Source organism: Dipodomys merriami, unplaced genomic scaffold (genome assembly GCF_024711535.1).
Source record: "Dipodomys merriami isolate MVZ:Mamm:240054 unplaced genomic scaffold, mDipMer1.0.p SCAF_1, whole genome shotgun sequence".
In the NCBI taxonomy this organism is placed as follows: domain Eukaryota; kingdom Metazoa; phylum Chordata; class Mammalia; order Rodentia; family Heteromyidae; genus Dipodomys; species Dipodomys merriami.
In genome coordinates, this window is record NW_027202270.1 from 76,950,507 (window position 1) to 77,094,685 (window position 144,179).

General features: G+C 38.2%; 2 protein-coding genes across 3 annotated transcripts in view; one reads left to right on the plus strand and one right to left on the minus strand.

Moving 5' to 3' along the window:
- Positions 1 to 12,202: 12,202 nt before the first annotated feature.
- Rab3gap1 (RAB3 GTPase activating protein catalytic subunit 1) lies at positions 12,203 to 90,703 on the minus strand. Of its 2 annotated transcripts, XM_070024030.1 has the most exons (25): positions 90,665 to 90,703; positions 90,511 to 90,566; positions 83,819 to 83,894; positions 69,067 to 69,199; positions 65,962 to 66,040; positions 53,794 to 53,913; positions 51,969 to 52,134; positions 45,282 to 45,381; positions 39,933 to 40,014; positions 36,889 to 36,957; positions 34,995 to 35,068; positions 31,562 to 31,654; positions 30,955 to 31,124; positions 29,555 to 29,641; positions 28,872 to 29,044; positions 27,740 to 27,794; positions 26,958 to 27,320; positions 22,388 to 22,525; positions 21,418 to 21,645; positions 19,209 to 19,305; positions 19,011 to 19,114; positions 18,790 to 18,905; positions 17,204 to 17,306; positions 14,794 to 14,814; positions 12,203 to 13,805 (listed from the first exon to the last, which is right to left on the minus strand). In XM_070024030.1, the coding sequence occupies exons 1-25, from the start codon at positions 90,680 to 90,682 to the stop codon at positions 13,569 to 13,571; spliced, it is 2,958 nt and encodes a 985-aa protein (XP_069880131.1). In that variant the 5' UTR covers positions 90,683 to 90,703; the 3' UTR covers positions 12,203 to 13,568. The 2 variants fall into 2 exon arrangements, with proteins under 2 accessions (XP_069880131.1, XP_069880140.1); XM_070024039.1 differs by lacking the exon at positions 14,794 to 14,814.
- Positions 90,704 to 100,929: 10,226 nt separating this feature from the next.
- The window catches only part of Map3k19 (mitogen-activated protein kinase kinase kinase 19), a 60,703-nt gene continuing 17,453 nt past the window's right edge, over positions 100,930 to 144,179 (plus strand). Inside the window, exons 1-10 of the mRNA XM_070024018.1 lie at positions 100,930 to 101,188; positions 108,034 to 108,229; positions 112,273 to 112,461; positions 115,042 to 115,196; positions 118,061 to 118,176; positions 121,537 to 121,652; positions 128,961 to 129,060; positions 135,494 to 135,566; positions 136,963 to 137,219; positions 143,448 to 143,491. Of these exons, the coding sequence (XP_069880119.1) occupies positions 108,056 to 108,229; positions 112,273 to 112,461; positions 115,042 to 115,196; positions 118,061 to 118,176; positions 121,537 to 121,652; positions 128,961 to 129,060; positions 135,494 to 135,566; positions 136,963 to 137,219; positions 143,448 to 143,491 (1,224 nt within the window). The 5' untranslated portion in view covers positions 100,930 to 101,188; positions 108,034 to 108,055. The remainder of the gene's footprint in view (positions 101,189 to 108,033; positions 108,230 to 112,272; positions 112,462 to 115,041; positions 115,197 to 118,060; positions 118,177 to 121,536; positions 121,653 to 128,960; positions 129,061 to 135,493; positions 135,567 to 136,962; positions 137,220 to 143,447; positions 143,492 to 144,179) is intronic.

Genomic DNA, 144,179 nt, shown 5'->3' on the forward strand with positions numbered 1-144,179 from the left:
GAATAGAACTGCAGTGAACATGGATGTACAAATGACTTTATTGTATCCCAACTTTATCTTTGAGATAAATGCCTAAGAGTGGTAATGGTTTAGTTTTTTGAGGACGCTCCATAGTGCCTTCCATACTAATTTACATTCTCAGTAACAGTATGTTATGGTCTCTTTCCCCTATATCCTGATAGCATTTGTTGTTCATATTCTTGATGGTGGCCATTCTGACTAGAGTGGAATGGAATCTCAATGTGTTATTGTGGTTGTTTTAATGCCAGTTTTGAACAGGGATAGCACTCCACCACTTAAGCCACAGCTCCACTTTTATTTTGGTGGTTAATTAGAGATAAGAGTCTCATAGACATTTCCACCCTGTCTGACCTCAAACTATGACTTTCACTCAGATCTCAGCCTCCTGAGTAGCGAGGATTGCAAGAGTGAGCCACCAGTGCCAGGCTCTGTTTTTTATTTCATAAACAGAATAGGTTTATTTAGAAGCAGAAGAGTTAGTGAGAGCAGATACTCCAAAGAGACAGGAGGTCCAAGTTGAGTATTCCTGCCTGACTTCGGTTTTTTTTTTTTCCTTTATTGCATTTCTTTCTTCATTGGCATTTGTATTTCTTCTGAAAAGTCTACTTAGCTCCTTTGTCCATTTATTGAGTTATTCTTTTGGGATTTAGATTTTTAAATCTCCTTGGATATCCTGGTTATTAGACCCTTTTCAGATATATAGCTTGCAAAGATCCTCTCCCATTTTGTAGGCTGTCTTTTTAGATTAATGGCTACATCCTTTGCTGTGAGGAAATTTTTTAGCTTCATGCAATCTCATTTGTCAATCCTCTCTCCTATTTCCTGAGCCCAAAGAGTTCTAATTAAGAAGTTCCTGCCTATGCCATAAGTTATAGTGTTTTCTCTACTCTTTCTTGTAGTAGTTTTAAGTTTTTCGGTCTTATGTTAAAATCTTTGATCCACTTGGAATTGATTATTGGTACAGGGTGAGAGATAAGGATCAAATTTGTCTTCTGCAAATGAATATCCAGTTGTCTCAACACCATTTGTTGAAGAAGCTACCCTCTTTCCAATGTATATTTTGGGTTCCTTTGTCAATAATCATTTATAGATTGTGTGTGTGTGTGTGTGTGTACTTCTGGGTCTTCCAGTCTGTTCCATTTATCTTTAGGTCTGTTCTTGTGCTAATGCAAAGCTGATTTTGTTACTATGGCTTTATAGGACAATTTGAAGTCTGATATTGTGATACTTCTAGCATTTTTGTGTATGTGTGTGTTGTTTTGTTCTTGCTCAGGCTATTTGTTCTTGCTTTGGCTATTTTGGACGCTTGTGTTTTCAGATGAATTTTGTTTTTTTCTATATCTGTGAAGAATAACATTGAGACTTTCATGGATATTTATGATATTGCATTAAATCTTTAGATTGCCTTTGGCAGTATACACATCATGATATTGATTTTTGCCAGTCCAAGAACATGGGTGATCTTTGTCTTCCAGATTCTATAGTTTTTATTACTGACATGTTTGAGTCCTTGGTTAGATTGATTCCTAGGTATTTTTTTTAATTTTGCAGCTATTGTGAATGCAATTGTTTTACTGATTTTTCTCTCATCCTGTTCAATATTGGTGTACAGAGAAATGACTGAGTTTTTGTGTGTTGTTTCTGTGTCCTGCTACATTGCCAAAGGTCTTTATCAGCCCTAGAAGTGTGTGCATGAAATACTTGGGGGTCTTTTAGATATAAGACCATATCATGTGTGGTTAGATTACTTCTCTTTATTTTGATCCCTTATTTCTTCTCTTATTGCTGTGGCTAGAAATTCTGGTACTATTGTGAGTATTTGGACGCCTTTGCTTGTTCTTAATTTTAAAAATATGGTTTCACTCTTTCCTCATTCACTATCATGTTGGCTATAGTTTGTAATAAATACCCCTTTACTATGTTAAGGTACATTTCTTCTAGTCCTAACTTCTTCAGACCTTTTAGCATAAAAGGATATGGAAGTTTGTCAAAGTTTTTTTTCTGTATCCTTTGAGATAATCATATGATTCTTCTTGTTGCTGTTCATATGGTATAACAACATTTATTGATTTATGCATGTTAACCAGCCTTGCATATCTGGAATGAAACCCACTTGATCATGATATATTCATCTTTTTGATTAGTTGTTGAATTCTGTTAATATTTTAGATTTTAGACTTGTGGGAGGGATTGAGAAATTGTCTAGACACTATACTGGGTATATATATGCCACTACCTCATCTATAGCCTGTCTTTCCATTTTATGATGTGGTTTAGACAGACTTTAATACTGATACCATCAGCATTTCCTTTTGGTTTATATCCTTTTCATTTATGGTTCTTTGTGTCTTATTTAAGAAGTTGTTCTTACCCTGAAATTTTAGAGCTATTTTCCCTCTAGTATTCTAAATCTTTCTGTTCTTTCATATGAGAGGATTTAATTTGTTGTGCTTTTTTGTTTAAGTAGGGAGTGATACCCAGATGCCCCTCAGTAGATGAGTGGATCAAGAAAGTGTGATATCTCTATCTATCTATCTATCTGAATTCTATGCTTGCATCAGAAAGAATGACACCGCCCCATTCGTTAGGGGAAAGACTTGGAAAAAAATATTAAGTGAAGCCAGTCCCAAAGAAATTTAGGTCCCATAGTTTCCCTTATTTGCAATAATTAGTATACATATAGGATAATCTTATCAGATGAGATGAAAAGCTCAAAGCTATGTACAAATGACCATATAAGATGATGCTAAGTGAAATGACCCACAAGATATGGACATAAGAGGTCTGTCTTTGTTATTGTTTCAAATGTACTATGTGATTTTTTTTTTTTTTGTTTCCTTTGTATGTTATTCCCCCCATGGTATAGCCCCTGTGATTTTGGTACCCTGCATCTTGTATATACATTTGTCTGTTCTGGGGAGGGGAAGGGGAATAACAAAACTCTGAAAGAAGGACACAGGATGACCCATTGCAACAATGATACCCCACAGGACAGTATATTGGTAACAAACTTTACAACTTTGGGTGGGGGGCAGAGGGAGGGAGGAGGAGTGTGGAAGGTGGGGGAGGGAAGGGATAGCGGGACAACAACAAAGGGAGGGGTAACAATGATTGACAAGTAATGTACTCATTGCTTCCATCTTTGCAATAAAATTTAAAAAAAAAGATTTAGTTTCAGGATCTGGAGGTTGCCTAGTGGTTAGCGTATCTGTCTAGTAAGCACAAGGACTGTAGTTCAATTTCAGTAATACTAAAAAAAAAAAAAAAAAAAAAAAAAAAAAAAAAAAAAAAAGCTATCTTTGCTAGGCACCCGTGACTCACATGTAATTGTATCTAATTAAGAGGCTGAGATACAATGGATCATATTTCAAAGCCAGCCAGGGCAGAAAAGTCTGCTAGACTTGATCAAAAACAGTTCTCTTATTTTCCTTCTCTGAATATAAGGAAAAACTCTTATCCAAACAAAATGGACTATTCTACTTGGCTATTCTAATTAACTACTCTACTACATCAAAAGTCTTAACTTACTGTTCTCCTGGACTTCAAGTCAATACCAAAATTGTGATAAATAACAAGGTTTACTGTCTTACAGAACAATAATCCCCTACTTAAATGTTTTTAAGAGTAGCTTGGGTGTTCATGACCTCGCACTCTTCCATCTACATTTAAAAATTCGACTATTCTAGTTCTACCCAGAAGAAACACAAACCCTTTGAGATTGTTTACAATTACACAGATCATTGTGGAGAGAATAGATATCTTCATAATATTGAATCTCTCTATGCAAGAACTATGACATAACCTGCGTAACTTCCCATTTGTATTCATTTTCAATAAAGGCTACATATCTTGGGCCATGTTCATAGTTTTATAATACAGTATTCATTTCAAAAGATCTATATTTTATCTAGTATTTTACTTGCTAGGTTTTTAATGGAATCTAGGATTTTTGTGTGTGTGATACAGAGTTTGAACCCTCAGCCTAACGCTTGCCTAGCAAATGATCTGCTGCTCAGGCCACCCTCAAGCAGACTTGAGCAGGCCAATTTGCTTCAGTTTGTCTTCAGATAGTCTTTTTTCCCCATTTAAGATACATATTTTTATTGAGGTTTAAAAAAAAAACTTTTTGTAGCCAGACAGGATAAAGTAGACACGGTATTATACTCTGACTACATAATATTCTTGGATTCTTGGTGGATCACTAAAATATAACAAAGGACTGTTCTCTATGTTGATTTTAAGATTGTTCAATTAAACCATTATTTGATCTCCTTTGAACATGTTAGCCTCAACTATTTAGAGCTTCTTCCCAGAAACATTCATATATTATACAGGAAACATTCATAGTTTATATAGGACATACAAATTTGAGGTGAGCCAAAAAAAAAAAAAAAACCCTATAGACACAACACTATTCTAGCTATATTGTGGTGTCTGTGTCTCATCAGCTGCCCATCATTTACATATTTAATAGCATTATTTACATTATTTATAGAGCACTGATCTAAATGTAAAGGTGCTGGGGTTTAATATGCACTTTTTTTTGGTTGTGGGCCTACTCTGGGCCTGGGCGTTGTCCTTCAGCTCTTCAACTCAAGGCTAGTGCTCTACCACTTGAGCCACTGCACCACTTCCAGTGTTCTTAGTGGTTTATTGGAGATAAGAGTCTCACAGACTTTCCTGCCTGAGCTGGCTTTGAACTGCGATCCTCAGGTCTCAGCCTCCTGAGTAGCTAGGATTACAGGCATGAGCCACCGACATCCAGCTAATATGCACTTTCATAGCCCTGGGAAAATACAACCATTATATACACTGTGAACACCACAGGGCATGAAATCCATCTCCAATCACAGTCTCACTGGATCAAGCATACAAGGTCTCAGGTAAGGTGCCTGGATTCTATATCTTAAACATACTTTGCATCCAAGGGTCTTGATTTCCTTTTCACTTACTTCAAAGAAGTTACCAGTGCTGAAAACATCTCCGTAGTGCCTGCTTGGTGATTGCCTGCAGTGAGCTCCTCAGAACATCCTTGACAATTTTAAGTCTTCATTCTTTGAGGATGGATTTGATGAGAAAAAAAAACCGGGCATAACTTCTGCATAGCTGACTGAGCTAAGCTCTTGGGTTCCCAATAGTGAGGCTATACTGTAAAACTATGAGAACAGGTTTCTTACATGGCTGATAAGTTTAGCAGTCCTGATGGAGTAAGTACAGATTCCCCTTAACTGGGGATTGAGAGGCAACACTCACTTGAATGGTTTAAGTATTTAGCATTTGTTAAATTGGCTTTTCTGTTGCTTCTTACATAGACTTCAGTGTTCCTCTTCAGTTTCACTCCCTCTTGCTTTCTTAAGGATTGCCTGTTGGAAGCTGTGGGAGGCAGGGACCCAGTGATCGTGAAGCCTACACCTGGGAAAGCCTTTCTGAGACCGATGGCAGCACATCCAATAACCAATACCCGGGCCCATAGGGCAATGCTTGGTTGGCAATAGAGCAAAGAGACACATCCTCTTTTACATTTTTTTTCTTGCACTGCTTCTTAAATCCAGTGAGATTCAGCTGGCCTGATGTAGTATTCAATGATAAATTTGAAATAGCAGCAGGGACACTTAAGAGCCACTAAACTCCTGGTGGGAAGATTTTTACCATAGTGTGGTGGGTCAGATATGCCATGTACTGCTGTGGCTCCAGAAAGGCATGAGACACCTGCTTCTTCCGACTCAATGCCTCAAGCACTGGTACTGTACTTTTCACCGCAGAGGCTGGTGATTCACCCTTCAGGCCAGATTCCTGACACCACCGGCAGCATCTTCAAGCTGCTGGGCCTCTGAAGATTCTCATGCTGTGCTTTCAGTTCACCTGGGAACAGTCTAACTGGTGCTAAGCAGGTGGCAAAAAAATAAAAAATTAAAAAAAAAAAAGAAATCCCAACAACCCTGGAAGTGGCTCTTCCCGGGTGTTGAAAAGAGAAGGCTGGTTTTTCTCCACCTTGGATACAGTTTTTTGCTCGTTTGGGGATTTTTTGGCCATGGCCATTCTTGGACCACAATCCACCTACCTTTGCCTCTTGAGTAACTAGGATTACAAGCATGACCCACTTCTGCCCCCCCCCCCATTTTATCTCCCCTCAAACTTTAATTGCATTGTTTTTTGTTGTGCAATGAAAATATTAGTAGCTCTATGTGTGGTAAAGAACTCAAATTTCCTAAAGTTCCATGGCCATTTTGAATAACTTGACAATTGTTCCAACAAACTTTTTTGTGTCAGTCAGAACACAGAGGAGGGAGGAAAAATTAAAGTTTCTATTTAATGCAGATTAATTGAAAAAGCCTAGAAAAATGGCCAAATACTATTTTGAGTGAACATGGGCAGTTTATAGGTCTCCTTGTATTATGCAGCAACTTCCTCAGTTTGAAATAACTTTCAAAATAGAAACTTTAGGATCAATTGAAGTTGTGAATGAGCACCAGTGGCTCATGCCTATAATCCTACCTACTAAGGAGACTGAGATCTGAGGCTCAAAGTTCAATATCAGCCCAGGCAGAAAGTCCATGAAACTATCTCCAATTAGCCACCAAAAAAGCTGGAAGTCGAGCTGTGGTTCAAGTGGTAGATGCCATCCTTGGGCAAAAAAAGCTAATGGAAACCACTCAAGCCCTGAATTCAAGCCCTAGTACTGGCACACACAAAAAAAATGGCAGCTGGGATAGAAGCTAGACACGTGGTGCTGAGTTGCATCTCCAGTCACATGCTGGGGCTTAGGTTCTCTAGAACTGACCTGTATCACTACACTAATCTCCAGACTTTTATGAGGCGAGGCCTATTCACCATGAATCAGCTTGAGCTAGCGGGCCTTAGATTCCTGTAATTAATTTTAAAAACTGCATTTGATCTTTCATGATTTTATATAAAGTTCTGCCTTTAAATGCTACATGTATTCACTGAATATAACTAGCTCACCATCCAACCCAAATTGAAAGTATTCTTTAAAGTCATTACCTTCCTCTTTCTCACCTTTCAACTTCTTTTTACAGGGCCAATTTTCACAAAGAACCTAGAGTTCCTTTAAGAAAGGCAGATGCAGGGTCATGTCAGCTAAGTTCATTGGTTAGCCCTTCCTATTCCAGGCATGATCCAAACTCCTTGTTAGCCAAATGGCAAAGGCCACCTGTCATGGCTACTGTGTACTGTATCATAGGCTTGTAAGCAGACAAAGCTGTGCCTTTCCCCTGCATTAGCCCTGGCTCCTCTTCTCCAGGTTTGACTCCAATGCTAGGATTCAGCTTCTTACTTAGAATGCCTAATAAAAGCATTGTAGGCCTTTTCTCTCTGGAGTAAGAAGGAAGTAGAGTTTGAGACACAATAATGCCACCTGTGGTTCCAGCTGCCCACGGAGGCTGCAGTGGGAGATTACCTGGAATAGCCTGGATAACATAGTGAGACCCTGCTGCTTTAAAAAGCAAAAAAGAGGGGCTGGGAAGGTGGCTCAGTGATAGAGTGCTTGCCTTGCATGCATGAGGCCCTGGGTTCGATTCCTCAGCACTACATAAGTGAAAAGAAAAAAGCCGGAAGTGGCACTGTGGCTCAAGTGGTAGAGCACTAGCCTTGAGCTGAAGAGCTGAGGGACAGAGCCCAGGCCCAGAGTTCAGGCCCCACGACTGGACCCCCCCCCACACACACACAAAAGGAAAAAAGAAGAGGGGGGGGCATAATAAAACTCACCAAACACTGTTTGAAAAGGAAGAGGAGAAAACAGAGGTGTGGCTTAAGTAGTAGAGCACTAGACTTGAATAAGAAAAAAAAGCAAGAGTAGAAAGTCTAGTTCAAGCCCCAGTATGGGCACCAAAAGGGAAGGAGAGAAAATAAATATGGGAATAGAGGGGGGTCAACTTGCTCAAAGTCTACAGTGTACATGTATAATAACTCACCTTGTACTATTAATGTATGCTAATTTAAGAAATATATTAAAATTATTTTTTAAATATTTAAAAAATATTTTATTTTTGCCTGGGGTTTGACTCAGGGCCTGAGCACTGTCCCTGAGCTGCTTTTTTCTCAAGGCTAGAGCTCTACCACTTGAGCCACAGTGCCACTTCTCGCTTTTTCTGTTTACCTGGTGCTGAGGAATCAAACCTAGGGCTTCACACATGCTAGGCAAGCACTCTACCAATAAGCCACATTCCCAGCCCCTAAAATAATTTAAAAAGAGCTGATGGCTCACATCTATAATCCTAACTACTGAGGAGCCTTGAGATGTGAGGATCATGGTTCAAAGCCAGTCCATGCAGACAAAATTGAGAGATTTTTTTTTTTTTAGGTTTGAAACTGGGAATCGAACTCAGCTACTGAGGAGGCTGAGATACGAGGATTGTGGGTCAAACTCAGTCTAAGACAAAATTGATTTTTTTTTTTTTTTAGGTCTGGGTCTGGAACTTGGTACCTATTTGTTCATTGGCTAGCATTCTACCAACTGAGCCACACCTCTCACTTTTAAATTGAGAGATTCTTACTTCTAATTAGACAGAAATGGGAGTGCAGCTCAGATGGCAGAATGCTAGCCTTGAGCAAAAAAACAAGCAAGCAGTGCCTCAGGAGGCTGAGATTCAAAGCCAGCCCAGGCTGAGCTGTGGCTCAAATGGTAAAATGCTAGTTTTGAACACAAAAGCTCTGGGACAGTGTCAAGGCCCTGAGTTCAAGCCCCACTACTGGCACACATGTTCACACACACACACACACACACACACACACACACACACACACACACACACACACACACACACACACACACACACACACACACACACACACACAAGCTCTGGGACAGTGTCAAGGCCCTGAGTTCAAGCCCCACTACTGGCACACATGTACACACACACACACATGTACACACACACACACACACACACACACACACACACAGAGTTCACTACCAAAAGACAAAAGATTGGGAACAAAAAATTCCTAGGACCAGCTAATATCAAATTCTACATAAAGCAGAGCCCCATGCCCAGTCCTGGGCCCAACTTTTTTTTTTTGGGGGGGGGGTCCGGTTGTGGGGCCTGAACTCTGGGCCTGGGCGCTGTCCCTCAGCTCTTCAGCTCAAGGCTAGCGCTCTACCACTTGAGCCACAACGCCACTTCCGGCTTTTTTCTTTTTGCTTATGTGGTGCTGAGGAATGGAACCCAGAGCCTCAGGCTTGCAAGACAAGCGCTCTACCAGTGAGCCACCTTCCCAGCCCCTGGGCCCAACTTCTGAGCCATCAAGATAGGACTCAACTACAGGAGTAGAGCCTCCCTCACTGCCCTCCTTCCCCCAGCCTTGGGCTTTAGTCCCAAAATAGTTGAGAACACATGGGAAATTCACACTCTAAAAATACTTCCTTCCCTCATGTAGGCAAGATAAGGCTGGAATGACGGTGGGTTGCTAAGAATATGGTTCACTCCTTATGTAACTCCTGTGCTGGGCTAAAAATAGGGCTGAAAGGATTGGGAATAAATAGCACTGGAAAGTCATTGTTTACTCAAACTGCCATGGGGTTTGGAGAGCTTTAGTTTCCAGATGCAGTCACGCGTTTCTTAGGTCCCACTGACTGGAGCCAGTCACGTTTCTGACAAAGGTTTAGTGGAAGCAAAGACGTTCACTGGAGGACAGTTGGGAGCAGTGATCCACTCCCTGCCCAGGCAGGGCCCATGAAGCAGGCCAGAGTTTCCTGGGTGCTGGGGTGGGTGTTGGCAGTATCCTTTGGTATGGGAGACAGGCAGGAGCAGAACTGAGTCGGCTGAAGGCTGGGCCACAGCAGGTAAAGCTGAGTGGGTCATGAAGCCCAGGATTGTACCTCACAGCAACTGTCCTCGGGTCTCAAGTGGGCAGCCTGGGCCTCCTTTTCACTGCCCACTCCAGTGCTCTAGCAATACCTGCCAATGTCACATTGTCACTACCCTAGGTCGGTGGCCTCACTTGCTGGGATCATTAGAGGTTCCCAATGTTGCAATCTAGCCTGGCCCACACCCACACCAGTCTGTGAGCATCTGTGCAGAGCCTCACCAGGCCTAGGAGGGCTGATCACTGCAATGCTTCCTCTCCAGAGCAAATTCTGCTTTTGAGTGTAACTCTTCTCCATGAGTCTTCCCCAATACCCTAGGATTGGGTTTGAATTTAGGGCCTTGAGCTTGCTAGGCAAGCACTCTACCACTTGTACCATATCCCTAGTCCCTATCTTTCAAGCAAGTCTCTCATTTATGCTTTGCTTACTCTTTTGAGATCAGCTAGTCTGAAACTTCATCTTGCTCTCACATGCTCTTGAGTCACTGAGATTCCAGCTTTGAACACCACCAGTCCCTCCCTCTGCAGAGCCTTGTTAGAAGGGAAACGAGGTATGATGGTTCATCTCCTCAACTTGATTAAGTTAGTAAAGCACTCCTTTGGGTACGTCTAAGTCTTCTGGGTGTAATTCTCTCCCATTGTCTGTTTAAAAGGTCCTGCCCCTCACTTCACTTACAAAGGACTTTCTTGCCCTTTCCTTTCCCTTACAGTCGTGACTCTAAGGGCCAAGTCCTCTCATGCACTGTTTATTGCTGTCTCTTCAATTCCATGAATAGTGTCTGGCACATAGCAGGGTGATAATAACTAGTGGGCTAATGAATAGAATATAAATGCTTAGGGTTGAATTACAAACCAAGAAAAAGCTGGGTTATTTTGGTGGTGTAAATACATACAGGTGGAAGAGGCCTTGAACTGACATTCCACGTTCACTCCAAAATCATTTATGTACTTCAGTGGAGCATAGTACTCTGTTGAGGTTAAAAACAAAACATTGAAGGTGTTACACTCCTATAATCCCAGCACCTCAGAGAATGAAGCAGAAGATCAGCCTAGGTTCTATTGCAATATTGTCTTAAAAACACAAATCACTGAAGATATAATTGCTACCCTCCTTCCAAGGAACTTACAATTTGAGATGCAGGGTGGGAATGTACTTGACCTCCACGAGCCTGGCTAAAGGGTCACTTTCCTGCTTAGTTACTAACATGGCCCTCAAGATACAGCCCACATTTCTTGCTCCGGCTTCCCAGATCTTGCCTTAGTTTACCACATCATTTTTTTTTGGGGGGGGGAGGCGGGGGGTCCAGTCGTGGGGCCTGAACTCTGGGCCTGGGCGCTGTCCCTCAGCTCTTCAGCTCAAGGCTAGTGCTCTACCACTTGAGTCACAGCACCACTTCGGGCTTTTTTCTTTTTGCTTATGTGGTGCTGAGGAATCGAACCCAGAGCCTCATGCATGCAAGGCAAGCGCTCTACCACTGAGCCACCTTCCCAGCCCCTACCACATCATTTTCATTTCTTGCCCTTCCCCACTCTGGATAATCCAGTCAAATAGAAACACTGACTGTCCTACTTTCTCATTTCTGGATTTGTGCCTGTTCTAGCAGCCCCCACCCCACCTTGCCACCTTGTCAGTTAGCTTACTGTGTAGCACCACCCAGTCCTGGGACCTTCATGGAGTGGCCCTGGAATGCTCAGAAGGAAGATAAGCCTGATTGTGCAAGTATTCTCACATGCCTGCCTGAGCCACATTGAGCCACACTTGCTGATGTTCACTGAGCAGAGAAAGACATGGCTACTGCAAATGAAGTGGGTAGGTAACTGCATTTCCGATGGGGCAGCAGCATGCTCACAGTGAAGGGATGGGGAATACTCACTTTTCTAGAAGCTTGCTGAACTTCCCACCATTGCAGCTCCTACTTACCTTCTACTCTCAATCAGAAATCACATCATCTGGGATGATTTTTCCCAGAGCCGGAGAGAAAATCTTTCCTCCTAACACCTGCCCACTCACTGCACTGAACCCTCTGCTGTCCTAGTGAATGCATGAATGGATGTTTGGGCTAGATGTCCAGCTTGCACTCTTGAGTTTATTGACCATCACGATCCTATGTAACATCCAAAGGTCCAAGAAGAGGGGTATGCTGTAGGTTCTGTATCACTGCCTGATATCGAAGTTGAGCATTTCAAAATGTTAATGAAATGAACAAGCACATGACATAAAAATAACAGTAATTTCCTTTAAAGAAGACTCATTGCTTTGTAAGAATCAAGAGACAAATCTTTAGGAAGAGCTGACAACACCAAGTGAAAAGAAACTGAAATGTCCTCAGAGTGGAGAAAATAAGGGGAAATTAGCCACAGAAACAACACTGTCATTTTTATTAGATTTATGATGCTGTTCTAAAGTCCAGCCTCTCCAGTGTAGTTTTTAACATCCTCTGAAAGCAGATAAGTGCTGATAGAAACATCACCTACTTGGTCTGTGTAGTCTAGCAGTGCAGGGCAGCATCTTGGAGAAAAGGGTTGTAAGGGGAGGGTATCTGAAGGCTACTAACCTCCTACTCACATTATCAATGTATGTCTCACATACTATATATGTATATAATTTTTACAAAAATAATTTAACAATTTGCACAGTTCTATCAATTCACTAAAATTACACAGGCAGAATTTATGCTTCAATATATCTATTTGTAACTTTGGATTAATGTAGTAATTTTATGCCTAAAATTAATTTACAATTACTAAGCAAAGGCCATAGAGCAACACAGAATCAGTACATTGTGATCCTCACAAAAACAGGACATGTGGCACTGTTATCCTTACAGTTGTGCTAAACATCCCCATTGGGTCATTTTCTTCTTTTTGATTAAACGCAAAAGCAAAATAGTGCATTAAAGTAATCCTGCACTCTTTACATTTCGCATATATACTAAATGCCACGAGGGCACTGCTAGGCTGTGCTCATTGCTGCCTCCTCAAATGAGCTACCTAGCCCGCAGCCCTCGAAGGAAAGCATGCTTTGTGCCAGGGGAGGGGAACCCTGTGCAGGCTAAGACTCACATAGTACCACAAGAGCAGACAGGAAAACACATCTTACAGGATATGTATAAAGTAATTTGCAATGACATTTCATGTACAGTTTAATTAGAATACATTTAAGATACAGTTACACGGAAAAACAAACACAGATTCTAGGCGTTCTCCTGGAATATTCCAAGTCATCCTCAAAAATTAGTGTAATAAAGCTGACCACCAGGTGATTGAATAAACAAAATAAAATATAGTAATTTAAAAACAGATTCTTTGACTAGAAGTTACCACCAAAATACCTGGAAATCTGAGTTATTATTTTTTATACTTGATATTAATAAGTAAAACCATTATGTGTTTACACAGACTATGATGAAGGCAAGACCCCAGCCCCAAGGACAGGCAGAGGAGAATACAAAGAATGTTGTTCCACTACAGTGAGGATAGATGACCTGTTGAGTTCTGGTTCCCTCATATACAAAGGCCATCTCCCCACAGCACAGCCTCAGGCAGTCCCTCTGCAGCATGAGCCAGGAGCTGAGAGTCCTTCAGATGCTGGTGTGACCTTTGCTCATTTGGCTGGAAGGGGGCCTCTCCCCAACACTCAGATCTCCCCCTTCCTTCTCCCTTCCTTACCATCCCACAGGAAACAGTGCTGCCTCTACAGCCACCACAAGGAAGCCGAAGACTTAGAAGAAGGAGGTATCTGATGAGAAGGCACCTGCGAGTCTGAAATCCTCTTTGGTGAGGACACTGTACATCCGCTGTGGCAGCGCCCTGGAGTAGGGAGCTGGGCGGGGCACAGAGGCACGCAGGATGAGCTCTCGGCCTGCAGGAGGGGGGAAGTCCGACACGGAGTTCTGCCTCCTTTCCTCTAGGCTGCCGGTTCTCTTCAGTTCCTCCTCTGGTGGAGCCATGGCTGCAGACTTGAACAGAATCAAATGCTAAATTCAACAGCAAGTCTAAGGCTAACCTCAGGCAATTTTGAAGGACAGATGAATAAACATGATAAATACATTAAAATGTTCTACATTACTCTGTAATGCAGTCAGCTATGATTACTCAAAAAAAAAAAATGCAAGAAGCTTGAAACACTGCATGAGCCACTAGCTTGGAGAGAGAAGAGAGAATGACCACCAGGCAATCTACCACATCTGAACATCTAATGGAAACAGACCATGAAGCTGTACTGGTTTCCACGTTTCTTCAAGCACTGACTCAAATTCAAATTGGATATCCTAGTCCAGTAAGAAGCTATTTCTTTCCAGAGTCTGGAAAGATAATTTTTATCTCAACTCGTTCAGTCAATTCTTAAAATTCACTTGCCAAATTAAAACAAAGACACTGGACAGCTAATGTGATAAGATAGAGATACAGATAACAATGGCAACAAAAAAGTTCTCAAAAAGGCATCAAGTCCCTTCCCCCCTCCCACCCCCCATTATAATTACACAAAATAGGACAAGTTCTGGTTATCTAAGCTACTCGGGACACTGAGATCCAAAAGACCTTAGTTCAAAAGCCAGCCTGGGCAGAAAGTCTGAAAGACACCACTTCCAAAATAACCAGCAAAAGCCAGTGGTTTGTGACATAGCTCAAGTGCACAGCACCAGTGGAGCAAGCAAGCTTAGCAAGCGTGAGGCCCTAGTTCAAATTTCAGTATCCACTCTCCCCCCCACCCCATTTAGTTAGAGCCTTCATTCTTAATTCTGATTACTATACTTCTTTTTCAATACCACTGCTTTGGGGGGGGGGGGGAGTTCTAGCAATGGAAACATGAGCTCATGTTAAGTTAAACATCAGCAGGAAAATATGCCAGACCCAGACTGTTGAAGAGGTTAGTTTGAAAGATCTTATGAAGTTAGAAAATGGGAAAGAACAAGGAACCATGAGGGACAAAGGCTATTTTGTTACCTCATCAGAAGATTCAGTCAGCTTTGAGAAAGGGTGAGAAAAGAAACAGTGATGAAAGGGAAACAAGCAAGATGGTTTAAAAAGAGCTGGACAGATTCCAGGATTATTTGACAGCATGCACTACATTAAGAACATGATTCTACCAAAAGAAAACTTAAGATACACAAAGTCACATCATATACAACACACCTGGCCAGCCAACAGAGCAAATACATCTCACTACTCATGCATCATCTGATGGTTCAACAGGTGACATACAGGGTGTCATTTGATGAGGAAATGATTGAACAAAAACCTAGATCTTTTTCTGCAGAACTGATTTCTAAAAAAGTGCTCATGGCTTGAAAAACAGTATTCAGCAAGATCAGCACAAAATCTAGTCGTTCTTTTACTGAACTCCATTTAAATATAACAAAAGCATATTAATATCAAGTTAAAAATTTTCTTTAAAGTTAGAAATTGTTATAATGTAAGGTAATACATGCTATTAAAATTCTCTATGAAAAATGTTAAAACCTGTGAATAAAACTGATAAAAATGTCATAAATTATAAAAAGTTAGATAAGTGAACTTGAAGTTTACCGTGACCACATATTTAAGCCATACCATATAGGTTTGTTATATGGAGTACACAGTTTACAGACTACGTACAATCATTCATTCACTGCAAAATCTGAAAGTTTACACTTTAAATATTGAACAAGTTAAATCATTTCAAAAAGTATGAGGTCTGAAAGTTTAAAACCATTTAAAAATTATATGGTATGAAACTACAATTTCATTGCTGGTTAAAGAAGGTTAGCTATATGCTGAAAAGATATACAAAAAGATATACTATTGGATACTGAAAGGTATCTTCAGTGGAAAACAAAAATAAAGCCATCTTATTTTGGTGAAGTATATCTTTAATTACTAGGTACTAGTAATTAACAGTGATAATTGTTAGATACTACAACAGTGATTATTTTTATTTTTCTACCTGCACATGGTTGAAGTGAGGTGGCTGTTTCTGTAACTCAAACAAGTAATACTTAAAGGGATGGGGAGAAATGTGATGAAAGGGGTGACACAGATCAAGATGCATTGTATTCATATACTACTTTGTTGAATGGCAAATCCTTTGTACAACTAAACATAAAAGAAATAAATAACATCCAGCACTAGAAGCATTTTCTAAAGAATTTTCTAGAAAAATGATCAAAGGGAAAGATTTTGTGATCTAAGGCAAGTTTATCTATGTGTGAATGGTAAACAAAATGTGATCGCAGCCTCTGCACAAAAGCTAGAAGACATTACAGGACGTAAAAACAAACTCCATTCCTGCTTTCATGCTAGAGACAAAACCAAAAAAATGAAAGCAAGCATTTGTTTCCTGAAAGTCTAATTTATAAGGAAATAAAATAACTGAAATAAAATAAAATAACTTGAAATTCTGGAAAGTCAGGGAGATACTCCATAAATAAATTGGCTTTTAGTTTGTACTTCAAGTATATTTTAACATATTTTTGAGTATCTAAGTAGACGCATTCCAACTCAATAGGTACAAAATTGTTATGCTATGTGTAAACCAAGAAAAATTCTATTTGGTTCTAAAAATTACATTGTTAATACTAAACTGCTATAGAGTGCTTTCCTAGCATACGAGTAACCCCAGGTTCAATCCTCAGTATTACAAGAAGAAAAATACATGAATATAAACACCACAAATGAAACCCCTCTATAATTAATTTGTGCTAATAATTTTTCTTAATGGAACTACTGTTCTAATTTCTAATGTCACCCCAGTTCCAAGTAAAAGAACCTATATTTAGTGAATATAATACTTTTACCAGAATCTATATTAACCGTGCCCTGATGAGAATCATCTATAGGATACCAGCACCTCTTAACTATAATTTTGAAACTCTTACGTTCATTAGCAGAGATGATGATGATAATTTTCCAAACTGGGCTTTCTTTCTGTACCTAAGTCTGTCTCTAATGTCCTAAAAATCTCTACAAAGTTAAGTCTCTTAACCATTTTAAAGCTACTTGGATTCACAATCTGTAATGTAAATCCATTTTGAAGTATGCTGGGTTTACAGATAGCAAAACTGAACTCTACACTGATTTGAAAACATTTTTTTCACAGCACAACTCTGGCCATTGCTAACAAGCCCTTGCCAATTTTTGAATGGATTTGAGACCCTTCTAATCCTGAAACTTAGATTCTATGATGTACTTATTATTTTACTTAAATATGCTGCAAAGCCAATGGATTTCAAAGTCACAGAGTCAGTTACTTCACTGTACAAACCCAATGCCCAGACATCTCAGCAGCTGTGGGTATAATCAGCCATGTGTGGAACTCAAAACCACATTTTCCTGAGCAAATCTGATGTGATGCTGATAGTTAAGGAATCTCACATACCCTCTGAGCATTAACAAACAACTTGTGAATGATCCTGCCAGCATGTCCTCTTCCTGCCCCGGTGACTAACACTTCAGGCTGCTCCAATAGGCAGCTCACAAACCTAGGAGAGAAGAACAGTGTAAGTATGGTAAGCCAGCTGCTGCCCAGGCCACCTATGCACATGTCTACATGACATATCCTACCATTGACACTGGCTAAACTTACCAATGCTATTTGATTACAATCAACTTCACTTTAAAAAAAATTCTGTCAGTGTAAGAAATACACATTTTTTCATACTAGAAGTTTAGAAAAGAAAAGATCAAAAAGTGTTTTTGGAACAATAGAAACCAATTTTATCCAGAAGAGCTATGTCTATTATGATGTAAAAGATGTATATGTGTTTTAAATACATGCCTTGCTGGGAAAAGTCACAATTATAAGCTGTGCCACTGTGTGCCCGAAATACTGTACTTTCAAGCATGTCACAGATAGTAAATGGTGGGAGAAGGAGTCAAAGGCACAGAGCCAGCAAGCTGCTCTACTTGCTTACTAATTTACACTGCTATCTTAGAAGCAATTCCCTTGATTACAGAGTATTATTCTTATTTAAAAGGAAGGCTGGGACAAAAGATCCAGTATTAAAATAAGAATTTCTCAAGAGCTATAACCAATGCTTTGTCATATAATATTATTTATCATTAATAATGACTTTTCTTCTAGAAAAGCTGAGGAAAAAATTTTAAATTGTGACGAATTTATGCTGCTAAGCCAGTTTCGAAACACTTTCTCACATATTAAAGAAATGCTGTCCTTTTGAGTAATGGGGACAAACTAGAAATGGAGGTGTGTCTCAAGTAGTGAAACAGCAACCTTATGTGAATACATGTGCACACAGTTAAGTAAGATGGGCAAAAATGGCCATAGACTCTACTGGTACTGCTTCCCTCACTGGAAGAAGCCACTGGTCACTTCCAAATCATACTTGCCAAGCACATAGAATGTGTACTTTTGCTATCACATTTTTTTTTTTGTCAGTACTGGGGCTTGAACTCTGAGCCTAGGCGCAGTCCCTGAGCTCTTCAGCTCAAGGCAAGTGCGCTACTTCCAGCTAGTGGTTAATTGAAGGTAAGAGTCTCAAAGACTCTGTCACCAGCTGGCTTTGAACTGTGATCCTCAGATCTCAGCCTGAATGGATAGGATTATAGGCGTGAGACACTGGTGCCCAACTTAATCACCAATGTTTTAAATAAATATGATCAGATATGTAGTTTCTGTGCTGTGGAACAAGGAACAGTGAAAGCAGACAGCCCAGTGAGGGCCCTGCGAACACTGGAGGAAACAACTCCTCCCTAGGACACCTCAGGCATCCAGGAGCACAGCACCTAGTAAAACAGGCTACCAGAGTTTCTGAAAGTAAGAGCAATGGAAATACCTAGCAGAAAGTCATTAAATCCTAAGACAAGTCAGTATTTTTCTGTCCTCGGTCAAATAACATGATTAAATCACAAAGAGTCTAAATATTCTATTCCAATTTTTATTTTTTAAAGACACTGGTGGCTTTTCTATTACCAACAAAACTGGAGAAGCCAAGTAGCAATTACCTTTCAAGATCATCCTTTTCTTCTTCTTGTTCGCATTTCTCAGTTCCAAACTTGGCTTTCAGAGACCGGGCTCTAGCAATTATAGCTTCCACATTAGTAATTTGATGGATGATCTCCTAGCAGTAGAAAAGGGGAAGGTATACATAAAGAGACTATGAAGAAGAAAAAGAAACTTTAAAAACAGATCTTTGCCAAAGATTCTAACAGTACATCAAACTTACTTCCAATTTCTTGTCTTCTGGATTGGGAAAGTGCAAAACTTTACTGGAATGGGATATGATTTGCTTTATAATCTTCTTCACAGAAGAAATACTCTCCAAACTTTCTATTTTTAAAAGAATCAAAGCAATCATTAAGTAAATTAAGGCAAATATATTTTCATTTGGGAAATGAACTAACGAAATAAGACATTTATTTACCTTCTTCCTTTACCTTGAGAACAGCTGCATGAATCACACAAGGTAGAAGATGCCGAGCAAGGTCTGCAGGTTTCTGGACTGCCAGATAGTGCAGCACCTGAAGGAAGCACACATTACACGATGATCACTGCTGGTATAAAGAATAAAGAAGCCACTTTGCAATGTACAAAATTCCTCACCTCAGCTCACCGTGCTTTTCTCTTTCTATCTAGCTGTGCTCACCTGGAGAAGCAGCTGCCATTAACTAAGGTAAGAATGATATAAAAATGAACATTTTAGGGGCTGGGAAGGTGGCTCAGTGGTAGAGCACTTGCCTTGCATGCCTGAGGCCCTGGGTTCGATTCCTCAGCACCACATAAGCGAAAAGAAAAAAGCCAGAAGTGGCGCTGTGGCTCAAGTAGTAGAGCGGTAGCCTTGAGCTGAAGAGCTGAGGGACAGCGCCCAGGCCCAGAGTTCAGGCTCCAGGACCGGACCGAAAAAAAAAAAAGAATGAACATTTTAGCCAGGCACTAGTGGCTCACACCTGTAATCCTACTTAGGAGGCTGAGACTGAGCATCAAGGTTCAAAGCCAGCCCATGCAGGAAAGTTCATGAGACTCCTATCTCCAATTAACCACCAGAAAACAGTGACACTGTGGCTCAAGTGGTAGCGCACTTGACTTGCGCTGAAGAACTGAAGGACAGTACCCAGGCCCAGAGTTCAAGCCTCATGACTGCCAAAAAAAAAAAAGATATACTGTAAACCTAATACTCAAGAGATTTCAAAAATAAAGACACAAGTGATACAGCAATTCTCCTGAAATCCTTTTCTACAGGATCCTTACTTTTCCTTCTTCTTTTCTTTTCCTTTAAAGGGTATCGATCCCATTACATAATCTTTACATAGTCATGCACTGCTTGACTGATGATATTGGGATATTCTAAGAAATCTGACAATGTCATTGCATGCAAACATTAAAACCTAAATGGTATGTCAAACACTGGACATATCCTTTTCATGCAATAAGAAAACTTTGTAAGCAGGAGCTATGAGAAGGACAACAGTGTGATATAGTTCTTTTATAATAACCTTTTTCTATAAGCAGAAATATGCTCTAAAATAATGATTCAAAGTATACTATATACTAAACATATATACAACAGTTGTCTATTATCATAATCAAGTATTATATAGTATAGCTCTGTGTGTGAATGTTACACTTTTATACAAAAGGCAGAATAGGTTTTACACAAGTATCAACATAATGAATGCCTTGCACTACAATGTTCTAATGGTTGCACCATCACAAGGTAATAGGAACTTTTCAGCCCCTTTTAAGCTTATGGAACCTCTTGGGCACATATGGTCCACTGATGACTGAAACATCACTAAGCAGTCAGGACTATAGTAGATTATCTCCATGCTCACTTCTAGTTCAATAATATTTAATCCCCTCAGCAAGTGCTGTGAGCTACCAAGCCCCACTGGTACTTGGTGTTTGGCTCCCCTCACTCTAGTGACTATGCTTTAATACTATATCTCTTGGTCCCCTTTCTCAAGAATCCTCAAGCATACCTGCTACATATATGAGCTTACAGCAGTGGGAAATCCAACAGGTTTTTGCTTCTCTACTTACTACTGTTATTTTGAAAGTTATCTCTATCTCCTCATAATGCTGAGGTAATTACTGATTTCAAGGAGAATAAAGAGGGTATGAGGGTGGACAAAACAATCTGGTAACAGGAAGGCATTACTAGACTCCAAAACTGCAAATATCTTGACATCTGCAAAGCAGTCTCCTCCATGGATATGCTATAATTTACTGAGCCCTCATTTGTGGAAATTTTGGCTGTTCTTCTTTTCACCAAAGAACATTGGTGGACATCATTCATATACATAGATCTTTGTGTATTTCTCATTATTTCCTTAGTAAGATGTTTGGGTAGAACTGCTAGGCAAAAAGACATGTCCCTTTATTAATACTTCTGATACATACTCTGAGACAATGCAGTAGGGGTAAGCATTCTTGTGGACTTAAATGTCTTTTCCTTGACCTATTTCCAACCAGTTCTTAAATTTTTAAATGTAAAGTCTTCATGTATAAGAGTCTCACTGAATTTCAATGCTTTGCTTGTCAACTGTGTCCAAAATTCTCAAACCTATGATAATGAATTTCTAGTTTTCAAGAAGAATTAGCATTCTAGTATTAATATACCAAACCTCCATTACCTTTTCAGCTTCTCGGGTATCATCAAAAAGCCTCCTTTGCCTCCTAGCAGGAACTGGTTTAGCTGTTTCCCAGGCTTCTACCCACATGTTGCTTGGGATCTTCATCCGGGCACTCAATTCTCCTTTCAGAACCACATTGCCTTTTTCATCAGTCACCTCCTCTTCAATGTAATCCCGGGGTGAGTACCACCTCACAAAATCTTCCAGAAAGCAACCTGGGTTAGCTGCCTAAAGGAAAATAATACATTTGGTGAAAACAAATTAAAAGTCAACATTTGACATTTACTGCTAAGGCTGTTTACAGAATCAAACTTTGATTTTCAATAACAAAACTATTTTTAAACTAGGTGCTAGTGGCTAGAACCTGTAATACAGCTACTCAAGGAGGCTGAGAGCTAAGGATCCAGGTTCAAAAACAGCCCAGGGGGAAGGTGGCTCAGTGGTAGAGCGCTTGCCTTGCATGCATGAGGCCCTGGGTTCGATTCCTCAGCACCACATAAGCAAAAAGAAAAAAGCCAGAAGTGGCACTATGGCTCAAGTGGTAGAGCGTTAGCCTTGAGCTGAAGAGCTGAGGGACTGCGCCCAGGCCCAGAATTCAGGCTCCACAAACGGACCTCCCTCCCCCCACCCCCCCAAAAAAAAACAGCCGAGGAAGACAATTCAGATGACTTTATCTCTAATCAGTAAAAAGCTAACACTGGGACAGCATAAAAGAAAACATCTCAATACACACAGCAGAAATAGATCAATCTTGAATTTCCAACTATTAATAGTTGTTTTTTTAATACTTAAGAAACAGCTGTGACTCTGTTCTTTGAGGGATGGAGGTGAAATGTTGTAACTATTACTGCAATCCAATACTTAAAGAAAAGACATATAATTGCTTTCATATTGCTATATAGAGTAACTTTCACGGTTTCATCCCAGAATACCTCAAAGTAGACCTTAGAGCTCTGAAAGTGTGACCCACCTTAAAAGACTCCATATCTGAGAGCAGACAGGCACTCTGCATGCGTGCTCGGAGGTGAGCCCCTTCTGCTGATGTACCTAATTTAGCTAAGACCTCAGACTGCTCCTCTAGCAGATCTTCTGTCATAGGTGCTGGTTCCTGTGAAGCAAAAGAGAACAAAGAACAGTCCTTTTTAGACAAAGCAAAACTATAAAAATAGAACAAAGTCAGCAATCATTTCTGCTCTTAAAGCACAAAATAAGTATTTGAAAGAATTCAGAGAAATTTTTCAGAACCTACATTTACAAAGTAACAAATTAAGAACACACATGACTCTCAGGTCTCTTTCCCTTAATGGACAAATGTACCATGTTTCCCTTGACAAAGACTGAGAGCTAACAGATAGGAATTGGTTCTAGTACACATTTTCCTTCCCATTTAATGGTATAGAAGTGAAGTCTTAATTTTTATTAATACATATCATCATTGGTTGCAGAAAGATTTAACATAATTAATAGAAATGGTTCCATATAGAAAAAAATGGGAGGAAACTTCTCAACAGTGATTATGTCTCTGGTTATAGAATTAAGCGACTTATTTTTATGTTTTCTTTGCTCTACAATGAATGGGCAATACTTGTAATTATACAACAAGTAACAATATTCTCACATGGACTCACAGGCTGCAAATGGTTAGTGAGGTGGTATACTGGTGAAGGGTTTGGCTATCAATGACAATATGTCTGTTTTTGAATCCCAGCTCTATGATCTTGGGATTTAATCACTCAACATTTCAGATACTCATTATAAAGACTAAATCCTGGCACATGTTCAATAAAAACTAGCCATTACCAACAAAACATTTAGATTATATTAAAGCATCATATTATACTTTCTCTTTGGCTAAGTTAAAATGTTTAGTCAAGACAAGGCAGGGCAACATGTTGGATTAGAAGTGCTAAACCATTTTTGCTCTATGAGAACAATCCAGGTAACAGAGGAGAGACTATATTCTAGAGAGAAAGGAAGGGTATCAGGATTAAGGAAACAGGAGGCAATACAGCAGAAAAGCAGAGAAACAGAGGAAACTGAAAAAAGTAGCAAACAATTCCAAGCCAGATCCCTAGCTCTCTTGAGGAAGTGTTCTGAGGACACCATCATAAGGTAAGTCAGATGATTCTGGTAACTAATAACTCTAGTTGCAGGATAAGCCTACACTCCTACAAAATTTAAGTCCCCAGAGCGAGGATTTGGTGAGGCAGTGACTACTCTGGGGTAGAAGGGTGGCCTCAGTAAACAAAGTATTTCAATTGCTCCCCTCATCTCAAAGCTATAGCAAGTTGCTATTACTGGAAACCTATGAAGGCTTGAAAACAAACAGCACAGTTCAGGGAGTTGTTCACATCCTGCCACAGCATATGTGTAAAAGACAGCTATAAGAGGTGATGATCATGGCCAGGGAGAAGGTCTAATGTAGTCCTTCAGAGAAGTTCCAGAAGCTTGGAACTCTGGCAGTGAGGACACAGTAGTTAGAGGCCCTTTACTTCCTAGCAAGAAGTCTTATCACCTGAGGGTCAAAGCAGAAGCAAGTCTCTGGCTGTTATAATTTTTGGCCTCCAGGGTCTGTCATCCAGACTACATGTAGTGGTAGCTGCTAGCTGGGTCTGAACATTCTGCATCCAGATCCTCTGAATCACTTGAGAACCACCACCTCCTCACACCTATGTGGTGGTAAACTGCTCGATGAGGTCAGAAAACCTTGTGGCCCAACTCTGGGAACCTCATGCCAGCATGTGTTTGTTTCTAGGCAGGCCCAAGAGCCCAAAGACTAGAACCTCTCAATGTGTCTTCCACAGCCTCCTGCCTACACAGGTAGGTGAACTGCTAGGCAAAGCCTCAAAGTCCTGAAACCTGTCTCTGTGAACTACATTCCAGATGTTTGCTGTTAAGCAAATAGAGGACCTTGAATTCAAACCTCTGAAACAAAAGCTGTGTGTAGCTACCTCCTCCCCATAGTAGAGGAATGCTGGATGGGAGTCTGTAAGCACTGAGATCAATCAGCAGGCAGAAGCACCCAGGTCTCTCTATTCTCCCTTAGGCAGTGCAGAACTCAGTGCTGTTTTCTTTCCCTCTCTTGACAAATTTAGGGGATAGCCCTAGGCTTGGATGCTTGATGCAGCCAGTAACATAAACTGGAGGGCTTACAGAACAAGTAGAAACTTGCCGGGCCCAGAGGATTTTAAAGCTCCCTATGGCCAGCACTGCCTCCCAGTAAACCAAGGAAAGCATCAATAGTGAAAGCAGTCCAGAAGTGTACAACCAACTCTTCTACAGGAGCCTCCAATCAGACTTATGTAACAGTAAGATCTCTGTACATCACCTTTATAATAATAATAATAAATCTGAGCCAGGCGCCAGTGGCTCATGCCTGTAATCCTAGCTGCTCTGGAGGCTTGAGATCTGAGGACTACGGTTCAAAGCCAACCTGGGGAAGGAAAGTCCATGAGACTCATATCTTTAATTAACCAGTAGAAAACCAGATGTGGTGCTGTGGCTCAAGTGGTAAAGAGCTTGCCTTGAGCTGAAAAGCTCACGGACAGGGCCCAGGCCCTGCGTTTAAGCCCCAGGACCAACCAAAAGCAAAAAAGAGAGACTCCAGATAGTTTTCCTTGATCTGAGCAGATCTGGCAAAGTGAGTTTAAAAAAAAAAAAAAGACATCATATGTATCACTTACAAAGATAAACAGGCTTGGAGTGAAAAAAAAGTAGCTATATTCATATTTGACAAAGCGAACTTTAAATCACAATTGGTGAGAAGAAACGTTTTTGTTTTATGTGCAGGTTTATTTTTTTCCTTCACATTAAAAACAGAAATAATCCACGAGGAAGCTTTAACAAATGTAACAAACATTCACCACTTTTTCATAAAGCAAACAGTACTGAACATAAAAACTCAGACAGACCCTAGGTACAGTAATGTAGGTGACCTTAATGCCCCACTCTCAGGAAAGGCCAGCCAGATGAAACTTCAGAATTAAAACACTAGAGCAAATGGACTTATATGACATCTACGAACATTCTACCCAACAGGAGAATACGTATTATTCTCAGCAGCCCATGGAACTTTCTCCAAAACATATAATAATTTAGGACATTATGCAAGTTTTAACATAAAAAAGTGGAATAATTTCCTGTATTTTATCAAATCACAGTGGAATAAAACTAGAAATCACTGACAAGAAAAGCTAAGGGAAAATATCCATATAAATGGAAACTAAGCAATTCACTATTAAATGATCAGTGGATCACTGAATAAGGAGAGAAATTAAAAATGCCGAGAATCAAATAAAAATGAAAAACACAACAACCTTTGAGACATAGCAAAGGTAATTCCAAAGGAAAGTTTATTACTAGAAGTACCATCATTAGAAACCCAGAATGCTGAGAAGTAACCAAACAATATATCCCAAGCTCTTAGGAAAACATTAAGTCAAACCAAAATTAGCAGATGGAAGAAATACTATTAAGAACAGGACAGAAATTAACACATGGAGACTAAAACCATGATATAAAGAACCAATGAGGCTGGATGATGCGGGCAGCAGGATGACCAACAGCTGTCCTCATGTCCTCATGGCTACAACACAAGGAAAAGAAGGAACTCTGCTCAGGGTTCAGTGCTCTTTCATTTCCACTTGACCAAACATCCCATGATCCATTGCTCAGCATCCCCCAGGACCTATGTCCAAATCCTCATTTACTCAAACTTCAAAATACTTATTGAACTCTCTCTCTGTTCTTTTCTAGCTCTCCCTGCTCTCTCTGCTCTCGGCTCTCTCTCTCTTCTGTCTCTCTGCTCTCTCTCTCTGCTCTCTCTGCTCTTTTCTAGCTCTTTCCTCTCTCTTTCCTCTCTTTCCCAGCTCTCTCATTCCCAGGCCTTTCCCAGCCAACCTTGCCTGGTAGAAAAAAAAAAAACAGAACAAAGAAAATACTTATTGATTTCAGAATTATGGACCTAACAACCTCCAAAAAAATGTATGCAGATTTCAAATCTTAATCTTTTTTTTTTTAATTGTGAAAATACTGTACAGAAGGGTTACAATTACATGGGCAAGATAATGAGTACATTTCTTATCAAGCATTGTAGCCTTCTCCTTTTGTTTCCCCTTCTAATCCTTTCCTATCCACCCCCCAATCCCCCCACCGAAGTTGTAAAGTTCATTTTCGATATAACAACTTGTACATCTCATTGTTGCAATGGGTCCACCTGTATCCCTAGTTAAACAATTTGTTTTTTTCCTTCCCCTGAATAAATTATACCAACATTAAAACAGTGAAAGCAGGGGTTATACCGTGGGGGAGGGACATACAAAGCAACAAAGAAATCATCTTATAAATGTGTTAGAAACAATCGCATGAAAGAAAAAAACATTTGAATACATATCTTAGGGCTCATTTCTCTAATATCAACTTATCTAAATCAAATCTTAATCTTAAAACAAATCTTTTAAAAAGAATTTAGCTTCCAAACCAATTATCTACTAGGATTAAGTTATATAAACAACAACAACAACAAAATTGGCACATCTTACCTGAGTTACTGGAATGTAAAGAGGTTCTCCATTATGTAGCAATGTAAGTTTTCCATGCTGATAGAGACGTCCTTCTGGCTTTAAGTTTGCCATTTCCTTGGGTCCTCCTTTCTTGCCACTCTCTTGTCCATTTCCTTTAAATTCTTCAGTATCACTCAGGCATTCAAAAAATTCTTCTTCACTGTCACTCCAAGAATCCCAAGATTTTCCCACCTCTCCCTTTTCCTTATCTGTATCTTTGAGATGATCAGGTCCCAACTGTACTCCAGCTTTTCCAGTATCCCCTGGGTATGTATTATCTGAAGAACTTGTCACTTTCCCCTCATCACGTGCCTTCTTTCTTTCAATACAACAATTTAACATCTTAAGAAAACAGAAATCATATTAATAGTGGGAAAAAAATAGAAAAACCTAGCCACTGTTGGAATATTTTTCAGGATTTTGCTATGCCCATAAGCAATAACAACAAAAGGACTAAAAGCATGGCCAGGTACTGATGGCTCACACCTATCATCTATATGAAGCCAGGTCAGGCTTGAAAGTCAATGAGACTCATCTTTAACTAACTACCAGAAAACTGCAAGTGGCTCAAAGTGGTATAGTGTTATCCTTGAGTTCAAAAACTCAAGGAGAGTGCTCAGGCCCTGAATTCAAGCTCCATGACTGACAAAAAAAAAAAAAAAAAAAAAAAAAAGATTAAAAGCCATTATTAGCATTTGAATAAATTCTGATTATATCAAGACCACTTATATATTTATAAACTGCTATTATTAAACATTTACCTGTAATTTCTGATGCAATAAGCAACATCTTAAATCTGGTGATCCACTTGCTAACCTATAAAATTATAAGAAAACAAAACTAAGTTCCAGAGCAAAACAGAACCAAGAGAGAACCTAGCTAAATAGAGACTAATAAATGAAATAATAAACATGTTTTAGTCAATTGTCATTCATATCATTCTTCTCCCTTAGCATGGTAGATAAACACAAAGTTACCCAGTTCTGAACTACAGGCTAACTAAAATATTCTATTTCATTAAGAAAAATTCCAATATAAATAATGCCAAAGAAATTATAGGTAATATTTAATGCCTAAACTTATAATGTACTCTAAAGAGAGTTTTCTTCCAATAACAAAATATGTTCATTACAAAAGATTTAAAAAACACACAGAAGTATAAAGACTATGTAAAAATGTAATTTCATACTTGAAAAAAATTATTAACATTTGGCTGTATTCCTTTCCAATCTTTTTGCTATACATATAAAGCAGTATCATCGAATGAAGTCTATATATTCAATGCCATAACTATCTTTGATATTAAAGATACTTGAAACAAAATTTATTATAATCAATATATTTCCATTATAGAAAGAATAATTACTTTGTTGGTATTTAGGCTGTTTTGCACTTTCCCCTCTATTATACATTTGCTCTAGTGAACACCTCTAAATATAAATTTTGTTCAAATTTCTTGCCAATTTGTGTGTGGGGAGGGAGAGGTATGTGTGTGTGTGCATAGGTGCCAGTCCTAGGGCTTGAACCCAGGGCTTAGGCACTATCCATGAAGTTTTTTGGCTCAGGCTAGCACTCTACCTCTTAAGTTACAGTTCCACTTCCAGCTTTTTAGTAGTTAATTGGAGGTAAGAGTCTTACAGACTTTCCTATCCAGGCTAACTTTGAACATGATCCTCAGATCTCAGCCTCCTAAGTAGTTAGGATTATAATTGTGAGCCACCAGAGGCTGGCTAATTTCGTGCCAATTTTTTTTTTTTTTTTTTTTGGTTGGCCGTGGGGCCGTGCCAATTTTTTAAGAAAAATTTTCTAGAAGGGGAAGTCAATGAGTCAAAAGTCAAATGTTTGCTAACAAATAAAAATTCTATCTAAACAACTGGAAATTAAAATTATTACCCTGGAATCAGAAAGTTGTTTTCCCATCTGAAGCGCATTTCAAGAACAAACTCCTGCCAGAGATGTGCCACTCCTTTTAACCCTCCATGGTAGAAATTGATCATACAAAGACACAAAGCCAGTTTGTATGTTAAACTATCAGATGGTGCTGATTTAAACTGATTGTAGAGATTCTAAATTTAATAAATGAGAAGGCAAAACTTGTTAACATATTTATATGCATAATCCAAGTGCATAAAGATCTTATAAAATTAATCCTATGTAATAAACTAGATCAAATGATTAATACAATAATTGTTCATAGGGAGATCTATTTTTTCTAACGAGATTAAAAACAGTAAAGATACAGTTTAAATAAAAATTATAGCTGTCATTTTCTTCTATGCAGTCTTTAAGATGTACTTCAAATTTCACGTTTTCAAAATATTTTCCTTATAAAATGAATACACTGTCAAAACAAAACAAACTATAACTATATAAGCTGAAAATGTAAAAAGCTTGTTTTTCCCCTTCCTTTTTGGAAATTTACTGTTTAACAAACCTACCTAGAACAGTTTTGTCTATAGCTGTCATTTAAGTGCTTTCATTCCAAATGTGACAGTGAGAATGTAAATTTTACTTTATATGCTTCATTAAAGTTTTATAATCAGTCTAGTTCTGAAATACACATAAAACTTACTTACATAATCCTCACTCTCTGATGGAGGATTACTATTATCTGCAGTAGTTCCATCTAACGGTTTCTCAGAAGCAGCATCAGGGAATAAAAACTTGCAAGGAAAAAGAAACACACATATTTAAACCACACTTTTTTTGATTTTTTAACTGTATTTTTTTTTGTCTTTTCTTTTTTGGTACTGGGGATCGAACCCAGGATGTTGCACTTGCTAGGCAAGCGCTTTGCCACTGAGCTACATCCCAGCCCACTTTTTTTGATTTTTATAAATCATGTAGACACTATATGATGTTTGAATGTTTGTTGTTAAAACAATGGGAATGTTCTTATTTACTGGCCAGTTGGTTCTACAGTCTCTCAATTTAAAAAATATTTTTCTTAAAATACATAAGACTTCTGTGATTAGTCAATCTGAGAAATCATAAAATTTTAATAAACCACCTGGATTCGGTGAGCTATATCTCTTCACTGTGATATTTCTTCCTCATTGAATGTTTTTAAATTTTTTAAAAGGTTAACATTATTAGAGGCAAAACTGTAAAAGACAATTTGAAGACCTATTTATTCATAAGAATCCGTACTTTTATTTGTACTTACATAAATGTTTCCATAAATCAAAAAGGTCTGATATTAAAAAGACTTAGGTCTTTATTTTATTTATTTTTTGGGGGGGGTCCAGTCGTGGGGCCTGAACTCTGGGTCTGGGCGCTGTCCCTCAGCTCTTCAGCTCAAGGCTACCGCTCTACCACTTGAGCCACAGCACCACTTCCAGCTTTATTCTTTTTGCTTATGTGGTGCTGAGGAATCGAACCCAGGGCCTTCAGCATACAAGGCAAGCGCTCTACCACTGAGTCACCTTCCCAGCCCCTTGGGTCTTTATTTTAATGAGATAGCCCTAAAAAAATAATGCCCTAACCTGTAATAGCCAATGTATTTGTTTCATGTATTTCTGTATATTCCATGGTATGTGTTTGTGTTAGTAGGTGTGTTAAAAAAAATTAAACATAGCCAGGCACTAGTGTTTCATACTTGTAATCCTAACTACTCAAGGAGGTTGAGATATGAGAATTGCAATTCAAAGCCAGACCAAACAGGAAAATCCATGAGACTCTTATTTCCAATTAACCAGCAAAAAGCGAGAAGTAGATCTATGGCTCAAATGGTAGAATGCTAGCCTTGAGCAAACAAAGCTTAGACAGTGCCCAGGCCCTGAGTGCAACTCATAGTACTTCTCACATGTAACATGAGAGTGTAACTATTACTTACTTTCCTTCTTCATGCTGACTACTGAGAATTCTCTAAATATAGAGTTTATCACTATATTCTCAATCCAGTGCTTCCCATATAAAACAATATATTTTACATAAATACTATATACAGACATAAAAAAATAAGAGATTTAGTTACCAAGAGAATAGTATTGAGGACATCATTATTCAATGGTGACTCTTCTGCACCTCTGTGTTTTCGTATTTTCTTCTTTGCAGTGTGTACCATATTTGAAACTGATAATTTATGAATTGGAACTGGTGCTGGCTCTGTCAACTTTGACAAAGCATGAGTTATATCAGCAATATCTATAAAATGTAGAAATGAATACTAATTATATTACCAATATTAGTAGGTTAAAGTAATGAGTAAACTGATGACAGAATAGAATATGTAGTCCTTTTCACTAGTCTCACATGGTCCCAGAATTATAAAATTTTAAGCTATGCATTCAGCTTGTATGCATAAATGAGTAATAAAGGTATCACGCAAATTATTTCTCCTTTCAGAGCATCAAAAATCAGCTGTTAAAACTCTGCTTTTGAAAATTTCTTTTGCATAGAAAGAACTTAACAAATATACTGAGTGTCTTAAAACCTCTGAGCGTAGTGTGAAATGACACCACTTTATCAAAACTTGCTTCTCTAATTCAATTCAAAATGAAAAAATACATGAAGTTTTCAGAAAGTGTGCCAAAGAGAAAGGGTAAAACACTTGAAAGTAGTGTTAAAAAAGAAAAAGTCACCTCTACTTTCCTCCTCGAATGTGGATCGTCCAAGAATCTCGTCAGTTGATTCCTTTCGACGGCAAATTTTTAAAAATTCAGTGATAAAATCACCTACATAGAAAAAAAGTTATCATTTTTGACGTTATACTATAAATTAAATTATATGTAAATTAAAGTACATGTCTTTCCATGAAAGCTATTACTAAGATATGGTAGGAAAAAATACATTCCATTATTCCCCTGAAAAAGACAAAAATTAATTTTATTTCAAAAGTAGTCTTCTTTTCCTGTCTCTCCATATTCTTGGATATTAATATAATTTTCCCTAGGATTAGCTCTAGAAAGAGGAAAAATTATATCACATAATATTATGTATTTTTTTTACATGTTTCAATGAGACCAGTATGTTTATTGTTAAGTTACAGTCTTCTTTCCCTGACAACCTACAAGGATTCTGAATCCATTAAGAGACATAGATTAAAAAGAAACTCTAAAGATATGTTTCAAAAGGATTAAAAAATCATGTAGGATAAAATTCCAACTTCTGTTGCATTTTTTTGTGTGTATAAGGCACTGTATTTTTTAAAGGAGTATACTAAGGCGTCTCAATTCTACAAGTCAGGTTATGAGCACAATGTATCTTAATCAAGTCACCCCCTCTACTGTTCTCACCCATCTTTCCCCATCCCATCTCTGTTGCCTATTAATGACATGGTTTGTCATCCTAAGAAGAGGGAACAGGGTTTATTTCCTCTATAGAACTGCAAAAGCTATGGTGGCAATTATGGCTTAATACATTTAGTACTAAATTCTACAATTCAGATGTATACAGTATGTTACATTTAAACATACTGTATACATCTGAATTGTAGAATTTATCGACTAGCTCTAAACAAACAGGTTAAAAAACTTCATAATCCAGTCATGAAAACTAGACAAAGAAGAAGGGTAATGTCATGGAACGGTAATTGAAAATGAGAATGTTTTCAACTTTATAATGTTCTGCAATTATCACAAAAGTCAGTACATGAGGAATGATAAAATGTGAGGGAACAATTTAGTAAAGCCAAGTTACAGTAATAACTCAAAGATTAAAAAAAATATTTATGTGCAGTCATGCAGGATGGGCACAATGTTAAGTACACACAGACACATAGAGGTACACAATCTCATTTATTTCACTCATAAGCCTGGGGAGTTACATAGTATTGTTACCTATTTTACTGATATTGAAATTTAAAGAAATTAAGAAACTTAGTCAAACTGGTGGATTTATGGTATGAACCACAATTTGCTCAACACTGATCTCTTGTCATCAACCCTATACCATCTCCCTAAGGCTTAAATTCATCAAAGGCAGAACTCCTTCAGTATTAGGTCCTGTAAATGCCAACTGTTAACTAACATTTGATAAATAACCTATGATAAATGATAAAAAGCTAAAAATAAACATTAGAAAAATACAAAATTATTGTCACTAATATTTATTAACTTCATAATGATAATATATGAGTTGGAAGGAACAAAAATATCTTGACCAACTAGAAGCCATAGATAAAACATTTTCATATGCACTAAATATGAAGGGCGAGTAGGGAAAAATACACTTAGGTGAGAGGTTGAGAAAGCTTACTAGAGATATACCTATTAAAAAAAGTGGAAAACATCCCAGAAATGAAATGTTAATAGTACTTAATAGTACTTAAAATTATTTCATTTAACTCTTCAAATAACTCTATCAGATATATAAAGTATATTTATACATCTTTTCCCATAAAGAAAAACAGGTTTGCAAATGTGATACAACTGTAACATATTACTGATTTGTTGTTATCACAAGCCACAGTCCAGAGGAAGAACAAAAAGTAAAAAAGATTCCACTAACTAAAGTAATGCAGCCTGTGCCATAAGAGAAAGGAAAGGGAGTAACATGCAAATAAGAATAAAACAAAACCATGGGGGGGGGGAGGGGGAAAGGAGGAGGAGTTCAGGAGGTTGGGAGGGAAGGGACAGTAGGAGTAAAACAGAGAAGAACAAAGAAGTAGGGATAACAACAATGCTGGATAGGAAATGTACTCATTATCTTACTCATGTAACTGTAATAAAAAATATATATTTAAAAAAAGAATAAAATTGTGAAAGTAATAAATTTTGAAAGTCAATTGATCTAAACTGAATGGCAAAAAAGAAACTCACAAGTGGTATTAAAAAAGGATTCACTGTTACTGCTAATTACTCTTTAATCTATGTGGCAGTAATTTAAAGAGATTATAATGTAAAAAACAAAACAACAAAAAACTTGGATAGGTAAGTATAAAGAATGCATCCAATCCTCCCCCACAGTATAACTCCTGCTTTCACTATATTTGATGTCAGTATAACTTGTGGAGGAGATGGGGAAAAACAAGTCGTTTAAGGATACAGGTGGACCTGTTGCAACAATGAGAAGTACAAGTTGTCATGTCGAAAATGAGCTTTACAACGTTGGTGGGGGGGGGGGAGTATTGGGGATAGGGGGGGGGGAGGCTGGGAAGGGATGTGAAGGGTAAACAAAGGAGGAGGCTACAATGCTTGATAAGAAATGTACACATTATCCTGCCCATGTAATTGTAACCTCTCTGTACAGTATGTTCACAAAAAAAAAAAAAAAAAAAAGAATGCATCCAAGCCAGGCGCCAATGGCTCAGGCCTGTAATCCTAGCTACTCAGGAGGCTGAGGGCTGAGAATCCCAATTCAAAGCCAGTCCAGGCAGGAACGTCCATGAGACTTCTTATCTCCAATAAACCACCAGGAAACCGGAAGTGGTACTTTGGTTCAATTGGTAGGGACAACACCCAGGCCCAGAGTTCAAGCCCCATGACCAACTTTAAAAAAACAACAACAAAAAAAGAATGAGCATCCAAGCACAGTGGTTCACATCTATAATCCTAGCTGCTTAGGAGGCTGAGCTCTGAAGATTGCAGTTTGAAGCCAGAGAGGCAGGAGAGTCCATGAGATTCTTATCTCACATTAATTACCCCTAAAAGCTGGAATTGGAGCCGTGGCTCAAGTGGTAGAGTGGTAGTGTTGAGCAAAAAGAAAACAGAAACAAAACAAAAACAGGGACAACACTAGGCCCAGAGTTCAAGCCCTATGGCTGGCAAAAAAAAAAAAGGTGGGGAGGGGTAGGACTGGGAGTATGGCTTAGTGGTAGAGTGCTTGCCTACCATATAGGAAGCCCTGGGTTCAATTCCACAAGACCACATAAACAGAAACAGCTGGAAGTAGCGCTGTGGTAGAGTGCTGGCCTTGAGCCAAGGAAGCTCAGGGACAGTACCCCGCCCTGAGATCAAGCCCCAGGACTAGCCAAAAAAAAAAAAAAAAAAAAAAGGAATGTATTCAGTATACCAAATTTGGAAGACAGGCAGGCAGGTTAGTGGTATTTCAGAAAAGGAACATAATATGTCTTACCTAGCAAACACTGGGGATTATCAGCTTTTCGAACTCTAACAGACCAATGAGGAGCCTGAATTGGATCCAAATCACTAAAATACAATAAAGGCATTAATTATGACAAAGGTTCACAAACTTACCAAATGCAGCCTTATGAAAGCTAAGAATGGCAGCACACACCCATCATCCTAGCACTAAGGAGGCTTAGGCAGAAGGACTATGAACCTAAGGACAACCTGAACTATATTACTGAGATACTATCTCAAAAAAAAAAAAGGAAATAAAAACAATGCAGCCTACTGAAAAGAACTGTAGATAGAAAAGCAATCCATTTTGCTTCTCTTCAACTTAGTTATCCATATGGCCATTTGGGTATGTTTTCTTTAAAAATACAATCTATTAAAATCAAGACCAAAAAAACCCCATAAAATAACAAAATCAAAACAAAATATCAAAAACATAACAATGATTCTGAACAACCCTTTTTGTTGTTGGTAGTGGTGGTGGTGGTTATGGGGCTGGAACTTAGGGCTAGACACTGTCCTTGAGCTCTTTTTCCCAGGGCTAGCACTTTATCACTTTGAGCCATAGCTCCACTTCCAGTTTTCTGGGGTTAAGAGATAAGAATCTCCAAGACTTTCCTTCACAGGCTGGCTTTGAAGCACAATCCTCAGATCTTAGCCTTCTGAGTAGCTTGGATTACAGATATAAACCACCAGCACCTGGCCCATAAACATTTTTAAAAGAACATTAAAGAAACGATAAACAAGTGATTATGTAATAGTCTTGACCTGTTTGTAAAGCCAGTGTTAATCATAAAAAAAGAGCACAAAAATGTTCACAAGATCAAAAGTATCCTGTCTTTCAACTCAGTACATTAGAGTGAAACCAACTTAATGGCATATTATGCACAATAATAAGAATAATAAAGATCTATGCTGGTTAGCAGAAGAGATCTAAAATAACTCATTAAGAGAATATAGTAAATTGCTATCTAAATTTAAACCTTAAAAAATACAAACCAAGCTGGGCGCCGGAGGCTGAGATCTGAGGTTTGAGGTTCAAAGCCAGCCTAGGCAGGAAAGTCTGCTATATTCTTATCTCCAGTTAACCACCAGAAAACTGGAAGTATCACTGTGATTCAGAGTTGTAGAGTGCTAGCATTGAGCACAAGAGCTCAGGGACAGCATCCAGGCCAAGTTCAAACCCCATAGCCAACCCAAACCAAAAATCCCAACAACAAAAATCCCACAAAAACAAACAAACAAAAAAAAACTGCTGGGCACTGGTAGCTCATGCCTATAATCCTAGCTACTCAGGAGGCTGAAATGGAGGACTGAAGTTTGAAGCTAGCCTAGACAGGAAAAATCCATGATTCTCTTCTCTCCAATTAGCCACCAAAAAGCTAGAAGTGAAACTGTGGATCAGGTGGTAGAATGCTAGCCTTGAGCTCAGTGACAGTACCCAGGCCATGAGTTTAAGCCCCAGAACTGGCACAAAATAAGTTAATTAATTAAAACCTTAAAAAAAAAAAAACTGTAGGGTACCAGTGTATAATTCTAGCTACTCCGGAGCTGAGATCTGGGGATTGTAGTATGAAGCCACCCAGGCAGTAAAGTCTGTGAGAGTCTATCTCCAATTAACTACCTAAAAGCCAGAAGTGGAGCTATGGCTCAAGTAGCCTTAAGAAATAAAATAAAAGCTCAGGGATAGTGACTAGACTATGAATTCAAGCCCCAGGAATAGCATGTAAGCACATGTGCCCACATACACACAAAGCTATAATATTAAGAGACTGACATAAGCAAAAAATGAAAATTGCTAACCATTTGGTATTTACTCTACATATTTTTATTTATACATACATTTAGTCTACATATTAGTCTATATTCTACATTTTTAACATACTTACGAATAAACATCATTATCCACAATGATTCCTTCAGCCAGATGAGGCCATGTAGTTGCTAAATGGAGTTCACTAAAATAAACAAAACATGTATCCAAAAGCTTTAATATTGAACATATTCCTCTGATTCAGCAATTCTATTTATAGAAATGCATTCTACTAACCCAAGATGTGTTAAAAGTGGTGTTAAGGGACTGGGAAGGTAGCTCAGTGGTAGAGCGCTTGCCTTGCATGCATGAGGCCCTGGGTGCGATTCCTCAGCACCACATAAAGCAGAAAAAAAAAAAAAAAAGCAGGAAGTGGAGCTGTGGCTCAAGTGGTAGAGCCTTGGGTAAAAGAGCTCAGGGACAGAAGCCAGGCCCTGAGTTCAAGTCTCATGACCAAGAAAACACACCAAAATACCAAAACTATAAAAGACTTAAGAAATTTAAGAAGATATTACATGTTGGACTCCCACCACATCCACAGATTGAAAGAAATACTATTGTAAAAATCGCTAGTGAGTTGGAGACTTAATACAATCTCCATCAAAACCCAAATGTCATTTTTCACAATATTAGGAACAACAATCCTAAAATTCATCTGAAAGCACACTGAATAGCCAAAGTAATCTTGAGCAAAAAGATCAATGCGAGATTTATCACACTTTCTGACTTGATTATATTATGGAGCCATAGTAATGAAAACACCATGGTATTGGCACAAAACAAGACCAAGGAAAGAGAATAAAGAACCCAGAAAATAAACCCATGTGACTACAGCCATCTGATTTTCTACTACGATGCTACAAACATACTTTGGAGAAAAGACAGCTTCATCAACAAATAGTGTTGGGAAAATTGGATATTCAAAAGTAAAGAGTGAATAAGCAGGGCACCGGTGGCTCCTGCCTGTAATCCTAGCTACTCAGGAGGCTGAGATCTGAGGATGGCGGTTCAAAGCCAGCCTGGGCAGGAAAGTCTATGAGCCTCTTATCTCCAATAAACCACTAGAAAACCGGAAGTGGCAATGTGCACAAGGACAGCGCCCAATCCCAGAGTTCAAGCCCCATGACTAAGAACAAAAAAAAAGTAGAAGAGTGAAACTGATTTTTTTTGTCTTTTACCCTGTTAAAAACTCAATTCAAAATGGATCAAAGACCTTAATATAAGACCTGAAACTTTGAAACTATTATAGGAAAAGAAGCTAAGCACTTCAAGATATAGGCATAGGTAATGACTTTTTGAAACTGCCCAGGAAATAGGAGCAAGACTGACAAATGGAATTTCCTCTAGTTAAAAAGCTGTACATATACGGAAACAATTACTAGAGTAAACGATAGTCTATAATATGGTAGAAAATCTTTGCTGGCTATTTATCAGATAAGGGATTAATATTCAGGATACAAAACTTTAAAAAATTAATGGGTAAACCATGAACAGTTTTAAAAAGAAGTACAAATAGTTAAAAAGCACACATTGAAGACAGGTTCAACACCTTTAGCCACAAAGGGAATTTAAATCAAATGATTGAGATTCCATCTCACCTTATCAGAATAATAATCATCAAGAAAACAAACAATAACAAATGCTGAAGAGGATACAGGGAAAAAGGAGTCCTTATGCACAAATGGTATGAGTATAAACTAGTCTGGCATTATGGAAATCAGTATGAAGGTTTCTCAGAACTAAAACTGGAATTACCATAGGATCCTCTATATCACTCTTGGATGTATACACAAAGGAGTTTAAGACAACATACATCTGCACATTCAAGTTTACAGACGTACTAGTTACAATGCTAAACTATGGAATCAAACTTAGGTGTCCATTAAAAAATGGATGCAACTATTAAGGGAAATAAGCCAGATTCAGACAAATATTGTGTGTTTCCTCTCATATTTGGACTCTGATTAAAAAAAGGATGAATGATTAAAAAAAGATGAACATAAAATGACTACTGGGGGATGACCAGCAGGAACTGGGACAGGGAAAAAGGGGAAGACTCAATATGATAGAAGTAAATTGCATGCATGTATAAAATTAATCCATTTAAAAATTTTTCAAGCAAGTTGATATTGAGAAAGGATAACAGTTTTAAATGGTCTAGTATATTGTATGTATGTACAGAAATATCAAAGTAATACCCTTCACTTTTTACAATTAATACATGCTAACAAGAATAGCTTTTTAATGAAAAATTGCTGGGAATTAATAGCTCACACCTATAATCCTAGCAACTCAGGAAGCTGAGATCTGGGGATTGAGGTTTAGAAGCAATCTGCAAGGCTCTATCTGTGGTTAACCAGCAAAAAGCCAGACCTGGAGTTTTGTTAACAGTTGCTCTGAGTTGAAAAAGTTGCATGATAGCTAGAAGCCCAGAACAAAAGGAAAGGGAGGGAAGGAAGTGTGGGAGAGAAGAAGGAAGGTTGGTTGGTTGGCTGGAAAAGTTGATTGGTTGATTCTAGTACAGATGAAGAAATTGCAAACTTTCCTACAAAAGCCAAGAGAGTAAATATTTTAGGCATTCTGAGCCATATACAGTCTCTGCTATTTTCTTCTGCTTTTCTTTTTCTTTTTATATTCCTTAAAATTGTAAAACAAGAAATTCTAAGCTCACTGGACATTCAATGGTAAGACTACCAGGCAGACTGAGCTACAAGCCAGGTTGCCAACCTCAGACATATATTTTCTTTTTTTTTGGGTCCAGTCGTGGGGCCTGAACTCTGGGCCTGGGCGCTGTCCCTCAGCTCTTCAGCTCAAGGCTAGCACTCTACCACTTGAGCCACAGCGCCACTTCTGGCTTTTTTCTTTTTGCTTATGTGGTGCTGAGGAATGGAACCCAGGGCCTCATGCATGCAAGGCAAGCGCTCTACCACTGAGCCACCTTCCCAGCCCCCCTCAGACATATATTTTCATAAGAAAACTTTTAAAAAAGCAAGGTATAGTTCTCTATTTCCACTATTACATTCATTCTAATAACATAGTTATTGGAAGTATGATAATATTACAATCAATCTAAACTTATAAAGTAAAATAATCCTTTAAATGATAGCTTAAAGTTCTCACCTAATAGGATCTTCACAGGCACCAAATGGTAACTTGCCAAACTCTAGACCTCCAACTTCTCCTCCTACGAGGGCATCTATATCTGAACAAAAGAAATGTGTGTTTTTTGTTAATTATTTGGCAAAAGTAGAGAAATAAGGATCTAACATAGTTAAGTCCTTTGAAAAAGTATAGCTTTAAAAGTCTTTTAAACAGTATGTATAGTAAGGAAAGAAGTTAGAGCACAATCTAGCACATTTAGTCAAATATTAAAGATTTCCCCTTAGAGCAAAAATACAAGTAAAAAGACCCATTTGTTTCCTATTATTCAGTTTCTCTCCAGCCAGCCATTCTAAAATTTACCCTCCTAAAATATTTCAAGAAATGTTCAAGAGAATATTATTCCTATGAATTTTTGTATATTTCTAAGGCTAATATATAACCTAAAAAGAAATTTTTAAGTATTAAAATTTTAATCGTCAACCTACATTCATCAGTTTTGCTGTCAATTTCTGAATAACAAACTAGCATATTTGTCATCACTTATAAAATATTTTAGTTGATAGTATATAGATTTAAACTGGAAAAACATTTTTTTCCCATATGAACAGTCTATGATAATAGAGAATATTTTGTGCCAATCCTAGAGCTTGAACTTAGGGCCTGGGCACTGTCCCTGAATTTTTGTGTTCAGGCTAGTGCTCTACCACATTAGCCACTGTTCTTGGCATTTTGCTAGTTAACTGAAGATAAGAATCTCATAGACTTTCAGGCCTAGACCATCTTTGAACTGTAGCTTTTATTTTCTTTCCCCAGAGCTGAGGACTGAACTCAGGGCCTTGTGCTCACCAGGCAGGCACCCATCTGCTGAGCTAAATCCCCAACCCTATCTTTGAACTGTAATGTTCAGATCTCAGCCTCCTGAGTATGATTACCAGCATGAGTCACCAGCACTTGGCTGAGGCTAGAGAATTTTTAGAGTAAAGCAGTCTCCTTAGTTTAATTCCTAAGGAACATTTACAAATACTTCCTAGAAGGGCATTTAAAATAATTTCTCTCTGAAATAATACAGATGGTAGTTATTATCTAATAATTCTTAAAAGTCTATTGCAAAGTTATAATCATTGTTCTGATTTGCTTAAATCACCCTAGACAATTATTCATACCCTTAAAACTAAATTACTAAAGTTAGTCATTAAGTGTGGCTTAATTACTTAGCAAATATTTTCCAATTACGTTTCTTCTAACTAAAGAACACAGCAAGCCAATGCTAGTGGCTCACACTTGTAATTGTAGCTACTCAGGAAGCTAAGAGCTGAGGATCAGGATTCAAAGCCATCCCAGGCAGGAAAGTCTGTGAGACTCTTATCTCCAATAAACCACCAGAAAACCTGAAGTGGAACTATGCCTCAAAGTAGTAGAACACCAACTAGCCTTGAGCAAAAGAGCTCAAGACAGCACCCAGACCCTGAGCTCAAGCTCCACAATTGACACACACACACAAAAAAGTAATGTTTACAATAACAAAGATGACAATGACTGGTTTTATTATAAGAACTTCAAATTTCATTACTCATTTGTATAAATTACTAAGTTAAAAGTTATTATCAAGCTATAACTGTACAAAACTGTTAACTCAAAAGCTGAAACACAGCCAGCCAGCTGAAACACCAGGCCCAAGTTTAAGCCCCAGGACTGGGGGGAAAGATAACAACAACAACAAAAAAACAAAAAACCCAAGAAGTTGAGATACAAAACTATAGAACCAGGAACTAGAGTTTGATTACTTATATGAATGCAAATTTGATCCCTTTTTGTGACCAGGTGACTGACATCAGGTCAGTTATGTTCTTTAAGAAACAATATTTGGCTGGGGAATCATGCCTATAATCCCAGCTTCTCATGAAGCTGAGCTCTGAGGATCACAGTTCAAAGCCAGCTTTGGCAGAAAAGGCTGTAGGATCCTAACCCAAATGAGCTAACAAAAAGCCAGCTGGAGGCATGGCTGAAGAGGCAAGAGACCTGGTATTCTAGTCCCAGTAGTACTGGCACAAAAAAGGGAAAAAAAAGAAAAAGAAAAAGAAAATTTTATAGTCCCTAAGAAATATACCAAACCTATCTCATAGTAAATGAGAATTATACATAACAGTATATAAAATGCCAACATAGTTCACATTGTGAATCACTCTCATACCCTTGTAAGAGAAAATGCTAAGAATTCATATGGCCTTCAATCCACTGAAGGAGGTTAATATTTTTATTTGAGTTTAAAAACTTTGCTGGGTGGGCTGGGAAGGTGGCTCAGTGGTAAGAGCGCTTGCCTTGCATGCATGAGGCCCTGGGTTCAATTACTCAGCACCACATAAGCAGAAAAAAAAAAAAAAAGCTGGAAGTGGCGCTGTGGCTCAAGGGTAGAGTGCTAGCCTTGAGCTGAAGAACTGAGGGACAGCGCCTAGTCCAGAGTTCAGGCCCCACGACTGGACCCCTCCCCCCCCCCAAAAAAAAACAACTATGCTGGGTGCTGGTGGCTCATATCTGTAATACTAGCTACTCAGGAGGCTGACTTCTGAGGACTGAAATTAAAAGTCAGCCTGGTCAGGTAACTCGGTGAAACTCTTATCTCCAATAAACTACAGAGAAAAAGCTGAAGTGGCACTGTGGCTCAAGTGATAGAGCTCCTTTGCCTTGTGCAAAAAGAAGCTCTGGTACAGAGCCCAGGGGCATCGTTCAAACCTATGATAAGCCAAAAGAGAAAAGAAAAGAGAAAGAAAGAAAAAAGAAAAGAAAATTAGCAATAGAATATTTATAAAGACCATATTAGCAGTTAGAATTTTAATACTAAGGAGCTGGGAATGTGGCTTAGTAGTAGTGTTTGCCTAACATGCATGAAGCCCTGGGTTCGATTCCTCAGTACCACATAAACAGAAAAAGCCACAAGTGGTGCTGTGGCTCAAATGGTAGAGTGCTAGCCTTGACCAAAAGAAGCTCAGGGACAGTGTCCAGGCCCTGAGTTCAAGCCCCACAACTGACAAAAAAGAAAAATGAAAAAAAAAAAAAAAGAATTATAATGCTAAGATTCTTATTTTATTTTACTTTGGTAGCACTGGAATTTGAACTCAGAGCCTCTGCTTGCTAGGCAGAAGCTTTAACACTTCAGTCACAGCCCCATCTTGCCCTTGGGTTCTTAAGACTAATAGCACATCATATCATCTTAGGAAATTTTTCTGCGGGGAGGGGATACTAGTGACTGAATCTACCGTCTTCACTAACATATACCATAGTCTCTACCTCAGGAAATCTTTAATTCTGTTTAATAATGGCCTGGAACAAAAAGAAAAAATTGAAATTGGAATGTATTAGCTACAAATTGTCCAGTGTGTATTATTATCTAGTAAAATTACCACCTTAAACAGTTGAGACTTCTGGCTAATATAATTCATATAGATATATATTTTTTTATTGTAAAGATTCTGTACAGAGAGGTTACATGACATGAGCAAGGTAATAGTCCATTTCCTATGGGGCACTGTTACCCGCTCCTTTTTTCCCTACCATCCCTTTCTTCCCCACTTCCCCAACTCCCCTCGCCCCACCCCTACCAAGTTGTAAAGTTCGTTTTCAACATAGTGTCTTGTACATCTCATTGTTACTATGGTTCAACCTGTATCCTTATTTCAGTATTTTGTTATTTCCCTTCCCCTCTCCAAATTAGAAAAATGTATATACAAGATGCAAGGCACCGGAATCAAATATAGTGAAAACAGGGGTTATACCATAGGGAAGAACATACAAAAGAAACAAACAAAAAAATCACATAGTACTGGCTAATATAATTTTTAAGCTTAGTTTTCATTTCCCCTTGCTATAGTTTAGATGAAGTTCTTTAGAGCTAAAAATCACTCAATAATATAGAAAACAGAGTAGTGGTATATGTAACTGCTCAGAGCCAAATATGAACTATGTTAATTTTAATATTATCACTGGACTACCAATTGTTTTTAATCTTACAAATGGCTGGAACAAAAACAAACAGTAAAAAAATGTAACTTCTCTTTGGGAGGTATAGACTGAAAAGTGCCTTAAAGATAGAAACGTCAAAATATAAGTTTATTGTATGTATATATGTTTGCATGTATGTATGTATACATGTGGTATAGGAGTTTGAACTCCAGGACTCAAACTTAATAGGCAGGTACTCTACTGCTGATCCATACCTACAGTGTTTTGTGTGTTGGTTATTCTTGAGATAGGGTCTCTCTTTTTGCCTAGGCTTTTGATCTTTCTACATTTTAGACTTCCTGTAGTAGCTGGGATGACAAGAGCAGGCCACCATACCCAGCTTCTCATGAACTTTTTTGCCTAAGCTGGCCTGAAACCTTTATCTTCCTGATCTCAGCCTCCTGACTTAGATTACAGGCATGAACTGCTGTGCCTAGTATATTAGATGTGACTGACTATAATTACATGAACATACTTATAATAACAATATAATTGATACAGATGGACCCATTGCAATAATAAGATGTACAAGTCATTATGTCGAAAAAGAGAAACTTTACAGCTTTGGGGATGGGAGGGGAAATGGGAAGGGGAAACAAAGGAGGAGGCGACAATGCTTGATAAGAAATGTACTCATTATCTTGCCCATGTAATGGTAACCCCTCTATATGGTATTTTCACACTAAATAAATAAATAAACAAACAATACAATTGACTAATACTAAATATAATTATATGAAGGAAATATACAGAAATCAAAACTCATATAATTAAGTTATATGTTCATCAAGCTGAGCTTTTTTAAAACTTAATACCCTATCAAAATTTGTGTCATTTGCACAACCTAGCATATATTACAATAATGAATGATTCTTGAATGAATTAACTGATCAATGACTAAAACAAGCAACATTTTTATATAATGTATCTTAAATGTCCTATAGTTTCCTTTTTACACTGTGAGTATACATACTTTTTTTTCTGCTTTACTTAGCTTTTTTTCAAAATCTTTCTATAAGGTTTCCTGCATATCTATTCTCAGCTTGAGAGTGAATTATTAAAATAAATGCTTTTTAGAGTATAAGAGAATTCACCATCTCATAATTTATAACACATGATTTTTCACAGCAGAGAATGCTTTATAAATACTAGCTTTTAAAGACAAATAGCCAAATATAAAGTAATAATGTCTCTAGAAAACCTACAAAGCTTTTAAGAGAAAAAAATTATAAAGGCAATTAAAATCAGCAATACTGCATTTAAAATAATTACAAATATAACACTTGAAACACTATTAAGTAATTTTATTTACTGTATTTTCATTTCCACCTGTATTTAATTAAGTTAAATATAAGTTCTAAATGCTCTTACCTGGAGGTTGCTGAGGCCAGAAGTACTGTTGCCAATCCTGGAGCACATAGGTAAATCGAATAGCAATACTAACTGGAGGCAATGGAGTTAAAGGACATCCCTAGGAAATATATACAAAGACAATACCATGTAAATGCTGGTAAACTTCTAATAAATTCAATATCAAAATTTCAAACTTATGGAATAAAATATTACTCTCATGAAATCTAGATTTTTATTTTATGTTAAGACAAGAGTATGCTTATTCTAGCCATACAGAAGGAAAAACAAGTCACCTAAAGTCCTTAAAGCAAAAAATAGAGAATTTCAGAAATCAAGAAACTATCATTAGAAACAATACTGACAAAAGCTAGACTTGATTTTTAAAAATGGTAACGTACAGTCTCTAAAAATAACTATATAGTTGGTAGCCAATTTGTGTGAAAAGATTTCTAAAATTTCTGCATACTGCTTTCATATTTTTAAATAAAAAGCTTGTATAGCTAATTTTAAATAGTGATTAAAAATTTTAAAATACAGCTTTAAGCTGGGCATGGTTGTGTGCACCTATCATCTCAGTCACTCTTCTATGTTACTCAACTGTAGTTTGACATTTCTGTCTACCTATTCTGAATGGACTACTTTGATCTGTGGACTTAAGATTTTGGCCTTTACTACTTGTGCTTTATAAACAAGAGCTCCTAGTTTATCACATCATTTGTGAATCAGTTGAGATTTTAACAAAACTCACTCTTTTGATATAAAACTTCTCTCAAAATTGATTTGAGGTCTCAAGGAGATTATTTTTCATATTAGGGCAGAGATTCCTTTCAAAGCACGAAACAAACCAAATGTTAATTGATACTCAAAATAACATGCCCTGTATAGAGCTCCATCAGTTTTTAACATTGTCTAGACTTGCATCTAAATCTTTAAATCATGTACTAGATAAGTGTGAAATTTTGGGTGTAAATGCATATTTATACCTTAGTTTTTGCCTTAAAAAAAACTAGGGATTTATTTATTTTTTTTTTGTTGGTCGTGGGGCTTGAACTCTGGGCCTGGGCGCTGTCCCTCAGCTCTTCAGCTCAAGGCGAGCGCTCTACCACTTGAGCTACAGCGCCACTTCCGGTTTTCTGGTGATTTATTGGAGATAGGAGTCTCACGGTCTCTCCTGCCCGGGCTGGCTTTGAACCGCAATCCTCAGATCTCAGCCTCCTGAGTAGCTAGGATTACAGGCGTGAGCCACCAGCGCCCGGCTTAGGGATTTATTTTTTAAACTTGATTTGAGAAGTGAACTTAGACTTGGTTGGCTATTTTGAAGTTTTGTTTTATGCAAAGCTATACAATGTGGTACTTTTCTCCTCTATTAAAAATAATTACCTATGTACATGCCCAATGGTACTCACTCTTCACTGGTAATTTACTTTGTTTCATAAAGATTTAGCTCTTAGCCAGGCACCAGTGACTCATGCCAACCTAGCTACTCAGGAGACTCAGATCTGAGGACTGTGGTTCAAAGCTAGCTCAGGCTGAAAAGTCCCTGTGAGACTCTTATTTCCAATTAACCACCAGAAAACTGAAGTGTCCCTGTGGATCAAAATGGTAGAGTACTAGCCTTGAGCAAAAGAGCTCAGGGACAATGCCCAGGCCCTGAGTTCTAGCCCCAGGACCAATAAAAAATAAATACAGTAAGTCGGGCCAGTGGCTCATGCCTGCAATCCTAGGCTGAGATCTGAAGATCAAGGCTCAAAGCCAGCCCAGTCAGGAAAGTCCGTGAAACTCTTATGTCCAATAAACCACTAGAAAACTGAAGTGGCGGGCTGGGAAGGTAGCTCAGTGGTAGAGCGCTGGCCTTGAATGCATGAGGCCCTGGGTTCGATTCCTCAGCATCACATAAGCAAAAAGAAAAAAGCCGGAAGTGGCACTGTGGCTCAAGTGGTAGAGTGCTAGCCTTGAACTGAAGTGGCACTGTGGCTCAAGCGGTAGAGCACTCTCCTTGAGCTGAAGAGCTGAGGGACAGCGCCCAAGCACAGAGTTCAAGCCCCACAACTGACCAAAAAAATCCAGCTTTTAGAAAAATCTTCCTTTTGAGAGGTATTTTTGGTATTTTAAGTTACATATAGATTTAAATATTCTGCTATATTCCTAAATATGTGACAACTCTCTTGTCAGTCAACTCCTTTTTCTTTTTCGTTTTTTTTTTCTTTTTTGTCCCTACATACAGAATAGTTCAGACCAAGTCTAAGATGTGTTTGGAGCTCTTGCTCTGTGATGATATTAGAGATGCTTATCTAGTCATACATAGAATGTGAGGTTGTTCACTCATGGTGCAAATGACAGTTCTTTTCTCCTACGCAGTAATTCTCTCCAGGCCTGTGTGCCAAGTAGAAGTACCCTGCTCCAGTGTCTGACTTAAGCAGCCAAGTATAAAATGCTCTCACTCTGACTCCTTCCATTTAATGCAGTCTGTCCTAGGTATCCTAGCTGCTGCTTTCACATTTGTAGCTCAGCTAGCATGAGTCCAATGTATCTCCTTGGGTCTTCTATGTGTTTTCTAGAGTCCACAAGGACATCTATGTCATTGTGACCCTAGTTGTATCTTTTCAGGTATCTTTATTTATCTACATTGCTTTGTGACTGGAGCAGAGGTTGTTAGACAATTTGTTGTTCTAGACAATTTGTATCATGTTATGGGTAAACATATATATGTAGATATACCCTGACCTATCAAAAATCTTAACCTTAGTGGGGCACTGGTGGCTCATGCCTATAAGCCTACCTTCTCAGGAAGTTGAGATCTGAGGATTGTGGTTTAAAGCTAGCCTGCACAGGAAAGGCCATAAACTACTCAGAGAAGGCCAGAAGTGGTGCTGGGGCTCAAGTAGTAGAGCACTAGCCTTGAGCAAAAGCAGCTCAGGGACAGCACCCAGACCCAGAGTTCAAGCCTCATGACTGGCAAACAAAAAAAAAAGCAAATCAAAACAACAACAACAAATCTTAACCTTGCTTGTCTAGGACACAGCAGCCTAAAATTGAACTTATTTTGAGGATCCACTATATTTTCACGTTGGAATGGATGTTATTTAGTGCAAGTTATCAGTGATATTTATAGATGCTGCTGAGCTTAATGTCACTTTTTCCCTCAATACTCAAAGTATATTTAGTCTCTATACCAGCACCATCAGCAATACCTGGAAGCCTGCTATGGACAACAATACTGAATATGCATTTTTATAAGCTTCCTATGTGATTCCTTCACTCATTTAAGTCCTATTTTGCATGATGTAGAATAAGCATTATGAGAATATGAGATCATGGGATGTTTACATGGCAGTGTTAATTTCTAGGATTTTTAGTGAACTTAAAATAAATTTAGCTCTTTTGTTAACTGAATTACTACCCTATTTTGCATGGCCTATTTTGTTTGGTGGTCTTTGAAATTCTGGCTAAATATTCAGAACTTTTTTTTTTTACATTCACTGGAATTTAAAAAATATCATTTCGTCAAAGCTATACTACTCTTATAATATTTCTATCTTTATTTAAAAAGTAGTTCATATTTTTCCTACATTCAAAAATCTGAAATGAATAGTAAACAATTTTAATGTATAATAAAATTATACTCTAGGCATTCACGTACTTAGTAAGAACAAAGGAGGGTATTCTTAGGAGAGAACACAAAGGCCCAATGCCTCTGATCATATAAAATAGTATTTATCAAAATGAACTCCAGAAGTAGAAATGAAGTTTTTTTCTTGTTGGTTTTTTTTTTGTTTTCTTTTTTTCTTATTTCTTCATCTATCTGTCTTTGGGGAACACAGAAATGCAGGGACAAAGGATCAACAAATAAAGCCATGTTACTCACTAGACATTATGTTGAAAATGAACTATCCAACTTGTAGGTGGGGATGGGAAGGAAAAACTGGGAGAGCATGAAGGAAGGAATAACACTGTTCAAAAAGAAATATACTCTTTTCCTGACTTATGTACTGTAACCCCTCTAACTCTTTGGTACATCACATTTATAATAAAAATAAAAATTAAAAAGTAGAAAGGATATTGTGAAAGAAGTTTTATTTTGTAATTTTCTGCCTGTTACTGTTTTTAAAAGCTTTCTGTTTGTGAGATAGTTGCCTAGGCTGGCACTGAACCCCTGGACTCAAATTCTTCCATATTAAAAAAAATTCCCAAAATAATACATATAGAATTAAACAGTAGAGCAATCCACTGGTATTACTGGGAGGTATAATTCCAAGGAGCCACAGAGACAAAAATACTAACACTCAGGATGCAGAGTGCAGTATTGTATTGAGGATGATTTCTTTTTCCTGCACCACCACCCAAGTTCTGCTAAAGATATGCTTCCTTTCAACAAATCTCAAATTTTCAAATTATCACATAAATTAAGCAAAATAACTTTTACCTTGTTTTGTAGCAAAATATGCTTTTTGGAAGGCATATTTCCATAATATTAGAGGAAAAAGAAATATCTAGGAGATCACACAATGACTTAAACACAACTAATGACTCCATTGTACTGACTGAACTCCACATAAAATGAGCTATATAATGATTACATAGGAATTGAGATTTTGAAATTCCTTTTAATTTTTAAGATCATACTTGGGTAAAATAAATCCCTGAGTAAAGTAAGTTTTCTGTATTTACAGATTTCAGAAGGAAGAGGAGGAAGAAGAGGAAGAAGAAGAAATTTAAAGTGTAATAGCAGTTCATAAATGTAATCCCACCTATTCAGGAGGATCATGAGATTTAAGGCCAACATGGGCAACAGTTAGTTGGCAACTCTATTTGGAAAGAAAAAAACTAAAATTAAAAAAAAAGGACTGAGGGTATGTCTGAAATGTAAGAGCATTCACCTAGCAAGATTAAGGCCCTGAGTTTAATCTCCTATAGGCAGCAAGGAAGGAAGGGATGGAAAAAGGGAGGAAGAAAAGAAGGGAGGAAAAGAAGGAAAAAAGAGGGAGGGAGGGAAATAAGGAAGAAACCTGATTATTTGCTTTCCTCATCATTTTTATTTTTAAATTCTAAAACCTTGAGGAAAACTGGACAACTAGAACATTGAACATCATTATGATTCATGAAGTTCATCGATTATTAACTACATATATACTGCCATACATATATAATATTTTGCCAATTTTTAAAAAAATAAGGTAGTTATTAAGCTGGTTCATCTCTAAAAACTTCAGCTTGCACTTAAGAGCAAGGATATTATCCTGTACAACCATAATTCATATATGACATTCAAGAAGTTTAACAGTTTTTATTTTCTAATGTTCACTTTATTAAAATTGTCCAATTGTCTCAAATTGGGTCCTTAATAGCTAATTTGTTTTGACCCAGTATCCAGTGGAATTCATGCACTGCATTCATGTCATGTAGCACTAAATCTTCTTGAATGTAAACAGCTTCTAGTCTTTATTGTCTATGATGATATTAACATTTTGAAAACATTTTTATTTTGTAAAATAGGTTGGTCTTAGAAGTATATGATTACTTCTTCATGCTTTATATAAAACATTTTAGAAAAAGGTACATAAACAATTGTATATCTTCTTCAATGTATCATATCAGGAAACATGGTATCAGTTTTCTCAATTTTTAACTGATCCATCCATAGTTTTAGAATTTGATGTCAGTTTATTAAGTTTGATCACTATATGACATGTTATTCTCCAAAAGCAACACAGGTACTTCCTCCATAACCATCATACTGTTTCTTACAGTACATCAAAAACTCATTCAGCATATCCCATTTAGCCTCACAGCTCTCAATCATAAGATGTAACACAGAAAAATTCAGTAAATGTTAACTGGACAAACAAAATAGTTCAGTTCCTAATTGGATATTGCATACATAGTAATTTATATGGTTAACTGCAATTTTCTTCTAATTATTATTTTGGCAGTACTGGGTTTTGACTTCAAGGCATCCTTGTTACTCAAGCACTGTACCATTTGAGTCAGTCCTCCAGCCCCTTTTGCTTTAATTTTCAGATAAGGTCTCACTCCATAAGCCTCCTACCTATCTATCCCTTCTGTGTACGTAAGATTATAAGAGTGAACAACCAGGTCCAGCCTCTTTGTTGACATAAAGTCTCTCTAACTTTTTGCCCATGTGGGCCTTGAACTGCCATCTATCCAGTCTCTACTTCCAAGTAAATGGGATGATCTAGTCCTTAAAAATTACTAGTATAGGGCTGGGAAGGTGGCTCAGTGGTAGAGTGCTTGCCTTGCATGCCTGAGGCCCTGGGTTCAATTCCTCAGCAACACATAAGCAAAAAGAAAAAAGCCAGAAGTGGCGCTGTGGCTCAATGGTAGAGCGCTAGCCTTGAGTTTAAAGAGCTGAGCGAATTGGGTGGGGGGGAGGGGGGAGGCTGGGAAGGGAGGTGAAGGGTAAACAAAGGAGGAGGTTGCAATGCTTGGTAAGAAATGTATGCATTATCCTGCCCATGTAATTGTAACCCCTCTGTACAGTATGTTCTCAAATAAAATAAAATAAAATATAAAAATAAATAAATAAAGAGCTGAGCGACAGCACCCAGGCCCAGAGTTCAGGCCCCACGACTGGACCCAAAAAAAAAAAATTACTAGTATAGAAAAATGTTTCTTTATGCTCCAATTAGCAAATTGACACTTTTATCTGCGTCCCAAGTAAGATTGACAATATCATGATCAACTCACAATCTTTGATTTGAAGATATCCAGCAGACCTGATAAATGAGTGTACTGATTTGGCACTTTTCGAAGATGAACCATCTCAAAATCAGTTCGGACTCCAGGACCCTGACATTCTCCCACATACATTCTTCGCCATTTGTGATGAATTTGAACAAACAGTGGTACCTGACTTCAGGACATGGTTATAAAGGAACAGATTGAAAGTTCATTAAACACTGAATAACCTAAAACCTCAAAACTTTCTTATTTTAATTCCAAGTATTTAAAAGCACTAAATAAGGATACGTCAAAAGTATACTCTCATTTGTAAAATTTTTTTCTTAAGGAACAGTGTGTGTATTATTCTTTCCAAGTTCAGGATAAACCTGATCTTTAAGTATGAAAAAATACAAAATTAAACCAACTTTGTGTTGAAATAATATTTGTCATTTAAAGATAAAAGTGATCCTCACTATAAGGAAATTTCCATACTTGGAAATTAGCCTACTCACTACTATTTGTAATCTCAAATCAATGTGGGTATTACATCTCAATCAATGTGGATAGTGCAGAAATGCACAAAGCAGCAAAATTTTGAATACCTGCCTTTCTGTTTCAATTCTCAGACTATAAAAAGGTGTCCTTTTATGATCTACTGAGGTTTATTTATTTATTTTTCTCATTTCTGTGCTTTTTGTTTGATTTCATTCAAAATGGTTCCCAAGCATAGTTCTGAAGGTAGTCTTCCTAAGACCAGGCTATCAATCTTTTCTACATAAAATACACTTATTACATAAATTTCCTTCAGGAATAAGGCATAGTGCTGATTGAATTCAATCCTAATAAATAAACAACCAGGTATAATTAAACAGAGACACACATAAAACAAGGCCATATACTAATTGATAAAAGTATTACCAGATGCTTATAGGAACCTAAGTTTATTTCTCATGGTCTCAATGGTTAGAATTTGATAATTCACTGTTTATGGTAGCTTTACGTAATACAACTACCTCAAATAGTAATAGGTTATACAGATATATTCCTACGTTAATATTGGAACATTAGTAAATATTCTATTTCTCTTATTTTAAAAATGTTCAAATTATTCACTTATGGTACAATACAAAGTATATGTATGATACATTTATTCTAATACATTGTTTTCCCTAATAAATTTAATTTACATTAATCCCTTAGTTATATATATGAAATAGAACTCAAAATAGCAAAATAGTATAAAGCAAATTTCATCATTTTAAATGATTCATTTAGGAAGAGGCTAAAAGTACTTAAAAGTAACTTTTTAAAGTTTTCAAAAATACATAAAATTTTTCTTTTTTTTGTTGTTGTTGTGAGTCTTGAATTCTGGGCCTGGGCACTGTCTTTGAGCTCTTGAGCTCAAGGTGAGCACTCTACCTACCACTTGAGCCACAGTGCCACTTCCAGTTTTCTGTTTGGAAATAAGAGTCTCATGGACAGTCCTGCCTGGGCTGGTTTTGAACCGAGATCCTCAGATCTCAGCCTCCTGAGTAGCTAGGATTACAGCTGTGAGCCACCAGCACCCAGCAAACATTTAACTAGATTTTGTCGAGCAAGTTAGTAAAACTTTAAAACAAAGCACAAAAATAGGCTTCATTTCAAATAGCATTGAATATTTCAATGATTCCCTTTATAAATATTCAAAAATATTTTATTATCCTTTTATGCCTAAATCTAGTATAATATGCAAGTATGTATACTAAGTTCTTCACTATGACAGAAATCTAACATTCAATAATTGCTCATCTTCATATGTTATCATTAAAAAGTGTTCAGCTTGTCTAGAATTGTCAAGAGGTGCACCTACCAGCCAGTGTTTCCCAAGGCAATAGAAACAGAACTTAGAAGAAGGTTGCACTTAGATTCACTGAGAACTGCATCACAATGTGCTGCAGGAGCAATCACCACAAACTCACGCAGGCCGTACCTTAAACAAGAATGACTGCATTAAATGGAAATTTCAAGATATAAAAGATATTATTTGGGGGCTGGGAAGGTGGCTCAGTGGTAGAGCATTTGCTTTGCATGCTTGAGGCTCTGGGTTCGATTCCTCAGCACTACATAAGCAGGAAAAAAAAAGCCGGAAGTGGCGCTGTGGCTCAAGTGGTAGAGTGCTAGCCTTGAGCTGAAGAGCTGAGGGACAGAGCCCAGGCCCACAGTTCAGGCCCCACAACCAAATCCCCGCCCCCCCCCAAAAGGCATTATTTGGAAAATATAAAAAAATTCCCCTGCAAGAATGTATATCAAATTTGCACTAAGGATATGTCTCATCCTTCATGGCAACTGCCAACAACCACCTAAATTTTCTTCTTTCTTTCCCTCTCTCCCTCTTTTCTCCCCAAGTGCTTGGGATGGAACCCAGGGCCCTCATGCATGCTCCACTCAAGCCCCTAAATTTTCTTAAAGAATCATTTCCATCATCCACTCCACTATTCTTTACAAATTAGAAGCCATTTGCTGAAATCATGAAGTCCATGACATATTTACCTTAGAAGCTAAGTTTACAACAACAAAAAGCAAACACTTAAATCTTGCTGTAAGTAATAGACAACATTGTGTCTATGGACTAGGAAAGTGTGATTAACTAAATGACTGTAAAATAATGATCAGCTTTAATTACATATGCTATCTAAAAATAAAAACATGCTTATTATTATTTTTTTTTTTTTGGGTCCGGTCGTGGGGCCTGAACTCTGGGCCTGGGCGCTGTCCTTCAGCTCTTCAGCTCAAGGCTAGCACTCTACCACTTGAGCCACAGCGCCACTTCCGGCTTTTTTCTTTTTGCTTATGTGGGGCTGAGGAATCGAACCCAGAGCCTCGAGCATGCAAGGCAAGCGCTCTACCACTGAGCCACCTTCCCAGCCCCAAAACATGCTTATTAAATATCCTAATAAAAGACGTCTCATATTATTTTAGGCAATAATACATTAAATAGGAGTGGCAAAATTATCAGAAAACAGCTTATTATTGGTATAGTATCACCATTAATACAAACTTTCCCATTTAGTTGGCAAGTCATTTAAAAACATTAATCTGCTTCCAAACATTAAAAAATTGTAAGATCAAGTTGCCTACTAAAAATTCATTCCCTAGTTACCTCTCCATGTATTTTAAAAACAACTTTTAAGTAAAAAATTATGGTAGGTATGGATCACCTAATTTAATAATCTCCGGACATATAGTTACAAATCCCTATTTTAGTGTTTGCCTCTCTTTCCCCCACCAACCTACCACTGAACAGCCAAATCCAATTTTTTGAAAGATTTTTTTTCTCAAATGCCAAACTATCACCCCCATTAAACAACCGTTCTTCTATGATATTTAACCTGCCAAAAGTCATGGATTTACTTTCCTTACTATACCTTCCTATACTTTCACAAGTCAACAAACATTAGTAAGACAGAGTCCAGGAAGAAGGTAGAAATGGAGGGAAAGAAAAATAAACAACAACAACAAAAAATGAGCAACCAGATTTTAAAACAAAGGATTTGAACAGATATTACTCCAAAGTATACAAATGGCAAATAAACACATGAAAAGATGTTCAACAGTAGTAATAACTAGAAGAATGCCAAAAGATGTTATGAGATAGTTCACATCCAATTAGGACGACTATTATCAAGAAATGAAAGTAAAGCTGGGTGCTGGTAGCTCATGCCTATAATCCTAGCTACTCAAGAAGCTAAGATCTGATGATCCCAGTTCAGAGCAAAAAAGAAGCAAGAAGTAGATCACGTGGTAGAGTGCTAGCCTTGAGCAAAGAAACTAGGACCTGAGCTGAGTTCAAGCCCCATGACCAGTACACTTTTGTGTGTGTGTGTGTGTGCACATGCGACACTCACATGAAAGTATGAAAGTAAGAGAGAGAAACTAGAGCTCAAGCTTCATTAGTGGGAACAGAAAATGATACAACTGCTGTGGAAAACAGTATGGCTGTTCTTTAAAAAAATTAAGCATGATTGAGGGTAGAAATGGAAGAGGGAAAATGGGGAAGAACAATGGAAGGAATAACAATGACTTACGGAATTGTAACCTCTATACAATTACTTACTAAAAAAATTAAATATGACTCCTCATTCAACTTGGCAAGATACCCTACTTTCTGCTTATTTAGTCCAAAGAACCGAAAGTCTACACTGCTATGTTCACAGCATCATTAACATGGAACCAGAACAAGAAACAACACAGATGCTCACAAAACAAATATTAATTAACCTTCAAACAGAATGAAAGTTTGATACATAGCATTGCATTACATTAATCACTATATTATATGGACATCAGCTTTGTCATGGATAGAAAGTAGAATAGTGGCTATTAGAGGAGACATAGAAGAGAAAGTTGTTTAATGAAAATATTCTGATAATTATGTGATAGTACATAAACATGTACTCAGTATCACTGAATTGTATAGCTAGAAATGGTTAAAATATTTTACCATACGAAATAAACATAAAAAACAAAGAAAATGAATATATGTTTCTACAGAATAAAAAAACCTAAGTGACTAAGTAGTCACTTAAGTTTCTTAAAAAAAATGGAAGGACCTGGACAAAATAATGTTAAGTGAAGTCTGGCCCAGAGAGATAAAAGTCACATGTTCTCTTTCATGTGGAAGCTGTAATTAATTTATAAATGCATAAATGAATACTTCGGGGATATGCAAGTGTATACAAATGTTATTGAGAACAGTGTATAATTCCTTAGATAGGCTAAATCAAAGATTAACAAAATAAATACCAGGAAAACAGTACTTGAAAAGAGTAGGGTGGGATCAAGGAGAAGTGGAAAAAAACAAATGAAGTGGCGGGTAGGAAATGCAGCACAATTTCAGTATGTATCCTACAAATTTAAGAAAAGTGAGAGAAAGGGTGAGTTTAGAAGGAAGAGTAAGATGCATCGTATTCATAAACTGCTTTGTGAAATGGCCATTCCTTTATACAACTACGAGGTGTAGTTTTTCTTTGTGTTTTTAGTATTTGGGATATGTTGAGATCTCTGGGTCTCTCAGGAATAGTTTTTATCAAATCTAGTTTTAAGCCATTATTTCTTTCAATTTGCTTTTTCTTCACTGGGCACTCCTATTTTATGTATAGTTTGGAATGCTAAACGTTGAAACAGATCTGTGAAGTTCTTCTCATTTTTCCCTTTACTATCTTTGGTCTGTTCTATGGATTGGATAATTTGTTACTCTTTCAAATTCACTAACTCTTTATCATCTCATGTCCCAAATGAACTGGCATCCTTGAATGCAGTTAATACAAAGCTTATAAAGGGAGTATAGTTGTGGAGGTGGGAGGGAAGGGATGGTAGGGGAAAAACAAAGGAGGAGGTAACAATGCTTGATAGGAAATGTACTCATTACCTTGCTCATGTAACTGTAGCCCCCTCTGTCCAGTATTTTACAGTAAAAAAAAAAGTTAAAAAAAAAAGCTTATAAAGGCAAAAAAAAGTCACATTATTGGTATGAGGAATGAAACCTAACAAAAACCTCTTTAAAGAAGCAAAGCAGCAGGGCACCAGTGGCTCACGCCTGTAATCCTAGCTACTCAGAAGGCTGAGATCTGAGGATCCACCAGCTTGGGCAGGAAAGTCCATGAGACTCTTATCTCCAATAAATCACTCAGAAAACTGCAAATGGCCCTGAGGCTCAAGTGATAGAGCACTAGCCTTGAGCTGAAGAGCTGAGGGACAGCGCCCAAGCCCAGAGTTTAAGGGAGGAGGAGAAGGGGGGGGGGGGGGAGGGAAGAAGAAGGGAAGAAAGGAGGGAGGAGGAGGAAGGAAGAAGGAGGAAGGAGGAAGCAGCAGCAAAGCAAGGTAGGAGGGACAATCAGGGGCAATCAAGGGTTTCCTATTCCTTTATGGTGACCTAAGTTTTACTGAAGCTGGTAGACCAGGAAAGGCTACACAAACGCAAAATCAAGGGGACAGAATTTGTTCTCTATTAAGTCAGTTGTCCTTTCTACTCTAAGACAACATTCCTGGGCATCTAGAGCTTCCATGCTTTTATTAGTTCACATTGTTACTATGTTCAATGGCCACATGACATACTTAACAGAAATTTAACATTTTGCATATCTATAGCTCAGAAATTCAACATGGATGGAGAAAAAGAGTCTATTACTTTTATTGTGGTTGTTTTTTATTTTTTATTTTTTCCTTCATTGGGAACTTCCATTACCTGAATGCTTGGGACATTTGACTCCATATATCTCTAAGGGGCTGTTCATTTTACACTGAACTTTTCTTCTCTGTTCTTTGGACAATTTCTGTTAACCTTTCAAATCTAGCATGTCTGGAAAGAGCTGAAGATTCTCTAGAGGACAATCCATTCCTTGCCTTTTTCCATATTCTAAAGATTACTCTCATTCCTGGGCTCATGCTCCTCTTCTATTTTCAAAGCCAGCAACATCAGGCTGAGTTCTTCCATCCTACCATTTTGACACTGACTCTCCCATCTCCCATTTTAAATAACTGTTAAGTAACTGTAACTGGATACTGGATCCTCCCACATTATTCCAGGATAAACTTCCTTATCTTAAAGTCAGATGACTAACAATTTTAATTCCATCTGTTCTCTTAACTTCCTCCTTGCTGTGTAACCTATATTCAGGAGTTATGTTTAGAATAAAAAGAATCCTCTGGGTGGTGAGAAGGTTCATTGTCTTTTTTTTTTTTTTTTTAAACTAGGGCAGAGAACCGAACCCAGGGCCTTGGGCACGCCAGGCAGGCGCCCTTCCGCTGGGCTAAACCCCCAGCCCCAAGGTTCATTGTCTTATCTACTATATTGTCCTATTTAAATTATCTCAGCAGAAATTTCATGAATTTATATTTGCATAATACATGTCTGTTAAGGCTAAAGTCTATGTCATTTCCTAAGTTATTTATATTATCATAAGGAATATCAATTAAGGGAACAAATGTCAATAGAAAACTTTAGCAAACAGTCATTCAAAGGTATTTAATAGGCAGTGGAGAGAAGGATCCAACAAAGCTCAAGATCAATTACATTTCATAGAAAACAAAACTGATCATGCTCACTTATCTTTAAATGATCCCTTTTTATTAATTTCTGTGAGATAGGGTTTGCTATGGAGTCGATGCTGCCCTAGAACTTACCATCCTCCTGCCTCAGTTTTCCTGAGTGCTGAGATTAAGGGATTTGCTGTCATACTCTCTTCTTTCAGACTGAAAACAGAGCAATTCTAGATGATTCTTTATGTAATACCACTAACAGGCTCATGTGCTGACTACTATTCATAGATGGTGGGTTGTACTATTTTGAGAAGTTGTAGAAACTTTAGGAGTTGCGGCTCTGATGGAGGCATTAGGTCAACAGGGACGTGACTTGAAAAGTTTTACCTGCTATTCTCCCTGTCTCCTTTTCTCTGCTTCTTGTGTGCCATGAGAAGTTCCCCTGCCACATGCTCCTGCCACCATGATGTTCTTGTCCAAGAGCATGGAGCCAAGTGACCATAGACTGAATCCTCTGAAACCATGAGCAAAATAAATAATTCCTCCCTTTAAGTTGTTCTTTAGGATATTTGGTCACAGAGATACAAAAGTAACTAATGAAAACATCAATAACCAAAACTGAGCATCTAATAAAAATGCCAAAATTATCTTTTCTAAGGTTTGATTTGAGGCTTGGGCTAGAGCTTTGTAGTAGAATACATCCCTAGTGCATATGAGGCCCTAGGTTTGATCCCCAGAACAGGGGGAAAAAAAAGTTTGATTTGAAAATGTTACTTAATTGTATTTAATTTCATCTCATTCTTACATGCTCAGCTTATATTAAATGTACAAGTATTTGTAAATAAAAAACATCTCAAGTTTTCTAATCTTCTACATTATAGAAGTAGATAGTAGATACTATCTACTATCTATATTTATAGAAATAGATAGTAGATACTATCTATACTATCTATAGATAGTATCTACTATCTATTTCTATAAAGTACAAAGTATATAATACAGAGCTATAGTACTTACTTTAGTTGAAAAAAAAAAGTTCAGCCAAGCTCATACCTATAATCCTAGCTACTGAAGAGGCTGAAATCTGAGGATCACAGTTCAAAGCCAGCTGAGGTGGGGCAGTAAAGTCTCTGAGAATTTTTTTTTTTTTTGGTCGGTCATGGGGCCTGAACTCGGCCTGGGCGCTGTCCCTGAGCTCTTCAGCTGTAGACTAGTGCTCTACCACTTGAGCCTCAGCCCCACTTCCAGCTTTTTCTGCTTACATGGTGCTGAGGAATCCAACCCAGGGCCTCATGCATGCAAGGCAAGCACTCTACCACTGAGCCACCTTCCCAGCCCTCTGAGAATCTTATGAACAATTAAACGTAGCTAGACGTGGAGCTATGGCTCAAGTGCTAAAACAAAACTCAGGGACAGCACCCAGGCCCTGAGCTCAAGACTGGCACACACAAAAAAATTCATATGTGAAAATGTTATCATACAGTTATTGGGAAGCGTGATGTAATTTGCATTCTTTATAAGAAATATAATTTTTTAAATTAGTTTTTAAATCTATAGAAAAAAACAGAAGTTTGAAAGCTTATGAAATCATCTTAAAAGGACACATCAGTTAGTTCTACAATACTCAAAAACAGTAAGAAATAATAAGTTCATCTTATTGCTAGCCATGCTTGGATCTCTATTGCTATAATCTAGGCTTACCAACAATAACTTGCAAGTTACAAGTTGATTTAGGTATTACCACTCCTAATATGGCTCTCCTGTCCTGACTATCATTTTGTCTGAAATCATATGACTTATTCTCACTTTTATTCCAGGATTCAAGTGAGTTATCAACTCCTTTGAGAAACATTTTCCTGACTTGATCTTTGTAAGTCAGGGAGCATAATATCTCTATCAAATCTTGTGCTGCCTTCTATAAGCATTTATCATGTTTTTGTCACTGTCTGTTCCTCTACAAATCCCATAACTTCCTGAATCAGGGACTATATTTTGTTTTTTGGGATCCTTGTGTCTGGCTCACAATACAATAAATGTTAAATGTAATAGTTATTAAATGAAGCTGGGTGCTAGTGGCTCAAACCTGTATTACTAGCTACACAGGAGGCTGAGATCTAAGGACTGTGGTTCAAAGCCAGCCTGGGCAGGAAAGTCTGAGACACTTATCTCCAATTAACCAGAAAACCAGAAGTGGCACTGTGGCTCAAAGTGGTAGAACACTAGTTTGGAGCAAAAAGAGCTCAGGGACAGTGCCCAGGCCCCTAGTTCAAGCCTCACAACTGACCAAAAACAATGAAGATGATAATAAAATAAATAAATATTAAAGTAATACTCAAATGCTCTGTTTGGCTTCCTAATGTTTATAAAGACTTTAAAGTAACTGTCAACAATATAGAAGACTGATTCCTCCCTTCCCTGAAAGATCAAATTACAATGTTTTAAAAATAGATTAACTTGGGGCTGGCAAGGTGGCTCAGTGGTAGACTGTTTGCCTTGCATGCATATAGCCCTGGGTTCAATTCCTCAGCACCACATAAGCAGAAAATGCCAGAAGTGGCACTGTGGCTCAAGTGGTAGAGCACTAGCCTTGAGCTGAAGAGCTGAGGAACAGCGCCCAGGGCCAGAGTTCAGGCCCCACGACCAACAACAAAAAATAGATTGACTTGGAAGAAAAAAATTGAGAATCCTAGGTGATAGAAACAAAGAAGAAACTGAATGGGAGAACGAAGTATGGAAGGTGACTCAAGTATCCCAGAGGATTATCAGGATTTAGGCCGTGACAGACAGTATCAGCTGCTAAATGCTTATTGATATGACTCACAGAGATAACTACAAAACTGACTATAATGTGTGAGAACTAAGGAGACAGAGGATGAAGGAAGAAAAAAACAAACACTGTTCATGTCTGAGAATACCATGTATTTTATCCTGGCAGTCATAATGTGAGGCTGATAAGGTATACCCAATTCAGAAAGTTTTGGGAACATATCCAGACTAACTTCTAAGAATATACCAGCCTCATATTATATATAAGTAAGGCTAGGACAATAAACTATGTTTCCAAAAGAATATAAGCAGCCAGACATTATCATCTACAGCTGTGCTTTTGCTTATAAGGCAGTAGAACAAGAAAACTACATATATTTTAGATATGCCACCAATGACTGCATGGTTGATACAAATCAGTACAGAGATTGTTGTTTTACTGTTTTCTTGAGACAATATCACACTATGTAGCCTTGGCTGGCCTAGAAATCACTATGTAGCCCAGATTAGTCTCAAACTCATGATCCTCCCACCTAAAAAGCACCTGAGTACTAGAATTACAGGTATGCACAATCATACCCACCTACATGTTCAATGGCTACTCAGACATATGGGTGTACATAAGGTTAGGAACACTGAAAGACTTTTGCTTAAAGCTTAGACTTTGGAAAGGTCTCAGTAAAATGAGAACTCTAGGATTAGGTATTTTCAATGGCAAATTCTACTAAACAACTCTAAACAACATCAGTTTTACAAAATATCCCAGAAAACAGGAATGCAGATGGAGGATACAGCTTGGTCATACAGTGCTCACCTAGTTTATGTGAGAATTGAATCTTCAGTACCACAAAAAAAACAACAAAACACTTCCAACTAACATTAAGAGATCAGTATTACTCTGATATCTAAAACACAATAGACCAATATTCCTCATGAACACAGGTACAAAAAATACCAGCATCCAGATTCAGCAATATATATAGATGAATTAAGTACAAATTACACAATGAAGAAATAGTCTTGATACATCCAAGCAATCAAAGCAGCCGCCAAATTAAAAATCTAAAGTCCAAATGATTGTATCTAAATTTAAAAAGCAAAAATTCAACATCTACACATTAAAAAAAAATCTGACAGCTAAGAATTACAGGGAAACTACCTTAACATTATAAAAGTAAACATAGGAAGGATTTAAGGGTATGGCTCAAGCATAGAATATCTGCCCAGCAAGTCTAATATCCTAAGTTCAAATCACCAAAACTCCTAGTATCACCATCAAAAATAAACAAAATTCATCCTTAATAGCAAAAGACTAGTCAAGACATCAACTCTCCACCTCGCCTTTCAGTTATTTTATTAGAAATTCTAGCCAGCATCTTAAAAAGCAAAAGGTTGGAGACAAAGAAATAGAGAGGAAAAACAAACTAAGCTCATAGTCAAAAAAGCTACAAAACTCCTAGAACCAAGGAGTTTAGCAAGTTTACAAGACTAAAAGTCAACACACAAAATTCAGTTGTATTACATAGATTAGCAATGAACATAGATTAGCAATGAACATAGATTAGCAATGAACCATTTAGGAATGAAAAATTTTAAATATCATTGTAATAGCTCCTTGTCTTTCTCCTGATTTTAGAGGGAATGTTTTTAGTTTTTCAACATTAAGTATGATCTTGGCTGCAGGTTTGTCATAATATTGAGCTTTTATCATAAAAGGACGTTGATTCTTTTAAAATTGTATTTATTATAAACGTGATATACAGAGGGCGTACAATTACATAAGTCAGGTAACGAGTACATTTGTTTTTGATAGTGTCACCCCTTCCTTTGCTCTCTCCCAGCTTTTCCTTCCCATAAGCACCCACAAGTTGTATAGTTCATTTTCAACACAGTATCTAGCGAGTACTACTGCTGCATTTGCTCACCCTTTGTCCTTCCATTTCGTTCCTGCTTACCATCGGAAAGACAGATAAACTAAGCAAACAAACCAGACAAAAAGAAAATAAAAACAACAAAAGAAAAAAACTTCTTGTTTCCATTTCTTGGAGTTCATTTCATTAAGTATTATTTTATGTGATCTGAGGCACATAGGCATTGTGCCTTTGTGTTCTTCCCCCAAGAGTATCTAGTGAGGCCTATATAATTTATCATGTCTGCATATGAGAGAAAATATAGGCCATTTAGGACACTGATCTTGTCAAAAGTTCTTGAGATACTCATGTGATTCTTCTCTTGGTTCTGTTAATGAGTTATATTACATTTACTGATTTACAGATATTGAACCACTATTGCATACTTGGATGAACACCAAAGAAACTGAGTACCAGTAGCTCAGGTCTGTAATCCTGGCTACTCAGGATAAGATATGAAAATCACACTTCAAAGCCAGCCTGAGCAGGAAAGTCTGTGAGACTCATCACCAACTGACCACAAAAAAGCCAAAAGTGGAGTTGTGCCTTAAGTGGTAGAGTACTAGCTTTGGGCGCAAAATCTCAGGAAAGTGCTCAGGCTCTGAGTTCAAGCCCCAGGATGGACACAGAGACAGAGACACACACACACACACACAGAGACACACACAGAGACACACACAGACACACACACACACACAGACACACAGAAGCCTTCAGCTCCACTTCCAGCTTTTTGGTAGTTAACTATCCTGACTTTGAACTAGGATCCTCAGATCTCAGCCTCCTGTAGCTATGACACACACACACACACACGCCTTCAGCTCCACTTCCAGCTTTTTGGTAGTTAACTATCCTGACTTTGAACTAGGATCCTCAGATCTCAGCCTCCTGTAGCTATGATTACAGGTGTGAGCCACCTGAGCCTGGGAACACACACACACACACACACACACACACACACACACACACACACACACACACACACACACACACACACACACACACACACACACACACACACACACACACACACACACACACACACACACACGCACGCCTTCAGCTTTGGTAGTTAACTATCTTGACTTTGAACTAGGATCCTCAGATCTCAGCCTCCTGTAGCTATGATTACAGGTGTGAGCTACCTGAGCCTGGGAAGAAGCCTATTAAATATGGTGTACCTCTTACATTAATGCAACATATTCATAGTTTAGACATAAGTGAGTTTTATTATCACATACTGTTTGAAATTAACATTTTTTACTTCAATTTCCAACATTACATATAAATTTTTTATGATATAGCCAAGCATAGTGTCTCATGCCTATTATCCTAGCTATTTAGGAGACTAAGTCTGGGAATATTTCAGTTGGAGACAACTGGGCAAAAGTTCACAAGCTCCATGTTAACCAATAAAAGCTGGGCATAGAGGCATGTACTTGTCATCCAAGATCTACTGTTGAGTTGCATCCCTGGCCCTGTATCAGCAGGTTACAAAGCAAAAATCAGGAAGAGGAAAGACATGTGAGGCCAAATTCAGCAGATAGGTAAGTTTTTTTTGTTTTGTTATTTTTTGGGTCCGGTCGTGGGGCCTGAACTCTGGACCTGGGTGCTGTCCCTCAGCTCTTCAGCTCAAGGCTAGCACTCTACCACTTGAGCCACAGAGCCACCTCCGGCTTTTTTCTTTTTGCTTATGTGGTGCTGAGGAATCGAAACCAGGGCCTCAGGCATGCAAGGCAAGCACTCTACCACTGAGCCATCTTCCCAGCCCCCAGATAGGCAAGTTTTAAAGTTGTTTTCTAATGAAATCCTACAGGTTGTACTCAATTCCTTCTGCAATTAGTTGTGACAATACTTGTGAAACATTATCAGGGAAACTTGTTAAGAGGCTCAGCCCTCAGGATTTTAAACAAGGAGCTCTTCAGACTCCCAGAAGGAAAACATATATTCAGCATAAATTATACTTCTTACATAAAAATTTAGGCATAACAAGTAACTATCAGTTCTGGGAATGGCGAGAATCCTCCTCAAATCCAAATTTCCAAATGCTAGACAAGAGCTAACCTTATAATCAATCATTTCTCTTATTTTATTATTTGTTTTGCAATCAGTCATTTCTAAGAACTGCAGTCAAATAGCCTTTTCTTAACTCTTCTACACAACATGTTTCACAGACTAGGGTAATGCCTAACTAAAATTCAACTGTAAATGTAATCGGATGCTGCATCCTATGAAGGTTCTGAACAAATGATTAAGCCTAGGGGCAGACTTGGGGTCTCCCAGACAAACATATTGGAAGACTTAAGAATAAAAGGAATACATACCATCTTACCAGGCAATGTGCTCTTGGAGGAAAGTCATTATTCATACATAGCAAATCTTGCATAGACTGTGGAATGGCATCTATAAAAACATTTTAAAATGAAAGCATAAATTCAATTTAAGACAGAATTTTGTAACATATTTGAGGAAAGAAACATCCTGCTAGACTGTATAGTTCTGCAGTTCTTTAAAGAATTATAACTAGGAGTTTCTTTATATCCTCCTCTTGACCACTTCAGACAAAGCTATTAAAAAAAAAAAAAAAGCATATACTGCCAGGTGCCAATGGCTCATGCCTGTAATCTAGCCACTCAGGAGGCAAAGATCTGAGGATCATGGCTGAAAGCGAGCCCAAGCAGGAAAGTCCCTGTGAGACTCTGATCTCCAATTAATCACAGAAAAAGCCAGAAGCGGTGCTGTAGCTCAAGTGATAAAGTGCTAGCTTGAACAAGAGGAGCTTCAGGACAGTACCCAGGCCCAGAATTGGCACACAAAAAAAGAGTGTATACCAATTCTATGCTTGTTTTTTCTTCTATATCATTAAGTAACTTCCCAACTATTAAAAATCTTGCTTGTTCTTCCTTTCATACTTCTCTATTTTTATTCAAAATTTTACTTAGGTATCTGTTAAGTCTATTATCACTTCCTTTAGGTATTCTTTTCTGTAACTATGGTCATCTTAAATATTTTTATAAGGCCTCTACCCAGTTTCCTATTTCTAACTCAGAATGCAAGTATTAAGTAACTTTTGTTTATGGGAATATATGTAATAGTTAAAGCTAATATGCTACTTGCACACAAAGGCATAGATATTTCAGGTTTATGTTGATAAATGTTAAACTGCTTTCTCTAAGAGTATAGTATCCATCTTAAATACGTTTTTGCTTTCTATGCATTACTGTAAAAGGTAGTCTAAAATTCCAGAAACATACAATTCATAAGGTTTCATATGTTTGGTCTGTCTGTCTATCTATGTATCTCTCTCTCTCTCTATCTATCTATCTACAAAGTCTTGCTATATACCTCAAGCTGACCAGGAACTTGAAATCTCCCTTCCTCTGTCTCCCAAGTAATATGCTACTGCTACCCAGATCAGCAACAATAGTTTTAAGTAGTTTTACTGTATTGCTACATTTATTCTATTTTATTATTGTTATCAATTTCTTACCACAACTAATTTGTAAATTAAACTTAACAGAAAACACACAGAGGTGTAGATACTATCAGTGTCCTCATGTATCTACTACGCAGGGGGTAGAGGCAGGTTCTTAGAACATACTCTTCTGGACAAAGAGGGAATACTGTATTTGACTGGCAGTTCTGAAATTCAAGTTATTTAATCACATACTGTTATACACTACTGTTAGTGTATCTCAGGACAGTTTATTTGACCTAGTAGTAATTAAAAGCCCCAGTTACTAAGTACCTAGCATGTTTCAGGTAATAAGGACTTAAAAACAGTATCTCATTAATAATACTTCATTAATCAATATCCTTTAAATGTTTTCATTACTCTTTATTAGTGTAACTGCAAAAAAGGTTTCATTGTGATATTCCTATTATGCATGTAATATACATCTTATGCATATAATGTACTTTGGTCAAATCTATACCATTTGTATTATTCTTTCTTCACATTAATCCTCTAAACAGTACCACTTCACTTTATAAATGAATTGATTTGATTTTAGAAAGGCCAAGTAACTAGCAAGTAGAAAAATCATTAAAAAAATTTTTGTTGGCATTACTCTAGCTTTGAATTCAGGGCCTTCTACTTGCTTAGATAAGTAATCTACACTGAGCCACACCTCTAACCCATTTTTACAGTTTTTCTTTTTCTTTTTAATTCTGGTCCTGGGATTGAACTCAGGGACTAGGCACTGTCCTCGAGGGTTTTTTGCTCAGGGCTAACACTACCAGTTGGGCCACAGCTCGACTTTTGGCTTTATTTTTAGAGGTTAATTGGAGAAAAGAGTCTCATGGATGATCCTGTCTCAGCTGGCTTTGAACTGTGATTCTCAGATCTTACCCTCCTGAATATCGAGAATTACAGGTGTGAATCACCAATGCCTGGCTACACTGCTTATTTTCTTTTTTTTCTTTTTTTGGTTGGTCATGGGGCCTGAACTCTGGGCCTGGGCACTATCCCTCAGCTCTTCAGCTCAAGGCTAGCACTCTACCACTTGAGCCACAGAGCCATTTCCAGCTTTTTCTGCTTATGTGGTGCTGAGGAATCCAACTGAGGGCCTCATGTATGCAAGGCAAGCACTCTACCACTGAGCCACCTGCCCAGCCCCCACTGCTTATTTTCAAAATAAGGTCTTGCCTTTTATTGAGCCTGTACCTGACCCATGATCTTCCTATTTTATACTTTCATGTCCATTTTCTTCCAGTGAGATAGAGTCTCATGTTTTTAATAATCAGGCCAGCTTTGAACTACAATTCTGATCATAGCCACCCAGGCAGCTGGAATGTATCCTTGTGCCTAGCTATTGGTTGAGATGGGGGTCTAATGAATGTGTATGCCTGGAATGGCCTCAAATCTCAATCCTTCCCATCTCAACCTCCCAAGTAGGGAGGATTACAGGAGTGAGCCAATGACATCTGAGTAGAAAAAAATCATAATTTTAATCCACTTGGTCTTAAGTACAAAATTTCGAGTATATCTGAAATATATATGGTGTATTCAATAGACAAAATTTCCTTAAAACTTTTATAATTCTTGATTAAAAGTTACCTCTTCTCCTCTTAACTCCAGTAGAACTTTATCTGTCCTTGGGACATCATTTATCACTTTCTACCTACTGTAAATTGTTAAAGATCTTGCCTTTCATACTGGGATGCACATTTTATTTAAATTTAGATTCTACAAAGCTTAGAATATCTAATGCACTCTGGGTATTAAATATGTGCTGATTGGACTAAATTTAAGATGAACAGCAATATAATTCTTCTTGTATTTCATTTGCAAGTATTATTTCAAATTTTACTTCAATTTTACATATTATAAAACATTTTGTGAGGCTACTACTGAGTTATAAGAACTAAATTAACAATTCAAAATATAACCACACTTAACAGTCAAGATTTTTCAGCTCAAGCCTTACCCTCTAATACTTCATCTTTTCCTTCTTTATCAGTGGACTCTTGTACAAGATAATGATGAGTGACTGAGAACTTGAAGTCAGCAAAGAAAATCTCATCTGTTTTCTCTTCCCAAGTGCCAGAAGTAAATATACCCTGTATTTTATGGAGGAAAAAAAGAATCCACCTTAAAATATTTGATAGTTTATTAATCACAGTGATATTTTCCCTTTTCCTATTAATTTCCATTTCATCTATTGCTATCTCCTACACAGTGAAAGTCAAAAAAAAGGTTTATCACAGTGACTCTTGAAAATAAAAAGACTCCTAGAATATTAACTAGAGTGACTTACAAAAATTATAATATTCAAGTAATTTTCTTATGAACCTATGTTGAAAATCATGGATACAGAGAAAATCCCATGCCTCTTCACATGCAACAAAAACTTTTCTACCAACAAAAGAATTCTATTAGCTACTTTGTATTTTATTTTGTGCCAGTATTGGGCCTTCAACTTAGGACCTTGTATTCACACTAGACTTGCTCTATCATATCTAGCTCTCTACCACTTGAGCCATACGTTTAGTGCAGCATTTTGCTAAATAACTAGAGACAGGGTCTTAAAAAAAACTCCTTGGTGTGAGCCTGGCTTCAAACTGATTCATCTTAGCCTCCTAAGTAGCTAGGATTACAAGCATGAGTAACTAATCTATTTTTAATTGAAAATTATTATTTTGTGTGTATGTGCTGGTCCTCAGGCATGAACTTGGGGCCTGGGTGCTATCATTGAGATTTTGTTGCTCAAGGATACCACCTGAGCTCCACTTCTGGCTTTTTGGTGGTTTATTGGAGATAAGAGTATCATGGGCTTTACTGATGAGGCTAGCTTTGAACCATGATCCTCAGATCTCAGCCTGAGTAGCTAGGATTAGAGGTGTGAGCCACCAGTGTGCTTCTTGATTAAAATTTATAAATGGTACAAATAGCATCAAAATAAATTTTTGTAATAAAAATTTCAAACCTAATACACAGCATTATTCAACACAAGAAACTGCTTTATAAAGAAGCATTCTGAATCCATTTTTGTTGCACTTATTTGTTTAATAGATAGCTTCAAACTTAAGCTTCAGTATTTAAATCTCATTGGAAAAGAAACTTCTAGAATGGAAGGAAGGCTAGAAATGTGGCTTAGTGGTAGAGTGCTTGCCTAGCATGCATGAAGCCTTAGGTTCAATTCCTCAGTACCACATAAACAGAAAGCCAGAAGTGGCACTGTAGATCAAGTGGTAGAGTGCTAGCCTTGAGCAAAGAAGCTCAGGGACAGTGCCTAGGCCCTGAGTCCAAGACCTAGGACTGGCAACAAAACAAAAACAAAAATCTTACTTATATGACCACTAAAGGTTAAAAAAAAATTCACACAGGACTTCTAATCTCTCATAGCTGTCCTTTCCAATGGAGAAGTAAACAGTCATTTACAACACATAACCACTCTGAATCAGGCAATACTGTGCCAAGCACAGTTCGTCCAAACTAGCTGAAAAATACAGAAGCAACCATTCTGTGAGTTACTGAGCCTTAAACAATATTTTTATAGCCATGTCTGAGTGCTTTACATTTGTTGTTTAAAAAAAATTTATAATTTTGAATTAAAATATATTTTAAACATTCTAAGGATTTGACTATACAAATAAACCATCTATTAATCTTTTGTTATTAGAACTGCTATGTATGATGTACATTAAAAGTTGGGGGAAAGTTGTCTTTGTTTTTTGGTAATACTATGAACTCAAGAGTCTTATACTTGTTAGTCTTGTGTTCTACCATCAAACCATGCTGCCAGCCTCCAAAATAATGATTTTTGTATATATACTTTTCTTTGATGAGTTATGCTATCTATGCTAAATTACAACATACAAAGCCTAGACCAAAGGTCTCAAGTTGTAATAAGTAATGAAATGATACACATAACAACTGCTAGTCAGAATGATCAATGTATAGCAGTTAAGGATTAAAACCATGATACAAGTCCAGAAAATTGTGAGCCAATTCCATGTTCTAAATTTGTAATAAAGCTGAATCCAATCCAAGATTCTAGTACTAATACTAATACTGCCAACCTTACCAATAATAATCTTAATGAGAATTTGGTTATGCTCAATAAAGAATGCACTCAAGTTTTGTCTCCAAAACACTTTTCAAAACTAGCTGAACTGAAAAATAACATTTTAACATCCCCTCTTAGTGGTATCATTTGACACCAAAGCATAACATTTGACACCAAATTCCAAAATGGTATATATGTACTATCAGAAAAAGATATATCTAGATATGCAACTCTAACTCAACAAAATTAATCTGGTAATTCACCAAGATGTGAGGACCATATGCAGATAATAAAAATGAACACATAAACTGGGTGCCAGTGGTTCAAGCCTGTAATCCTAACATTCATAAGGCTGAGATTTGAGAATCACAGTTTGAAGCTAGTCTAGACAGGAAATGTCTGTGAGACTCCAATTAACCAGCAAAAAGTCAGAAGTAGAGCTGTGGCTCAAGCTTTTTCACCTTTGAGTGAAAAAGCTAAGGGCCTGAGTTCAAGCTCCAGTACCAGCACAAAAAAAAAAAAAAGCGAGAGAACATATAAATTAGGAAAAACATAACATCTGCATTCAAATTAATGGAATGTTAAAATATTACATAAAATATCCAAGGAATCAACAAATAAACTGCTGAAACAGACTGAATTCTTTACAAAGTTATAGAATTCAAAGTCAATATAGAATCTTTATTTTATATAGTAGCAACAGTCTTGTAAAGTGAGAAAATTTTTAATGTAACACTCACAAAAAAATCAAACATCTAGGAGGAAAATAAATATAAATACCTAAAAAGTACTTCAAACACTGTTTAGGAACATTAAAGATCTACTACAGATAAATCATGTACTTGCACTGAAAGACATGATACTGTTAAATATCATATCAATTCTGCCCTCCTCAAGGTGATCTATAATTCAACATAATCAAAATTCCAGGAGGCATTTTTTGCAAAAATCAAGAAGCTGATTCTAAAACTAATATTAAACTCAAAAGGACCTAGAAGAGCAAAAATTATTTCAATGAGTAAGTACTATGTTTGGTTTTAAGACTTACTTTGCTTCAGGAATTATGACAGTACATTATTGTCAAAAGACAGGTGAATGAAATAAAACAGAGTCCAGAAATACATTCATACTTATACTCTTCAGATTACTACAGATGTGCTACAGAAAAGGATGGTCTTCTCAACAGACAGCCTGCAATAATTATTCATAAGGAAGAAAACAGAGAATATCGTGGGGTTTTGACAACACCTGAGTGTAGGCAAGTACACACACACACACAATTAACAATAACCTCTAAAATTGAGAAAATAGTCTTATCAAAATAAAACTTGTATTTATCAAAAGACAGCTAAAATGATTAGAGAAACCACAGATTAAAGGAAAAACTCAAAATACATGTATGTGAAAATAGACTCACAATAAGGATAAGGATGCTTTTCCCCCCATCCTGGGGCTTGATCTCAGGGCCTAGGCATTGTCCTTGAGCTCCTTTTGCTCAAAGCTAGCACTCTACCACCTGAACCACAGCACCACATCTGGCTTTTTCTGTGTATGTGTTACTGAGGAATCGAACCTAGGGCTTCATGCATGCTAGGCATGTACTCTACTCTAAGCCACATTCCCAGCCCAAGCATGCTTTTTAAGAATTAGCTAGTACCAGTGACTCATGACTAGAATCCCAGCTATTCAGGAAACTGAGATCTGAGAATTAAGGTTCAAAGAGACTCAAGTCTAATTAACCAGCAAAAAGCTAGAAGTGCAACTATGGCTCAAGTATTAGGGCAGCAGGGCTATGAAAAGAATGATGGGTGGGATAGGAATGAAATGGGGTTTGTTTGGTTTGGGTTTTTTTTGGTGCCAGTCCTAGGGTTGAACTCAGGATCTGAATGCTGTCCCTCAGTTTTTTTGTTCTACAACTTGAATGACAGCCCTACTTCAGGCTTTTTGGTGTTTAATTGGAGATGAGTCTCATAGACTTTCCTGCCTGTGCTGGCTTCAAACCATGATCCTCAGATCTCAGCCTCCAGATTAGCTTGGATTATAGGTATGAGCCACCAGCACATTACTTACAAAAAAAAAAAAATCAGATACAAAGAATACATGTAGGAACAGAACCAGGCTTTGGTAGTTTGCTCTTATGATCCCACTACTTGGGAGGCTGAGATCATGGTTTGAAGCCAGTCTAGGTAGACAAATCCAAGACTCTTTATTGTCAATTAACCAGTAAAAACCTGAAACAGGAGGCATGGTTCAAGAGGTAGATTGCTAGACAGAAGTAAAAGGCTGAGCAAGAGTATGGAGCCTGAGTGCAAGCCCCAATGTCAGGGTATACACACGGTAAGATTCCAGGTGTACAAAGCTCAAGAAAAGAAAAAAATAATACAGTGAAAAGGCTCAAACCTGGTTATTTCTGAAATAACCTGGACAAAGAGGAAGATTTTCTAGAATAACAAAAAAGTTCTACATTTTTATTTGGATGATGGTAATTTGGGGATACATACTTGTGAAACTTGAATTCTGTATATGTCTCCACCAGTAATGAAAAAAAAAATCAAGTTTTTATTTCTGAGAATGGAAAGGTTAGGGAGAAGTTGGTACTCTTTTTCCAGAAGAAAAAGAAAATAATGCCAACTATGCAAGAACACCATAGTATTAAACTTATAATACCTAAACTCCAAAGTCCTTTCCAAGTATCAACTACTCTAGAAACTTTAGATAACTAAAGTATTTTGCAAGCCAAAATTTTAAAGTCAAAGACCCTCTAAACAGTTAGTGATCCTTTCTCAGCATATTATTCAAATCAGTAAAATGGCACCTTATTTGGTTTATTTATGTCTATGTCTCTACTAGATAGAAATAAAAGTCAATGTTCCACTCATCTTTTCCCCATACTTGAAGAGTACCTAAACAATGAATAACGATTTTAGGAATTACCTTTATCAAGATTCATAGTATCTCCCATGTCTCAAAGACTCTATATTAATAGCTGTTTTTTAGTGTAACACACACACACACACACACACACACACACACACACACACACACACACACACACACACACACACACACACACACACACACACACACACACACACACACACAATGGTCAAGTTTAACAATCTGAAATAGCAAGCAGTATAGTCCAAAAGTTATTGTCTGTACTTTAAGTTACTATGAAAACTGTGCATCCCATGAAAGTAAATGAAATAGAACCCATTTCTTTTTTTGGAACCCATTTCTTAGACACAGAAATTAAATTTAAAATAGACTAAAGATATAAATATATGAACTAAAATTATAATTATCCTGAAAGTGAAAGAATAACTCAGAGTGATATATCTGTAACATGGAGAATGGGAAAAAGGTATCTGCAAACCAGACATTTCATAGATATTTATATGCAAAATATATAAAGAACTCTTACAACTAAATAAAAGATAATCTCACTTAAGACTGGGCAAAAGATCTGGATACTTCTTTAACAAAAATATAGTGTGAACCCATTAGGAAAATGCAAGTCAAAACCACAATGGGGTACCACTTCATATCCACCATGATAGCTATAATCAAAAGAAGTAGACTAAGCACTGATGAGAATGTGGAGAAATACAGTCTTCTACATTGATCTTCAAAATATAAAATGGAAAAACAACTTTGGAAAAATCTGTTATGTCATAAAAAATTAAAAAGAAAATTATCATGTGATATAGAAATTCTACTTCTACATATATACCCCAAAGAAATTAAAATATAAACTTCCATATAAAAAGTTATATATGGCTCACATGCATTTTATGTTTTTGGCTTCCTGAAACACCTATTTCTACTCAGGTACTCATTTTCCTGTTGGTCCTTTTCTGATCTTTTTAAGCCAGGTGCAGTCACACACAAGGTGGGCAATTTCACTTCTAGTATCTGAATGCTGTTCAGTCTTCGAATTGAGTCCCTCTTTGCTTTTTTACCATCCAGAAGTGGCATTTAAACCTTATTATTTTCCATTCCATTTCTATTTAATTTTTCCTCCCACTGGCATACATCCTATCCATTTCTTTTTCATGTCTTATTGCTCTTGCAGTGTGAGTTTAAAAGATGTCATGAAATCTAATTTAGAGTTCCTGCATGGGCACCTAGTGTCTTACCCAGAATAGTAGAAAATAGGTTGGACTCTTGTTTCATTCCACACCACCTCAAGTCTCATTGTCAGATGAGAGATGATGCCTTACAGGTTGCATAGCACTGGAACTTTCCTAGAGTGATGGCTTGGCTGTCAGGGTCTTCTGGGCTGACTCTTCCATTCCCTTACTATGATCTATGCCTAACAGAGGCCTTATCCAACTGTTTTGCACACAACACATAGTTGTACCCCCTAATAATAGGAACTGACCCCAACATTTAACTTTGATAGTAAAAAAAAGTTATATATAAATGTCAATAGCAGTATTATTCATAGTGACCAAAAGGTAGGAACCCAAACTTCCATAATGGACAAATGGATAAATCAATGAGTTTTATCCATACAATAGAATATTATTCAGCAATAAAAAAGAATGATGTACTGATAACTCTACAGCATGGACAAACTTTTAAGTGGAAGAAACCAGTCACAAAATACCACCTACAGTAATATGATTCTATTCACATAACCTCATTTTATATTTAACTTCATCTGTGTGTATGTGGTGTGTATATCTACATATATATTTGCTCATCAAGGATTTTTTTTTTGTCAGTTTTGAGGCTTGAACTTGAGGGTTGGGCACTATCCCTGAGCTCTTTTGCTCAAGGCTAACACCCTACTACTTTGAGCCACAGTGCCACTTCCCTTTTTGTTGTTGTTGTTGTTGTTGGTCATGGGGCTTGAACTCTGGGCTTGGGCGCTGTCCCTCAGCTCTTCAGCTCAAAGCGAGCGCTCTACCACTTGAGCTACAGAGCCACTTCTGGTTTTCGGCTTATTGGAGATAAGAGTCTCACAGTCTTTCCTGCCTAGGCTGGCTTTGAACTGAGATCCTCAGATCTCAGCCTCCTGAGTAGCTAGGATTACAGGCGTGAGCCACCGGCGCCTGGCCCACTTCCCATTTTTGTGGTAGTTAATTGGAGCTAAGTCTCATAGACTTTCCTGCCCAGCTGGCTTTGAACCATGAGCTTCAGATTTCAGCCTTGTGAGTAGGTAGGATTACAGGCTTGAGGCACTAGCACCTGACTTCCATAAAGGATTTTAATCCAAGCACTTATACCTGAAGTCATTATAAATATTCTTAAAAACAGACTATACAGATTAATTCTTCTGCACTTAAAGACAGGAACTAATACCTACTTAGGGCCTAGTAAGCCCAGACAATTTATATGTAAGAGTGTGTATGATGTGTTTAAAGTCTCTTAACACTAAGATATATGAATCCCATTTTACAGATGGGAAAAAGTTAGGAGTTTGAAAAACTTGGTCAAGGTTACCACATCTCTAACTGGTAATGCTAGAACCTGATCCACTTGGGGCTCTGTTTCTTCCACTAGAAGCTAAGGTACATATCCCTATACAGAATTTATATATGATAGATATAAGTAATAACCATCAGTAGGTCAAATTTAAGATGATTGGATAAATGCTAGCTAAGTCAGAAATGGATGACTGCTACCGAAAAGTGGATTTCAGTTTAAAATTAGTAAGGAAGAAAAGACAAGTCTTTGGGGTAATACTCGTTTGTTAGGGAACAAACAGCCCTATTTAGCTTAAGTTTCCTATAAGGAAGTGGAGAAGAAAAGGTAGGTAAAACAGAAAACTGATCATGACAGGAAGGAATATCAGTCATAGGAATCTAGGCTTAACACTCAAGAAAGCCACCAGTCTGTTTTTTTTTTCTTCCACCACTCAAGTCTAGTGCTCTACCACTTGAGCCACAGCCCCGCTTCCAGCTTTTTTAGTGGTTACTTAGAGATAAGAGTCTCACTGACTTTCCTGCCTATGCTGTCTTTGAACCATGATGCCCATATCTTAGTCTCCTAAAAAGTTATGGTTACAGGTGTGAGTTGCCACCACTGGTGCCCAGCTTGCCACTGAAGTCTTACATAAAAGCATGTATAATACGACAATGTTTAGAGAATTCCCCTGAACAAAATAGGAAAAGGGAAAAATTAGAAAGGAAAGGTGAAAGTAGAGTGACATAAGCAAAAAGTTAGAAGGTAATTTACAACAGTGATCATAAAAGAAAAGCTGTATCTGAGGCTACAACTCTTAGGTGATGAACAGTTCACAGTGATTTGGGGTACATTAGCTTTTTCTATGTGTCTCAATTTCTATCTTTAAATAACAGTACCTACCTCGTGAGACTACACGGGGACACTGAAACATGAATCAAAACCACAGTGAGATACCACTCCAAACCCATTAAGATCACTATTATTCCAAATACAACACCCAAAACTGACAAGCATGTTGAGGATGTATATTGGAACCCCTGTGCATTGCTAATGAGAATATAGAATGGTTCAGCTGCAGAAGAAAACAATACAAGAGCTCCTCAAAATAATGAAACATACAATTACTATATGATCCAGCAATTCCACAAGTAGTACATGTTGTAAAGAATTGAAAGAAGGAACATATATGTATATGTTCATAGTACATTATTCACAATAGTCAAAAGTGGAAGCAAGCCAAAAGTTTATCAAGGGAAGAATTAATAGATTTTTAAGGTGCTACATACATACAACAGAAAATTACTCAACCTGGGGCTGGGAAGGTGGCTCAATGGCAGAGCGCTTGCCTTGCATGCCTGAGACCCTGGGTTCTATTCCTCAGCACCACATAAGCAAAAAGAAAAAAGCCGGAAGTGGCGCTGTGGCTCAAGTGGTAGAGCGCTAGCCTTGAGCTGAAGAGCTGAGGGACAGTGCCCAGGCCCAGAGTTCAGGCCCCATGACCAGATCCCCCCAAAAAAATTTTAAAAAAATAAAAAGAAAATTACTTAACCTTTAAAGGGACTGAAATTCTGCTGTAAAATACATATGATACAGAATAAGCAAACCTTGGAAATATTATGCTTAGTGAAACAAACTAGTTAAAAAAGGACAACTATACGATTCTTCTAATATGAGCTTGTTTTTCTTGAGTAAGTAGCATTTTAGTTTGGGATGATGAAAAAGTAGACATGGATGGTTATCACAGTTGCATAATAATGTCAATATATTTAATACTAATGGACTGTCCACCTAAAATGCAAGTGTAGTATTTTTCCACAGTAAAAACCATGCCAGCTGGGCACCAGTGATTCACACCTGTAAATTTTAGCTACTCAGAAGGCTGAGAATTGAGGATCATGGTTCAAAGCCAGCCCAGGCACACTCTTACATATAAACTGTCTGGGCTTACTAGACACTAAGTAGATATTAGTTCCTGTCTTTAAGTGCAGGGGAATTAATCTGTATAGTCTGTTTTTAAGAATATTTATAATGACTGCAGGTATATGCACTTGGACTAAAATCCTTGATGGAAGCTGTGCACTGGTAGCTCAAGCCTGTAATCCTACCTACTCAGGAGGTTGAGAGCTGAGGATCATGGTTCCAAGCCAGCCCCAGCAGAAAAGTCCTGAGAGATTCTTATCTCCAATTAACCACTAAAAATGTGGAAGTGGAGCTGTGGTTCAACGTGGTAGAGCAAGAGCCTTGAGCAAAAGAGCTCAGAGAAGGCACCCAGGCCCTGAGTTCAAGCACACAACTGACAAAAAAAAAAAAAAAAAAAAAAACCAAACCTATGCCAACTCTTGGGACAGGAGAGTAAAAGTACAAACCAGGAGCAAGAAAAGAAGTAAGTAATTTTGGAGCATTAAACATTTAAGGGCTAGACTGGGATGTGGCATAGTGGTAGAGCTTGCCTAACATGCATGAAGCCTTGGGTTCAATTTCTCAGTACCATATAAACAGAAAAAGAAGTGGTGCTGTGGCTCAAGTGGTAGAGTGCCAGCCTTAAGCAAAAGAAGCTCATGGACAGCACCCAGGCCCTGAGTTCAAGCCCCAGGACTGGCAAAAAAACCAAAACACAACAAAACAGCTTTTAAGGGCTAGCAAATCCTGAAGCTCTATGGGCAGAATATGTGTTTTAAAAACACAGAAAATGCATTTTTTTGTTGTTGTTGTTGGTTGTGGAGCTTGAACTCTGGGCCTGGGTGCTGCCCCTGTGCTCTTCAGTTCAAGGCAAGCCCTCTACCACTTGAGCCACAGAGCCACTTCCAGAAAATGCTTTTTTAAAAAAAAAAAAAGTACAAGCTGGGCACTGGTGGCTCACACCTGTAATACTAATGACTCAGGAGGCTGAGATCTAGGAATGCTGTTCCCAGGCAGGAAATTATGTGAGACTCTTATCTCCAATTAACTACCAGAAAACTGGAAGCAGCACTGAGGCTCAAAGTAGTAGTAGAGTGCTAGCCTTGGGCAAGAAAGGTCAGGGACAGAGCCCAGTCTCTGAGTTCAAGATTCATGACCAAAAAAAAAAAAAAAGTACAGAGGCATCAAAGACAAAATTATTTGTCTACCAGGCATGATGGTATACATCTTTAATCCTAGCACTAGAAGAATCTGAAGCAAGAGAATGGAGAGTTCAATTTCAACCTGGGCTAGCCAGTAAGACCATCTCAAATCAATCAATCAATCAATCAATCTCAGGCCAAGATGTGATAGCAAGCTATGGCTTCTACATAAACCTACAATTTCTATCAAACCAGAATGTGTTCTTCTAAAAACTATAGTAATTCAAAAATAACCATTTTCAGAGGCTCCTTTTAAGGATATAATGAATGCTGCAGACCCCCCTCCCAAGTAAATTATAGTCTCATTCAAAATTGACCACACATACAGTTTAATGCGACAAAGTCTGTGGACTAAGAACGTCATTTATATATGATGCTTAAAGCCCTTCTAGCTATAAGTAGTTATGAATCCTTTAACCTGGATGAAATATAATTTTTACAATATGATAAATCCAGCTTCTAATACAATTTTGGTTTTGGTAGTACTGGGGTTTGAACTCAGGGCATCATGGTAGGTAGATATATTGTAACATCTCCAGCCCTTTTTCTTGATATGGTCTTGCTGAGACTAGCCCTTAACAGAAATCTTCCCTTAAGTGGAATGACAGATGAGACAGGTAAGTGCCAACATATACAGCTTTTTTCTGTTGACACAAAGTCTCAAGGCCCTATTGGGCCTTGACTGTGATTCACCCAATTTCCACTTGATGAATATCTACTATAACAAGTGTGACCACTAGCACCCCAAAAATATAATTTTCATAAACAAATGAGTTGAAGGATCTGATTCGGATTAACTGCCTGAACATCTCCATACCACTAGTTTATATCTACCTTTCTGGAAGAACAAACAGAAGGGGCATGGACAAAACGGCCATGGAGAAAGAGCCAGTAATACAACTCAGTATTTTCCTAGCATACTGAATTTCCTTGGTTCAACTTTCCAAAGGAAAACAAAAAGAAAAAAACAATGACCATGGAACAAAGGAAAGAAAACCTAACAACCTGAAAGTGGGGAATGGAAGTGGAAAACTATTTTGATAAGCAGCAAGTGAGGAAGAAATTTCTAGTGCTCTCTAGGCACTCTACCAATGAACAAATGACAAATGTATAAAACAAATAAATGAACAAAAGGGAATAGCTGAAAGGAAGAAGTCTTTTGTAACTTGAGTCAGAAGTCGGGAGGAAAATTTAATATACATGAACTATCCAAATATCTGATTTTAAACATTTATTCCTTGTGGAAAAATACAACTGAATTTCTCACCTTTACTACTTTTTAGAAAAAGACTCATCCATAAAACAAACCAATTACAATATATATAAATTTAGAAAAAAACTAATTAGAAAAAAGCATGAAATTACTAAATTTAATTCCAAGGAGAAAATGATTACTCAAAAAAGAAAAAGGGAAAAAAAGAACCTGTTTCATAGTTGCTTATGAAACTAAATGTAGAAAAATAAAAATGTATTAAACTAGGAAAAATGTCTGCCCTTTGTATAAGGTTTTAAAAATGTAACATTTTAACAAAACATACAATCAGCTGAATATATAATCTGTTTATATTTATTTTCTCTAATTCAAGGGATTAATCATGTATTTTTGAGAGACATTCAACAAACATTTACTGACAACAAACAAGCTATGTGTCATGTATATGAATAAATGAATCCGCAAACTACTATAACCATTGTTACGTACATTACTGGGTCAACTGAGTTACATCCTTCATTATCCTCACCAAAAAGAAAAAGACAGCAAAAGAGTCTTATCTATCAAGATGGGTACTGATGCTCACAAATTATAATCCTAACTACTCAGGAGGATGAGATCTGAGGATTGTGGTACAAAGCCAGCCTGTGCAGGAAAATCCATGAGACTTGTCTCTAATTAATCACCAGGAAACTGGAAGTGGCACTGTAGTAGAAATCTAGCCTTGAGCAAAAATGCTCAGGGATAGCACCTAGGCCCTGAGTTCAAGACCCATTACCAACAACAGCAGCAAAAAAGAACCTATTGATCAGCACTTGGGCTGAAGCAGGATTATCTCAGAAGCTACCCAGGCTCTCCGATCTTATCTAAAAAGAAAAGAACAAAAACAAACAAACAAGAAAGGAAAGCAAGAACAATTTAAAAAACCTGGAGTAGACATGCCCAATGGCAGAGGTCAATAAGGGACACTGACCAATCATGTCCTGGGGGAGGAGAATTAATAAAACATAAAAGCTGCTTCACTGGGAGAAATTTAATGGACTCCCTTCTTTAGAGCTCCCCTCTATGAAGTCTGTACTTTCTCTTCCAATAAACTTACTGTTTTACTATCAAATAAATATACATATGTATATGTGCATGTGTACACACACACACACACACACACACACACACACACACACACACACACACACACACACACACACACACACACACACACACACACACACACACACACACACACACACACTTACTTACTTTATCTCTTTTGGTAATACCAATCTTTTTTCCAAGGATGACACTTTCCAAAAAGAAATGTACTCTTTACCAGTCTTATGTAACTACAACCCTCGGTACATCATTTTTATAATGGCAATGAAAAAAAGTTTTTTTTTAGTCTTTTTTCCTCTTCCAGGTAATATCTAGCTTATTTTGCCTTTAATCTTAGAAGACATCAATTGTGTTATGTGTTTGCAGTAAGTACAATAGAATGATCTGTTGAGAACTTCACATTTTATCTTTAATGAAAAATCAACACAAAAAAAATATTTTGACACAGAGTATCAATTTACTCTGTATATTCCAACAAATCTTAAAATGATGTATACTTTCTAGTGTTGCTTTATCTGCTTATATTCTATAGATAACAAATTCATAGATTCAAACTCTGTGACCACCATAATGCTAGAAAACCTTGGTAAATATTGAAAATTGAGTTCTTAAAGGGCTTACATGCCATTTATATTATTAAATTATTATTAAATAAGAGATTACAATAACAAAATGATGAATTTTACTTTATACGAATTTAACAAACTAAGACAGTACACAGTATTAAATTGTTAATATCCTTAGTGAACTGAGAAAATCAAGATTTGTTCTCAGAATATCTGCTTCTAATACATTTGTGGTGTGGTTTATAGTAAAAAATCATAACCTTGAATTCGAATTTGAGTTTCACCTCAATTTTTTTTTTTTTTTTTGAGTCTGGTCGTGGGGCCTGAACTCGGGCCTGGGCACTGTCCCTCAGCTCTTCAGCTCAAGGATAGCGCTCTACCACTTGAGCCATAGCACCACTTCCGGATTTTTTTTTTCTTTTTGCTTATGTGGTGCTGAGGAATCGAACCCAAGGCCTCATGCATGCAAGACAAGCGCTCTACCACTGAGCCACCTTCCCAGCCCCTCACCTCAATTTTAACACTGCTTTTTTCATTCTTACATAAAATCCTCAAACATTCATATGCTAAAAAAAGGTTACTCCTAGTTATAAAGCATGAGAGCAATGAATTGCAGGTTGTGAGTTTTAACACCAAGGTTTTTTCCTCATTAAACAAAATATTCTACCCAAGAAATAAAAAGCCCAATTTTCCTGATGAAAAAACTTTGAAAAAAAGACATTTCATATTCTAAGAAATAAGGTGAAAGAAAAGTATCAAACAGAAAGAAAACTGGCACAAAAATGACTTTTTTTTTTCCCGGATCAGTCATGGGACCTGAAATCTGGGCCTGGGTGCTCTCCCTCAGATCTTCAGTTCAAGGCTTGTGCTATACCATTTGAGCCACAGCGCCACTTCCAGCTTTTTTTTTCTGCTTATGTGGTGCTGAGTAATTGAACCCAGGGCCCCATGCATGCAAGGTAAGCACTACTCTATGTTGGGGCCAGCAGCCCCAACATATATTATTTTTTAAAGATTTTGCAAAAGTCTTTCACATATTATTTGCTATAAATTCAAATCCAAAGTCTTTTAGATGCTACTTGGTGTTTATATACTATATGTAACTTTTTTTTTTTTTTTTTTGGTGCTAGGTCTGAGCTTGAACTCAGCACCTATATGCATAACTTCTAAACATTTAATTTAAATGTGGCAAGTGCAGGGAAAGGATTAAACATGTAAGTTTCAAAATAAATACCAATTTAGAGACACTAATAAATAAATCTGACCTTTTCAAGTGGCCTTCCCACAGAGTTTCCAATCAGTTTCCAGTCATTCAGGACTTCTTCAACTTTAGAAATAAACCTAGGAAAGGAAGGGAAAATTTTTTCTAATTATGTAACTGCACAATATGCAATTACTATCATGATAAGATTACTTAAAAAACAGTTTTTTTATATATTATATATATATATTATATATAATATATATATATATTATATATATTATATATAATATATTATATATATAGAGGGGTTACAGTTACATAAGAGTACATTTCTTTTTGGACATGCTTTTGGAAATGCTTTCTCTTGCTTAACCCATTTTTCCCTTAAAAAAGAATTTTTTTTGTCGGTCCTGGGGCTTAAACTCTGGGCCTGGGCACTGTCCCTCAGCTCTTCAGTTCAAGGTGAGCGCTCAACCTCTTAAGCTACAATGCCACTTCCGGTTTTCTAGTGGTTAACTGGAGATAAGAGTCTCACAGACTTTCCTGCCCAGGCTGGCTTTGAACCGTGATTCTCAGAGCTCAGCCTCCTGAGTAGCTAGGATTACAGGTGTGAGCCACTGGAGCCTGGCTAAAAAAGAACTTTTTAAAAGTATATTTTAACATTCTGATTAAAGAAAACTCAGAACAATATTATTGTTAGCCTTATTTATTATTATTACTTTTCCTCCTCACTAGAATAAAAGTAGAAAAGGAATAAAAGTATAAATAATCCCATTTAGCTCAAGAATTCTTAAGTTTTAATTCATTTAAATCTACTATTTCCCAATAAAGGCATTCTACCTTCTATACAAATTATGGGTCTCTTTTATTAAAATATGATAAATTTTCAACAGAAGTCAAAACTTACAGATGAAATTAGTAAGATAATTATGCAAATGATAAATCTCTCCTCTACATGCAAATTAGCAGACCTATTTAATTCAACTATCCCTTTAAATATATTTAAGAATTATCTGACTTTCCCTTCTTTCTCCCAAAAGAAGAAAACATTGTTTGGGAATTTGGTTTATTAAATAAAACAAATTTTAAGGGACAGCTGACAAGAGAATACAAGTAGACGTCATCTATATGAAGTAGCAGACATCTAAAAACTATTTAAGCCAGGTGCTGGTGGCTTGTGCCTGTAGTCCTAACTACTCAGAAGATTGACATGGTTCAAAGACAGTAGGAAAGTCTGAGATTCATTATCTCCAATTAACCACCAAAAAAGCTGGAATTGGAGCTATGGCTCAAGCTGTAGAACACTAGCCTTGGGCAAAAAGGCTCAGGGACAGTGCATAGACCCTGAGTTCAAAACCAGAACACACACAAAAACAAACAACCTGGAACAAGTGTCTCACATCTATAATCCTAGCTACTCAAGAGGCAGAGATCTGAGGATCTCATTTCAAAGCTAGCCCAGGCAAAAAAGTTTATGAGATTCTGTCTTCAATTAACCAACAAAAATGCTGGACTGCAGGTTTGGTTCAAATGTGAGTTAAAAAAAGTACAAGGAAACCGGACACCAGTGGCTCATGCCTGTAATCCTAGCTACTCAGGAGGCTGAGATCTGAGGATCAGGGTTCAAGTCAGCCCAGACAGGAAAATCCTTGAGACTCTTATCTCCAATTAACCTCCAGAAAACTGAAGTGGCACTGTGGCTCAAGTGGTTTAGTGCTTGCCTTGAGCTGAAAAGCTCAGGGATAGCCCCAGGTCCAGAGTTCAAGCCCCACAATCGACCAAAAAAAAAAAAAGCACAAGGCCCTGAGTTCAAGCCCAGTACTGACACACACAAAGAAAGAGTGAGAGAGAGGGAGAGAGGGAGGGAGGGAGGGAAGAAAGGAAGGAAGGAAGGGAAGAAAGAAAGGAGGGAGGGAAGGAGGAAGGAAAGGAGGAAGGAAGGGAGAGAAGGAAAAAGGGAGGGAGGGAAAGAGAAAGGAAAAAAGAAAAAGAAGAGAGAAAAAAGCAGTATTAATCCAGGTATTAATTCCCTTTTGGGGTGTTTAGTCAAAATAGCAACTATTAGTTTGAAAATAAGTGCCCTAGAAATAAGTTTGCATATTTACAAAAGAATTAAAATGTAAAATATATTCAGAAGTAAAAAAAAACTTTGCATAAGATATATATATATATATATATATATATATATATATATATATATATATATATCTGCTTATGGTACAGGACTTGCCTGGTAAGAACAAGGCCCAAGGTTCATCCCAAGCACTAAAAAGCATTAAGTGGGGCTGGGAAGGTGGCTCAGTGGTAGAGTGCTTGCCTTGCATGCCTGAGGCCCTGGGTTCGATTCCTCAGCACCACATAAGCAAAAAGAAAAAAGCCAGAAGTGGTGCTGTGGCTCAAGTGGTAGAGCGCTAGCCTTGAACTGAAGAGCTGAGGGACAGCGCCCAGGCCCAGAGTTTAGGCCCCACGACCAGATCCCCCCCCTTCAAAAAAAAGCATTAAGTGCATATTGTGCTTGCAAAGGTAAAAAACTGTAAGTCATTTCATATTCAATTGTAGCAAAGAGTTCTAAGTTAGTGGTACATCTTCAACTCAATGGTATAATAAGCAACCAATGAAAATCATGTTTTGAGCCATGTATGCAGTGGTTTATGGCTTAAATACCAGCTACTTGAGAGGTGGAGGTCAGGAAGATCCAGTGAAAAGTTAGATCCATGCAAAGTTATCAAGACTTCATCTCAACAAAAAAAAGCTGGGTGTAATAGTGTGCATTTGTCATCCAGCTGTGGTAGGAGGATCACTGCCAGCCAAGGCAAAAACATGAGATCCTATTTGAAAAATAATAGAGCAGAAAAAAGGGAGAAGTATAGCTCAAGTGTTTTAGATCCTTACTAGCAAATTATAGGTCCTGAATTGAAAGTTCAGTACTGAAAAAAAGATGTATATACATCTATATGTATACATGCACACACACACATATATATGGTTTGAAGAACATTTTGAGAAACAATGAGCTGATTACATGTTAAATGAAAATTTTATAGAAATAAGTATTGATCCAAATAGTTTACAACACACACGACTAGAAGGATATACATGAAAAAATTAAGAGCAGTTATGTTTTAGAGGTATGTTTAAAGGTTTTATTTTTAATAATTTAAAATATAATTAAAAATTAAAGAATAGCTTTCAGAGTAAAAAGAACATAAAATAATTATTGTATAAATTCATACTTATAATACTGAAATACTTGTTGTATAAACTGCCTAAAAGAATATTTAACCACTCTGAAGAAGAAAGAAGGATGGCCAATAGACACATGAAGAAATGTTGAACATCCCTAGCCATAAAAGAAATGCAAATCAAAACAACATTGAGATATCACCTCACTCCAGTCAGAACGGCAAAAATCAAGAACTCTAACAACAACAGATGCTGGAGGGGATGTGGACAGAAAGGAACCTCACTTCATTGTTGGTGGGAATGTAAACTTGTTCAACCACTTTGGAAAGCAGTATGGAGGTTCCTCAAAAGACTTCACATAGAACTCCCCTATGACCCAGCAATCCCACTTTTGGGCATTTACCCAAATGTTTACAAACAAGACCACACTAAAGCTACCAGCACAACAATGTTTATTGCAGCATTATTTACCATAGCTAAGATATGGAACCAACCCAGATGCCCCTCAGTAGATGAATGGATCAAGAAAATGTGGTATATATACACAATGGAATTCTATGCCTCCATCAGAAAGAATGACATTGCCCCATTTGTTAGGAAATGGAAAAACTTGGAAAAAATTATATTAAGTGAAGTAAGCCAGGCCCAAAGAAACATAGGTCCCATGGTTTCCCTTATTTGCAATATCTAGTAGATGTATGAGTCAAGCGGAAAAGGTCAGATAATGTGATGTCAGGAAAATGAACCCTTAGATATGTTTTTTTTTTTTTTTGGTCCGGTTGTGGGGCCTGAACTCTGGGCCTGAGCACTGTCCCTCAGCTCTTCAGCTCAAGGCCAGTGCTCTACCACTTGAGCCACAGCGCCACTTCCGGCTTTTTTCTTTTTGCTTATGTGGTGCTGAGGAATCGAACCCAGGGCCTCAGGCATGCAAGGCAAGCGCTCTACCACTGAGCCAACTTCCCAGCCCCTTAGATATGTATTTTAATGTTTTTTTCTTTCATGCATGTGCTTCTAACACATAAGATTATCTCTTTGTTGCTTTGTATGTCCCTCCCCCACAGTATAACCCCTGCTTTCACTATATTTGATGTCAGTATAACTTGTGGAGGAGATGGGGAAAAACCAGTTGTTTAAGGATACAGGTGGACCTGTTGCAACAATGAGAAGTACAAGTTGTCATGTCCAAAACGAGCTTTACAACGTCGGTGGGGGGAGGGAAGGGGGGGAAGGAGAAGGATTGGGATTGGGGGGGAGGGGAGAGGCTGGGAAGGGATGTGAAGGGTAAACAAAGGAGGAGGCTGCAATGCTTGGTAAGAAATGTACGCATTATCCTGCCCATGTAATTGTAACCCCTCTGTACAGTATGTTCACAAATAAAATTAAATTAAATTTAAAAAAAAAAAAAGAATATTTAACCAGGCATCAGTGGCTCACGCCTGTAATCCTAGTTATTCAGAAGGCTGAGATCTGTGGATCACGGTTCAAAGCCAGACCGGGCAGGAAACTCTGTGACACTCTTATCTCCAATAAAACCACTCAGAAAACCAGAAGTGGTGCTGTGGCTCAAGTGGTAGACTGTGGCTCAAGTGGTAGAGCGCTCACCTTGAGCTAAAGAGCTGACGGACAGAGCCCAGGCCCAGAGTTCAAGCCCCACGACTGACCAAAAAAAAAAAAGAAATATATATATATTTAGGCTTTATCCTACAAGTATTGAGATTTGACTGGAAAACTTAGTAACTTTCTACTTAAGAGCTCTCCAGATCTCAGCTGAAGGATTAGTTAATTTCTTATTCTAGATAATTTCTTATTCTAGATTAGTTTTTTTTGTTAGTAACTTTTATACAGGTTCATCTTTCCTTTCCTAGCTCTCATGTCAAACTATAAATTATAGACTAATTTGTATTATTTGATTCATGTCTTTTTTTTTTTTTTGGCAGTATTAGGGTTTGAACTAGGAACCTTGTGCTTACTAATCACTTTTACCCCTGAGTGACATTTTCAGCCTTAATGTCTTTTCTACTAGACAAGAGGAACTATGTCTGTTTTTACTATCACATCCCTACATCCCCAGTATCCCACACTGACACATGGACATGACACATGGACATCAGTAAATACTTCAAGGAACAAATAACGAGTTATTGGCTTCTGCTTAATCTACCCAATAAACTTACCTGTAAATAACATATTGACTTTTCAAACATTAACCTGTGTTTTAAAACCTTGTAAATCTTACTATTTTCATCAAGAACTGTAAAATACTGGTTTTGCTCAATAAACAACATAAAAGCAGAAGACAGTTTTCTATTTTGAAACAGTCCTCATAACTGTATTTAATTACTTCCACATGAGGAGCTAAAGTTCATCCTCACATGTCTCTAATGTCAGTCTCTTATGTCTAGCCAACCACTTCCCTTTTTTCTCCCCTTCATTTGTGTGTGAGAGAGACAGAGAGAGAAATATGAATCAGCTATTTTGTCTCCTCAGCTCAAATCATCTTCCCACCTCAGCCTCCACAGTAGATGGGACTATAGGCAGACCTACAGGTCAGCTTTCATTTCCCATTTTCAAAGCAGCTCCTTTCCTACCTTCATTCAAAATAACTCCAACAATTTTATAGTCTACAAAATCATCCTAAACTACTATGTATAGTTAGTACCAAATGGCTTAACTTTTCATGCTCGACTTTCTTAAACATTATCAATGGGGGGGGGCTTCTCCCCCAAAACATAACTCTAGATATAGATAATCTTCTCAATAAAGCCTTGCCAGTGTAGTTATTATCTTACTGATTTTGGGGGGGGGGGTGGTACACAGGTTAAACCATTATTCCAGGAAGGATCCCGTTCTATTTTCCTATGCCATCTACTGACGAGGGAGACTGTAACAACGGAAAATATTGACTTCTAGCCCGACCAAAGTGAAGACCGACGTTAGTGATGCGGAACAGAAAACTTTGCTCCATCCGTCGCTCCTCCATCAACTTGGCTTTACAAGCTGATCTCAGGGATACGACGGTGGCGCCCAGGACAGCTGTCCACAGGAGGGTGAACGGGCACAGGCCGCCCCAGTCCGTTTCAAACCCGTGGACGAAGGTGGCTGTGCAGGAAGGGCGGCTGGAGAGGGTGGGAGCGTGGCCGACGCGCGGCCAGCGAACGCTCCCGAGGCCTCCTCCTGCAATGGGCCTTCCGGGCCCCGGGACGGAAAGGAGCGGCTGCGAGGCTCGCTGCCGACCACAGAGCGAGTCACACGGCCGTGGGAAGAGCACGGCGACGGGAGTCCCGGAAGGCATGAGTGCGGGGGGGGTGGGGTGGAGGAACGAGGACAGTAGTCGCGAGGAAACTTTTCCTCAAAGCCCCAGCGGCCAGCGTGGGGCCGACGCCGGGGGCGGGCCGGCTGGGTGTGTCGCGGCCGAGGCCTGCGGCTGGCCACGGCCTGCCGGCGCCGGCCCCGCAGCCGCGCTTCCCCGCCGCACGGGGTCACGTGGGCCGCGTTTGTTTGGATGACGGGGGCGGGGGGGGGGGCGGCGACGCCGGGCCCAGGGTGCTCGGCCCCGAAGACGCCACTCACCTTTCCCACTCCGACGCCGTGGTGAAGTCCGTGATCTCAAACACCTCCGACTCGGGCTGCGGAAAAAGAGGGAAAAGAAAGAAACTGAGCCCCGGAGCGCTGACGTGGAGGACCGAAGGGAGCGACGGGCAGAGGTTAAGAGCGAAGCACAAACCTCACTGTCAGCCGCCATCTTGAGGAGCGCCGGGCTGGGCGCAAGGGCGGCCGGGAAAAACAGAAGCGCGAAGGATTGGGGCGGGGCGGAAGAGGAGGGGGCGGGGCTGGGGCGGTCGGAGGAGGGGCGGGGCTTCCGTCTCGCCCCGCCTTCGGTTGGTGAGTCCTGCCTGGGGCCGGGAGAAAGCTTTGGTGTTCCAGGCAGGAAGACTTTTAACTCGCCCTCCAAAGTCGCTCTTGCTCTGCGCTCTGTGTGTGTGTGTGTGTGTGTGTGTGTGTGTGTGTGTGTGTGTGTGTGTGTGTGTGTGTGTGTGTGTGTGTGTGTGTGTGTGTGTGTGTGTGTGTGTGTGTGTGTGTGTGTATTCTATTTTGGGGGGGGTGGCTGCTGGTCTTAGGACTTGAACTCAGAGCCTGGGCTTCGTCTACCATTTGAGCTACAACTCCACTTCCAGCTTTTTGCTGGTTGATTGGCAGTTAACAGTTTCACAGACTTTCCTGCCCAGTGCGACTTCAAACCATGACCCTCAGATCCAAGCCTCCTGTGTATCTAGGATTACAGGTGTGATCCACCAGCACCCAACAGAAAGAAAAGATCCAAGACTTGCATATTTAAAAAACAAAAAAAACTTAACATACATCGTGCTTGTTTTCATTCAAACTTCATTGATTTTTTTTCTTAGGCACCTACTCCACCTACAAAAGAACTAATGCAGTTTGGTTAAGGTATGAAATAAAATCATACTAGTTATTTAGTTATACAGCTCAATCCTTACCTTTAAGCTGTTAAAGAAGTGGGGCCAGGCCCCCGTGTAATGTGTATGTGTAAACCTAGCTATTGAGGAGGCTGAGATTTAAGAATCCTGCATCAAAGCCAGTATGAACAGGAAAAGTCTGTAAGACTCAAATTAACCACCAAAAGGCCAAAATGGAGCTGTGGCTCAAATAATAGAGCACCAGCCTCAAAGGAAAAAGCTAAGTAATAGCACTCAGGCTTTAAGTTTCAAGCCCCAGTAAGAACACACACACAAAAAAGGAGGTGAGGCCAGCTTGCAGTTAAGAATTCTCATCTTCAGCTGTGGGTGTGGTTCAAGTGGTAGAGTGCCTCAAACCTATTAGAAATGTCTTCTGATACTCGGGTATAAGGACACCAACTCTAAAGGAATTGGGCAAGGCAAGATTTTGCTTCTGCAGAAGGATGTGCTAACAGGAAGCCAAATAAGCAAGCACACCGGGCAGGCTATAAGCCAGGTTTTAACTCTAATACCTTATTTGCCTTCATTCTGATAGCTCAGAACTTAAATTTACAGTGTTGCACAATTGGCTAGTTTGAAAAAGGTTAAAAGTTTACCTGAGCAATCAACCAAAACCAGGATACCTGGCCAAAGAAGGAATTTGCCAGAAAACAATTCTTATTCTACCACTTGAGACAGCCTCTAGAAAATTCCTACAACAGGATGTAGCTTAACTAAAATAGCTTATTGTAAAATGGCAACTGCCCTTTAAACAGCTGTGCTTATGTCAAGCAACCACTTTGACAGAAAATATTCTAACCTCTACAGCTCCTAGTACAGCCAAACATTTATTTCATATATACTGAAATATTACAGATGAATGATACTGTGCTTAAGATCTGCTTCAAAGTAATGGCAAGAGGAAATTGAATGGGAATAGGAAGGAAATAAATGTTATATGCAGGTAACTGAGCAGATGACAGTTACATAGGCACTTATTAGAGTTCCTCTACTTTTGTTTATGTTTGAAACTTTCATAATTACAAAACTGTAAACATTACATATCATTTGGTGAGTGTTCAACACAGAGGAAATACGGGCTAGAAGTCCATAGCATTGATAGTATCAGTCATGCTGACCAAGTCAAGATTCTGTTCTGCCTATGCTCTTGTAACCCAAGGTTATGTTTTGCTTCTGTAACCTTGCTTGCTTGCCTCAGTAGCAAGGCCGTAAGCCCACAGGTGACACCACCACTATCCTCCAATTGAAGATCACCACTGACTGGTCCCACTATGAGTGGCCTATTGCAAATTATTACATATGATATTTACCATAAAGAACAAATGAATTGAAAGGTCATATAACCATAACCAATGAAAATGTGCCAAACCTGCCTTGCATGGCTTGTCTATGTAACTCTATGTAACCTATCCCTAGAAAAGTCCATCCCACCCTGAGCTCAAGGCTGTTCTTATACTTTCTTGGTAGTAGGAAGTAGACCCCATGCAGCTGTAATAAAGTTCCTGGCTCCTTTAACTGGGTGTCTTGGAGTCTTTTTTGGATCTGGGATATTATAGGTCAACAGAACTATTAGCAGAGTTCAAGTCAATGGTGACCACGAGAGAAGCATCTTGATGGAGACCTGAAGGATAAGACAGAGCCAGCCCGATTGGGGGTAAAGGAGAGAGGGGAGCATTCCCAGAGACTAGAAGTTAGGTAAGTCTGATTTGTCTAATGAAGTGAACAAGGTTCTTACATGTATGGTACAGTGATTGTGATGAAGTTGGATAGTAGTCATGGGCCAGACTATATAGGGCCTTCTAGACTCAGGCTGGATTTTATTTGAAGTACCTTAGAAGTCACTAGAATGTTTTAAGCAAGAGAGTAATGTGATCCAATTATACTTTGCAACTGGCTGGGTGCTATATGAATAGAAGATAGGAAGGGAGCAAAAAGAAAAGTAGAAACAGCTAGTAACTCTTCAAATATCCAGTCAGAGAACTATGGGAGCTTTGATTAGGACAGTCACAGATGAAGTAAAAATATTTGATATACATTTTGGTGATAACATAGAACTTGTTGAAGTACTGAATTGAAGGATACAAGAAATGCAAAAATCACAGATAATTATCAGACTTCTGGCCCAAGCAACCATATCAGGATGGATCCTGAGCTGGATCTGACTGGAAGAAGCAAGGAAATAGGAGTTTGGCTTGTCGGATGTTAAATTTAAAGGTCATAACATATTCAAGGGCAATTGTCAAGGAGAAATGTGCATATAGAAATAGAACTCAGTGACAAGCCCCTGAGTGAATGCATACATTTGAGAGTATAGATAGTATTTGAAATAATAAGAACAGATGATCTGATTTAAGACAAGAATGTAGAAAGTGAAAATATTATTTCCTGGGGAGTCCTGGAGACATTTTAGAGTATATGTAAAGGGAGGGCCCCAGAAAAATAGAGGAAATGAGTAGATAGAGAAATTGGAAGAAAATAAGAGAAGATTGATGATGCTGAATGCAAGAGAAGAGACTATTTGAAGATGGTAAATGCTGATAGTATAAATATTACTAAAAGAGCAAATGAGAGGAATTTGGAGTCAAGAGTAATTAATTGAAAAGAAATGTACTTAGTTCCTGACTTATGTAACTGTAACCCCTCCACACATCACCTTTACACTTTTAATTAAAAGAAAAAAAGTGATTGTTTCCTTGGGTTTGTCTATTTTTTTTAAGGTAGAGAATAACAGACATGTTTTATGCTGGTGGAAGTCTCCTGTATAAGGATTGGTGGTGAAAGGGAGATGGGATTGAAGAAAATGCTTCTTGGTAAGGTGAATAGGAGAATCTTTTCTGTCAAAGTGGTTGTTTATCATAAGCACCACCATTTTAAGGGTAGCTGCCATTTTAAAGAAACTATTTTAGTTAAACCCACATCCTGTTATAAGAATAGGTTTTCTGGAACCAACCTGATGCCCCTCAGTAGATGAATGGATCAAGAAAATGTGGTGTGTGTGTGTGTGTGTGTGTGTGTGTGTGTGTGTGTGTGTGTGTGTGTGTGTGTGTGTGTGTGTGTGTGTAATGGAATCCTATGCCTCCATCAGAAAGAATGACATCACCCCATTTGTTAGAAAATGGAAAGGCTTGGCAAAAATATTAAGTGAAGTAAGCCAGGCCTAAAGAAACATAGGTCCCATGGTTTCCCTTATTTGCAATAACTAGTGTATGTCTGGTACAAGCAGAAAAGGTCAAAAGCTATGTACATATGATCAGATAAGATGATGTTAAGCGAAATGTACCCCAAGATAGGGAAACAGTAGTTTTTTCTTTCTTGCTATTGTTCCTAACGTATTTATAATGTACCATGTGATTTTTTTTGTATGTTCCTCCCTCACAGTATAACCCATTTTCACTGTATTTGATGTATTTCACTGTATTTGATGGTGCCTGGCATCTTGAATATATACTTCTCTAGCTTGGGGAGGGGAAAGGAAAAAACAAATGCTTAAATAGGGATACAGGTTGACCCATTGTAACAATGAGATGTACAAAACACTATGTTGAAAAACAAACTTTACAATTTAGGCGGGGGTGGGGGGGTGAAGGGGTGGGGGGTGATTTGGGTGGGAGGGAGTGTAGTTGTGGAGGTGGGAGGGAAGGGATGGTAGGGGAAAAACAAAAGAGGAAGTAACAATGCTTCATAGAAAATGTATTCATTACCTTGCTCATGTAACTGTAACCCCTCTGTACAGTACTTTTACAATAAAACTGTATTTAAAAAATAAAATAAATAGTTTTTCTAGGGGCAGGAGCCATAGCTCAAGAGAGAGAGCTCCAGCTGAGTAAGAATTGTTTTTCTGATGAGTTCCTGCTTTGGCCAGATTTCTTGGCTCCACTTGATTATGCTTTCATTAAGAAATCCTGTAATAGCCAGGTGCTGGTGGCTCATACCTGTAATCCTAGTTACTCAGGAGGCTGAGATCTAAGGGTTGTGTTTCAAAGCCAGCCCAGGCAGGAAAGTCCATGAGACTCTTATCTCCAATTAACCACCAGAAAACTGGAAGTGGTGCTGTGGCTCAAATAGATGGTCACAGAGCTGATCATCACTCAGCTTCTGGGGATACCACTGACATCGTGTACTGATCTCTGTCTTTAGTAGGTGCCACACAAGGTGTTCACAACTGTGAACAGTGCTCCCTGGAGCTGTGCAGCCAGGAAGCAGGAGGAAATCACAGCACTTGTAGCAGTATAAAGAGAATAAAGAATCTGTGATGACGTTGGCTTTAAAAAAAAAATTGAAAGACTCTGGAGGAAAATGATCGATACAGATATAGGGAGACATGTACATGGAAATAAATGCCTTGGCCACATTTTAAGATTCTCAAGTGAAGTAAATCTATGGATTTAAAAAATCAGACCAATCCTCTTTGAGTCATTAAAACCATAGGATGTTCAATTAACATCTCTAAACCTGTTTCTATTAGTAAACAAGACTTGTAACATCTACATAGGATTGCTACATAGGATTGTGATGAAGACTAAATTTTTTATATGTAAAACAGTTGGCACAATTCCTAACCTGCAATAGTCAATCAGAATTATTATGAATGTACAATTAAAAACTACAAAGTGCTACTGATGTATAAACTATTACTTTTTCCCTACTCAATTAGCCTTGAAGATGTTTCAGTACAAACCAAAACTAAAGTACGAAAGTAACCACCAAAGATTTTGCAGTATGAGGTTAAATCATAAAAACTATACGAAACTGCCTCATCAGATTGTTAGGTAAAGTTTTTTCCAATATATTTTTGGCCTTTTGTCTTCTCCCTGGAGAATTTTTTTAAAATAAGTTATTTGTTAAAGCAAAGTGTGAAGCTAGGATGCTAATGATGTAAAATACCCAAGGGAGAAACACTTTTATTAGATTTTTCCCTGGTTCACAAAGCAGAAAAGATTCTGTTTCTTCAATATTAAGAGCTATTTTGCTCCAATCCAAAAGCAAAGGTTTTTCGTTGCAAGTGTTTCCTCTCTGGTATAATTCAGTTATTTCAAGGTGTTACCAATAATGGCCACCGGGAGATAGTTGGACACATAGGTAATTTAAGAGATTAGAAGCCTGGAAACATCACCCTCAGCTTAGTTCTCAGAGGAATATAGGGGCAGAGCAGTTTAATTAGGTCTCGCTGACAGAGAAAACATTGTTTGTGAAAGGAGCAATAGTCATGGGACTAACACTATCTTCATCTACCTTGATGGCCCTCTGCAGGGAGAATCAAGAATTGTCAAAGATACTGCCAGGAACAATTGCAATCGAAGTTACAGCTGTAAAGGAAGATATTATGTGAATCAGAAACTTCAAAGACATATTCTCTAAATTAAAATTATCACTGTATTTTCTTCCTTTCTCTCTCTCTCTCTTTCTTTCTTCCTTCCTTCCTTCCTTCCTTTTTTTTTTCTTGAACTCTGGGCCTGGGTGCTGTCCCTGAGCTCTTCAGCTCAAGGCTAGTGCTCGACCACTTGAGTCACAGTGCCACTTCTGGTTTTCTAGTGATTTATTGGAGATAAGAGTCTCACAGACTTTCTTGCCCAGACTGGCTGGTTAATTGGGGATAAAAGTCTTGTAAATATGTTCAGGCTAGCTTTGATCCATGATTCCCAGGTCTCAGCTTCTTGAGTAGCTAGGATTAAAGGTGTGAGCCAGCAGCTTCTGGATCATTCAACTTTAAAAACATTTTTGTTGTTATTATAAAGGTGATTCACAGAAGGGTTGCAGTTACATAAGTCAGGTAAATAGTACATTTCTTTTCTTTTTTTTTGGACAATGTTACCCATTCCATAGTTGTCTCACATTCTCACCCAGAAGTTATACAGTTCATTTTCAACATAGTGTCTAGTGAGTACCAATGATGAATTTGTTCACTCTTTTTCATCCAACTTTTTAAAGCGCTTTGTAAAACCAGTGGTGGGAAAAAATATTGAAGTGACTTTTCAGAACACATACAATATCTTGTAGTTTAAAAATGAAGTCCATAATTTCTTGAATCAGAAAGCAGACACACAGGTAAGAAATCTCCAGAGAATTTGAAGAAAATTCATTCATTCATTAACAATTCATTCAGGCACTTCTTTATTCAATAAATAAATATTGGTTAAAGCAGCTGCTGTGGACCTATAAACTATAGGAAACTGCCTTATCAGATTGCTCCAGAAAAACGAAAACAAATGAAAAGAAGGTACCTTTCTTCAGGAAAGTTACGCTGTTCTAACTTAAGACTTAACTAGACAAGTGCTCCATCCCTGAGCTACATTCCTAGCCCTTGAGGAAGTTTCAAATGTAAAGTAATTGAATATTTTAGATAATGGTATTTCAGGAACAGTTTGTTCTAATCCTTACATTTCTACCTTGTTGTCTAGCAGAGTCAGATAGGACAATGGTTGCTAATGGGTTAATTTGGTTTGTCCAAGTTTATGTGTTTCTTTTAAAAGTATGTTAATGGATTTTGAGCTGAAATGCCAGGAACAAAATAATTGACAAAAATTTGAAGACTATAGGCATCCACCTAAACATAAATGTATGTGTATATGTCTATATGTAGCTATTTTACACATGGATATTCTTGACCTCCAATCTTTCCTTGTTTGGGGTGGTGACTTATTCCAGTTATAGTTGATGAATAAAGTACAAAAATCTTAGACTCCATGCTGACCTTCCTTTTTTATTTTTTCATACTGGACCTGTGACTTGAACTCAGGGCCTAGGTGCTGTCCCTGAGTTTCTTTTCCACAAGGCTACCATGAGCCACAGCTCCACTTCCTGCTCTTTTTTTTTTTTTTTTTTTTTTTTGGTAGTTGAGTGAAGATAGGAGTTCCATAGACTTTTCTTCCTTGGGCTGGCTTTAAATCACAATTTTCAGATCTCAGCCTAGTGAGTAGTGATTACAGGTATGAGCCACCTGCTCACCAGCTCTGGCCTTCCTTTGTGTCATACCATGCTGAATCTCACTAACTACTTTCGCAAAAGTAACATCTCCCAATGTCTGCTGATCTGTTCCTAGACCGTTCAGTTACAAATGTTACTAATGCTTACTATACTTACTATGCTTACTAGTAACTAATGCTTAATGATTTGTATCTTTACTGCTTCTGCTGTGTTGTTATGGTACATCTTTTTATTATTTATTTTTTCCTGGTATTGAGTATGAATCTATGGCCTCACACTTGCTAGACAAGCAGCTCTATTTCTTGAACCATGACCTCAGGTCTCTCTTCCTCTCCTTCCTTCCTTCCTTCCTTCCTTCCTTCCTTCCTTCCTTCCTTCCTTCCTTCTTTCCTTCCTTCCTTCCTTCCTTCCTTCTTTCCTTCCTTCTGCTTGATGCTGGAACCGAAGCTTGAAGCCTTTTCCGTCACAGCTAGTGCTCTATTGGTAGCCACTCAGATCATACCTTTACTTCTGGTTTTATGCTGTGTAATCGGAAATAGAGTCTCAAGGATTTGGCTGGCTGTCTTTGAACCAAATTCTCAACCTCCTGTGCAGCTAGGATTATAGGCAGGAGTCATTGGCACTCAGCTTGTTTCTTTTGATGCATAGAAACTTTTGATCTGGATGATTCATGCATTCTTGTTCTTATTTGCTGACCATTTTAATGTGTAATCAACATAATTATTTGTGTAATAGAGTTGATGTTTACCATCTTGCTATTTCCCTTCAGTTTGCTACATCCATTCTTTATTCTTTTTTAGCCCTTCACATTTTGGGTAAATTTTAAAAACTAGAATTACATTTTAATTTGTCACTTCTTGTTAAACATAAGAACCTTTGAACCATTGGGTCCATTTCCCTTGTCACCCTCTTTTTACACATTTCCATATATGATTGGTAGGGAAACCACCAAAACAATAGTTTTCACACTTTCCTATCAGTTCATGTATCTATCTGGTATTATTCTTTCACTCTGAAGAAATTTTTTTTGGGGGGGTCCGGACATGGGGCCTGAAGTGTGGGCCTGGGCGCTGTCCCTCAGCTCTTCAGCTCAAGGCTAGCGCTCTACCACTTGAGCCACAGCACCACTTCCGGCTTTTTTCTTTTTGCTTATGTAGTGCTGAGGAATCGAACCCAGGACCTCAGGCATGCAAGGCAAGTGCTCTACCACTGAGCCACCTTCCCAGCCCCTCACTCTGAAGAAATTTTTATGGCACATTTTATAGTACATGTTTGTTGGTGACAAATATTTTTGTTTGTGTAAAGATATCTCCCATTCAGTACTCTTATTCTAAAATTTGTAAATAGGCTACTTTTGAGAAAGTTTAGTTTATTTAAAAATGACATAAATGTAGAGCTCTCACATAGTCCTCCCACATATACAAAAACAATAGGGGAAACCCTACTATTATTTACATCTTATATTATTGGGATATGTTTGTAATAATTGGTGAATCAATATTAATATATAGTGACTAATAACATGTAACATTATTAATTTTATTCTTCTTTTCTTTCTCTACCCTTCTCCTTTACCTCCACTCCACTCAGTCAAGATATATTTCTGGAGGCTGGGAAGGTGGCTCAGTGGTAGAGTGCTTGCTTTGCATGCATGAGGCCCTGGGTTCGATTCCTCAGCACCACGTAAGCACAAAAAGCTGGAAGTGGTACTGTGGCTCAAGCAGTAGAATTCTAACCTTGAGCTGAAGAGCTGAGGGACAGTGCCCAGGCCCAGAGTTCAAGCCCCATGACTGACAAAAAAACAAAGATATTTCTGTTTCCTGGTATTTATGTTGTTAAACTTCCTGATAATCGTTTAAAGTGGTTACGTCATGAAATCTCACTCTTACATATATCATCCTTAAGTTAGTTTAATCATGTTATGTGTATATGTCTCTATAAGCCACGTTCAGAGACACTTCATGTTTTAAAAAGCATCCAAAAAGTTCCTAGATATAAATGTGTGTTTAATTCAGAGGGGAGGCTCTGTATCCTTAGATTAGTGGTAGAAATACCACTGGCACACAAATGCCAGATGATTGACCTTGCATTCTGAAGCACCAGGCTCTGTTTTCTTATAAGTATATTTCTGTATTCCACTTCAAAGCTAAATTTGTTTGCTTATGAGTCACACACACAAATGCAGTCTATTTATTGAAGCTTTTACTTTTACAAACCTGACTGGACAAGTAATGTTTTCTAATGTAAGGATTTCCATCTGCTGGTGCTTTCTCAAGGATGGGGCTATGAGCATGACAAATTCAGTGTCCATCTACTAGATTCTCACTTAGAAATGTCTTCAGAGTTGAAAAAGAACTTTCCAAAATATGACATAGCTTTCCAGGATAACATCTCAACAAAGTGATCATGACAATTATGTCAACGTAAATATGCACAGGCATCCAACCATTTCAAGCACTCAGACAGCAACTTAGAAGAGTATGTAATACTTGTTTTCCTTCCTTCATAAAACTGTTCTGCTTTCAATTCTCCAAGCTAAACACACAGTGGATGGTTGCCTCGGTGACAAGTTGTAAACTAAGCAGTCTCCTTGCCATGAGAACTGAAGGGTTTCGACACGGAGATTTAGCTTAAATGATTATTTTAAGCATTTAGACTGCACAACATGTGGAAAGTAATCAAAGCAAAAATTGTAAATCTATGCTGCTTTTAAATGAATCTCTAACTGAAGTGAGGGTTGAGAACTGGCCCAGAAATCAGTGCCACAATGAATTAGGATGATGTTGGCTGCTGTTCAACTTGGGATTTCTTCAACTGTCTACCAACCCCCTCTGAAAAACACACCACAGGTAAGCTAAATCTCTACTTTTCATTCTGTTTTAGGTAATACCATAGGTTGCAACCCTTTTTTGTCCCTAAAGTATGTCCCAGAGGAAGAACATCAGGTACATGGATGGAGAAAACTGTATTTTAATTTCAAATAATTATATCCTTAGTGTTGTAATAAGCTATTTTGGCCTTTCAAATATTGTGTCAATCCCTTCCAATACTTTATGCAAATGCCTGTAAACTATAGGCTAAACTAATAGGGCAGGAGAAGCGTATGGAAGCATTTACTTCCATTGGATTATATGCAGAGATTATCTTGTATCTTAAACACAAATATTTGTAAACGTTTTGTGGTATAAACCTTATGACCACAGAATGTTATATACATATAGTTTTGGACACATTTTGCTAACATAAAATCAAAGTGCCATTGTTTTAAGTCTTTATTATATAGTATTCCAAACCAAATGTACAATATAAATGAAAGTTTTGACCTCACAAATGGATAAAATATTTATATACTTACATATAAAAAAGACTGTGCTTAAAGAGAGCCCTGTGGGATGAAACATTATGGCTTTAAAAAAGCAATCACTGCTCAAAAAATAGGAAAATTGAGCAATTTTCTTAAAAAGAAACTCAAAATAGAAATGTACAGATTAAAGGCCAGAAGATGAAATGGAGCTCCCAAATAAACTGTGTGGTCTGTCCACATTACTTCTAGAGTGCTGATTCTACTATATGTCCCCTTAATCTTCACCTTTCTCCAGCCACCACTGAGTATGTTAGACAATGGATGTCCACAAAATGAATGTGTTACCAAGTGTTGTAGTTCTTTGATTTGATAACTCTGGGATTGGAGTGTATATTTTATTTTAGATGGCAGATGTTACTTATGCTATGTTCTTGTCAAGCTTACATGGGGTGGGCACCAGTGGCTTACCCTTGTAATCCTAGCCACTCAGGAAACTGAAAACAGAGGATCTCACTTCAAAGCCAGCCTGGGGAAGAAATATATATGAGACTATCTCTAACCAGCAGAAGGCTGGATTGGAGGCCTGGCTGAGGTGGTAGAGTACCAGCCGTGAGCAATTAGGCTGAGCCAAGAGTGTGAAGCCCTGAATTTAAGTCCTGATACTAGCACAAAAAGAAAAAAAATCATGAAAGAATTAAAGCATAAACTCTAAAACAATTGCTAGGAAATAACCTTGGAAAAAATCCTCTGAGGTGCTACTTTATGAGTAGACTAGTATATAAATATCTATTTCTTGCTTAGTTATAAACTGAATATATGATTTTTAGCTTTATTAAGGGATATTTTAATTATTTTATGAATACATTTCTCTATCTGCAATGATATTTCAAATACTGTTGCATTTTTATTTTATTTATTTATTTATTTATTTAGTCATGGGGCTTGAACTCAGGGCCTGGGCACTGTCCCTGAGCTCTCTTGCTTAAGGCTAGCACTCTACCACTTTGAGCTACAGCTCCACTTTCAGTTTTCTGGTGGTTAATTGGAAATAAGAGTCTTTTTCCTGCCTGGGCTGGCTTTAAATTGCAATACTCAGATCTTAGCCTCCTGAATAGCTATAATTACAGGTGTGAGTCACCAATGCCCAGCTACTGTTGCATTTAAAAAAACAACTATGTAGATAAATCCAAGTGGCAAAGCAATTTGCTGGGCTATATATGCACAAGAGTTTGTAATTTTCCTATAACCTAATTTAGAACATATTGACTGCTCTTTTCATCCTTTTTAAAATTCCAAATGCATTGCTTATTAAATGCTAATGATTAGTATCATGACTAATTGACAGCAATCAACCAAATGTCTACTTTTCTTAGAAGAGCTTAAGGAAAACTGTCAGGCACTGCTGGTAGGATTGTAAATTAAGGAAACTGTTCTGAAGGACAGTCTGTCAGTATTTAGTGAAATTAAATATCCTTGACCCATTTGCCATGCCATAGAGACACAGAGAGCCTTTTGACCAAACATGCCCAAATGGGGATGTTTATCGCAGTATTGTTTGTGGAGTGGGACAGTGGAGACAACTTAGATGTCCATCACCGAGGAAGTTGACAATAAAATATGGTAGCTGCATGACAAATAACCAGAGGTAGATAGACGTATCTTGTTCTAAGGCTTATGCTTAAAAACAAAGTGTTAGGGGCTGGGAAGATAACCCAGTGGTAGAGCGCTTGCCTTGCATGCCTGAGGCCCTGGGTTCGATTCCTCAGCACCACATAAGCAAAAAGGAAAAAAGCCGGAAGTGGTGCTGTAGTTCAAGTGGTAGAGTGCTAGCCTTGAGCTGAAGAGCTGAGGGACATCGCCCAGGCCCAGCGTTCAGGCCCCATGATCGGACCCCCCAAAAAAACAAAAAACCCAAAACAAAAAAACCAAAGTGTTAAATCAACAACTAAGCAAGCAGAGCATGGTGACTTATAACTGTAAGTTCAGCCACTTGGAAGGCTGAGAGTGAGATAATTGCAGTTCAAGTTCATGGCCAACTTAGGCAAAAATTCACAAGAGTCTTCAACTACTAGCTGGACATGGTGGTATGGGCCTGTCATATCAGCAGGAAAGTTAATAGACTTTATCTCAAACTGCACATAGTGGTATACTCCTGTCATCTCAGCTGTGGTAACATAAATAGGAGGATTGCAATCTAGTCTCTGGCCCAGGCCAAAAAAAAGAAGAAGAAGAAGAAGCAAGCCCTTATATCAAAATAACTAGTGCCAAAAAGTGATATAGGTATGGCTCACCAGAGGGATGACCTGCCTAATAAATTCCAGGCCCCAAGTTCAATCCTCAGGTCTGGGGGAAGAGGGGGAAGCTACATGGTACAACACTGTTTGTGGAAATTTAAGCTTTCACACACATTTAACAGCACCATTATGTCTCATAAAGACACATATGTATCTTAAGATGCCTCTCAGGTCCATCAGATTATGTTGCTGTGAATCGGAGGGAAGGCCAGAGGTGATCAGAGATGAAAGGAGAAAAAAGTAAAATAAAACAAAAGAAAAACCTCATGCAATTGAACACTGCTAATGAGGATTAACTTGTCTCCATTTAGTTATGGTACAAATGTAGAATTAAAACCAGACCAATTTAGCAAAAGTTTCTTTAAATACTAGTTCCATTAAGTCTTTCGGGGAACCTGCAGCCTCATCTCTCCCTTTTTACCAGGTGGATAGCACATTTCTCTCATCTATAAAATAGGAATGATAATAGTATTCATAATTTAATAGATAAAATATATGTAAAACATTTAGAACAATGTATGCACACAGTAAGCATTCAACAAATATGAAATACTGTTATTATTGCTTTATTATTATTTGTATATAACATCACTTTGAATAAAAAAACTTGAAGAATGCATTATCCACTTCAAATTATTATCCGTGAGAAAATAAATTAGAGCTGGTTGCCAGTGGTTCATGCCTGTAATCCTAACTACTCACCAAGCCAAGATCTGAGGATCATGTTTCAAGTCCAGCTTGGGCAGGAAAGTCCACGAGGCTCTTTCCTGAAATTAAACACTAAAAAAGCTGGGAGGTACAGTTCAAGTAGCACATCACTAGCCTTGAGCAAAAACAAACAACAAAAAAAGAAAGCCCAGAGACAGTGTGTAGGCCCTGAGTTCAAGCCCCAGGACTGAAAAAAATTAATAGAAAATAAACAAAGGGTAAGAGGTGGGGGGGAGGGAGGGGAGAAAATCACTCAAGTGGCAAAGTGCCTGTATAACAAGGCCCTGACTTCAAACTCTAATATTGAAAAAAAACAAAAAACAGAAAAATAGACTTGAGAAAATTGGGAGGTAAAAGTAATATTTATCTCAAGAAGTTTAAATCAAAATGGATGCCAGATGATAATGATAAAAGTGCATTTGAAAAAGTAAAGGAGATAGATTGTCAACAGAATCTTTATCACTACGTCAGTGTTTTCAGAAGCTGCCTGGTTATTGGAACCTCCTGAGCACTTGAGTAAGCGGGCCCCTGGAGAAAGCCCCCAGTTATCAAGGGTTAAGAGAAAGGGAGGGAGGAAGGAGGGATGACTAGGTAGTGGATAGAGCATTTTAAAAACCCTGAAACTATTCTGCATGAGTCTATAACAGTAGGTGTATAGATACATGTCCTTATGTATCTAGACTTACAGAATGTAAAACATCACTAGAACATGAATGTAGATTATGGACTTTGGGTGACTATATCGTATCGTACCACTCTGGTGCAGGAGGCTAGTGGAGAGTGATGGTGTATGAGGAGCAGGAGACAAGATGTAATTTTTGCACAATTTTGCTATTAAGAAATAAAACCTATTTTTACATATATTAAAATTTAAAGATTTTTTTAAACAAGGGGAGTCCCTAGCTTCAACCCAGACCTACAAAGGGAGCCAAGGAATCTGTATTTATAGTAAGAAAAAGGTAATTTTTATGAGCATATATTAATTATACAAAAAGATACCATGGTGATACTTCCATACATGTATATAATATACTTTGATCAGCTTTACCATCTTCGTTACTTTATCATTTTCCCCTCTCTTTCAAACAATTTTAATGGGTTTCAGAATCCTTTTTCATAAATTCATATGTACATACTCTTTATGAACAGGTAAAGATTAGGAAACTGCACTGAGCTGAGGTTATCATTTCTTTAGAAACCTAGGAGACAACATGCCCTGTTTACATACTGGCTGTATGGCTGATCTCATCTATTGTTATTCTGTGTAGAAAACTCAGAGGCTCAGAAAAATTGGATGACTATTGGAAAATTGGCCTACTAGTACTTGCTTAATATGGAAAACACCAGAATTCAACTAACTTCATAGTTAATGTTTCCTTTACTCCTTGGCCTGGGTTTGAAACAAAATCTTCATATCTCAGCCTCCTCAGTATCTAGAATTATAGATGTGAGCCACTAGTACCAGGACCTTTTGTCCTATCTAATTTATGTTATCTGTGACAGATCAGTGAAAATTCTGAAAGAGCATATAATATATTCCTGATGAATGGATGTATTTATGGGGTAGTGCTATTTCTGGAATGAAGTTTATTTATTTAGTTTAGAGACATAGGCTTGATGTAATCTAGCCTATGAATTCTAAAGGCAGAAGCTATGTTGTGAAATGAATATTCCTTTGCTTTCAACCCCCAAACCAGATTATTTCCAGGAAACCACCCCTTCACTGAATAGTATAGGGTTACAATCAGTGAACTGTGGTTTCAAAAGCAGAAGTAAGAATGAAATGTTTGCCAAAGGATTTTGTGCTTCTAATGGCAATGCACTCCATGGAAATGAAAGTAGTATTTGGAAACTGCAATTGCAACTTCACAAGTATTGCAATAATTGGTAAAACAAAATAAAACAAGATGCAATATTTAAAACTAGAACTTTTGCGAAGTGCTAATGGATCATGCTTGTAAACCTAGCTACTAAGGAAGTTGAGATCTGAGGACTGGTTCAAAGCCAGACTGGGCAGAAAAGTCTGTGAGATTCTTTTTTTTTTTTTTTTTGTCGGTTGTGGGGCTTGAACTCTGGGCCTGAATCTGTGAGATTCTTTTTTTTAATTTTTATTTTTTTTATTGTGAAAATACTGTACAGAGGGGTTACAATTACATGGGCCAGATAATGAGTACATTTCTTTATTTCTTTATTTTATTTTTTTTATTGTGAAAATACTGTACAATTACATGGGCAAGATAATGAGTACATTTTTTTTTGTTGTTGTTGGTCGTGGGGCTTGAACTCTGGGCCTGGGCGCTGTCCCTCAGCTCTTCAGCTCAAGGTGAGCGCTCTACCACTTGAGCTACAGCGCCACTTCCAATGAGTACATTTCTTATCAAGCATTGTAGCCTCCTCCTTTGTTTCCCCTTCCCATCCCTTCCCATCCTTCCCCAGCCCCCCCCTGTGAGATTCTTATCTTCAATAAACTATCAAAAAGCCAGAAGTAGAGCTGTGGATCAAGTGGTAGAGCAGTAGCTTTTTACTGAGGAGTTTACAGTATTATTGGGAAATAAGACTTAAAGAAAATAGTTATGAAGTTAATAAACAACAGTAAAGAAAATAAAATTCAACGCAAACTTTTACCTTTAAAGTGTGCCAATAGTTTTTGTTGCTGTTTTGTTTTGTGCCAGTACAGGGCTTTAACTCAAGTCCTTGCCATCTTGCTTGGCTTTTTAGCTCAAGACTGGTGCTCTACCACTTGAACCACAACTCCACTTCTGGCATTTTGCTGATTAATTGAAGATAGGAGTCTCATGGACTTTTTTGACCAGGCTGGCTTTGAATCACAATCTTCAGATCCCAACTTCCTGAGTAGCTAGGATAACAGGCAGGAGTCTCCCTCCAGCCTCCAGTGTAAATGCTTTTTATGTAATACTTCAGATGCTCACCAAACATTTTTTTTCTCTTGGTGGTGCTAGGGTCTGGATTCAGGGTCTCACAGTTGGTAGGCAGGTGCTCTACCACTGAGCCATTCCTCTAGTCCTCTCACTAGCCTTTTGTAAAGGGGACCATCGTTCCCTTGGGAGATGAGATGAGCAAATGTCCACAGTCACACTATTGGTACTCTATGGAGAGGAACTTGGATTTGTTTTCTAAGGTAATGGTAAAATCATTATTGCCCTCATTTTAAAGTATATGCAAAGAACCAAACTTGATGGAAAGAAGGGTTTTTTTCCATGTGATAAATTGTCTCAAAACTGCTTTCCACTGTTTTAAAATTGTTAAAACTGTAACACTTGTACCTGCAAAGGAAGAAAATAGTTGACAGTAAAGACAGAATGTTACATTTCAGAGATCCACTATATGCTGGCTCTTGTATAATCCAATCATTTCTTTTCTCTTGAAGCAACGTATATGGCACTAGCAAGATGAATAAGAATAAACTAATTCATGATTTCCTGGAAATTGTCTCAAGAGGTGATGTGGAACTCATCTGTGACCATATTACTAAAGTTCATTCCATCCTTGGAAACCTTGACTTTCAGCACCCCAAAACGGGGAATACACCTCTCATTATTGCAGCAGAAGAAAACCTAACAGAGGTACAGGGGAGGGAAACCAATGGCTCCACTTCATCTAGCAGGGCAATTTATGTTTGGTTTCCAGAAGAATGGAGGAATTTTGTTGCTTAATCAAATGAAGTTCCAATGTTTCTAGTTTATACAAATCTTAGGTACAGCACCCAGGCCCTGAGTTCAAGCCCTAGACTGGCACACACACACACACACACACACACACACACACACACACACACACACACACACACACACACACACACACACACACACACACACACACACACACTAATAATGACCCCTGAGCTTCTTTTCGTTCAAGGCTAAAGTTCCACTTCCAGCTTTTTATGTAGTTTAGTGGAGATAGGAGTCTCACATTTTTTTTTTTTTACCCAGGCTAGCTTTGAACCATGATCCTTAGATCTCAGCCACATGAGTAGCTAGGATTACAGGTGTGAGCCACTGTCACTGGCTCATTATTGCTCTTTATTTCATATTTAAGGAACCTTTAACTGAGTTGAATCCACACCACTTTCTAGCTGGAACTGTGAGATTTGAAGCCTTTGCTTAATACAGGGTTGATTTGTAAATTTTTTTGCCAATACTGAGGCTTGAATTGGGGCCTGAGCACTGTTACTTGGCCTTTTTGCTCAAGGTTGATACTCTATTACTATGTCTCTGTAACTTTTCCTATTTTGGATTTTGATATAAATGGAATTGTACAGTATATGATCTTCCTTCACCTACCATGTTTTCAGGGTTCATTCTTGTGGAATGTATCAGTGCTTCCTCCCATTTTATTGCCAAGTAATATGCTATTGTATGGATATACCACATTTTGGTTTATCTAATCTCCTATTGGAAGAAATTTGGATTGTTTTTACTGTCTAATTACTATGAATAATGCTGTTACAAACATTTGTGTGGAGGTTGTGTTGTAAGCATGTGTTTTAAATTCTCTTGAGAACATTTCTAGAAGCAGAATTCCTGAATTATATAATAAATCTGTTTAAGCATTGAAGGAACTGCTGGACAGTTTTGCAAAACAACTATCATTCCTTACATTCAACTAGCAAAAACAGTGGTGTGAGGATTCCAAGTTCTTCACATTTTTGCCAGTACTTTTGCTCCCTTGTCTTATGTGTATGTGTATGTATGTGTGTGTGAGTGTGCACTTGTGAAAGAGAGAGAGAGAGAGAGAGAGAGAGAGAGAGAGAGAGAGAGAGAGAGAGAGAGAGAGAGAGAGAGAGAGAGAGAGAGAGAGATTGTCTTGTGTTTGACCTCAGGGCCTATGCATTGTCCCTGAGCTTTTCTGCTCAAGGCTACCACTTGATCCACAGCCCCACGTCTTCTATTGGTATTCTATGGAGATGAACTTTGATTTGCTTTCTAAGGTAATGGTAAAATCATTATCATTCTTATTTTAAAATGTATGTAAAGAACAAAACTTGATGAAAAGAAGGTTTTTTTCCATGTGTGTTTTAAATTGTTTTGGTGGCTAATTGGAGATAAGAGTCTTATAGACTCTCTTGCTCAGGCTGGCTTTGAGCCACCATCCTCACATCTCAGCCTCCTGAGTAGCTAGGATTACAGGCATGATCCCAGGCTGCTTTCTGAATTTTTAATCCTAGCTATTCTACTGGACTTCTTACTGAAACATTTGGAAATGGAAAGATCCATCAGAAAGGTCTTCCATTGGTCCAAAGAGCATGGCAGTTTGTTCTGCAGTGGTAGTAAAACAGGTGGATAAAAGAAGACAGAAACCTGAGAGTTATCCTTGATTTGTAGCTCACTGTTACTTCTCTCATCTCAAGTCTATGTCACATTGAATCTGCCTCTTAAATATCCTGAGATTTTTGTCCACATTCCTGATTGACTTCCACTGCCCTTTACTCAGTTGCCATTGTCATCCAATAAGTCTGCTGTAGTGCTCTCATTCTTTCCTCAGGTTTACTCTCTCCCCACAAGACTCTATTTCTAAAACACTGATAAGATCTTGTTTTCCTAATTAAAATCTGTCACTGAGTCTCCATGGCCCTGAACATCCAGCCTTAGTTTCTCCCAGGATTTTGTAAGGCTGTTAGGCTGCTGACATCATTCGCATCTCCTTCCTTACTTTTATCCTGAGCTCTGGCCATGTGTAACTCCATCTAGAGCTTTGAATGTTCCTTTTCCTCCTGACCACAGCCCTTTATTCATATAGCATCCCTTTTTTTTTTTTTTTGAAACCATCTTTCACCCAGTCTTTGCCTGGCTAAGTGAGTTTAATTCTTGAAGTCTTGATTTAAACATCACGTTTTCTAAACATCTTTCTGGACTTGCCAAGAGAGCTCAATAGTTCCTTTCAAATTAACTCTACTGCAGCCTTCTGTCATTACTTTTACCACACTGTGTTGCAGTTGGAGTTTTTTTTTTTTTCTTCTGGTTTTGTTCCTCCCTAATCTGTAATGGTTTAAAGGCGTCTGTTTGGGGTTTCAGCACCAAGGACAGTTCATTCTCTTTCATATTCCTTCAGACAAGATTTTTGAATTCAGGGCTTTGAACTTACTAGGCAGGGTTTCTACAGCTTGAGCCATACCTCTAGGTCTTTTCGCCTAGGCCAAACTACAACTATTCTATTTGTATTTTCTGTTAGGATGACAGACCCACACCTCAATACTCAGATTTTGGTTGAGATGGGAATCTCTTGGACTTTGCTTCTGGGCCAGCTTCAAACCATGATCTTCCAAATCTTCAGCTCTGGAGTATGTAGGATTACAGATGTGAGCCACTGGCAAAGACAATTCTTGACACACAATGACAATTCTTGATACATACTGGATACCCAATCCATATTTGTTCAACAAATAATCACTTGACCACTTTGAATGTAGTTCACTCTCTCCTTTGAAACACTTGAAGAAATATTTGCAGTTGAAATATTTGTCATTGATATTACTTGAGCTGTAACTATAGCTCGGTAGTAGAGCATCTGCCCAGAGAGCACAAAGCTTTTGGTTTAATCCTTGGGGAATGGGATGAGAAGGGAAAAAAGATATATACACCTGAATTTTAAAAAGTGCCCAACAGGGCTGGGAAGATGGCTCAGTGGTAGAGCGCTTGCCTTGCATGCATGAGGCCCTGGGTTCGATTCCTCAGCACCACATAAGCAAAAAGAAAAAAGCCAGAAGTGGCGCTGTGGCTCAAGTAGTAGAGTGCTAGCCTTGAGCTGAAGAGCTGAGGGACAGCACCAAGGCCCAGAGTTCAGGCCCCACGACCAGACCCCCAAAAAATAAATAAATAAAAATTAAAAGTGCCCAACTGGAGACTGGTGGCTCATGTCTGTAATTCTAGTTACTCAGAAGGCTGAGATCTGAGGATCAAGCCTGAGCAGGAAAGTCCTTGAGAATTAATTAAGCACCAAAAAATGCCAGAAGTGGAGTTGTGACCCAAACCTTGAGCAAAAAAATCTCAGGGACAGCACCCAGACCCTGAGTTCAAACCCTAAGACCAGCACAAAAATAATTTTAAAAATAAGTGCCCAGAAATATTCAACATTGCAGAGATTTTTGTTTCCCAAATTTAAAATGCAAATAGAAGTTACTTGTATCCAAACCAACCCTTTATTTATTTATTGTTGAGCTGGGGACCAAATCCAGGGCTTATACATGGGAGCACTGTGCTGCTGAACTATATCCCAGCCTACAACTCTACACACACACACACACACACACACACACACACACACACACACACACACACACACACACACACACTTTGTTATTATTATTTTTATTATAATACTGAGGTTTGAACTCAGGGATTGAACCATGTCCCTAACCCTTCTTGCTTCTCATGTTTTAGATAGAGTCTCAAACTTTTACTCTAGTACGTTTACTTAGCCTCCTACTTCTACCTTTAAAGTACTTCTGAATCCAAGTATGTGCAAACATGACCTTTATTTTCATTCTCCCCTTCATTCTCCTCTGTTTTATTATAAATCAGAGTTACATCTAAGTTGATTTTCAACCCAGCTCTGAAGGTTCAGTTGGTATGCAACAATGTTACATAAAAGTGCTCTTCTGTTGCAGGTAGTTGGACTTCTTCTGGAAAAGGGAGCAGACATCACCCTTTGCAATTACAACAACCAAACTGCAGTCCATGTAGCTAACTGTAATATTCAGAGACAGCTCTTGGAAGTCAATGGAATCCAGGCTCCCCAAATGCAGCTTCTACAAAGTTCATGGCAAGGTGATCTTGAGCAACTTCAACACTTACTGGTTAGTTAAACTAATGTTTACTTCTACCTGGGATGGGAGAGTAGTTGATAAGAAGAGTACAGTCTTTTTTTTGGGGGGGGGGGTCCACTTGTGGGGCCTGAACTCTGTGCCTGGGCACTGTCCCTCAGCTCTTCAGCTCAAGGCTAGTGCTCTACCACTTGAGCCACAGCACCACTTCCGGCTTCTTTCTTTTTGCTTATGTGGTGCTGTGGAATCGAACCCAGGGCCTCATGCATGCAAGGCAAGCACTCTACCACTGAGCCACCTTCCCAGCCCTGAGTACAGTATTTTTAAAGGCAAATAAGTTTTTTGCTACTCCTGGGGTCTGAACTCAGGGCCTGAACACTGTGTCAAGCTTCTTTTGCTCAAGGCTAGGAAACTACCACTTGAGCCACAGTGCCACTTCCAGTTTTTGTGTTTTTTTTCTGTTTATATGGTACTGAGGAATAAGACCTAGGGCTTCATGAATACTAAGCGAGCACTTTTATCACTAAGCCACATCCCCAGCCACAGATAAGTTATTTTTAAAGGCAGGAAATGAGAAAGAAATGAGGTTAGCCTGGTTGTGAGTCAAGAAGTAGAGTGCCTGCCTAGCAAACAGTATAATCTCCAATAGAGAGGGAGACAGTGAGGGGCAGACTGAAAGACGGAGAGACTGAAAGACAGAGAAACTGAGAGCAAAGAGAGACAGCAAGACACACAGAGAGATCAAAATAAAGGAAGGGAGGAAGGAAGGAAAGAAAGAGAGAAGGAAGGAAGGAAAGAGTTACTGGGGTTTGAAACAAGATAATAAAAGAACACAGCCATAGCCTATTTCCATCTTCCTCTCACTGAATGCTAGAAGAAGCAAGGCAGCACCCTGGGAAATGATGCTCTTAGGAAGCACCCAGAGGATTACTGTCATCTTGCTCAGAGGAGTTCCCTTGACATCATTGCTATTTGCACAATTGCTGTTTAGATCCCTTTGGACCAGATGCAGTTATTATCTTTATCCTGAAAAGGGAATCAGAAAGCCTGTGCCTTGCATACTATTTAGCTGTGACTAAAGGACATAAGAGGATACATTTTTCAAATGCTGACTTTTGAAGGTATTGATCCTTTCATTTAGATTTCCTACCTATGGATGCTTTTCCCCCAATGCACCTTGTGAAATCATAAGCATAACCAAGGCAGTTAATTATTGGCAATTGTCTACTCTTGACATTTACCTTTAAAGAAACTGTCAGAACCATGTGATCTTCTAGCTGAAAGAAAATCAATTGCTGCTAGGAAACAGTTTCTTCTAATCCCTTACGGTAAAGACACAAACAGTCGAAGAAGTACAAGGTATTCTAGTCATGTAGAGTTTGAGGGTAGATCTGACAAAAACCAAAGGGTGGTTTAAATTCTTTTGTTGTACTAGATAATAGTCTAAAATCTCCATACATTATGAAGAGCTTAGCCTTTTTTTCTGAAAGACAAGACATTTTATTTTAATCATGTCTTGACAGATGAAATTATAATCCAAAAACAATCTTTATAACACATTTGTCACCTCTGATGATTTAGAAATGAAGCTTTAAGAAATGAGTGTTTGTAAATTAGATCCAGAGAGGCCAAATGCATGTGCTATTGCAATCTGATTTTTAGCTCAGAATGTTCATATTGGTTCTAGCTAATAATAAACATTGATATAAGAAGTAGTTTCTTCTCAGAGGCTGAAAAAATTTGACTAATTAATTCCCGCAGCACCTGGCTGAAGTAATATCATTATCTCTACTGTGTCCCAAGAGAAGTTGAGCTAGCTGAGAAGCTACCAGGGCTACAATGGCAGGAACCAAAATAAAGACGGAGGCTAGTGTTACTTTTATTTATGAAATGATAAATTTGGATATTTTGGTCTCCCTGTGGCTTTGCAGTTCTAAATTGTCCAAGTAATCACATTTGTATGTCCACCTCCATTTGATTATATATAGCTAAATTAACTGTGTTGTCATTGTGAGTAATTTATTCAGTCAAAAAAATGTTTGTTGAACACATACTATGTATTAGAACTTGGCTGATGATCACCTTCTAGCTCTAAATCATCAAAATAATCCTGAAAGAAAGGCTCCACTATTTCAACTGGAATAATGACCTTCAGGACACTGAAGGTCAGCAAGTAGGGTTGTGAGATTTGCAAATAAAATGCAAGACGGATTTGAACAAGATTGTTTCCAAAAATATGAATAAATAAACAAATATTTTAAAAAGTAAAATAAAAGGTATTCCTTTTAAATTGTAATTTATTGAGAAGGTTAAAAAGCTAGCTTTTATGGAGTTGAAAATGAAACTTAGGCCCAAGACTATTTACCTGTTTGTTTGTATGTGTGTCAGGCTGTATTCTTTCACCTCCTTCTCAGGATAAATACTGAGAAAGAATGTACTGAAGTTAAGGTTGGGGGTGTAGTTCAACATCAGTGTACATGACCCCTAGCATCCCATTTACCCCTAAAAAAGTTAACGTTTAAACAAAAGTTAAAATGAGACATCATCCAATGATGAAAATGCAAATGTTATTTTAAGTAAGTATAATAGAAATAAAACTTCATATTTACAAAGGCATCCGAAGAGTTCCTGGATATAAATTTCCCAAACCAACATGGCCTGACCCCTCTGATGTTGGCTGTAAGAGATGTGGACCTGTTTGAGAGTCTTGATCTGTTGAGAGTCTATAGGCCTGTGGAAGTTCTGTCTGAGCTCCTTCGTCATCATGCGTGAGTATGAGTGTCAATCGTACTAATCTGAAAGACATCCATTCCATTGTTATTTACAAAAATCACATGAAAACAGACATATAGCTTGTTCTCCCATGTATATATTTTCACACTCACACATATACACGTATACATATACAAGTCTTTTGTTTTGAGTTTTTTTCTAGTGCTGGAGATTGAACCTGGACCTCTTGAATGCTAGTTAAGTGCTCTACCACTAAACTATATCTCCAGCCTTTACATATACATGCAGTGTCAATAAAAATGATTGCACAATTGCAAAAAGGTATACCACTGTTGACTATTTACTGCTTTTAAGATATCCAACCCTTTCTTTTTTTGTTTAAGTAATTACTGTTTTGCCAGTTACTAGGAATATTGAATTTTTTTTTTTTTTTTTGGTTGGCTGTAGGGCTTGAATTCTGGGCTTGGGCACTGTTCTTGCACTCTTCAGCTCAAGGCGAGTACTCTACCGCTTGAACCACAGTGCCACTTCTGGTTTTCTACTGGTTTATTGGAGATAAGAGTCTCACGGACTTTCCTGCCTGGGCTGGCTTTGAACCACAATCTGCAGATCTCAGCCTCCTTAGTAGCTAGGATTACAGGCATGAGCCACGGGTGCCCGGTGGAATATTGAATTTCTTTTTTGGAATATTGAATATTTTTTAGCCTGCCTCAAGTATTTATTATAGTAAGGGAAATTGAACAATATTCATTAAATGATAGTATATAAATACTTCTTGAATAAGCAACTTCCTACTTTCAAGATGTTATTATCTTGAAATGTATTGTCAGTTTATGAAAAGCAATTTATGACAGTGCTTTTTAGTTATCTGGCAGTGATATATCAAATGCTCTTTTAGGAGGTAGCTAAACAATTGCCTTAAAATTAATATGATTAACTAGGCATCCGTGGCTCACACCTGTAATCCTAGCTACTCAGGAGGCTGAGCTCTAAGTATCTCAATCCAAAGCCAGCCAAAGTCCAATAGACTCTTATCTCCAATAAACTACTCAGAAAAAAACAGAAGTGGCCTCTGTGGCTCAAGTGGTAGAGTGCTGGCCTTGAGCACAAAGAGACTCAGGGACAGTGCCCAGGCCTTGAGTTCAAGCCTTAGGATCAGCAAAAAAAAAAGGGGGGGAAGGGATTAAAAAGTAAAAATTAAGGGCTGGGAAGGTGGCTCAGTGGTAGAGCACTTGCCTTGCATGCCTGAGGCCCTGGGTTCGATTCCCCAGCACCACATAAGCAAAAAGAAAAAAGCCTGAAGTGACACTATGGCTCAAGTGGTAGAGTGCTTAGCCTTGAGCTGAAGAGCTGAGGAACAGCGCCCAGGCCCAGAGTTCAGGCCCCACGACTGGACCCAAACAAAAACAAAACAAAAAAAGTAAAAATTAAAAAATAAAAGATGGGAGAGAAATAATAATGTTAATAAGCAGGTTTTTATGTTAGAATTATAGATTTCTGAGTTCAGGAAGGGTGGTAGAGAAGTAAAATTGATTGGAATACAGTATTAACATATGTTAACTGATACAAGTTAATTTTTAAAAAGGTATAGATTTCAATTACTGTTACCCAGAAAAATTGTAAACAGATAAGAACAGATAGACCAGCTCTTTCTCAGTGTTTCACATAAATTTGTGTATAAGAAAAAAAGAGGAGATTATACCAAGAAAGAAGTATGTTCAAAGATGTGAATGATCACAAAAGCATCAATATAATGAAAATACAATTTCGAAGCTATCTCAGACCTTATTGTTAATAAACTGCTAGGAGTGATTGTTCAAAGCACAGATTGCTAGACACCACACGATGGATTTCATAGGTCTGTGTTGGGGCCCAAAATACAGGAGATTAAAAATATCAAAGAAAAACATTAGTATAAGCACAGGAGCAAACTCTGAAATGGAGTGACTTGATAAAGGCTGCATTCTTAAAGCAGTGGCAGCTCCCCCATTCTTTGTTCTATGATATTTCTTTTGAATTGTGACCTTTGATAGAGAAAGGCCACAAAAGGATATTGTTGCAACTCACAGCACCTTACTCTGTTCATAGCAACAGAGACACAGATTGGAAGCCTTTAGGTTGAGGACAATGATCAGCTTGCTCCTGTCCCAGGATATGACAGAGTGATTTTCCTCACCACAATCTATTAATAGGATTCTCATCATTTACCCTTTGGATCTCTTTGAGTCAGTATCTGATGTAAGGATTCAGATCAACACAGATGTCCAAGATGTTGGGGAAAGTCTTTTGATCAGGCAGCTGTACTTAAACCTAGGGCAAAGGAAAAAGGCACATAATGTGGAAAGGGATACTTTGGCTTTTATAAGAAGATAGACCCACTCAGCTAAGAGTCTGGGTAAGTAGGCAGATGGGGATCATAATTAGCTTTAATTTATTTTATGAAGTACTTGGCTTTGACCAAAGGCCTAGACAGGCATGCTACTGCTAAGTGTAAGTTAACTTTAAAAAGTGTCTGTGCCACCTTATAAAAGGGATAGTTATTAGCATTAGGAAAAAGAAATGTCAAGAATTAACTACCTACTTGGAAGCAATAGTTTAGTAAGGTGTTTCTTTTTACTAGACTTGTGAATTTTGAAAATTTTGTTCAAAGTAGGAAATTTTCTGCAAATCTTAGAATGGCTTTAGAATGGGGATGGGAATTAGCTAAAATAAAATCTTACTATTTATATTTAGAAAATTGTTACCCTTTATTTAATTTTAATTCATTACTGTTACCCTCCCCCAACTACCCAGGAGAACCTTTTATTTATTTGATGTCAGTGATTTTCCCTCCTATATTGTTCTCCCTTTTCAACAGATTTAACTGAATAATATTTGATGTTGATTCAATTCTTCCTAGAGACCCTAAACTCTGTGATTTCAGTGGAAAATCAGCAATACATTATGTGTCACAAATAGAGAGTTTGAGGAAACAACAGTTACTGGACATCCTAACGAATTTTCTGCCAAAACCAGGTAAACCTCTGTATTCCATGTATACATTGCCCAAACAAACAAAAAGCCCTATTTGAAGACCTTCTTTTTGTGTGTGTTGGGTTGACCTGTTAAGAAATTCAAACCGACTATTTTTTAAAACCAACAACTACTTATTAAGCAGTGACTCCATAGAACATATGATTATGTGCTCCAACGGATGCAAAGAAGCCTGACACACACTCCAAATACTTGAATGTGTGCAGGATCATCCAGAGGACATCGTTGAAGTCAGAGCTGCTTAGCTTTTATTGTTTGATTGAGTTTTTGTTAGGAGTTTCTGGGGCAGGGGATAAGATTATACCTGAAAAGCGTCTCATGGGAAAGGTGAGAATCTGAATTTGGAAACAAGAAAGGAATTTCATTCCACTCTGTATAACTAATATAAGCTATTTTACAGAGGGGATGGAGATTTCATTAACTTTCTGCACAATGTTGTAAGTTTAGCTTATCTCAGGAGCAAAAATACTGGGGGAAAAAAAGTGCATGCCAGAGCCCTGAATGGCTCATGCCTGTAATCCTAAACTATTCAGGAGGCTGACACCTAGAAGGATCATGGTTCAAAGAGAGAAGAGCTTGTCTCCAGTTAATCAGCAAAATGCCAGACTGGAAGCATGGCTTAAGTGGTAGTGACAACTATGAGCAAAAAACACAAATGTACAAAACTCTGAACTCAAGCCCTAGTACCAGCTAGAGGGGGGGGGGGAGGGAGGGAGGGAGAGAATTTTAGAGAACTGAGAAATAAGAGCTTGGATAAATTAAGAAACTGGGTCCATGGAATCTTAAAAGTCAGGCTAAAGGATATATATTTTTTCTCAATAAAACAAAATTACTAAAGAATTTTAAGCCAGAGATGAATGAAATCCATGCACTGGGGAAATTAACCTATTCCTATTGTGTAAGGTGGATTGGAAGGGAAACTAGATATATCCACAATCCTAGTGGTAAGAACCAGTAGTGCAAAGTTGCTGGATGGGGTGTGGTAGTAGGTGTGAGAGGTGCTAAAGTGAAATTTGCAGAATTTAGAGATGCAAAGCTGGGATGACGTTCTGGTTTGGTAAGGGTACCAAGCAGGAAGATAATAAGTTTTAAAACATAGAATTGGATAGAAGCATGGGAGTTCATGTAGGACTGACCTTGTGGGAAAAGGATAGATTGGTGTGAGAGTTTGGGAGTTCTCCACAGCAGCAGATTGTGAGGACATGGCAGCCGGTGAGATGGTTGAAGTATTGACGATGGTGAGAAACTGGCAGAGGACTTTGCTAAGGACGGGCACCTGGAATTGGGGAGTGGAGTGCACATGAGCACTAAGGCATGAAGGAGGAAAGAAGAACATTCAGAAAGAGTTAAGGAAAGAGTGAAAAACAATGTCAGCTTGGAAAAGAGATTATAGGCAGATGTGCAAAGGAAGAGTTTCAATGGAAGCATCAAGTCAGAAGGTAGATGGTAAGAATAAAGAAGAAAAATACAGTAACAATATGGTGAAGATAGTCTAAATATAGATCACTTGTTCAATTTTGTTTTGTTTTCATGGGAGAAGCTCTAGTCATTGAAAGATTCCATGGTTTTTAAAATTTTTCTTTGAAGGGTCAGGATGGTAGAAGTTATGATAGTAATATCCCTTGGAATTAATCCGGAGTCTCTGGTGTTCAAACTGTCATGTGTCTTTAAATGCAAAGTGGGAAGTGCACTAAGAGTTGTCCTGAAAAACTGTAGAGCAAATATGATTTCCAGATCATCATTAGGAATTCCAGTTAGCCACATTGCCCAAGACAAATCAGTCCCAAAGGTTTGCAGAGATTACAGCTACTCTTATTTAACTTTATAATATCCGCTTCCAGCCACTAAAGAAAAAAATATGGTATGGCCTAAATTTTTGGAATTACTGGATAGTCTGAAAGTCCCTGCATTGCTCTTTTAGTTGTTAGCAGATTGTGTTGAAATCATCCTCATTCCCCATGATGCTCCAGTATGGAAATTCAGACAATGAAAAGCTATGATTGGCAAAGCCAGCACAGGCTTCACTACTCTGAACAATGTATGTATGTGTCACAGAATCTAGTTGGGATACATAAAAAGGTTTCATCCCAACTATTTACCAGCAGAAGTCCATATGAGGGGTCATCCTTGTGAAAAGCAGAAGTCCTTGTCTGTGCATGGACCCCCAAAGAAGAGAATGTCCTTTACCTGGCCACTGGAAGAGGCGTTAGAAGTTTAAAATGCTCTCTCTTAGGTTCTAGCAACCCACAAAGAGGACTGAAATGACAATGTAGCCATTAAGTAGGAACATATTCAATTTACCTTGAGCCAAAATCTGACCCTGAGTAACTGTTAATTCTTCCTAGAACTTGTGATTTGATAGGTGTTCAGGAATTAATGGATTGAGCTTTAAATGAAATATTTCACTTGCTTAAAATCTCTAGGTATCTATTTTTTTGAACAGTCATAATTACCATCAAAGTCTTTTTAAATAACAAAAGATTTAGCTGTCTATTTTGGAGTTTAGATATAAAGTGTCCCCCAAAAGGCTTGATGGCTTATTCCCTAACTGGTAGATCCATCACTGAAAGGTAATTGGAATATGAGAATTCTGACCTAATCAATGGATTCATTCACTGATGGATTCATAATTTGGTAGCATGATAGAAATTTTTGGAAGTGGAGGCTAAATTGGCAGAAGCAAGTCATTTGGGTGTGTCCTCTATAGCTTGTCTTAGGCCTTTTCCTTGTTCTCTAGTTCTCTTTTTTTTTGGGGGGGGGGTCCGGTCCTGAACTCTGGGCCTGGGCACTGTCCCTCAGCTCTTCAGCTCAAGGCTAGCGCTCTACCACTTGAGCCACGGCGCCACCTCCGGCTTTTTTCTTTTTTGCTTATGTGGTGCTGAGGAATCAAACCCAGGGCCTCAGGCATGCAAGGCAAATGCTCTACCACTGAACCACCTTCCCAGCCCTGCTCTCTAGTTCTCTCTGCTTCCTAACTACCATGATGTAAACAGTCTTCTCTGGCACATGCTCCTGGCATTGTCTTCCGCCATGCCTTACTATAGTCCCACAGTGATGGAGCCACGTGACCACGAATGGAAATCTCTGAAACTCTGAATCTAAAATATTTTTTCTTTCAAGTTGTTTTTCCCAGGTATTTGGAAAAACTGACTAACACAGGTGGATTATTTGTTCTTGCATCTCTTCCTGTGAAAAATATTGCCTGAAGCGTCATTAAGATTCAAAACCATTATGTCAGGAAAATCTGAGAAAATAAAGCTGCCTTAAGAATTAGGACTAGATCTTCCTGTGAAATTGTTAGAGATGAATCTTCTCAAAGCATAATATGTTTCCTTTTAACAGAAAGACATGCTGAATCATTGCTTGACATTTGTCATGATACAAACTCTTCTCCAACTGATACAATGACAGTTACCAAAAACCAACACATAATATTGCAAAGCATCAGCAGTGGTGAGGTAAGATGTTCCCTTTAAAGAAACAAAGTAAAAAAGAAATCAGATAATCCATTCCATCTACCACTTTATTTGTTTTGTTGGAGTATTTTGTAATAATCATGTATTTTAATATCATCATTAAATTGTACAATACAATTTGACATTCTTTTTTTTTTTTTTTACAATTTGACATTCTTGTGAGAGTTTATTCTCAAAGTGGTAATTAGCATAGGCATCTCTGAGGTTTTTGTGTGTGTGTGTGTGTGTGTGTGTGTGTGTGTGTGTGTGTGTGTGTGCGTGTATGCATTAACCAGTTTGGATTTCTATAACACAATACCATAGACTGGGAGGCTTATAAACAAAAAGAACTGATTTTTTTGTAATTCTAGAGGTTGGAAGTCTAATATAAAAGTATTAGCCTGGCCAGATTCTGGTGAAAGTCCTCTCGTTTTATCCTTATGTGGGAAGAAGGCTCACTAGCCCTTAGTGCCAGTCCAGGGGCTTGACCTAAGCCCATACTGAGGGTTGGCTCCAGTGCCGGGGGACTGAAGTGAGGCTAAACATTATGGCCAGGAATAGGTGGTGAAACACAGTGGCTCAATTTATGGCAAATGGAAAGCAAAGTGAGTGTGGAAGGTGCTAGGCAGAAGATATATACTTCCAAGGCATGTACCAGTAACTCACCTCTTCTAACCAGCTTCACCTTCTAGTTTCCACCATTTCCTAATGTCGATTCAGTTATCAATGCATCAGTAAATGAATCATTAGTTAGATCAGAGCCTTTATGATTAAATCACCTCTTAATGATTGAATCTACCAGCCAAGGACTAAGCTTCCAATGAATGAGCCTTTGGGGAGACATTCATATCCAAACCATAACATGTTTACAAAGGTACCACTGTAGTGTGGAATGTTGATATTGGAGGAAATTATGCATGTGTAAGAATACAGATATATAGGAAATCCTTGAACAGAAGGAAAATAGTTCAATTTTTTGTGAACATAAAACTCCCCTAAAAGATTTTACTTAAAAAAAATAAGCAGGGCTGGGCACTGGTGGCCCACACTTTTAATTCTAGCCCCTCGGGAGGCTGAGATCTGAGGATTGTGGTTCAAAGCCAGCGTTGGCATGAAAGTCTGTGAGCCTCTTATCTCCAATAAATGGCTTAGAAAAATCCAAAAGTGGTAGAGTGCTAGCCTTGAGCAAAAGAGGTGCAAGGACAGCACCCACGCCCTAGTTCAAGCCCCAGGACCAGCACAAATAAATAAAAAATAAATAAATGGGGATTTTAAGTTTTGTCTGGGAAAAAATATAAAAAATAAAGTATAATTATTATACGATATAATTTACTACTACATGGTACAATGCCCATATAATCCTAGTTATACTTTGGCATTGACTTAGCAAAAACAGTGCATTTATTGGAGAAATAGGAGTGTTGCATAAGAATGTTAAATTGCCAACTACTAAAATAAAATGTCAATTTATACTATAACATAAGGTCAATAGATGATGTCTTTTTTTAACATTGGATAGAATGATTGCACTTTTTTCATGATGACATCTTTTTTTTACCAGGGTTTGAATTCAAGGTCTTGCACACTTGCTTGAATAGTTTGCTCAACTGGTACTCTACCATACTCTACCTCCAGCCTAGGTTTTTGATTAATTTGGAGATGGAATCATGCGCATTTTTCCTGCCTGAGCTGGTTTTGAGCCTCAGCTCTCCAGATCTCAGCCTCTTGAGCAGCAATAATGATAGGTATCAACCTTTAGTGCCTGGTCTTACTAGATGAGGTCTTACTAGAGCTCACTATCAAGCTGTATGAATGGAAGAAAATACTAAAGAAACAACCTGAAGTTTGAATGTCCTTACATCTGAGGGAAAGGACAGAGAAATAAATTCCTTTTGGTTATAAGTCTTTTACATTGTTTAATTTTTTAATGCAGCTTGATTTTAATACAACTTAAATTATTTAAAATTAAAAATGGTTAAATCAAGATTTCTCTAAGGACTTCAGGTAAAATGAGTGGGCATAGAAACTTTAAATTTAAAGTAATATTCAAATCTTATATTTTTGCTCATTTATACCTTTTCCACTCAGGAAATGACAGAGATGACTTCCTCCACTAGGGGGCATTTGGCAATGTTTGCAAATAGTTTGGGTACCATAATGGGGGAAGAATGCATCCAGAATCTAGTAGAGATGCAAGATTGCTGCTTAAATCCTACGATGCACAGAACAGCCCCACAGCAAAGAATTATCTAGCCCCAGATATCAACAGTACTGAGGTTGAGAAACCCTGTTATGGGTTTTTAACATTGATATTGTTCAGTTGTTGAGCTTATGCTCAGCATACTCAAGGAGCATCATTTACTTCCCAGTGCACAAAACAACACACCAAATTCTAAGTCATAGGTTTTGTTACAATGTTGAAGTTTGTTTTGTGTTTACATACTAATATTAAGTAGTAATCGAAGTAAACTATCTAAAGCCATGCATTAGACATTGATATACAAGTACTTGGTGGCTCACACCTGTAATCTCAGCTAATCAGGGAGGATCAAGGTGCAAAGCCAAGCCTGGGTAGAAAAGTCTGAAAAACTCCATCTCCAATTAACCAGCCAAATGCTGGACTGGAGGCATGCCTTCAATATCGTGCTGGCTGTAAGGAAGCAAGCTAAGCAAGATGGAGGTCCTGAGTTCAAGCCCTAATAAGAAACTGATAAACAGCCACATTTACTTTTCATTTGATGGCTCATATAAGGAATTATCTTTTTGAAAGGACTCAAAAACCCCTTCATATCAGTATATTGTTTTCATGAAACTTCAAAATTATTTCTTAACTTTCACACTGTATTTTTCTTATTGTGGTTGAAATAAAGTTTGAACTCATTTTTTGAGGGCAAATAGATTTCTTCATTATTGGACTTACCTTTTGTTCTCTACTTCTTTCTCTAGGTTTAAATCGCAAAACTCAAGGTCAGCCTTTGTTTTTCAAATGGAGGCTTGTGTCTCTTCTTGCTTGTCTGAAATAGGTGTATATAGTGTGCAAATCTAAGTATTGGCCTTGCTTATAGGACTATTCTCCAAGTCTATTTTCATCTGCAGAGATTCTTCTTTCCAAATTTAGTTAAGAGTGATTCCTAGGTTGATTTTTGTGTTTCATGTGTTCAATAGTTTGTTGTTTGCAGGTTAGGCTACTAAGCACCATTTCTCATCCATCTCTCCCTTCCTAGGTGGGTGTCTGGTTTATAAAATCCAGACGGGTTTGGAATTTACTAACTTTTTCTTTCACCTTCTGTTAAGTGTCATTATTTCAGTTCTCCTTGAGGCATTTAACCACATCTTAGAGCCTCGTAATTACCATTCTTTAAGAGATTAGAAATCAGAGCTGCTTTGGGTTTAGAAGCTTTTTTTCTATGATTACCTTCATGCTGTTTATGGTTTTTAGTTAATCCCAGAGCAGACATTTTTGTCCAGTTCTTACAGAGATTGTACATTTTTTAATGTGCAAAATGCATAACTTAGATTTGAATGTCTTTTCATTTTGCTCATGGTTACTGATTCTTTTCTTTCTGGTTCTTGTTGAAATTCTTAGTTTCAAACTTTTCATAGTAGCAAGGTAGCAGAATGGTTACAAGCTCTGGATTAGACTTCAGCGTCCAGGTGTAAATCTGAGTTCTGCTGCTGGTTAGCCAATGACCTTAGACACATTATTCAACTTTCTGGCCTCCATATATAAAAAGGAAGTAATAGCTCCTACCTTTGTTATGAGGATAAAATTTGTTAATGGAGCAAGAGAGATGGCACAATTCTTGTTACATTATATGTAAACAGTACTCACTGAAAGGTATTTTGTAGGTAGAATGTCTACGTTTTACCATCTTTCAACTTTTTCTGAAGGACCAAATAATAAATGAACTGAGCAGTTGAGACTGAACACCTCTCATTAATCAACATAGAAACTTGACATGAGAACCAGTTGTATATTTCATTCTTCCAAACAAGTGTTCCTATTTTCCTAAAGTTTACCATAAAATTTTCAGTGAATCAATGTAGTTATCTGAGATGGGAGAAATATGCTTTAGTTCTAAGTCTAGACCAGCATAAGAATCTCAATAAACAAAAACAAGAGCTACATACTAAGAAGAATAGCTCAAATGGTTCACAAATATGTAAAATTATCTCTAAGGCTGGAGGCATGGTTCCATCATAGAGGCACCTGTCTGGCAAACAAAGGTCTGAGTTCATGCCCCAGTCTCAAAATAAAGGAAGGAAGGAAGGAAGGAAGGAAGGAAGGAAGAAAGGAAGGAAGGAAGGAAGGAAGGAGAAAAGAAACAAAAGAAAACACTAAATACAAACATCTCTAACTTTATTATTGGTCAAATTGTGCACATTCAAATAATAATAAGACAACTGCTCTCATATCTTCCATTAATAAAAAATAAAAATGAATGCCAGGCACTGATGGCTCACACCTATTAAGGACGCTGAGAGCTGATGGTCACAGTTTGAAGGCCAGCTGAGAAAGGAAAGTCCATGGGAATCTTTTCTCCAATTAACAACCAAATGCCAGCAGTGGAGATAACTCACATGGTAAGGCGCTAGCCTTGAGCAAAACAAGCTGGGGTGGGGGTGGGGTGCTCAGACCCTGAGTTTAAGACTCAGTACTGACTCCCCAAAAAATGATAAAGGAGAAATGAAACTCATTGCTGGTAGATTATAAGTGGATGTACATTTTACTTTTAAAGCAGTATGTATAAAAACCAAAAATGTTCATGCTTTTTATAGTTTTTTTTCCATGCTCTTTTGATGAATAGTTCCCTATCTAGGAATCTGTTCTAAAGAAATACTGTGTAACTGGGCACTGTGGCTCATACCTGTAATCCTACATTCTCAGGAGACTGAGATCTGAGGATTGGGGTTTGAACCCACCCAGGCAAACAACTAGAGAAAATTATCTCCAATTAACCAGGAAAAAAGCTATAACAGGAGGCACAATTCAAGTTGGTGGAGTATAAACTGTGAGCAAAAGAGCTGAGTGAGAGCATGAAGCCACTCAAGAGGCTGAGATCTGAGGACTTGAGGTTCGATGACAGCCTGAGCAGGAAAATCTGTGAGACTCATATCTCCAAAATGCTGGAAGTAGAGCTGAGGATCAAGTAGTAGAGCACCAGCCTTGAGCATGAAAGATCGGCCCTGAGTTCAAGCCCTGGCATGCACATACACATACATCTTAAGTAAAAAAAAGTACATGATACAATTAGATTTTCAAATCTTAGGGGAAACAATTGAGGAAAAGAATTTTCCCCCTTCTTGCCCTTGCAAGGCAAGAACTCTGTAATTTGAGCCACAATCCCAAGCCCTTCTTGTTTTAATTTATATTTAAAGGTAGGATCATGTGTTTTTGCCCCCTGTGGCTTGGACCACAGTCCTCCTATTTGCACTTCCTATATATACTGGGATGGGATGACAAGTGTACACCACTATACGCTTAGCTATTGGTTGAGAGACTGTCTTGCTAATATTTATTCCCCAGGTTGGCCTTGAACTTCCAACCTCTACCAAGGATTACAGGGGTGAGTCACTGCACTGGGCCAGGAGAGAGGATTTCTATGTTACAGTGTTTGATTTTGTGGTATTGGTTTATAGGTCAGGTTTTCTCTCTTGCTATAAAAAATAAATTTTTCTATTTTTGTATTGTGAAGAATAAAACCCTCCTTTATGGTTTCTGGGAGGGAGAGAAGCTTGAATGGGTAGTATTTTTGGAATACAGAGAAAAACAAGCTCTGAAATTGACAAGTCTAGAAGCAAACTGAACTATGACAGTCTCCGACAGATGGCATGATCAGAGACAGAACACCATATCTTTGCCAGTAGATAGAAAATAGTTAAAAAGAATAAACTGTGGAATCACAGAGGCTTTGAATATGATCAAATCGCATTACCTGCCTGTATAGAAATATTACAATAAAACCCTTTGGTACAATTAAAACACACTTATAATATGGACTATGGCATAAAATTGAAGTATCACAATTAAGTTCTTATGACTGGATTCCTACAAGTATTTTCAATGGTAGTGTAAATGGAGGGTTTTACTTCTATTGCTTTTTTTTTATGGTAACAATAAGCAACAAAGAAAAATTTCCACACTGTCAAATGATAGGCTTCAGCATTCTGGACAGACACTTTTAACTTAAATAGGTAGCTCATAAGATCATAGAAGGCAGAGAGTTAATGGAAACATCCAGATTGTGATGAAGTAGTTGGTCTACTTTAACTCTACAAGCTTTCTTTCCCTCTTTATTTTTCTTCCCTCTCTCCCTCCCTAACCCCCCTCTCTTTCTTTCTTCTTGCTTTTGTGCTGAGGATAGAATCTACAGCCTTGCGCATACTAAACATGCGTTCTACCACTCAGACTAGTTCTAGAAATTTAAAAGCACAAAATCAACAGCAGCAACTTCTAATGATGGAACCTATCAGCAACAATAAATTCTTCTAAGAGGGGAGGGTGCCTATTACCCCCACACTCATGAAGCAGAGGCAGGAGAATTGTGAATTTGAGGATGGCCTGGGCTATCTAGGGAGATACTGTTTCAAAAACCAATCAACCAGCCAACCAACCATGGAACAACAACAAACAAACGCACAATGAGTTCTGCTAAGAGCACACTCCTTTAGAGTGTTCAGAGTGCATTTTATAAATCAAGTTGGTTTCAACCTTGTGTTTTGGCATAAAGATTATTTTCTACAGGGCAAGATGGGAAGCTGGGGAAATTGTATGCCATGGACCTATCAAAAAGCCACCATAGTGCCAACTCTTAACAGGCTTTGGTGTCTCCTTCAGTCTCATATTCTATCTGTAGCTTCCACAAGGGGAAGGGATTTCCATCCTCTCTATTTGTAATGATGTCCCGGGGGAGGGGGAGGTGTTATGGAAAAGATAATGCTCCTTTGGGGTGGTTCACTGTGACTGTGACTGACGGATTCTTTCCAGTTACTCATCCAGATGGAAGTTGTGGCGGCTTAACAGCCTGAATGTTGAGATGAGACAAGTATAAAATATTGAATTTCTATGAGTCTATGTGCTTGCTACTTTGATCTTTATTTTTGGTTTATGCAATTAATCACAATTGCAACTGTCTGAGAGACTGGTGCCCCAGGGGCAAAGCCTTTCCCATTGTCTTAGTCTTAAGGACTTTATCCAATTAAAAAAAAAACCCACAATGAAAAATGTTAGCCATGAAAACTCAATATTTACCTTGCTAGTGAAAAAAGTGAATACATTGAAAACTGAGTTTTTCTTTTATGATATTGCAGGACTTTTTTGACCAAGATGATGACCTTAGTGACTCCATATTGTTTAGTGAAGAAGGAGATGCCAAAGGTGAAGGTCAAGACTGTCCACCTAAAACAGATGGTAAAACAACTTCTGTCCCTGATATTTTCTTTTATCAAGATAGCATTGATTATTGGGTTTCTTCTCTAATTTCAGAAGTGCTCAGGCAATACAGAAGAGCACAGGAAGAGGAAGATCAAAACCTCTCATCATTCTACCTTTAGCCTTATGTGAATTAGTGAGTCCTAGCAAGGTGCCTTTATCCACATGGGCAACCGTCTCCTGGCTCTACTCTGTCTACTCCAGCTCAGCCCCTCTCCATTCTTCTCCTTTTTGTCCAATAATTTCCTTCCCTCATCTCTTTCCTTTCAGGATCTTCCATCAGCTCCAGGAATCTGCTTCTACCTAGAGCCAAACATTTCTCTATCTGCCACCAATAGTTTCTGAGGTGCTGGTTCCCTTGACAGGAAGTGGAAAAATGAACTAGTGAGAAAGTCCCAAGCCTCTGCCTCTGACTCTCTGAGAATCAGGCATTTCCAGAATAATATCTCTTTCAAATATATAGATCCTGTCACATCTCTAAGTTTCCTTAAGTTATTTCCTCTTACGTTATTTGCAGATTCTTGCTTCACAGAATAGTCACAGTGTTCACATTTTTCTATCATCTATCACCTAAAACCTTCTTAAATTAAATGTTTATTTGAACTGTTTCAGTTCCTCCCTGGAAATTTTCTGGCTTCATCTGTAACACTCTAGGGAAGCTGTCCTCATAGATAGCTGTTTTCCTCATTCCTTTGTACCTCCCTGAAGGTTTTGGTACTTGCTTCCCATCTGTTTCTTTGGGCCTGCTGCCTTGTCTTGGACAGTTTCCTCCTCTGTCTCTCTCGAATTCACTAGAACTTCTCCTCTGGCTGAGGACAGTCACTCACTTAGAAACAATTAAAATTATGAATACCATTAGGCCTGGGAAGGGTAATTAACATAAATAAATGATCCCCTCCTAAATAGTTTTTGTGGTCTACTTTTTTTTTTTAGCACATTTTTTTGTCAAGCATTTTGTTTTTCTCCTACCATCCCTTTCCTGCCCCACCTCCCCCACTCCTCTCCCTGCCACTTTTGATTTTTATAAACTTCAAAGTTAATTTCTCAGAAATGTCATGAACACCTAATCGTGTCCTCAAACAGCCTACAAGAGGTGAAATATTTCATTTCATTCTGCTCAAATTAGAGATGACTGGCCATTTGAGGTGCTCATCGTTCTTTTCAAATGGATTTGTAGTGTTTTGAGGTTTAAAATTTTTTTCTCTTTAATATTCTTGGTTTTTACACGGGAGGCATATAACATACACCACCTCCAATGAGTTCTTGCAGGTTTTAAGCCTAAGTCAGTTGGGTTACAAATTTCTAAGAACCTGATTTTTCTGACAAACTTTCTCCTTAGTGATGAACTTCAATTGAGTTATTCTTTTCCCATTACAGACTTTGAAGTAAAGGGGTGTAAGCATTCTTGTGCATTTAAAAAATATCAATGTCTCTTTAAATATCAATTTAATCTCTTTAAGTGCCATTTATCTGTTATAAAAGTTTAAATTGGTCACATACTTAAGCATATGACATATGACTATTTAGAAATACATATTTATTTTATTTACATTTGTTCATCATATTATTTATTCTATTAAAAAAGAGAATGTCACAGCTGGGCACTGGCAGCTTATGCCTATAACCCTAGCTACTCAAGAGGCTGAGACCTGAGGGTCACAGTTCAAAGCCAGCCCGGGCAGGAAAGTGTACAAGATTTCTTTTGTTTGTTTGTTTGTTTTGGGTCCGGTCATGGGGCCTGAACTCTGGGCCTGGGCACTGTCCCTCAGCTCTTCAGCTCAAGGCTAGAGCTTGAGCCACAGTGCCACTTCCAGCTTTTATCTTTTTGCTTATGTGGTGCTGAGGAATCGAACCCAGGGCCTCAGGCATGCAAGGCAAGCGCTCTACCACTGAGCCACCTTCCCAGCCCATGTACAAGATTCTTATCTCCAATCAACTACTAGAAAACTAGAAGTGACGCTTTGGCTCAAAGTGGTAGAGCACTAGCCTTGAGCAAAAGAACTCAGGGACCGGCCCTCAGTTCAAGACCTATGGCTGAGAAAAAAAAGGGAGGGAGAACATCCTAATTAAAATAAATATAAAGAGCAAATTCCTAAAGGTAGAGTGCTTGCCTAATGCATGCAAAGCTCTGAATTTAATTCCTAGCACTGTAATTAATCAATTAATCAGTCAAATGATTAGAGAATTGTGTTAGCTGCCATAAGGAAATACCACAGACAGGGTGCTAAGACAACATTTATTTTCTTATAACTCTACAGGTACAAAAGTCTAAGATCAGGGTTCAACGTGTGCGCATACTTATGCGTATGACATGTTTCAGAGATTAATCTCAGCTAAGGGGCTCTCTTTATGATCTGCAGAAAGTTTCTGTGCCCTCTTATGACCTTTCTCTGTGCACAGTGGGAGAACAAGAGAGAGTGAGAGAGACAACTCTCTGGTGTCTTTTCCTATATGGACACTGCTCCTATTGAATCACGGCCTCATATAACTTTAATGTCTTCCTCAAGGCCCTTCTCCAAATATAGCCACACTGGGGATAAAGGGTTCCTGTATAAGTTTGAGAAGGACACAGATATTTCAGGCAATAGCAGGAAGACTCTTCATTGTATTGTTAGAAATAATTCCTATGACTTCATCTATTGCTGGTCCCCAAATCATACTGCTTCTGTCCTAACCAGAGAGCTACTCTCATTATTAACTGAAGGGCACTCTCCCTCAGCTGACAGTCATATAGCAAAGGATGTCTGCCCCTTATCTTTTACTTATTTTTAAGTATATAGAAATCTCAAAATGACTTTATTCAGTGTGTTTCAAGGGACTCATGTCCTATAACAAATGACAATTTTTCTCCTTCCTTCCATCCTACTTTCTCTCCTTCTTTCCTTCCTTTGTTCCCTCATTTTTTCCTTCTCTCCTTTTTTGTATTTTTCAAAAAATAATTTTAATATGCTGAAGCAATATAAATGGTAGGAAATAAATCACACTTTCTCCAGGGGTTTGAAAATCAAAGAGAACCATGGCAGAGATATGCACTTTATCTTTTTAATGCAATTCATATGCATCAATCTCTCATGGAAGCTTTCTGAATTCTAGTAGTACCAGATAATAGACATTATAGGTTTTTAAAAGTCTATTTTGAGATCACAACTTAGGAAATTATCCAAACATGCAGGGGCATCAAAGTAGTTTCAATCGTGGTAGAATATGGCAGATTCCCCAAATAAAACAAGGAGGATACACAAGAAAAGAAGATTTTATTTTTTAAAGACAATGATTTTTCATCCTTGAATAAATTAGACTCAGCCAGATTTTAAGTTTCCATTTTAATAATACCTATAGCACTAACAATAAATTAATGATCATTTTTAAATTTTTATGAATATAATTTTCACCTCATCTATGAAATGTCTGTCATATGTTTTTGGCTACATTGAAATGCTGCCTTTTAATTTCTCTCAATGGTTAACACTTTTTGGCACTTAATTTACACCTTCTTCAACTCAGTGCTTATAAATGCAAGTGCTTTATATACAAAGCATCATGTTTTCTGACCTTCTGTTTAGCTTTACTACTCTTTTTTTCATCTTGTTTTGGTTGGTTGTGGGGCTTGAACGCTGGACCTGGGCACTATCCCTGAGCTCTTCAGCTCAAGGTGAATGCTCTATCTCTTGAGCCACAGCGCCACTTCCAGTTTTCTGGTGGTCAATTGGAGGTAAGAGTCTCATCGGCATTCTTGCCCTGGCTGGCTTTGAACCGTGATCCTCAGAACTCAACCTCCTAAGTACCTAGGATTACAGGCATGAGCCACCAGCGTCAGGCTACTGGTTAAGTTTAGAGACCTTATCTACCACTGCTTAGCCACTCAATGTTTAAGAGAAAGAACAAAGAGAACATTGATATGTTTCTAAATAATTTCAGAGTCAGTATATTCTATAATTCTTCTCTAGCTCCACATTCAGACCCAACAATTAGGATGACAGCCATGAGCTCTTAACTTGCTTATTGTATCTGTGTCCCTTCGTTTGAAAAAAAAAAACCAGTCAGTTCAACTATGGAGCACATTACATGTGCCTAAGACCTTCTAGGCTTAGTAGTTCTCTATAATTGTAAACATAGCGTCATTTTTAAGTATTGCTCATGTGAATATTCAGTTTTTTAACTTCCATGCAAAGTATTAAGTGCATCTAGCTTTTTTTCCCACGAGCATTCTTTTCATCACAGTTCAGTTAGTAGCAATGTATGACTTGTTCACCCTAACATGCCAACTAGGTTTTTATACTCGAGGATGACAGCAGAGATGTTATGAAAGGCATCCATCTTCCTTTCAAATTGTAGGATGACCTTGAACATGTCACCCAGAGTCATCTCTAAAATGAAGAGTTTGGATCAGATGACCTCTAAAATCCCTCCAGCTCTGTAATTTCAAGCCTCTCATTTTAAACTACATTGTGTGGTGATAGGATCTTTGAAAAGTTAAAAAAAAATTGACCTTTCCAAGGAAACTTCATTTTTACAAGGGCATTCCTTGATATTGTATAATATTAGAAAACATTCAATCAAACTGTCTTATTTGAAAAAGAAAGCCAAAACTGGATATATCTTTGTGGTACCACAAAATATAATGTTGTCTGACAAAGATGGAGAATACTACTTTTGAAATCCAATTATAAGTAAATTTTTTTTCTGGCAATTTTTAATGCGCTAGCCTTAGTAAATGATATCGATATAAAGATTGAACAATGAAATGCTGTCATAGCTGAGCATGATGGCACACTACAGGTATTTAGGAGATAGACGTAGGAAGAGTATGGTTTGAAGTTAGCTTGAGCAAAATAGCATGAAATCCTATCTGAAAATGAACTAAAGGCAAAAAGAACTATGGGGGATGGCTCAATCCCGTTTACTGCAAAAAAAAAATAATAAAGTTGTAACTCTGATGCTTCCTACATATTAGTAAAATATCCAAAGTCCTTTAGGAACAATAAAATTCTAGTAAATGAGTTGGTGTTGATAATGATAGCTGTGAACAACTTTTTCCAGGCCAACCAAGAAGTGGCAAAAGAGACTTATAGGCCCAGATCTGAATTGCTTCCTTTCCTTATCCTTGTGTTAAGAGAAGTATTCTGTCCGTGGAGCTCATACAAACATTGCTTCTCCTTATACATGCAGGCAGATGTAGACTGAGCAAACAATTCTGACAAATATAAGAACAGAAATGAAAACTGGGACAGCCATCACATTGTGCTGGAAGAAGACTCCTCCATGCTCCCACAACGCAGAACATTTCTATCACAATGCTTACTACCTCACTGCAACTTCATGTTTCTTTTCTGTTGTCTCCCCTAGAGCTGTAGCTCTATCATGCTTATTTCTATTTTGTTAGCCTAAAACCCTGAGTTTGGCATACAATTAACAAAAGTGTATTGAATGGGATGAAAACCCCCAAAAGACCTATTTTAGTTTGGTTCACACTAATTTTTTACATAAATTTGCTGAACATGGTATATGATAAGAAAATTGGAATGTTCCACCTAACTGTTATGCAGGGTAGCCTTCTGTGGACTCAAACAAGAGATGGCCAAAATTACAAATACAGGCAAGCTACTTCAGGGCTGCATAAATTATCTCAGTTAATGTTCATCACTTCCACTTCATAGGAGGAAGACTTTGTTGTTTTCACCCAGGAGACAGCACTATCTCTATCTCTGTCTCTCTATCTCTTGCTCTCTTCTATTTATTTAAATATTTTTATGTAATAGGTAAAATACTATATTATAAAGGGATTTTTTTGCTCTTTAACAAGGCATTCATTTAGAACCTCTCATAGGAAGAGGAAAGTGCGACTCTAGAAATAGAGCTCCAATCTTAAGCAAAAAACTAAAAGACAAACCAGGCCTCACCAGCTCACACCTGTAATCTAGCTACTCAGGAGGCTGAGATCTGAGGATCAAAGTTCAAAGCCAGCTGGGGCAGGAAACTCTATGAGACTCTTATTGCCAATAAGCCACTCAGAAAATCGGAAGTGGCACTGTGGCTCAAGTGGTAGAGCACTCACCTTGAGCTGAATTGCTGAGGGACAGTGACCAAGCCCAGAGTTCAAGCCCCACAACTGACAAAAACAAAAAACAAAAAAACAAAAAAAATACTAACAGACAGCACCCAGCTTTTGAATTCAAGCCCCAATACAGGCACAAAAATATAAACATATAAATATAAATAAATATTATTTTAAAAATAGAACTACTATATACTAGACAGGAAAAATACATATATGGATATACCTCAACCTCTTATAAATGTCCATTCTCTAATTATTGAGTAACCAAGTAGTCAGACATAAAATACTTTTCATTCTTACTACTGGAAATCATTGTTTTCTTTTCCCTTCTACTTGTATCATGAATTTCTACAGATGTTGAGATTATTGTGACTTTTCCAAGAGACCATCCCCAAGAAATGAGCCAAGAGGATTTGAAAGAAAGCAAGTAAGGAATATCCTTTGAGGTGTTTGATTGGAATATAATTCGGAAGTAGTTAGATATTTGTGTGGCACCTTACATGTTTTGTAATTTAATCCAAAATAACACCCTAAAGCCAGAGACAAATAATAAGCTTTGTGATAATACAGTCTTTGTTGCAATGATTTAACTCTAAATTAATTAACTCTTCAATTAATATAATAATAAGGCAGTTATGAACAATATGTGAACATATTGTGTCCCATTAAAACTACAAAGACAAGCTTAAGGTCATATTTGGCCCCAGCATTAAGATTGTGACCACCCTACTCCAGAAACTTTAAAAATGCAGTTCTGTAACCCTGTGACCAGTCATGATGAGGTCAGTGTAAAACTTGAGGATAACCATGTAAAAAACTGTAAAGCAACTTGGCAATGTAATATTTGTGTACTGATCAGAAAATGAAAAAAATTAGCTATGCTCTGCATATTTTAAATTATTCCTTTAGTTTTGTGGCATCCATTTTTATTATATTTTACAAAAAATGTTATTCCACAATGGATTGGACAACTTGAAAACCAGTTCTTCACTAAAGACGGTTTGAGAAATACTGGGCTGGTAAATGCCTTTGGAGATACAAAGTGCAGCTTCTGTACTTGTTCTTTGTCCCTGGATTTCTCTGGTCCAGGAAATGGGGACATGAAAAACTGAAATGGATTGAGTTGGAATCTGTGCAGGCCATTGTACTGAGTATGGGGGACAGAGAAGGTGGAGAGAGGTTCAGAGTGCAGAGAGGTCTAGTCCTCTCAGGATTCAATCATTCTGCTCAACAGCACCATTTGGAAACAGTTCTGCAAAATTTCTAATGAGGTCAGACTGGCCTAAGAACCAGAGAGCCAAAAGATAATCAGGTTTCCATCACTGTGACAAAACACCTTAGATAATCAGAGTTTCATGAGTTCTGATTGCTTTGGCTCCATAGTTTTGAGATCTGTGAAGGGCAGTACATCATGTTGAAGAGCACTTAGCAGAGAAGGATACTGTCACATGGTGGCCAGGAAGCAAACAGAGAGAGAAGAAGGTGTGTGGGTGGGAGAGCAATACCTCCCTTCAAGAACACATCCCCTAGGGGAAGGGAAAAAATTGTTTAAATAGGGATACAGGTGGACCCATTGCAACAATGAGATGTACAAGACATTATGTTGAAATGGCACGGGGGGGGGGGGCGGGGAGAGATGGGAAGGGGAAACAAAGGAGGAGGCAACAATGCTTGATAAGAAATGTACTCATTATCTTGCTCAGGTAATTGTAACCCCTTTGCATAGTATTTTCACAATTAAAAAAAAAAAAAGAACACATCCCCAATAGCCTAACTTTTTCCACTAGGCCCCACTTTAGCAATAACTGTTCCTCTCCTTTCAGTCAGATAACTTCAGTGCATCAAGAAGGGGAACACACACATTCTGTTCCTCTCCCAAATGAAGATGAGATGGCAGACTGTGAGGTGAAAACACTAGCCATGCCTTTCATTCTAAAAACACAAGAAAGTTCCAAGGAGCTCTACAATGTGAACGTGGGCTTTTTGTTGCCCAGACCTTGCTTGGAACCAATTATCTCCAAGTCTGTAACCAGAGAAGAGACTCCTACTTTTCTCAAGGTGCAGCAAAGAAAATCTGAAGGTAAGTCAAACATTTAACTCCTCAGTGATTTTTTTAAATTATTTTGCTCAATTAACATTTGTTTATAATTCCAAGCACTACTGTAAATGCTAGAGAAATTGCAGTGAATGAGACATAATATCTACTACCCTTGTAGAACTCTGCATAAATATACATTTCCATTTTAAAATATATCTTAAATAAATATATTCACATATTTATATATTTATTTATATGTATTCACATACATATAAATTTAGCTTTTGCTAGGTACTAGGGTTTCCACCTTAGTCTCCTTCCTGGATCGCCAAGTTAATGTGACAATGTAAGAAACATCTTCCAATTATTGAGTCCATGATTTATTTACCAGAGATTAGTATCAATACCAGCCTTTCCTTGCAACAGGATTATGTTGTCTTTGGTATTTGCCACTGACCTGAGCCCTTCAATCCAAATCTCCAGGAACAAACCAACAAGCCACATTTATTGGCCTTTTGCAATAATAGAAAGTACACCCCCAAAGAACCTTAAGGCATCTTTCCAAACAAAGGAAAAAAATATAATACTTGCATAATTTTGGAGATGAGTAGGGCAAAAGAGTCCACGAAACTATTATCATCATCATCCTCATCCTCATCCTCATTATCATATTATCTTCAAAAAATCCAGATGTAGAGCTGTGGATCAAGTGGTAGAGCACTAGCCTTGAGGAAATGCTAAGGGACAGTGCTCAGGACCTGAATTCAAGCCCCAGGACTGGCACAAACAAAATACTCTGGGAAACACAGATGAGCAAGAAAAAAGAGAAATAAGTACCAACAGTACTTCAGGAATAAATTTATATTTCTAAATATGTTTATAACATTTCTTGATCATTTAGTTTAAAACTACCAATCTCGCCGGGCACTGGTAGCTCACACCTGTAATCATAGCTACTCAGGAGGCTGAGATCTAACGATCATGGTTCAAAGCCAGCCTAGGCAGGAAAGACTCTTATCTCCAATAAACCACCAGAAAACTGGAAGTGGTGCTGTGGCTCAAGTGGTAGAGTGCTTGCCTAGAGCTGAAGAGCTGAGGGACAGTGCCCAGGCCCAGAGTTCAAGCCCCACAGCTGACAAAACAACAAGAATAACAACAAAAAACTTACCAACCTCCAGTTTTCCTAATTTTTGTGCTAAAAAACAATCCATTGTCTACATTGGGTGTCAGTGGCTGATGCCTGTAATGCTAGCTAGTCAAGAGGCAGAGATCCTAGCATCCAGCCCAGGCAGGAAAGTCTACAAAACTCTTATCTCCAATTAACTACCCAAAGCCCAGAAATGGATCTGTGGCTCAAGTGTTTAGGTACTAGCCTTGAACAAAATGCTCAAATATAGCACCCAGGCCCTGTGTTTAAGCCCCAGGAGACTGGCATGTATGCACAGTTTGTTACAGACACAGTTTGTTCTTTTTAATCTCCATGGCATTCAGTGGGCCATATTTCCCAGCAGTTTCCCAGGAAGCTATTTGTTTTATTCTCTGTATTTTCATGTTTGAGACTTTTCTCATCTATTAAATTGTCCATGGTTATCTATGCTTATTGAGAATGGTGTTAAAAAGTACTATGTGTTTGAGTGGACTTGATGAGGGAGCTCAAAGAAGGTAAATTGGCAGATCTGGAGGACAAGGGTCCCCAAGTTTGAGAGAGTGTGGTGAAAAAGTTTGCATATTCAATTTGCCACCTTGGACTGTAACTGTACACATTTTTTTAAGGTTTTCACACATACTTTTGACTTAACCTACCAGAAAGATCTCTTTGTTCCCACCAGAAATATCAGAGCAGAGTCTTTCTACCTGATACCATTCTATGTTAGCTTCCTGTTGCTGTGATGAATACCTTCTTATAAAAGAAGGAAAAATTTATTTTAGCTCATTGTTTCATGGCAGATCTCCCTGTCCTGGTGGCAGAGTAGTGAAAATGCATCATGGTGACCAGAAAAGAAAAAGAAAGAGAGTGAGAATGGAAGGAGAGGAAAAGAGAGAAGAGAAGAAGGGAGAGAGAGGGAAAGGGAGGAAAGGAAGGAGGGAGAAAAGGAGGAAGAGAGCGAGAGAAGGAGGGAGAAAGGGAGAAAGGGGGAAGTAAGGAGGGATAAAGGGAAAGAAAGATGGAGGAGGGAGAAAGAGGGTGAGAGTGAAAGGAAACGGAGAGAATACTCAGACTAATTGGCTTCTTCCTTTTCCTTCCTTTCACCCTATTATTCTATCTGTGCTTTAGTCTATAGGATATGCCATTCATACCCACATTCAGAGCAGGTTTTTCTCCCACAGTTACTGTCCCACAGTCAACTGTCTCTTGATACTCACTCATATACACTCCCAGGAGTATACCTCACTCAACTCTTAGACATCTCTCAATCCAATCCAATTGACAATCAAGCTTTAACCATCATACCCATACTGAATAGCATCTAACCAAGTACTGTGACAACACCAGAAAATATTAAACTCAGGAAGTTATTCATAAGCACCCAACCATAAATTATGTTTGCTCATAGTTCTAGATTTTTTTTCCCTAGTACGTTTTCAACATAAAAATTCCAACTTCTAGAATGTGATCTCCATGAGAACAAAGACTTTTGTCTTCTTTTATGACCGTGTCAGCCACTTAGAAAGCCCTTAATACATATTTGTTGAATAAATGTCTAAGAAAAGGATAAGGAGAGGCCTGGGCCAGAGGTGGCTGGTGAATTCAGGTCCCCCCTCCCATTGGTATCTTCTTCTTAGGTGTCTACTCATCTGAGACTGGCTTCTCTACCTCTAATACCTTAGAGAAAGTAATTTCTCTTTAAGTGAAACTTTGAAATGATAGCCCATGACTGAGGAGACCTATTCAACATTATATTGGGCCCTCACAGCTTTAGGAACAAGTACATGGAGGGAGATTTCACAAAATTCCAGATGTCTGGCTTCTCTTTCTAGTTGGGAGATATAGCAGTGCTGGCTGGTCTATCTGGTTTGGACCTAACCAAACTGGGTAATGGTGCTTGCTCCTCTAGTCAGGCAACATGATCTCAATTCACCACTTCATTTTTGTGGCCATTTTGGCTCCTGAATCTTTTGGCTTTGGCCCTAAGCTGTGGTGGAATAGAATTGTGGGAAACATTTTGGCTTTTTGGTAAGAAGAGAACAACTTTTAACTTTTACAACTACTTGGAAAATCCCACCCTCCTCTTCCTCATACCTCTAATTCAGGATTTATAACCTAACTAGTTCAAACAATTGTTGGGAGAGAATTCAACGTGAATATGTTCACTTGGTTGTACATCCAGGCTTTCTAAAGAAAAAGTTCTAGGGAACCAGGTTAAAAGATGATTACATGGCAAATATGCCTTTTTATTTGGAGTGTATGCATTGCTCCATGGAGAGTAAAAGTCTGTTTGCTTCCTTTCTGGTTAAAAAAAAAAAATGAGAGGGCTGGGAAGGTGGCTCAGTGGTAGAGCGCTTGCCTTGCATGCCTGAGGCCCTGGGTTCGATTCCTCAGCACCACATAAGCAAAAAGAACAAAGCCGGAAGTGGCGCTGTGGCTCAGTGGTAGAGCGCTTGCCTTGCATGCCTGAGGCCCTGGGTTCGATTCCTCAGCACCACATAAGCAAAAAGAACAAAGCCGGAAGTGGCGCTGTGGCTCAAGTGGTAGAGCGCTAGCCTTGAGCTGAAGAGCTGAGGGACAGCGCCCAGGCCCAGAGTTCAGGCCCCACTACCAGACCAAAAAAACAAAAAACAAACAAAAAACAAACCAGAGACTCAGCCTCTGTTGTCTTTGAGGCATTTGCTTATTTAATTACTCAGTGAAATGCTCTTGATCTCTCTTTCTCCCCCTCATTCTCTCCTGCTCTCGCTGTCGCTTTCACTCTCGCTCTGAAAAGTGCCAACCGCCTGTAATACCACCAAAAGCCATATAATCCCAGGGTGCATTCCTGGGTTACAGCCCCCCCTGAACTAGTGTGCATCTGGCTCTCACTTTGGTACCCTGTGAAAAACTGACATGATGATAATCATGTTCCATGAACGACACATATGTGTTCTCCGATCAGAAATCTTTGTGTTTCTAGTCAGCTTATAGATTAAATAGAGTAGCTCTCCTTTATTGACAGGGGATAAATTCCCAGTCCCCTAGCAGATGCCTGAAACTGCTGATATTTATCTACTACCATACACATACATATAGTATAATGCCTGCACCCCTGTCATGGGGAGTCTCTTCTTAGGTGATGATTTACACACACACACACACACACACACACACACACACACACTCATACATGTGCATCTTTTTCTCTACATACCTATGAAAAGCTTAATTTATAAATTAGGCACAGAAAGAGATTAACAATAAATAAAATAATAAGGCAATTCTTTTTTTTCTGGGGGGGGTCCTGTTGTGGGACATGAACTCTGGGCCTGGGTGCTGTCCCTCAGCTCTTCAGCTCAAGGCTAGCACTCTACCACTTGAGCCATAGCGCCACTTCCGGCTTTTTTCTTTTTGCTTATGTGGTGCTGGGGAATCGAACCCAGGGCATCAGGCATGCAAGGCAAGCACTCTACCACTGAGCCACGTTCCCAGCCCTAATAGGGCAATTCTAACAACATAGTGTGATTAAAAAAAAGTATGTGAACATGGTTTCTCTCTGTGTCCCTCTGAATAGCCTGTTGTGCTATATTCACCCTTCTTGGTGTGATGATGTGAGTTGGTCCAAGGTGGCCATGATCAGGGGAGGGGAGGGGAGTGACACAGGTACTATGATAGCATTAGGTTGCTGCATGCGGGCTCCTGGAGCACAGTGCTGCCAGCCCACTACAGCAGCTCACATAGACAAGACAGATGGTAAGTGACAAATGGGTGGGTGGTGTCCACAGCATGGATGCTGAACAAAGGGATGAGATGTACAAGGCAGTATGTTGAAAATGAACTTTACAACTTGTGGGGGGGAGGGAGGAGTTGGAGAGATGGGGAGGGAAGGGATGGTAGGGGAAAAACAAAGGAGGAGGCAACAATGCTCACTAGGAAATGTACTCATTACCTTACTCATGTAATTGTAACCCTTCTGTACACTATTTTTTTTACAATAAAAACATTTTTTTTTTGTCGGCCATAGGGCTTGAACTCTGGGCCTGGGTGCTGTCCTTGTGCTCTTCAGCTCAAGGTGAGCGCTCTACCACTTGAGCCACAGCACCACTAAAAAAAAAAAAAAAAGGGTATGGTTCATGTCCTGCACAGGACAGAGCAGGAAGCTAGGAGATGATTTTCTTTCTTTTCTTTCCCTTCCTTTTTCTCCTCTTCCCTCTCCTTCTCTCCTCTTCTTTTCTTTCCTTTTTATGTTTCTTTTATTATTCTTATTGTTAGGTAGTGAACAAAGGGGTTATAATTCCATAAGTCAGGTGATACGCACCATGCATCTTGGTCAATGTTACTCCTTCCTTTATTCTCTATCCCCCTCACACACACCACCTGTCCCTACTCTCAAGCACATAACATACATTTAATATGAAGACTACATTTGTTCACCCTTCCTCCCTCCATTCTTGTGCCCCCCTCTTGTCCATCCCCCTCAAAATGTATTTCCGCTTCCTTGTATTCATTTTGGTAAACAGTACTTTAGTTGTTCAGTGGAGTTATGCTTTTAGATTCTTCCCCTAAGCATACCCTCATGGTCTGTTTATGTGTGAATGTGCTGAGCTGTGTATATGTTATGCATAATTATATTTTACATCTTGCTTCCACATATAAGAGGTTTGTCTCTCTGAGCCTGGTTTACTTCAATTACTATGGTTCTAGTCCCATCCATTTCCCTACTTAGTGAATTCTACGTAGTAAATTCTCACTATGTAGCCTGACCGACTTTGAACTTATCGCCCTGCATCAGCCTTCAGAGTACTGGGATTTCAGGTATTGGCTGTCATACTCAGGAAGAAGGTATGAGATTTCTGCACATTATTCAGCAAGTGCCCAATTTAATAGTTTTTTCCCTGGAGTTTTTAAGTTAATGTTTTCAGAGTCCTCTTGACCACTATAACTGCAAACCTTGAAAGAGCAACTGCAGGTAAGTGAGGACTAGTTTATACAACACCACCTCCTCCTGGTGGCAAGAGTCTGGATTTTGTGTCATTCAGCTCACATTTTCCCTTAAGTCTCAGCATCAACAGCCTTACACCCCAAATTCTGGACTAACATTGCGTTTACTACTAAGACAATTCAATTTTTTTTTCTCATAGAGTTTTCTACCTCTGATATGAAATACAGTAGCCGAAAGACTGAGGTAAGATTCGCTTACTATTTTTTGACTTCAGAATAAAAAGAATTCAATGAGCTGGGAGTCGGTGGCTCACTCCTGTAATCCTAGCTACTCAGGAGGCTGAGATCTGAGGATCAAGGTTCAAAGCCAGCCTGGGCAGGAAAGTCCATGAGACTCTTATCTCCAATAAACCACCAGAAAAACTGGAAGTGGTGCTGTGGCTCAAGTGGTAGAGCGCTCACCTTGAGCTGAAGAGCTGAGGGACAACACCCAAGCCCAGAGTTCAACTTCAAGCCACAGAGAGAGAGAGAGAGAGAAAGAGAGAGAGAGAGAGAGAGAGAGAGAGAGAGAGAGAGAGAGAGAGAGAGAGAGAGAGAGAGAGAGAGAGAGAGAGAGAGAGAATCAATGAACTTTATTTGTTAGAGATAAACCCCATCAAACAATTGAGAACTAAATCCTCCACAATTACATCTTGGAGAAACAGTGACTCATGTAGTTTATTAGGTGCCAAATCATTCTTGAAAAAATTATGTATAGCTTTGTGCTGCTTTTCTGGGCTGGTTCTGCTTCTGGTTACATAACTAAGTGAATAGCTCTCCCAGACACCTTTTCAGTCGACTGTTTTGAAACTAGGTAATGTGTGTGTGTGTGTGTGTGTGTGTGTGTGTGTGTGTGTGTGTGTGTGTGTGTGTGTGTGTGTGTGTGTGTGTGT

Bases quoted from the DNA above. Each gene is read 5' to 3' on its own strand.
- Rab3gap1 (XM_070024030.1), bottom strand. The intron at 52,135-53,793 runs GTAGGTGCACCT...CATGTCCTGAAG, and splicing joins GCCTTGGGAAACACTGGCTG to TCAGGTACCACTGTTTGTTC. The intron at 45,382-51,968 runs GTGAGTTGATCA...TATATTTCCTAG, and splicing joins ATATCTTCAAATCAAAGATT to GGATGTCCTTTAACTCCATT.